Source organism: Trifolium pratense, linkage group LG3, assembly GCF_020283565.1.
Source record: "Trifolium pratense cultivar HEN17-A07 linkage group LG3, ARS_RC_1.1, whole genome shotgun sequence".
Lineage (NCBI taxonomy): Eukaryota > Viridiplantae > Streptophyta > Magnoliopsida > Fabales > Fabaceae > Trifolium > Trifolium pratense.
Window position 1 is genome coordinate 21,396,654 of NC_060061.1, and position 144,179 is coordinate 21,540,832.

The 144,179-nt window shown below is 30.9% G+C and overlaps 12 protein-coding genes, 2 long non-coding RNA genes and 1 pseudogene across 14 annotated transcripts; 7 read left to right on the forward strand and 8 right to left on the reverse strand.

Annotated features, from left to right (window-relative positions):
- Positions 1 to 1,928: 1,928 nt before the first annotated feature.
- Positions 1,929 to 2,756, reverse strand: LOC123914757. The gene is made up of 2 exons (XM_045965929.1): positions 2,570 to 2,756; positions 1,929 to 2,521 (listed from the first exon to the last, which is right to left on the reverse strand). The coding sequence occupies exons 1-2, from the start codon at positions 2,754 to 2,756 to the stop codon at positions 1,929 to 1,931; spliced, it is 780 nt and encodes a 259-aa protein (XP_045821885.1).
- Positions 2,757 to 10,405: 7,649 nt separating this feature from the next.
- LOC123913123 lies at positions 10,406 to 13,065 on the forward strand. Its single transcript, XR_006811571.1, has 5 exons — positions 10,406 to 10,711; positions 10,824 to 10,847; positions 10,976 to 10,999; positions 11,589 to 11,687; positions 11,795 to 13,065. It is a non-coding gene; the product is annotated as an uncharacterized LOC123913123 (long non-coding RNA).
- Positions 13,066 to 14,473: 1,408 nt separating this feature from the next.
- LOC123913125 (putative lipid-transfer protein DIR1) lies at positions 14,474 to 15,141 on the forward strand. Its single transcript, XM_045963731.1, has one exon. It carries the CDS (start codon positions 14,558 to 14,560, stop codon positions 14,864 to 14,866), a length of 309 nt encoding a protein of 102 aa, XP_045819687.1. The 5' UTR covers positions 14,474 to 14,557; the 3' UTR covers positions 14,867 to 15,141.
- Positions 15,142 to 15,915: 774 nt separating this feature from the next.
- On the forward strand, positions 15,916 to 19,316 carry LOC123913126 (annotated as a pseudogene).
- A 1,354-nt stretch (positions 19,317 to 20,670) lies between these two features.
- LOC123913124 (dolichyl-diphosphooligosaccharide--protein glycosyltransferase 48 kDa subunit) lies at positions 20,671 to 24,990 on the reverse strand. Its single transcript, XM_045963730.1, has 13 exons — positions 24,635 to 24,990; positions 24,306 to 24,442; positions 24,021 to 24,146; positions 23,290 to 23,343; positions 23,076 to 23,189; positions 22,633 to 22,688; positions 22,490 to 22,531; positions 22,144 to 22,219; positions 21,952 to 22,023; positions 21,732 to 21,857; positions 21,540 to 21,644; positions 21,202 to 21,285; positions 20,671 to 20,857 (listed from the first exon to the last, which is right to left on the reverse strand). The coding sequence occupies exons 1-13, from the start codon at positions 24,894 to 24,896 to the stop codon at positions 20,810 to 20,812; spliced, it is 1,302 nt and encodes a 433-aa protein (XP_045819686.1). The 5' UTR covers positions 24,897 to 24,990; the 3' UTR covers positions 20,671 to 20,809.
- Positions 24,991 to 26,750: 1,760 nt separating this feature from the next.
- Positions 26,751 to 29,188, reverse strand: LOC123913127 (probable NAD(P)H dehydrogenase (quinone) FQR1-like 2). Its single transcript, XM_045963732.1, has 2 exons — positions 28,321 to 29,188; positions 26,751 to 27,208 (listed from the first exon to the last, which is right to left on the reverse strand). Exons 1-2 carry the CDS (start codon positions 28,857 to 28,859, stop codon positions 26,977 to 26,979), a joined length of 771 nt encoding a protein of 256 aa, XP_045819688.1. The 5' UTR covers positions 28,860 to 29,188; the 3' UTR covers positions 26,751 to 26,976.
- Positions 29,189 to 40,861: 11,673 nt separating this feature from the next.
- Positions 40,862 to 43,854, reverse strand: LOC123913128 (arabinosyltransferase RRA3-like). Its single transcript, XM_045963733.1, has 2 exons — positions 43,402 to 43,854; positions 40,862 to 42,242 (listed from the first exon to the last, which is right to left on the reverse strand). Exons 1-2 carry the CDS (start codon positions 43,588 to 43,590, stop codon positions 41,127 to 41,129), a joined length of 1,305 nt encoding a protein of 434 aa, XP_045819689.1. The 5' UTR covers positions 43,591 to 43,854; the 3' UTR covers positions 40,862 to 41,126.
- Positions 43,855 to 50,473: 6,619 nt separating this feature from the next.
- Positions 50,474 to 51,805, forward strand: LOC123914758. Its single transcript, XM_045965931.1, has one exon. It carries the CDS (start codon positions 50,474 to 50,476, stop codon positions 51,803 to 51,805), a length of 1,332 nt encoding a protein of 443 aa, XP_045821887.1.
- Positions 51,806 to 64,646: 12,841 nt separating this feature from the next.
- Positions 64,647 to 67,435, forward strand: LOC123913129 (polyol transporter 5-like). Its single transcript, XM_045963734.1, has 3 exons — positions 64,647 to 64,999; positions 65,257 to 65,603; positions 66,273 to 67,435. Exons 1-3 carry the CDS (start codon positions 64,861 to 64,863, stop codon positions 67,353 to 67,355), a joined length of 1,569 nt encoding a protein of 522 aa, XP_045819690.1. The 5' UTR covers positions 64,647 to 64,860; the 3' UTR covers positions 67,356 to 67,435.
- A 7,292-nt stretch (positions 67,436 to 74,727) lies between these two features.
- LOC123913130 (BURP domain-containing protein 12-like) lies at positions 74,728 to 79,626 on the reverse strand. The gene is made up of 2 exons (XM_045963735.1): positions 79,416 to 79,626; positions 74,728 to 76,866 (listed from the first exon to the last, which is right to left on the reverse strand). The coding sequence occupies exons 1-2, from the start codon at positions 79,467 to 79,469 to the stop codon at positions 75,028 to 75,030; spliced, it is 1,893 nt and encodes a 630-aa protein (XP_045819691.1). The 5' UTR covers positions 79,470 to 79,626; the 3' UTR covers positions 74,728 to 75,027.
- An 8,910-nt stretch (positions 79,627 to 88,536) lies between these two features.
- Positions 88,537 to 92,670, reverse strand: LOC123913131 (ATP-dependent Clp protease proteolytic subunit 6, chloroplastic). Its single transcript, XM_045963736.1, has 9 exons — positions 92,472 to 92,670; positions 92,323 to 92,381; positions 91,990 to 92,062; positions 90,955 to 91,153; positions 90,800 to 90,865; positions 90,500 to 90,640; positions 89,998 to 90,051; positions 89,232 to 89,324; positions 88,537 to 88,768 (listed from the first exon to the last, which is right to left on the reverse strand). Exons 1-9 carry the CDS (start codon positions 92,561 to 92,563, stop codon positions 88,721 to 88,723), a joined length of 825 nt encoding a protein of 274 aa, XP_045819692.1. The 5' UTR covers positions 92,564 to 92,670; the 3' UTR covers positions 88,537 to 88,720.
- Positions 92,671 to 101,206: 8,536 nt separating this feature from the next.
- On the reverse strand, positions 101,207 to 101,820 carry LOC123913132. The gene is made up of 3 exons (XR_006811572.1): positions 101,632 to 101,820; positions 101,470 to 101,520; positions 101,207 to 101,322 (listed from the first exon to the last, which is right to left on the reverse strand). It is a non-coding gene; the product is annotated as an uncharacterized LOC123913132 (long non-coding RNA).
- A 5,129-nt stretch (positions 101,821 to 106,949) lies between these two features.
- On the forward strand, positions 106,950 to 107,655 carry LOC123913134 (organ-specific protein P4-like). Its single transcript, XM_045963737.1, has 2 exons — positions 106,950 to 107,064; positions 107,192 to 107,655. Exons 1-2 carry the CDS (start codon positions 106,996 to 106,998, stop codon positions 107,462 to 107,464), a joined length of 342 nt encoding a protein of 113 aa, XP_045819693.1. The 5' UTR covers positions 106,950 to 106,995; the 3' UTR covers positions 107,465 to 107,655.
- Positions 107,656 to 115,977: 8,322 nt separating this feature from the next.
- Positions 115,978 to 117,097, forward strand: LOC123913137 (organ-specific protein P4-like). The gene is made up of 2 exons (XM_045963741.1): positions 115,978 to 116,079; positions 116,397 to 117,097. Exons 1-2 carry the CDS (start codon positions 116,035 to 116,037, stop codon positions 116,922 to 116,924), a joined length of 573 nt encoding a protein of 190 aa, XP_045819697.1. The 5' UTR covers positions 115,978 to 116,034; the 3' UTR covers positions 116,925 to 117,097.
- Positions 117,098 to 123,708: 6,611 nt separating this feature from the next.
- On the reverse strand, positions 123,709 to 124,932 carry LOC123913136 (BURP domain-containing protein BNM2A-like). Its single transcript, XM_045963739.1, has 2 exons — positions 124,805 to 124,932; positions 123,709 to 124,692 (listed from the first exon to the last, which is right to left on the reverse strand). The coding sequence occupies exons 1-2, from the start codon at positions 124,871 to 124,873 to the stop codon at positions 123,886 to 123,888; spliced, it is 876 nt and encodes a 291-aa protein (XP_045819695.1). The 5' UTR covers positions 124,874 to 124,932; the 3' UTR covers positions 123,709 to 123,885.
- Between the last annotated feature and the right edge of the window lie 19,247 nt (positions 124,933 to 144,179).

The following is a 144,179-nucleotide window of genomic DNA, read 5'->3' on the forward strand; positions in this document are numbered from 1 at the left end:
TATAAAATACAAAACTTGTCCCACGGGAATCTAACGAGCTAGTAAATTTACTCTTGTTAATCTCATTTAAAGTTCAATTTCACTATCTAAATTACTCATCAATCTCATTTAATTGCATAAAAGTGGACATGAATTTAAAATATTTTTAATATATATACTAATTAAATTAAATAAGGTGAAAAGAGTCGAATTTTGTTTTTATTTTATTACAACTATTATGTATGTACCAATTTTTATTTTTATTACGGAAGGAGTATATATTTATGTACATGTTACCACTAAACTCATTTCATGATTGAAATTAATTAAGAGATTATATAGAGAGATGGAGGCACACAAGAAACTAATGATTGTGTCGATGTTAATGGCCATTGTTAATGCTATGTTTGTTAATGGCATGACGATTTGTAACATGACAAGAGAAGAGAGAAAGGCATGTCAACCGTATGTGTCATCTGACAACGTTACTTTTCATAATCATAAACCAAGTCGTGCTTGTTGTTCTGCTACTGCCAATGCTGATATTTCATGTATCTGTAGTTACAAGGATTCAAAGTTGCTTTATTTCTATGGTATTGATCCTAAACAAGCCTTGGAACTCCCACGTAAGTGTAAGCTTAAGGTTTCTGTCAAGTGCTAGTGATCATGTCTAGTAGTGGAACATATTCATATGCAATTTGGATACTAAATTAATAATGTAATACATGATTTTTGCTCTTGTTTTTCATGTTTTTGTTTCTATTTTTGGTATGGATATGTTAGTAATTAATAAGTATATTATGTTACTTAGATTTGATTTAAATTCTGATTTTTTTTTTCTCAAACTTCTTCGAATGTTTTGTCAACCATTTTGGTTGTTAAAAAAATTAAAAACACCGTGTTTATTTCTTTTAGTTGTTAATTAGATATTCTTTTCGTACCAAAATATGTGTCTACTTTGGCACTTTTATGCCGTACATATTAAGAAAAGTAATTAATGTTATATGGAAAAGAGAAATTACGAGTTAATTTACAAAATTGTTTTTTATTAATTGTATGGGAAATATAAATTGAAGAATTGACAAAAAAAGAGTAATAAATAGTAAAAGGTACGTATAATAAGAAAAATAACATTAAATATTTCATTGATATTATAAACGACATATAATTTGATACAATTTTGACATATAATTTAGTACGAAGAGAGTACTGTTTAATTTCTGAACCTTCTTAAACTTTTTCAATGTCTCTAATAATATTAGTACATATAATTTAGTACGGAGAGAGTAGTGTATAAATATCTCAACAAACTAAATATATTATTTTTCCCCCCTTTTTTGGTTTTTTGTTATATCATATCTTTAAAACGAAACTTTTAAAATTGCTTTAGGGTCCGTTTGGATAAATAACTTATACGAATGCTTATAGTATTAGAGCTTATATCATATGCTCTTATACTATTTTTTTTAAGCAAAAGAAGGGGTGCAGAGAAAACTGCAACACCCTCAACATATATAAATAGAAATAAGAAAGTACAAAAAGAGGGGGGACATAACCAAAACCCTCAAAGGAAAAAGAAAATACAAAAAGAGGGGAGACATAACCAAAACCCTCAAAGGAAAACGAAAAACGGAAAATAAAAGATAAAAGACTAACGGTTTGAAGTACCTACCTTGAACCATTTACTAGCCTCAGCTTGTTTCTCCTTGAACTTGTTCTTCCTTTTTTTTTTGGCCCACCAACTGGAATTATTGATCCGTGTTTCCAACCGAATCAACCATCTCTACAGTTTGAGTCATGTTACCCCAAGAATTATTCAAAAAAATCCATAGTTTGTTGGGTTGCATTGGGAGCACTTAGAAGCCCTAAAACTTGCATGTCATGAATAACATTTGGACTGAAGTTTGCCAAATTAGAATCTGACATCACTATGGGCTGGTCCTGATTTTTCAAAGCAATTGAGTCAACAACCACACTTCCTCTTCCTCGTGTAGCTCTTCACAAGAAACTTCTTTCGCAAGGTTCATGACATCTCCAACAATAGGGGAAGTCATGCCACTCGAAGATGAGGTATCTTGAACATAGACAGGAATTGCTTCAACAAAGATAAATGAAATCTCTTTCTCATGATTTAAGACGTCTCCCACAAACATATAAGTCCTATCCTTTTTAGACCTTAAAATACCATCAATAAGAGGGTCTATTTCTACAACAATTTTACTACCATCTACAGCTGAACCTTCAAGTGGCTTCTCAACATCTGAAGTATTAGGTCGCACTATGGGTTTGTTCACAATTGTAGAACTTGTTTTAGCTCTAGGAGTCTGATACTTGCAGTTATTTACGGAATGTCCAATAATTTGACATGAGTTGCAAAATGGAGGAATATTTTCATATTCAGCATCCACATAAAAATCAAAGTCATTCCTTTCAACAAGGATTCTTTCATGGAAGTTCGAACTTAAATAAACATCGATTATAATTCTTGCAAAGTGACCAAAAGTTCTCTTTTTAGTTGCCTCATCAAGAGCTAATGGACTGCCTAAAGCCCTTGCAATTTCAAACAGAATATTGGGATGTCAATACTCACGGGCAAGTCCATGAATGCGAATCCAAGCAGTAGATGGTTGCACGTTATGTGGATTAAAATCAGCAGACCAACCATGGGTCCTAAGCAAACCCGGTGTGAGATTCCAAAAATCAATGGATCTTACTGCACTTAAATCATCTAGAGATGAAAAAATGAATTCAAAATAGTCTTTACCTAAAGATACCATTGACCATGACGCATTCGTTTTCCAGAAATTAAAGTGTTTGGATATGTTATTAGATAAGCAATTATAAATTTAATATTGACTTTGCATGAAAATAAATAAATTTAAAATTGACTCAAAAATATAAATTTTAAATAAAGATCGGTGGGATACTTTTAAAAAGATAAGTTTAAAGAAGAAAAATATAATCCTATAAAAACAAGAAGATAAGTTTAATATTGACTCAAAAAAACAAAATGTTAATATTGTGTAGAATGGAACAGACGAGATTAAATGCGGGGTACTTTTTTATAAGCTCCATATTATGCCCAATGATAAGCATATTATGAGAGCTTATTAAAATATAGCATAAGTAGCTTATGAAATTGAGATAATCAATTTTTATTAATTTACTCAAAGACTAATACTATACAATGACCTATAGCGGCAAATAAGTCCACATAAGCTTAAAATAAGTCAATCCAAAGGGACCTAAATTAATTTTTACTTTTTTTTTAATTTTTTATCTTTTAACGTTATATCCCAAGAAAAAATAACAAAAGATTAACTCAAGTATATCGACAAAAAAAAATTTAAGTTAAATATCAAACTTTCTTTTTTTAACACAAGTTAGATCAAACTTTTTTTAACATGTACAAGTTAGTTATCAAACTAGAATATTCTTGATTGAGAATTTAATCTTGAACTTAATCTAAAATTGAAAATTTTACTTTTAGTTTAGAAATTTAAATGTTGAAAATTTTAATTAAAGAAATGAGGAAAACACGAATAATATACCATAACATTTTTTTAATATTTGATAAATAACACACAATTTTTTTTCCTCATTTTCATTTGTTAAATATGACTTTTGAAGTAATACAATCAATCACCAAGAACACCACAAACTAATTACTTGCATGACAGAACCAACCAATATGAAGTTTAAATTAAAAAAATTAAAATTTTAATATTAATGAATCACATACAATTCTTTCATTCTCATATGTTAAATATCACTCTTTGAGTCACACACATCAATCACAAAAAACACTTGCAACCAGTTATTGCATGCATAGCACCGTAAATATATTAAAATTCATTTTGTCCTCAATTTTTCATGTAACACTTCATGCATCTTAATTTTTTTTATCTTTTATTTCTTTTCATATTTTTCTCTTTTCTTTTCTTCCAACTTTTTTGCGTACATTCAGAAAAATAAAATATGATTGTGCAAACTTATGGAATTAATACATTGCTATTAGAAAAACAAAAATATATATTATCTTCTAACTATTTTTATTATTTTTTTTATAAATTAAGTGTCTAGATATCAAGTTATAAATGGACATTACAACTATGTTGGTATCCCCACCTATCCCCCTCATCTATCTATTAGCTCATATGTATTAATAGAAATAGAAAAAATTTATTTACAATAGTATTTAAAATAAATTTATGTTCGTCCAATTTTACATAAGTTGTTCATCTCCAACCCTGCTCAGGCCGCCATTGTTTACGAGTATCTACTAAATATGTTTATTTTATTTTCATGTATCCGTTAAACTATTTGTCTCATGCCTATGGTGGATTTTACCACAGTCATGGCTGATGCTTATGAATTTTTTGTTATCCTAAAATATTTATTTTAATTAATTATATATATAATAAAATACTTTCTAAGCCTTCAAATCCATGGAAATCGAATCTTTCCCATTAAATCTGACTGTCCCCTAATCTAACCTGATCAGAAGAGTGATGATAACACCGAAAAATGCACTATTTATTTAATAAAATTAGCTTAGTATTTTACTATTTCTATGCATTTTTCGTAGTATTATTACTATTATTTTTATGTATTTCAGGAATGTCCGGAAGCTACCAAATAGTTTATAAGTTGCAAAATAAATGCTAATAAAGAATTGGATCGGATCAAGAAGCAAAAAGAGGGGGTGAATGCCAAAAACAATCAAACTACAAATGGGCCACAAGCCACAAATGAAGCAGCCCAATTCACACATATATGGCGTACGGCACTTATTTGATGGCCACCAAATATTGTTCCTTTTTCTTAGGCACTTATTCACACAAACAACATGTGCTGGCCACCACTTGCTATTTAATAGCAAACACTTTAAGCATGTGACGTAAGCCACTCCCAGCATGCATATCTCTTCTTCTCCGAAACTTAAGCAAATCAGCAACCGAACAACTATTTTGCAGGGAGAAAAATATCTCCTCATAGCCTATAAATAGAGGATCTATCTCTCATTATTTTTTCACGCTTCATTATTAGAACCAAAGAGCAGATAAAAAATATTTTACTTTCCTGTTTTCCATTCAGTTTAGCAGTTTAGCATTCAAGTTTGTTCCGGTGACATTGTTTTCAATTCCAGTTTGTTAAGGTTCTAATCTCTTATGTTCTATTTATTTTGTTTTATTTCTTTTAATTCAGTCACTGTTTGTTCAAGTTTTACATCTTTCAGTACCTATCGTTGCTTTATTTATGTTATGTTTATTTATTTAATTACTATGTTGTTACCAGCAACTATGTCTAGCTAATTTATTGAAACTGGAATGTGAAATTGGAAGCTAATTTGGATTCGATGGTTAATTTGTTTACTTAATATTTTAAACTAGTTTTCTGTATCAGTTTTTAATAATTAAATTAAAGATTTTGCACGAGAGCGCGACAGTGTGAGATTTGTACCGGATAGTAAAAACTGAACATTAACTTTAAACACCGCGACATCTCTTTAAAGTGAATTAAATTATGTTAGTTTTCAAAAAGTATTTTATAAATAAATGTGAGAGCGAGAGTGAAGCATTCATTTATATAATATAGTATCAGTTCAATTGCGCGACGGCGTGAGACTATATTTTTAAACTAATGTTGTTTTGTGAAAACTAGATTCTTTTCCAATTAAATTGTATTGATTTTCAAACAGTGTTTTCATAAGTTATAAGTAAATGTAAGAGTGACAGTTAAACATTTATTTTATTTCTACATGATATAACTCAATAACGCGAGAGTGTGAGAGGTGTATCTTTAAATCAATATCATTTTGTTAAAAAAGAAACCTTTTTACTAAATACAAATTAATTATTGAATCCATTGAAGCGACTTAATTCACATTCCGGTTAGTACAATAATATTATATTTAATACAATTTAATTAATTATCTAAAACGCCTTCTTTAATTAATATCTAGCCTTAACCTTACGATATATTAAAAACATAAGCGAAATATTAACAAATAGTCCCTGTGTGATCGATAATCTTTTATAACTACACGATATACCTGTGCACTTGCAGGAATATCGAACAACAAGTGACCGAGTTCAGAGCGTTGCTCCGTTCAGACCCCGGTGAAGTGGAAAGGGGTTGTGTACCTGCAGGTGCTCCGACGCTCAAGTCAACAAAAGTGTGAAGCAAGAGTTTTCAGAGTGTGTGAATACGTACCTGACCCCACTGCAATAGTTGAATATATATAGCCCCAACGCTGGGTCAAGATCCTTGATGGTCATTAAGGCCATCAAGTGTTTGTCGAAAAATGGCTGAAGAGCCATGATGAGCAGTATTCAATCGTAGAAGGTCTTCGTGGACCGCTTTGCATTTGAGCTTGCTCCACGGTCCAAAGGATATCCTCAGTTATTGGGCTCTAAGCCCAATGCAGAACATCCCCGAGACAATCCTTCCCATTAAATAAACGATATAAAATGGGGATTTCGACTTAATTGCATCAACATGAATTTTGATAGTATTTCCAAACATGAATTTGTATGTTTTGTTTCATATCCATCGAAATATAATATCCATCAACTTCAGAAGTTTCAAGTGATTTAAGACTTGGGAAATCTAGTTCTGTAACAAAACTTGTAACAACCAATTCTGTTTTATATAAATAATTTACATATAAAAACTCTTTTTCTTTAAAATGTGTGACTATAATTTTTTTTAAAGAATAATAATTATTTAAGCTTATAAATAATACCTATAAAATGAGAAAAATGTTTTATTTAAATCACAAGTTGAGAAAACTCGTATTTGTTTATCCCTACGCACGTACAAGCAACATTTCAACTTCACACTTCATTTTTAATACCTACAACAATAACATATAAGAGTCAATTTCCTTATCCAAATTGATTCGTACTAAACACAGAGAAAAATGCCATAAAATAAATAGCATAAAAACTTCTCAATAAAAAAGAATAAAAAGTAGTTAAATTATATATAATATTTTTCCATTGGACCATCCCTTTTCTATAAAAGAGTTCATAAAATATTAAGGCACAAAAGTTGAACAATTAAATCATGCAAAAATGCATGCTCCTAAAAACTAAATGATCCGGATATAGTCACCGATACCAATGAAAAAAATCATATATCCCCTTATGCACATGGCTGGAGCACCACAAAAATAAGATAATTACGTACTTCCTTATGCACAAGGCTGAAACACCTCACATACAAAATGTTCATGCCACGATAATACCAATAGATCACTAAGTCACCACAAAGAGGTCAAATAATTACACCATCATGTAACATGACTAATCACAACTTTTTATAAAAATCGTCTTTCTTTTTCAAACTTATTGAAGTACAAATTTCATTTCTCAAACTTTCAAAACTTTTTAAAAATTCAACTTTACCATACAACAAACATTTTAAAAATTCAACTTTACCAAAACTATATTCTACCTTCTTATCTTTCTAAATGACAAGAGTTTATAGCACTATTTTATAACACTAATCTCATGAGTATGACTATAGGAGGAAAAAATTCTTACCTTAAGCGCTTTTCTTCCTAGCACAAGACTATACCATCCACAAAAATCTCACAAGGTAGGAGAAAGGTGTGTGTGTTAAATTTTAAGGTGGGGATTGCCTCTATTTTATAAACACTTATTCAAGTCATCTCGTAAACGATGTGAGACTTTTTTAACACACCCCTTCGCGCGCATTACTTTTGGGCTTGTTGCACGGATATAAATGATGGAGGGCCCGATCAGAAACCTGATTGCAGATGGCCCGACGAAGTGGCCCGGCGAGTCGTGGATAGACTCTGATACTAACTTAGAATTGAGTATTGGATTTAATTCATCCCTACAAAACCGGCTTGTAAGGTGATGAGTGAAGGCTGTGTGCTAGAAATAATATAAAATCATTAATGTGGCTCTATAAGCTTGAGTTGAGATCCTCTCCATTTTTTATGTTTTCCATTTCTTCCATTACCAAAGTTTTTAAATATTTTGGGGTGTATAAATAACATTTGGACCCACTTGATGTCACATTTTTGCATTTATATTCCCAAAACTATATAATAATGGAGGAAATGGAAAGAATTGGAAATGGAGAGGATCCTAACTCCTATAACTTTTAGGATAGAGCTACATTAATGATTTTATATTATTTCTAACAGACTATTTACACTGGTCGAGCTTGCGGTCTACATGTGGCATGTGGCACACATTAGTTGTGATTATTGGAAAGGCCACATTGCGTGTTTTGGTTGGCTATTGAAGCACCGTTCATAATACCAAATTTGCAAAGCAAAATTAGGCTCGCTAAGCAAAAATAATACTGATCAACTATAATATAAAATTACACATGCCCTTGCTCTGTGAGAGCCATGTCCTAAAATTCTTAGGCCATTTTCAATCTTATTTCATTATCGATCTTAATCTTAATAATTAGTACATCCAATTTTAGATTAGACCATACTAGTATCATATGCGAATGCAAGAACTCGGCATTGTTGTGTCCAGTGCGAAACATAAAAGTCTTAAAAGTTTCAATTTTCTACATCTTATAGAGGATGCAGAACCAATTTAAAAAATCATTTTAACCAATTTATAAAACTAAATTGCAGTAGAACAAGCCATTAGGTTTGATCTAGTAAGGAGAAATTTGAATAGTATGTTAGAGGTCTTAGGTTCGATCATCAGCTCCATTATAAACAACAACAAAAAAATTGCAGTAGAACCGTGTGATTGTGCCGACTCATATTCCACCAAAAGCTACAACTAGTTGCTTGACACTTACCTCACGTTCATCTGTTATCACCATCAAACAAACTGTCAAAATAATTATTTGATCGATGCACTTTGATATATATGTTGGGATTGATTGCAATGTAAGTCCCACATTGCTAATGAAGAAAAAGAAGGAGGTTAAAAAATAGCTATTGAAAGTCCCACATCGCTTAGAATTGTGAAGCAAGGAGGAAATCAAAGCTATATAATGGACCTAAGTTCTTTGTTTATAATTGCACCAAGCATTAACACTTGTAAACACTTTAAGTTTATATTTGTGTCTTTTTGCTTTTCTCTTATGCTCTTGTTTAAGAGTATTTGAGATGTAGTTCAAATATTTACTTCAAATATTTACTTTGGAGAGTGTGGGTGTAGTGGGGCATGGGGTGGTTGAGAGTGAAGTCTATGTGTTGTAATAATTTTCACATAGTGTTTATTCTCTGGTTGTCGGTTTTGACAACGGCCGTGGTTTTTTCTCCGGTTTTGGAGTTTCCACGTTATATTCTTGTGTTGTTGATTGCGTTCTTTTATTTTCTCTATGCCGGTTTTTCCCAACAATATAACACATACTTTTCATTCTTTTTTTTTTGGTAAAATATATATATATATATATATATATATATATATATATATATATATATATATATATATATATATATCAACTAGTTAAATATATATATCATGGCTAATGCTATGGTGGACCGCCTTCACAAGTGGTCAACCGTGGATAAATGATCTACCGAATATGAATTTTACGAAATTCACTGTTGGATTGAAATTTTATATCGTATAGATCATCCATAAAAATTTTAAAATTTTTTGAAAATCATTTGATATGTTATTGAGATCCATCAAGATTTACGTTATTTAATAAACCGTTAATGTTTGATGTGTCTCAATAACATATCAAATGTTTTTCAATTTTTCTAAATTTTTCTATGGATGATCTATATGATATAAACTTTCAATCCAACGGTGGATATTGTAAAATTCGTATTCGTTATAATGTTATTCATGACTGGTCCACCATAGACCACTTGATGAAGTGATCCATATTAGACTACATTCTAGACAACTTTTAAAACAACTCTTTGCACTATTCATTTATACACTAATTTTTATTTTTTTTATAGCTCTCCCACACATGTGACTTTCTTTTTTAAATAATAAAACTGTTCATTTATACACTTGTTTTTGTTTATGATTTTTTTTTTTTGTTTTTATTATTTAAAAGGACATGCTCACATGTCTGAGATGTTAAAAATAAATAAAAATAAATGTAAATACATGTATTCTGTAACAGTGCATAAAGTTGTTTTAAAAGTTGTATAGTATGTAGTCTGGATAACATTTTTTATCATATAATTAGTATCTTTATAACTACACACAACCAACACAGTTATAGGGTAAGTTTGTACACATGTCACTCCCATATTCAATTTGAGCAAATCCTACATGGAAAAAAACAAAAAAACTACTTCATTTGGCTGAAATTTGAAATGCTATTTCCCTCCTCTCATATTATGCGAAACTGGGCCAAATAGATTGAGTCCAACACAATCTGGCCCAGCAAAGCCCAATCCCGAAGAAAGAAAAGCTTTGACACCAAACAAAAAAACAATTCAATCAACGAGTGGTCACTTTCAGCGTGGTTTCCTTCTATTATTTTCCTTCCCACAAGTTGTTGCTTTCTTTCACCATCTTCACACCATTCCATTTTGGTGAAAAACCAATTGATGCTTTGCAATCTTATTCTAAAAACTCTGACCAATACTTTCAAAATTCAAATTTCATAAATCCCTCTAAAAGTTTCAAAAACAATACTTATCTTTGTTCCTCTCTTTCTTCCTCTTTGTTTTTTTGCTTCCTCCATCTCTCTCATAAGAAATGAAGAAGCAGCACACACCATGAAGGTGGCGGCAGCCTTAAGCTTCAAAGTAAGGGTTTCCAGATCAATTCTATTTTGTTTTATTTTATTTCCTTCAATTTGATGTTGATTGCTCATTTCTGATTTTGTTTTCTTTTTGGAATGTTTTATGGTTTGTTCAGGTTCACAAATTAGGGTTTGATTGAGTAAGTTTTCAAAACTTTAATTGATTGTGTCATATTCAGTTGAATCATTAACATTTACTTAATTCATATTCATGTTTTCTCAATCATTTTTCTCTCTTTGTTATCTTTTTTTTTTCTTCTCTTTACAGATTCACTTCCATTGCAATAGTCAGGTAACCATGATTTCCAATTTCCCAGATTTACTTCCATCTTAATCATTTTCTCTCATTTTTATTTTTGAATTTCAGATCTATTCGTATTTCAGGTATAGTGGTATAGTTATTATGTGATTGCATCACTACACCAAACAACGTTTTTTATACTTCTCCCAAAACATGCCTCAATAGTGCAAAGATATGATAACTATTAGTTTATGTGTATTTAGTGGTATAGTTATTACGTGGTTTTCAGTTATTTGAATAATAACCATTAAGCTCTAAGTTGTTCAACTAATTTGTTTTTGCAATCGTTACATAAAACTTATAAATTGTTTTTGCAAATATTAGCACATAAACACATTTAGTTTTATCGCTAAACTAGCTCAATTAAGGTTTAAAATATTATCACATTCACCTTCATGGAGAACTAAAATGGTAGGAAAATGAACCTGGTGACTGATTTGTAAATCTTTTGAAATTAAGTTTAGTAATGAAAACTTTTTTAGGAGTAATATGGAAATTTACACTAAGCTTTGAATTTTAAGTGTTTACATGCTTTAAGTGTTCTCTTTATCCACCAATAACTAATGTATACATGAAATAGTGAAAGAGGATTGTCTGCACTTGAGAAAAATAGATGAAACAGAGATCGATGAAGCAGAGCACACGATCCAGCCACGACAATGTTATTGTTTGATTTTGGGTATATTCTTTCTTTTTCAAAATACCATATTTTTAATTTTTTACTTAATTTGTTTTTCGATTTCAGTTTGTATTTCTAATTTTCGATTCCACAAATTTGGCTTGCAGGTTTGAACTAAAAGGCAACAATAATGTATTCGGCGAGTTTCACAATGGCTTTATGAACAATAGAGAAAGAACTGGCGAGGGATGGTTAATTTGTTTTCTATTTCATTCTGTTTTTCATTTACGTAGTTTTTCTTTCTTATTCATAGTAGCTTCATTTTGATTTCCATTTTATGTCTCTTTTTCCACAAAATTGGGAATGATGTATCAAGAATTAAGGGTGATATTGTTATACCTATAATTACATGACATTATTAAGTCTTTTATTTATTTTTTAATCGCAATCAGGTTAAAAGAAATTCTGATTTTTTTTTTGTGCAGTCACACAATAATGAAGAGGTTTGGTTTCTTTCCCTTTTTTCACATGTGCATAGACATCAACCATTAACTAGGAACAGTGACCGTTAGTTTGATTCAATCTATTAAGATATGCCTTATTAGTAGGAAATTTTAGTTAACCAAGGTTTGTTCTACTACTATCAAATTTCTACCATTTACACGGCTTGCAACAATATACTATGTTTGGTTTTATTTGTTTGCTAATGTTACAATCAGTTACATACATGGTCTTTTATCTGCGAATTTCGTGATATGTATTAATTTGTATGGTATTCTATTATAGTTTATTTAACTTCATGTCTTTTGTTTTCTTGGTTTGCAGACTTTTCCTTATCTCCGAATCAAATAATTACAATGGTTCTGGGTAAGTTTATATGAAGGTTGATTTCAATTACCTTTTACACAGGCTCTTAGCAATATGTCTTTGAAACATTAGTTTTGAACCAAAATTGAAAACTACAGTTATTTTTCTTCAAACCATCAAGTCAATATTTGATCTATTTCTTTTTTGGATTTTTAATTTAGCAGTTATCTTTTCATTATTCATTTATGTATAACTAAGTCTTCAAACTATCTCATTAGAATGACTCAAGTGTTCAAAATACATGATTTGGTTATCTTTTTTTATAGCATTCTCTAAATTTCAACTATCTTGCAACAATCTTGATGACTCAAGTATTCAAACTACATGAAAAAAACAAAACAGAATGTCATTGATACAAATGTTGTAACTACATTTCCAGCTACAATATTTTGTATATATATTTTTTTTGTTCAATTTGAAATGGTAGAACATTTTAGGCAGAAAACTAATATTTGACTTTTTAATGTGAAGCTTTAATTTTTGTTCCGTTATAAATGACCAAATTTTGTTTGCAACACAACAAAATGGAAAATACTACTACAAAGTATAATATCATTTGTTGCTTTCTCAATTATTCTTTATTTACTCATTTTCTATTAATTTGTTTGGTGGTTTACTATATTCATTTTTCTTAATCTAAGATAAACTTAGAAAATATTCTTTCAGTTGATTTTAGATTAAGAACTATAAACTTATAGTATATATATATATATATATATATATCATCTTCTCTTTAAATTCATATACTTTTTCATTAAATTTATGGAAAAAAATAAACATTAATTTGTTATTTGATCGAATATAATATTGTCAAATACATAATTTCAGTTAGTCTTAAGGGTAACTAAGAAATATGTCATCAAAATTGATGAGAGAAATATTATTTTGTCAGAATATAATTATTTGTACTTCACGATTCCAACAAGTCTTAAGGGTAACTAAGAAATATGTCATCTAAAATGAGGGAAAAAAACCAAGAAATATGTCATACTAAACATTGGTTTGTTATTTGATTGAATATAGTTATTTGTACTACATAAATTGATAAAACTAATAAATATATCCAATGAATTCCAACAGAATAATATAATTTAAGATTTAGCATCAATAAATTCCAAATTTTATATCTCTAAAAAATACGCGGGAGGTTCGGCAGGACTATGATTTTATGTAGCCTTTATTATACACACGAGAGGCTGTACAATTATGACTTTTGAATCTTATTTTGGGGTTTTTTTTATTAGGTGGTTTTTTTTTTCTAACTCCAAGTGATATCTCATCTAATTATATTAATTTTCGCTTAAAAATTCTAACTTCATAATACAACAGAGTAATATAATTTAAGTTTTAGTATCAATAAATTCCAAATTTTATAATTCTAAAAAATACGTGGGGGGCTCGGCAGAGCTATACGATTTTAAGTAGCCTTTATTATACACACGAGAGGCTGTACGATTTTGACTTTTGAATTTTATTTTGGGATTATTTAATCATATGGCCTTTATATATATATTTTTAACATTTGCTAATTGTTATATTTAAAAAATATTATGTTATTATTTAATCATATAAACTATTTGTGCCCGTGCGTTGCACGGGTCCGATTACTAGTATTGTACATTTGTTGTATTCTTCCTATCCATTAACATATTATGAAGCTTATCCCACGTGAATCTAACTAGTAAGGACATTCATGCACATAATTATAGAGCATGGAATTAATTTATAATTATATATCCTTAATTAATACTATATAATAAGCTAAACAACTAAATTTAACCTCTAATATTACTACTAAACCAAATTCATCGAAAGTACCAAATGCTTACCCGTGATACACTGGCCCATAGTATTGCCAATTGGCCAGCACACATTTGGTCACGGGAGCACTATATGTACAAAAGAAAATACTAGTAAATTAAAATTTATTAACTATAGCAACAATCTTCAATTTCACATCCTATATATATAGTTGTCATTCTCATGACAATAAGTGTAGTGGAAATTCAGAGTGAAACTTTGAATAGACATATCTATATTTATATCTATATCTGTATACAGAGATGGAGGCGTACAAGAAAGTTATGATTGTGGTTATGTTATTGGCCTTTGCCAATGTCACGATGTTGGTTAATGGTCAGACATTTTGTCGCACAACAAAAGCTGGCCGCGACGCATGCAAACCGTATGTAAATGGAGATAACTCTGTTGATAATCAAAATCCAAGTTCTGCTTGCTGCTCTGCTATTGCTAAGGCTGATCTTCCATGTCTCTGTCAATACAAGAATTATCTTCCCTTATATGGTATTGATCCAGAACAAGTCATGCAACTTCCGGTTAATTGTAAGCTTACTAACTCCTTCCACTGCTAGTGGAAGTTGGAAGCATATATGCAAGACTACAAAATTAATAATGTAATCCATGATTTTTCTCTTGTTTTTGTTTTTATTTTTGGTAAACAAGTGTTAGTTGTTGGTTTATGTTAGTATAATCGGGGTTTGAACTTGGAACCTTCTTTTCGGACTGCTTCGAATGTCTCAGCTCAACCACTTCGGTTATGTTTTAGGGGTGTGGTTGTGTTTTTTATTTTGATTCCATTGTATTATTGTTGTTAATTAATGCTAATGTCATGGACATGCTTGGTTAATAAGTTTTTGATATATATAAATCAACTTGCATAACTAAACGAGAGTTGATGGGAAAAGAAAGAAAATAACTCTTGAATCCCCTTCAAAATAATTTTAAATATATATTATATGAGTATGAGATGAATATTAAAATACACGTATTTGCACTTATGATACCACCTACCTTTGAGACCGTTATGATGAACACATATCAAATGATTTTAAATTTATCAAAAGATTAACACCTATCTCTGGTCTTAATAACATATCAAATAATTTTTAATTTCTCCTAAAAAAAATTATAAATGAACTATACGGTATAAACTTTCAATCCAACGATAAATTTTATAAAGTTTGTATTTATTATAATTTTATTCATCACTTGTGCACCATGCTCCACTTGAACCATTCTTTCATATTAGACGTGGTCTATGGTACCGTTTGGTCTAACTTTTTTTAGACGTAGAAGCTCTTTTAACTATAAAGCTAGAAATAATAGCTTTAAAATTAAAATTAAAGTTGTTTGGTAAATCTTATTTTTTTTGAAAAAAAAAAAGTTTAAAAGTTGTTTTTTTTATTATTATAATAAGGTTAACTGTACCTATATTTGAATAATAGTGCGCTAGCTGTAATTGTAACTAAGCCTCATTGACGATTAATTTGTCCATAGCTATGATAGCACACATAATGCTACTTACACAATGGTCTCATTCAGAAAATTCTCCCGGGTACGTAACTAGTACATCATATAGAAGGTAAATTTGTTTTATGCTTAAATTTAAAACTACAACAACGTTAATAATCAATTCATCATTAAATTGCCTTGGTATAAATACCACATAAATTCTTAAGTACAAGCACCACATATCTTTCTCACATTTAACAGCTAGCTGCTAATCAACCAGAAAGCAGTTGAGACTTCACTAGTTAGCTACCATGGCTGCCAATGATCAATTATATCATAGTATTTCATTGGCATTGATTTTATGTTTGGGATTGTGGGCTATTCAAGTCACTTCTCGCACTCTTCAAGATGGTTCCATGTATGAGAGGCACGAGCAATGGATGGGTCAGTATGGAAAAGTCTATAAGGACCCTCAAGAAAGGGAGAAGCGTCTTAGGATATTCAAAGAAAATGTGAATTATATCGAAGCTTCCAACAATGCTGCCAGTAACAAGTTATACAAATTGGGCATTAATCAATTTGCAGACCTCACCAACGAGGAATTCATAGCATCTAGAAACAAATTCAAGGGGCATATGTGCTCCTCGATCATAAGAACAACTACTTTTAAGTATGAAAATGTAAGTGCAATTCCATCGACAGTGGATTGGAGGAAGAAAGGAGCGGTGACACCCGTGAAAAATCAAGGCCAATGTGGTAAGTTGGGGTAGATGAGATATGGAATTGAGTAATAACGAGATCAGGGTTCGATTTTCATCCACAACAAAAACTAACGCTACTAAATACTAATATTGATTTTTTTTTTTAAATCCATATTATGTGATCGATCAAAAAATAATTTATCGTGAAATTGTAGTTAATTTTAGTTTACCTTTTGTAGGTAGTTGTTGGGCATTTTCTGCTGTTGCAGCAACCGAAGGAATCCATCAATTGAGTACCGGAAAATTGGTTTCTTTATCGGAACAAGAACTTATTGATTGTGACACAAAAGGTGTGGACCAAGGTTGTGAGGGTGGTCTCATGGATGAGATTGGTTATTATACATAAGCTATCCTTATGCACCATGCATAAGTTACTTAGTGCACCCCCCAAATTACTTGTGCACCCCCCAAATTACTAGCACACCCCCAAATTTCTCATGCACCCCCCAAATTTCTCATGCACCCCCAAATTTCTCATGCACCCCCAAAATTTCTCGCACACCCCCAATATGACTTTTGCCCCCCAATTTTATTTTTTTGGTCCCCTCCACATTTCTAGCCTAAACCATTTTGTTGTGGGAATGGTTTCAGAGATATGTACTCCAAAACCATTAAGTGTATAAGATGGTTTTAGAGTACAACCCTATAATTAGAATACAAACAATAATTGTGATTTGAAACCATTTAACCAACATAATGGTTTCCAGAATTTTTAAAACCATATAAACACACATAAAACCATTTTACAATACAAATGGTTTCAGTGTATAACTATCTGAAACCATTTAACCAACATAATGGTTTCCAGAATTTTTAAAACCATAAAAACACACATAAAACCATTTTACAATACAAATGGTTTCAGTGTATAACTATCTGAAACCATTTAACCAGCAAAATGGTTTCCAGAATTTTTGAAACCATAAAAACACACATAAAACCATTTTACAATACAAATGGTTTTAGTGTATAACTATCTGAAACCATTTAACCAGCATAATGGTTTCCAGAATTTTTGAAACCATAAAAACACACATAAAACCATTTTACAATACAAATGGTTTTAGTGTATAACTATCTGAAACCATTTAACTGGTTTTAAATAATGATTATAATTGTACAAAAAAAAAACAATTATGATTCTAATTATAGGTTGTACTTCAAAACCATCTTATGCACTTAATGGTTTTGGAGTGTATATTTTTGAAACCATTCCCACAGCAAAATGGTTTAGGCTTGAAATATGGGGGGTTAAAAAAAAATTGGGCGCACAAGTCATCTGGGGGTGCGTGAAAAATTTTGGGGGGTGCGCTAGAAATTTGGGGGTGCGCGAGAAATTGGGGTGCACGAGAAATTTGGGGGGTGCGCGAGTAATTTGGGGGGTACGTGAGAAATTTGGGGGGTGTGAGATTAGGTGTGAGTGTGTGAGTTGAGATTGGTTAAGATTATTACATGTGGATGCTCAATCTAATGGATGTTATTGACTTATGTACCATGCATAAGGATTACACTTATGTATAATAACTTCTCCCCTCATGGATGATGCTTTCAAATTCATCATTCAAAATCATGGACTCAGCACTGAAGTTCAATACCCTTATGAAGGTGTTGATGGAACATGCAACGCAAACAAAGCATCCATCCACTTGCGGAACTAGGGTGGGGCTGGGGTGGGCCGCGGCCACCCCCGGAAAAATAGAAAATTACTAATATACCCTTGATTTTATTATAAAATAAACAATTATACTAGATATATATTTAGTTACGCGTACAAATGCAAAGTGTAAGTGCTAGCCCAGTGGCTTGTAGCATGCTGTAACATACTCAGGTCATGAGTTCGAATCCTACAAAGCATGTTCTTTAACATTTTGTTCTTTTTTCTTCTCTTTTCTTCAGTTTGTTCGATTTTCTTTTCCTTTTTCTTTTAAAAAAACAATTTTAATATCCATATGCATATATCAATATAAAAGAAGAATATTTTATATTTAGATATATCAATATAAAAGAAGCACAATTTCTATCTTTTTTCAAAAAATGATTATTTAGAGTTACACAATTAAATTTTTTAATGACCAAATTTGTGCTTATTATGACTTAATTTTTTGTATGAAATATAAATTTGTTCTTAGAGTTTAATGAGGACTAATGGGATGATTTGGCAGAATAAACGGGTACTATTAATGTAAAATTATTTTACATTATCGGTGCAAATTTTATTTTTTCTTTAATTTATAATTAAAATTTTTTTCTCGGCCCACCCCAACTTTTTTTCCTAGTTCCGCCACTGCATCCATCCACGCAGTTACCATTACCGGGTATGAAGATGTCCCTGCCAACAATGAACTGGCACTACAAAAAGCTGTGGCAAATCAACCAATTTCTGTAGCCATTGATGCTAGTGGGTCTGATTTTCAATTTTACAACAGCGGTGTCTTTACTGGTTCATGTGGCACCGAGTTGGATCACGGTGTCACTGCAGTTGGTTATGGTGTCGGTAATGATGGAACCAAGTATTGGTTGGTTAAGAACTCATGGGGAGCTGATTGGGGTGAAGAAGGATATATTAGAATGCAAAGAGGAATTGATGCTGCTGAAGGACTCTGTGGCATTGCAATGCAAGCATCTTATCCTACTGCTTAAGTGTCATACTTAATTTATACTTATGTCACCTAAACTATGTAATTCATGCTAAACTGTGAGTGATTGTGCATTTATCTTATTAGCTACACTCATTATGGTCTGTTCAACTATTTGTGTATATTGTATACTTGTGCATTTATCAATACAATGAAGATATTAAAAGTAAATTTTTTGTTCGTTCTTTTATTTTATTTTGTTAGTAGATTCAGGAAAGTTCATCTAACAAATTACAACAATATTTTTGAGAATTATACAAGGTTCCAATAGATCCACGGAAGTTCATCTAACAACCTAACTAAGGAATTTAGCTAGACATAGCAATAATAATCACAACAAAAGTTTTGAGAATTATACATGCTGGAGGAGAAATTTGGATCTTGAAGGTGTTTCAAATTAAATGATGAAAATTGAGTTCCTTTGACCTTTGGGAAGTCCCTAGCCATTTTGCTCTCTCAATTTTTTTGTTATTCAAACTCATTTCCATGAGTTAAGTTCAGTAGTTAGAACGTTATATTATATATGTATGGGTTCAAATACCCTATTTTTTCACCATAAAGGTAAAAATTTTAGCCACAAATTTACTAAATAAAAAAAAAAAACTCATTCTAGTACCTTCAAGAACCTTGCACATTCTTTGGATATGAACTGCACCGGATAAAAGTCATCTGGCATATCCTTGATTTGGATCTTTCTTTTGTCTCGCCCAATTCTTCGAATATTACGGTAACTCACGTGCTTAACCAGAACACAAACTACCATACACGCCTGACGCCATGGTTTACACTTTACAGTTACACCAACCATCTAGTTCATCATGTGTGTACTTTATTAGAGGACATGGCTCTACTTCTTTTGCATCATCATCATCATCATCATCATCATGTCCTTTGTACCATCTGTTTCTTACACAATTCTTCATCATCATTCACTTCTTCCCAAACCATCTCTAAACAGGTATATTAGCAATATTATATACTACTCATTTTAATAACTCCACTTTTTCAAACTCTATTTTCTATAATCTATTTAGGTATTCAACTATTCAATATCTCAATAAATATAACTCATACCACTACCCTGCTACATTCTTATGTGAAAGAAAATGTTTCAATCAATATATATCAGCAAGTCTCTAATCTCGACGATGGGCAACAGATCGATTAAAACCAAACAGGAGAAACTTAATGGCGCATAGGTTTTACACAAGGATTACTTCTCTCTATGTGTTCAGGTTATGTTACCATATGTCATCCGGCAGACCACATATGTTGCATTTCTCGTATCAAAGGCAGACAATACTTTTCCTTCATTAGTTCAATTCTTCTCTCCCTATTTTCCAAGGAATGTGAATTAAACCATCAAAACTCTTTGCTTTAACAAACTCAGGTTTACAAGCTTCCAGTTTATTTTAAGGCTTGTGTTTCAGTATTTTGGTTTTATGGTATACGGCTTAGCATCCATGAACTAAAATAGTGATCCTTACCATAAACCAAAATACTATGATGTTAAACTGAAAAGCCAGATGACAAATAAAAAAAGTAACAACTATATTAAGTGAGAAACATGCATCTTATATATCGTCGCCTAATCAAAATTTTAGATCTCAAAATACATACAACTCCAATGTTACAGACTACATTAACTTCGTGCAATGGTTTACATCTACTTGTTGTAAAGATGAACAGCGCTGAAGACGAAGAAACCTGCCATCTGCATCACAATCGAAAGGTTATTTAATAAAGGTAATGGAGAATTTTCAAGATTCAGCTATAGAACAGAACGTACATAGATTTAGTTACTCAATGTATCTAAAAAGTAAACTTTATCTCATATTAAGGACCATATGTAGTACAATCAAAGCAAAATCATAATATGTCTTAAAAATATCTGGAAAAAAACTAGACAAATGTGCACACGGCACAAACACACATGGTGTTTGGCATCGCCTTTTGGGGTGCAGAAACAAGGTTATCCAGAATATCAAAGTTGAAATTCAATATCATATTTCATTTTATTGATCATCCCTTCCCAATGAGAGAGAGATATATTCTTACCATCGAAAATGCTGCTCCATAATAGGGATAAGCGGCAGGGATAAATCTCTCATATTCGTTGTGTCTGAAAGGACGAACAGGAATCTACAAGGAAAGTTAAACAATACTCATCATGAATTGTGCTTGCAGTGTTTTTCGTTTTATAATCTATAATCCCGATAAAGTAAAAGTTTCAAAACTACAGGTAGCCAAATATTGGAATATAAAGTGATCTTGTAACAAACTCTTATGATCGTACCCATCAATTAACATTGAATAAGGATAAGATTGTAAGGAAAAACAGTGTTTGGGTCGAATAGCTCTTAAAAACATTGAAATATTAAAGAATCAACAATTACCTGCTTTGATAAAGATAAGCTTGTATATCCAAGTCTGTCATACTCAACTTTAAACTGGAAAACCCCATAGACATCTGGAACCTTAAACGATGTGAAAAAACGACCCTGAAAGAGAACATGCAATCCCACAAGTTACAATCAAGAATTTATTAGAGAAAAATTAAGACCATGTTCAAGAGAAATTGAAAAAACCTTTTTGTCATTTGACAAAGTCTTCAAGACATAGGGACTCATCATGTAAAATTGAACTTGAACATCATCAGCGACATAAGGTTCCCATGATTTCCCAGACCACTCATAAATTTCAACGGAGTATTCCTTTAAAAAAAATTGAGAAGTGAGCATCAGCCAAAGTAATTTTTCAATTAAACAAACCATGCACACATTGACGATGAAATAATATTCAAATTACCAAATCATCGTTGATCCTATAGATGGATGGTTCATTAGTTTCCCCGACTTTGTGGTGTTGCACATTCACCGCCTTAAATCAAAACATGAAACAAAAGCATATTAATTAACAATAATGATGTTAAATGTTGATGACAAAAATTAAATAAATGAACAATGAGAACATAATTGACTTAATGTAGTTTTATCTTACCTTGAGGTGACCTCTTTCATGCAAAACCCATTTGCTAAGTTCAGTAAAGAACTGCTCATTACCTGACTTGTCGTGTCTGTTATTCCAAAAAAATAAAACAGAAATTACTTAACTATTTTTTTGGAATATACTTAACTTTTTGATACATAAGTATGTTTCACTCAAATTCATCCCAAAGAGTACGAGACACATCAGCCAGTGTAGGTAGCATGTAGTGAAAGTATTCTCACAAAAGCTATAACGAAAAATGTATTATAGCAGGGTTCAGAGATAAGGTTGTAACTCCAGCAGTGAAATTTTTTTTGACAGAAAGCGGCTTAAAGAAAAAGTGTAACACTATACTCACTTGGTTGGACTTCCGGCCTTCTGCACACCTGAATTGAAAAATCTGCAAAAAAATCAAAGTTCATAAGAGTAAAATGAGTTTCAAAGCTTACACATTTAGCATCATCAAACCCGGACTAACAAGATCAAGTGAGTCTTTCATACCGGTTGCTGAACACGCTCAATGAGCCAGAGATCAATATCCGAGCATTATTTCTTGCCTAACAATTAAAATGGAAAAAATAAACGAGGAATCACAACTTAGTTTCAGAATCAAACTCTTCAAAAATCATAACAGCATGCAATGAACAGTGAAATTTGTGTCCTATAAATGGAAACAGCAAAAAAAGATAAAGGTGAAAACATTCTAATATACTTCAACACCAGATACTCAAAAACAAATATATTTTTGCATGTATATTATTCCATGAGGGAAATGGATAACTTCAAATGAAACAAAAGAAACATTAAGAATCAAACCTTTCATGAATATTCCAAAAGCTATAGAAGTTATAGAACAAGGACATGACAGCCAAAATAGTACAAAAGAAGATAGCAAACAATAAAATGACACACATACACAATAGAAGGATGAGATATTGACAGACCTGTATAACTGAAACTAATGAGATAGAAGATCCAAGGAGTGAAGGAGGACTTGTCAACTTAGATTTTGGGTTGGCAGAAAAAGCTGTAGGAGATGCTGATAGAACTTTCAACACCTGAATTGAAATACATATAGAAAGTGTAACCAAATTAATATAAACTTATCAATGCAATAATGCTTATGATATGTGAACTAAGATTAAGAAATATTATTACCAGGCTATTGGAAGGATTTAATGAATGTCCAATTCCCTGGAAAAGTACTGGAGCCTGTGGCATGTAATGGGGAAATCGTTAAAAATATTGTGGTGTATAAAGAAACATTTGTCAGTGATATACAAGCCGCTTCCGAGTTCCGGCCACTTTAAAACAACAGCAACAACCAAGCCTTATCCCACTAACGCCCTGTTTGGATAAACAACTTATTTGCAACTAATAGCACAAGCACTTATGTATAAGCTTACATAAGCTATTTCTATAGTTCAAGGGAAAAAATTGTTTTTGTATATGCTATAAGCTGTTTTCATAAGCTATCTTGGAGAACCTATGAAAAATATCATAAGCTGTTTTCATAGGCTATCTTGCAGAACTTATGAAAAATGTCATAAGCTGTTATCATAAGCTATCTTGGAGATCTTATGAAAAATGTCATAAGTTGTTTTTAAAAGTTCTCCCTAACACTATCGCAAAACTTATGTCGGACACCAGTGGATAAGCTCAAATAAGTCAATCCAAACATACCCTAATTGCGGTCAGCTACTTTAAAACAAAGAACAAAGAATTAAAAAGGAAATAAGCAAAAACAACTTCACGGACTGAAACAGTAGTAATAAGACCACTGCTGAATTTTTTTTAATGTTAATACACTGACCGTTTATTGTGCATAATGCAGTTAACTAATAAATCAACAATTCTTCCAAAAACTAATAAATTAACAATGCACTTACCTCAATTTTTTTGCTTCCTAAGATCACATCAGACTTGATAAAATCATCACTAGCAATCAATGTATGATCCCCTTCAGTAGCAGAGACTGCATATCCAGAATGATCTACAACAACTGCAGAAGTATCCTACGAAAAATAACATAAACAAAAACGCATAAGTAAAGAAATTCACTTACATATAACATACAAATAATAGCAGCTAATCACATTACACCACCAAAACATAAACACACAATTGAATTAAAATTAAAATGTTAATCTACAAAAAAATTCAACTATAATCACCTCATCAAAGTCCACTCCACACTCAGTAGCAATTTCTCTGATTAAATCAGATGCATTGTTATCAGCAGCAACTATCAAATCATGACCAGAATCAACAAAATCTAAAATAGCAGCAGCGTCAATTGATCCTCCAAAACCTACAAATCAGTCATCACCACACAAAAAAAAACCCTTTACATTATAGAATTAAAAATCGAAAATTTAAACCAAACATAACCTAACCCTAACATTTCAACAAAACCCATTTCCAAAACAGCAACAAAAATCAAGATCTAATAAAAAAATTAAGAATGATAAAATGTTCAAAATGTTGAAAATGCAAAACTCACGCTCAATTGTTGGGGAAAACAAAACTAACGCATCATATAGATACTGTCCATATCTCTGAAGTGCAATTTTGGGGTCATCAGCGAGCTTAAAATCGAGATCGAAACCACGAGATTGGAGAGATTTGAAGAAGAGAGAGTGTGAAGATTTGACAGCGAAATCATCAAGTAAAACAAGGATGCGTCGATCTGAGGTTTTCTCGGGAGTGAAGGAATTGCATAGAATTGGAATGAGAGTGAGAAACACAAAGATGAGTTTCGCCATTTCTGAGTAATGCAACAACACTGTGTGTGACTCTGTTTCTGAGTCTTTGTTATTGTTAAAAGTCTTCTTCTTCTTCTTCGTTCTATGCTATTTTTGTTATTTGCGTTTTGGACCCTGGATAATTATTATTTTTAGTTTTGCCCTGTTTGTTATTGGATTTGGGTTGGATTTTGATTATATACCTATGGGCTATGGCCCAATTTAATCTATTAAGTATACCCTACAATTTTAATTATATACCCCCTTATAACATAATTTTTTGGCTACATGAAGAAGAAAAAAAGGAAAATAAAAGCAAAAACTAAAAATCTACTCCTATTTCTTAACAAAGAACATTCCTGCAACATACTCCTAAAATATAAGCAAAAGTAGGTCAACAAAATATTTTAGGAGTATGTTACAGGAGTGCAACAAAATATTTTAGGAGTATTCTCTCCGTCCCAAAATATAAGCAAAAGTAGGTCAACAAAAGTGAATGTATTTGGTCCAAATCTTTAACCAAATACATCAAGTTTCTTTGACCCATATTTGCTTATATTTTGAGACGGATGGAGTAACTGGTAAGCAGAGAAGGGACAAGGTATTCATGCATCAGCACAACAGACTTTAAATGATTAGTATCCAATTTAGCAAGTACATATACGCAAGAGCTTACTTTTCTGATGAATGTGGTAAAGCCGTTAAGGGAAATATTTTAACCTTTAACCAAAAGATTTGCATAAACACATAGTGGTAAAATATCGACCTTTGAAACCAAATGCGAGTTAGAAAAACAAATATGCTTTTTATAACCAGCTTCGTAAACCCCTTATAATTCTAAGTTACGCGCGGATGGTACCCTTCCTTTGTATACTACCGGAAACTACTATGAAACCTTCGATAGCTCTAGCTACAACCGGCTTAACAGCTTGGGAAAGTTGATATGACTTTACAAACGAATTGTAACCTTAAATTGTTTTATTTTATAAATACTTTCCTAAAGTTCAATGTACAAGTTTCAAGAAAATATTATATTTGTATTTTTAACATTAGCATATGTTAACATTTTCCTTTAAAAAATAACTACCATAAAAATCGTTTATATTGTACACAATTTTTTAAAAGTTCGTTTGGAATGTCTGTCTATCGATAAACATCTATTCTAGGCTATAAAAATTAAACTTAAGTATTCCTTTCAATTTCCTTACTTCTAATTAATATTTCTTCTGTCCTAAATATCTTGTCCTTTTAACTTTTTAATTTTGTCCTAAAATTTTGATTCTTTTAAAAAACTAAGTTATAATTAATGATATTTTACCATTTATACCTTACAAAAATTAAATCATTCATTAAAAGAATTTTTTCTTTATTAATAAAATAAAGGTGAAAATAATTTAACTTATCGGTCTATCCATGTGCAAAATTTTGGGACAGAGAAAATACTACCTCTAGAATTGTTGTATGATGAGGTATAAAAAAGATCAAAGGTACTATTTAATTCAATAGTAAATGATTTTCATGGAAATGACTTGTTGACTTTGTTTGTGAGAAAAGGAGTAGTTTTGAATAATGATTATTTATGTTGGAAAAACTTGCAAAGCACTCTCTCTGTCCCCAAAATATAAGGATAAGAGAAAATTGATGAAATAAAATTAATGTATTTAGTCCATTTTTTTAACCAAACAACATATGAATTTTTTTTTACCAATTTTTCTTTATATTTTAGGACCAAAGATTACTTACTATTAAATTATTAATTAACAAATGTTGTCCCAATTACAACAAACAGATTGTGAGTCCTCATAAAGTGATGAGCTAGTTTCATAGACAATTTTTTCTCTTAATTCATTGTGAAAAATACCAATTAATTCCCAATTTCCCATGAAACTCTCCTCAATCATAAATTTATTAAAAATAGCACAGGATCACAAAATTATGAAGTTTACAATGTGTACATTATTTTTTCCCCAAAAAAGAAGGACAAGGTTCATGATCCTATACCAATCTTAAACCACCAACAATAAACACAACAACGTTTCAATTTGAATAATATCATCATATAATATTGAATGAAACTTTTTTAACTTTTCAAGAGAATATTCTAGCTTTTTTGGCCTAACTTCTTGACTATATTAGCCATGTATCTACCTTGATACTCAGCAAGTGCCAACTCAGCATCAGTTGCTTGTCTTGATCCATCTCCAGCATAAACTCCAGCACCATATGGAGATCCACCTCTAATTGAATCCATTTCAAACATTCCAGCACCAAAAGTATATCCAATTGGAACATATAACATTCCATGATGAACTAATTGTGTTATTGCTGTCCACCTACAATACAATAATAGTCACATTAATTAACCATATTACTTCTTTTTTCATAAATCAGGTATCTTCTGCGCGTAACTGCAAAGACTAATCTTTCGAAAATTGTGGGACCTAAATGCGCAACAAACTCTTTCTAAGAATTTTAACGCTACTGCATGCCCAAAACAGAAATCAAACCCGGAAACTTAGTTAAACTAGAATAGACTCGCGTCATATCATCTAAACATATTACTATTACTAGTCTAAAGTTTATCTCATAATCATGATATTAACTATCACAATAATGCATTGCAATGAACAGAATAATATCTATTTATTTCTACCACACATTAATTCATTAGCATGTGGAGATTTTGATACAAATTAATTTAAGATTCTTTATAATCCAAAAAAGTCCTTCAATCATACCCCACCCCTACCCACCCTCAAATTAGTTCTTCCATTGCCACACATATATTGGTTGGCATGAGCATGACACAAATCACAAGCACATGTGGTATTGTACAAAATTTTGTCTACTAGTTTTGATGAACTATTATTGTTTCCAATAGAATAAGGACATTTTGCAACAAGTTTTAAGTTAATTCAAACTAGTGTAAAACAACTAACAACACTTTACTTTTCTGTTAAGTAATCATAATTACTAATTAGTATCTTTGATCTCAGTATCATCTCGATATTCATTAACTTTGACTTTTTAGGTCAACTATGACACTAATTCTAAACTCGAAGTTTGATTACACTTAAAAAAAATTTGCTCCTGTCAAGAGTGTGTTTTCTAGAGAACGAACTCAATTGTAGTCGAAGGAGTATAACTTGCGACCTCTTGTAACTCCAATCCATATATATGATCATGATATGCATAAAATATCAACTCCTATCTCAATATAACAAGTGTATGTATATGTCAGAACCACAATGATCTACCGTGATTTTGCGGAAGTTAAAGAGTGTAACTTTTGAAAAATCACAGTAATTCTTACATATCCCAAACATAGGCTAAGTTATGCAAAAGCTACTTTAGAACCAATTTTCAATCTTGTGAAGAATCAATCAAATTATAATCATATAAAAACTTTAGAAATTGCATCAAAGAAAATTAAAGACCCTCTTACGCTGTAGTTTCTTGGCCACCACCTTGAGTACCAGTACTAACAAAGAAACCAGCAGGAACACCAGCAAGCTTCTGTTCCTTCCACAACTGCCCTGTCGAATCAAAAAGCCCCTTCATCTGCGCCGCCATACTCCCAAACCTAGTCGGAAAACCGAACAACAGCCCATCAGCCTCAACCAAATTCTCAGCAGATATCAAAGGAATCCCATCATCAACCTTCTCAGGTGCTTTCATCAATTCCAACACTTCCTTAGACAAAGTCTCGACGACACGGTACAAAACTCCTTCAACACCATCAACAGAGTCAACCCCTTTTTTCAATGATCTTGCTAATGATTCAACATGACCATACATTGAGTAAAAAACAATGTAAACTTTTAATTTTTTCACTTCTGATGATGTTGTTGCTACATCTATGTCTCTACTTGTTGTTTCATTTTGTGGAATAATTTGGCTTTCAACACTAAGAGGTTCATTCTCTTCTGGATCATTGATTGGTACTTTTTTCTTGCTTGGTATGCAACCACTTCCTTTTCCCATTGAAAATATGAAAATCAATTGGTCAAATAAATTTTGGTTATAAGATAGTAGTTTCTAAATGATGTACTACAAATAAAGCAATGATTAGTTGTTGTGTTGCGTTTCTTGCTAAACAAGATATTAGGAGACAAATTGGTAGAAGAATGAAAGAGATAATGATTGATGTTATTATGAAACAAAAGTTGGTTTTATGAAGGTTAATTTGGATTATATGATTTAGTTTTATGTAATGGAAATAATAAAAGGAAAAGGAAAAAGAAAAAGACAGATAGGTGGGTGGGTGGAAAACAATGTAACGTGAAGGGGTTTGGATTAGACTTCACTTATGTGAGCTGTTTTAGATTTTAACTAATTAAGATATTAAGATAAGTGGAATTAGAATTAGAAAATGGATATTTGCTGGCATGCTATCTTATGAATTAAATTAAAAAAAAGACTATCTCCTACTACCTCCGTTCCTAATTATAAGATCCTGTTTGACAAAAAATGTATTATTCATTTATCTTGTTTTGACTGTATTTTTTTAATAATATATAAATGTAAATATTAGCATATAAGATCTTGTTCGATTTGTTTTGATGAGTATTTTTAAAATATTAAGTTTTTATAATTTTTACTAATAGACAATTAAAGATATTAGTGATCAAAATTGTACATTGGCGTACGTGCAGTGGTCAAACTGAGTCTTATAATTAGGGATGAAGGTAGTATTTATTTTATTTGATTCAAAGTGCAATTCAAAGTCTTAAATTCTTTAAGAAGTCAGGAATCAACTTTTGATTTTTGTGTATTTTATAAGTTATTTCCTAGAGATTAATTACTTTATGTTAGAACTTGAGCAATCAAGAGAGTCCAATTCAAAAAACTAATCCGGTAGGTGGAAGATCTTCATGGTTTAAGTACCACATTAAATACTTTAATATATTCGATGTGAGACTCTTAACATTATCACGCCCCTTAAGTGCCGACGTCTACGCCAGCTTTTATTATATAAGCACTGACCCGTTAATAGCTCTTTCCTTTTCGGCAGCTTCACTCACCTACCAGTATTTGGTGAAGCACATTAATTCAGTCTATAGGTAGTCTTTTTCATAACTCAACTCTCAACAATTGTTAGAACTTAAGCAATGAGGAGATACCAACCCAAAAGACTAGTCCGATAAGTGAGAGAGCCTTGTAGCTTAAGTTCAGCATGAAGCACTTTGATGTGGCGACTCCTAACACTTTAATAGAAACTTTGTACCGATATAATCACAATGTAAAGATAAAAAATGACAATGTAAAAAAAATGACAATTTCTTATAATTTATTTTGTTTAATTATTTGTGAATGGATGTCGAAAGTACAACGTGGGAGCAGCTTCTTAAGATTGTATTATTATTTTTACTAGTCCCACACCCGTGCGATGCACAGGTGTTATGTGGTATTTTATATTATAATGTTGAAAAATTATTCGTATAAATTGTAACAATAAGTATTATAAAATGAAAATAATAATAATAATAATAATATAAAAGTGATGTACTTATCACTTCCTCCAACCAATATATATACCTATTGTTGGAATATTTTACAATATTCCAATAATATTATGTGGGCAAATATCTTTATATAATTATATTAGCTATTTATCAATTAGGAGCCTTAATTGATTAAGTGATCAAATAAAGTTAAAAGGCTAATTAGATTTCTATTTAGAATTAATTAAGTCATTAATTAATTGGATATGGGCTCAATATGAGTGGATGTCAGGATGACCCATTTCGGAATAATGGGAACCCTAATTGGCCATCACACTATATATAGGCTATGATCCCCAATATACCGGACACACTGCATATTGACATTTCTCCCCATCTGAAGAGAAGAGTCCTAAAGGCATAAGGAGTCCTGGTTGAGGAAGAACCACAAGCCAACGGGTGTTCGTCATCCGATTCTGTTTCAGGTCAGTTCATTAAGTGGATTCATCTATCCAGGTATTCCTATAATCCTTGATAAATCAACATGTCGTAGATCCTGTTTTATATACATGCTCATATGTTTATTTGGCTTCCGCACTAAAGTAAGATTATGGATTTAATCTTTATTGTTGAGCATGTTTTATACGATGAATTAGTAAATTAATTCTAACAAGTGGTATCAGAGCGGGTCTTCATATTTGATTTTTTGGGATTATGTATAATTTATGCTTGCGGTAATTGCTTGGGTTAATAAATCTCCTCGTGAACTCTAACTTTCGGGTAATCGATATGGCTGTGTATGCATTCTTTCTATTTTGTAAAGTCCAGTCGTCAATCTTTAGCACAATTACTTGTTGCATACATGATATTGTTCATGTGTATTTTTTGTTCTGTACAAATACTCCAATTTTTTGGGGGTCTTGTGTTTCAATTAAATTTACTTATTTTCATTTAGTTAAAGAAATAAGTATCGACTGTAGGCAATTTAAAGGCAATTCGAATCATGGAAAATTAGGAGATAACAAGAAAGTATTTTTGGTTATGATCATGAACGTGAAGTAGTTCAGTTTTATGAGAATTAAGCTTTTCTACATCAAGCATAAAGTTTTGCTTTAATTTTGAAGATTAATTTATTTGTAATCACATCTTCTTTTGTGACTAGAACTTTGACCCATGCGGTGCATGGGTCTAATTAGGTGTAATATGTAACAATAAAAAATAAAATACAAAAATTCTAATAAGATTTTCAATAAGAGTAGTATAGGGAATTTCATAGACTAATTATTCTATATTTGTTTATGTGCTTATTTTATATTTTATATATTTTTTAAATAATTTTGGAACCCCATCGTTTTGTTTACTTATTAAAAAAAATTGTTGATAACTAAAGGTTAAAAAATTGATGATAATTAAAGGTTAAAAAAAAATTAAAGACATAATCAAGAACATAAACTTAAGTAGACATTCATAAATAAATAAAAATTGTGATTAATTCCGCCGTTCAAATTTATTGAAAACAGGGTTAACATATTAGGATTGCTAAATTTTTTCATAATTGAAGCACATGTTTTAGCGGTTGAAAGGTTTTATTGTAAGTAAGGGATGCAGGTTCGATGACAAATATGTATTTTTTTTAATATAAAGTTGCAATAAAAAGAAAGAGAAAATGAGAGGGGAAAAAATTTGGTTTAGGGTTAGCTTATGTTAGCAAGCTTATAATATAAGAGATTATCAGTTTTTAATTGTTTAAATTGTGCAATGAAAATTGATGGTGCTTAATTGTTGTATGAAATCTTTCCTATGAAAGATGATGGAGCTTAACACTTTGTGGACATAATTTAAATCACAATTGGTCTGCTAGTGCATATTGTATCAATTGATCATCGGTTAATATTAAATCTGTAATGTTAAAATCAAGATAAAGAATGTGATTAGTGACATGACTATGGTTGTGTTTGGTTGTATTGCAAAAAAAATAATTAATTTAGCAGAATTGAGTTTGATAATAACTTTCTAAATTACACGTGATAATAACTTTCTAAATCTCACATGATAATTATTCTTTAAATTTATGATCCGGTAGAAAAAAAAAATCATTGACCAGGAAAGACATAAAAATATTTCGTGATGAATAATATAGTCAACAATAATTTTGATATGATATACTTTTAAAATTGATGGTGCTTATCAATTATTGCACATAATTTTAATCACAATTGATATATTTGCCATAATGGTTGGAAATATTGCCTTGCAATAAAGGGTTGTGGGTTCGAATCATAGTCAAGACAAAATTGTATTATTTTTTAATAAAAATTGCAAGATAAAATGGAGGGAAAACAGGGAAAACAAATTAGGGTTTAAAATTTGCTTGTGTATACAAGCTTATAATATAAAAGATTACAGCTTTTTGGATTAATACATAATTTCATATGTATATAGCTATTTATTTTTTGAATTGACATCCAGGAAGTAACATAAGGTTTGATTGGTTTCACTCAATTGGTTAGACTTCCTGAAATTTGTTTTATAAAATATTAGTACCAATTAAGGACTTATTTTAATTTTGGATTAGGCGTTTATTTGTTACTGGCCGTGTATTAAACATTTGCATAGATGAGAGTATGACTTAAGTTTTCATTCATGCTCATAAGGATCACTATGTTAACGATCGCCAATACTGTATTTTTTGTTTATGTTCTATTTATTGGCTAAGCATAAGGATTTACATGTGATTTTGGTGAATTTTTAATCAAATCAAATACTTCAGTTATTATAGCAAATAAGGTTTTTTGTTTATTTGATTTGTTTGATTCAAAATTATAAATTGATTCCCATTAGTTTTGTTCTTAAAGTTTATTTTTGAGAAATAAGGCAGATTTGGTAAATATATATATTTCTTCGTAGAAGATCAATTGCCCTTAAATAGCAATTATAAGGATTCTCAAAATAATTTTGATCAAATTTGTTATGTACAGAAATTAAAGCTTTGATTCTTTAAAATTTTGGGAAAATATAGATTCTATAATTATTTGTTTATTTATAGAATATAAAGTTTTGGTTTCCTTCTGTTTTGGAAAACACAAGTATAGAATTTTCATTCATTTATTTAAAGAATCATTTAGTATATGTGAATCAATTGTATCACGAATATTTTTTGTATATATAAGGATTTAATTTTAATTGAAATTAAATATTTGGTTTATAGCATGATTATGATATTTAAGTTTATTATTATTAAGCTTCTACAATAATTTTTCTTTTATCATGCTATTCGGATATATTTCATGCTAATTTAATTTGCTTGTGAGTCTGTTCTCACATTAAGGGATGTCAATTAATCTTATGATTATCAGGTGGCATCATAAAGAAATATGGTCTACATTTTGTGGGTAGTACCTTGTAAATTTAAGACTCTTCCCATTTGATTTAATAAATTGTCAGGTGATTTTGACTGTCTTGGTTGAAACAACAAGTTGCAAAAGTAACCTCTGTTGCGTAGATTTGATTCAGTTAGAATCACATAAGGATGTATAAAATTATTCATGCAAACTATTTTGGTCTACCAAAAGGTAGACACAGTTCGGACGAATAATTACATACATATATATTCAATTTATTAAATTGTCTAGTAATTTTGATTGAGTTTGTCGAAGCAAAAAGTTGCCTAAAGCAACCTCCGGTGCGTAGACTAGATTCAATTGAAATTATAAAAGGTGTAGTATGAGATTATTCATGCGAGCTGTTACAGTCGGCCAAAAGGAAGACGTGCAGTTTGGCCGAATAATATACATACCTGTGATGGTAAATGTGTGGTAATTATTAAGTTTATCCATGTGGGTAATGGTTGGTGTCAAAGGCGCACATTATCTGACAGGACTTATTACCAACATTTGATCATTACGTTGAGAGTACCGCTTGCAGTTAATTCTTACAATCAAAGATTGGGGATTGATGGTGCGTTTGGTATCTTGTTTGTCTTATAATTTACAAATAAAGTTGAGCATGTCTCTATCATAATTTATTGATGTGCCTAATAAAGACGTGTTAGTGTAAATCCATATAAGTATTTAGTGGATTGCATTCACACTTATAACGGTAAACATGTGACGATTATAAGGATTTATTATTTTTTAATATTGATCGTCAATGTTTGATCATTGTCATGAAATACCACTAGCAATTGATGTTATTTTTAAGGGCTTGACATCAATGGTGCATTAGGTATTTTGGTGAGTAATTTTTTAGTTCTCTATAAACTAATATAGTTTATGTATCTGCAAAATTATTTTAGAATTTTAAATTCTTAAAATTCTAGCGCTTAGAAATAAAGGAAGAACATTGTGTTCTTGGATCTAAATTTATGTCAAGATGGAAAAACTCAAATTCTCTCACTATTCGGTAACTTTAAAGTGAGACTCAAGTATAAAAGGCAAGTATACTCCGAATGACATAGGTCATGATCATAAAGTTTTGAATTCCAGAAATATTTGAGGTGTTATTTGAGATGACATAATTTTTGTCATGTTTTTCTTTGCTTAAATTAAAGTGCTTCTAAAGCAATAAGGTGAAAGGTAATCTCTCATTGGAGAGATACTATTTCATTCAGATTATTAAGCAGACAAAATATTAGGAGCACATTATGTAAATTAATCTTGCTAAAGCGTTGTGGTTTCGACAATCAGGTAACTTGGTCGAAAATTTAGCATTTAGTGTTTTATTTGCACAATTAGTCTTATAACTATTAAAGTTAGAGATGATTCTTTAATAGAATTATTTCATAAAGTGTGCAATAAAGAAACAGTTGAAGCAAGAGAAAATAAAATAGTGCTCATTATGTAAATACCTCAAAGGATAAGGGCAAATGAAGAATAATAAGAAAATATGATCTAAACTGACAAATTTTCAATGATGTTGAAAGACACATCAATCTAGTGGGGAAATAAGTCGGTGAAGATTGATGGTTTTTCAACTATTTGTTAGATTGTTGTTACTTACTTATTTTTGTATTCAAAAGACAATTTGGTGAATCATCATATGAATTAAGTTTTGCTTTAATGTTATAAATTATTTATTATTATTTTAAACTAGAGATTCAATTTGTCTTTTAAATACAAATATTATTATAATCAATTCAGTTTTGACTTATGACAATCTAGAATTGTTGAAAATTTTGAGAAATATAAACTTTGGTCCCATGTTAATGAACATTATGAGACGGAAATTGCAAAGTCTCTTGAAGATATTGAGTTTGGGGGAGAGATATGGTAAAAGAACAAAATTGAGTGAGGAAGAATTGGTTCTAAATCAATTCATATAGTTACTATTTATATAGTAAATTTGGATTCTCATAAGGACATTAATGTTCTTTCTCTCAATTAAGTTAAGAGATTAATTCATGAAGATCAAACTCAATACCTTCAAGAATTAAAGTATGAAGTGTCATAAAGTATTGACTGAAAAGAGAATTCATGTTCGTTTTGTTTTGAAAACTCTATTAGGACAGTCACGACACTTGTTACTTATTATAGTTTTTGGAACTAAATAAGATGGATATCAAGATAGTGTTCCTTGATGGCAACATAAAGAAACACAATAAAGTGCAATCAGATGAAACTTTATGTCAATAGACACAAAGTAGATAATGTGCAAACAAAAGAAATCCATTTATTTGTTAAGAAAATTGTCTCTTATTGATACCACAAAAGTCTCATAAAGTGATTGTCTCATTTAGTTTTGAGATGTATATTTTGGAGAGATGTGGGTTATACAGGTTCAGTGGGAGTATGCTTATATTTCTTACAGTTTAATGAGTCGATTTTATTTTACTTAGTCAACAGTGATATACGATTATTGTGCGGAACCAAGAAATCACTAACAAAAGTTTAGTGACAAAAGATCTTGGGCACATCTCTTTTGTATTAGGCATTTCGATACTTAGAAATTATTCTCAATGTATCATTTGGGTATAACAAAAGAGTCGTATCAATAAAGTTGAAAGTAAATTCGAGATGAAAGTCAATAAACTAAGGAATTGCCTTAATCATAAAGGGAGACTGTCTAGTCTCAATCATTGTCCAAAAGAAAATCTGGAAATTTAGAAAATAAAGTATTTTCCCATATGCTTTAGCATTGAGAAACTTATGTATGATCTGACTTATACGCATCCGGAAATAGTGTATACGATAAGATCATTTGGCAGGTACTTGAGCAATTCAAAATTTGAATTGTTAAAATGAGGCAACCATAAAGATTCTTATAGAGAACAATAATTTGTGCTCACATATCGGAGATCTAACAATTTGGAGATCATCAGGATGTTTGACTCTGATCCTTTTGGATGTCTATATATAATGGACATTTTAACTCAAGAACTGACTGTAAGTATTTATGTCACTTGGTTGCATAAAGTAAAAGTTTTTGAAAGACAACTCAAGTTATATTGTGACATAAGCCAGTCGGATAATGTTTCAACAACTATTTTATAAAGTTTGTCGACTTATTAGTTGTTGTTGAATGATAGAACATATAGAGATAAAGTTTATGCTAGCTAACTCACTAATCAAAGACGTGACACCTAAGGTCTTTCATATTATTTTTGTCAATAAGGATGTCTTGGATTAGTGGGAGTCTCTAATTTGTTATGTTCTAACTTTGATTTTGATACTGATACAGATTTTGTTAAGGTTTTCTGCAGAAATAAAGTTTGAGGTTATTATTATTATAACCGGTTCTGTATCTTTTGTGCAAATATTGAATTTGCAAACTTCAGTTTGATCTCACTAAAGTTTTCAGTTGGACCAGTTGGAAATAGGCATGATTTAGAGATCACATTGCATGAAATTTCCATGCCACTCATCCATATCAGATCTATGTCGTCAAGTACATTGATGTGGTGGTCGTCGGGGTTCCGTCACGTTATACGTCTGTGACGACAGCCGCGGTGGTCCCATTATTGGTGTATGAGATGGACCAGATTGTAAAGTTGAAATCTAAAGATAAATAGCATTCGGATGCGCGCCTAAGGAACAATGATATAATTATAACGATATGTAGCCCAAGTGGGAGATTGTTGGAATATTTTACAATATTCCAATAATATTATGTGGGCAAATATCTTTATATAATTATATTAGCTATTTATCAATTAGGAGCCTTAATTGATTAAGTGATCAAATAAAGTTAAAAGGCTAATTAGATTTCTATTTAGAATTAATTAAGTCATTAATTAATTGGATATGGGCTCAATATGAGTGGATGTCAGGATGGCCCATTTCGGAATAATGGGAACCCTAATTGGCCATCACACTATATATAGGCTATGGTCCCCAATATACCGGACACACTGCATATTGACTTTTCTCCCCATCTGAAGAGTCCTAAAGGCATAAGGAGTCCTGGTTGAGGAAGAACCACAAGCCAACGGGTGTTCGTCATCCGATTCTGTTTCAGGTCAGTTCATTAAGTGGATTCATCTATCCAGGTATTCCTATAATCCTTGATAAATCAACATGTCGTAGATCCTGTTTTATATACATGCTCATATGTTTATTTGGCTTCCGCACTAAAGTAAGATTATGGATTTAATCTTTATTGTTGAGCATGTTTTATACGATGAATTAGTAAATTAATTCTAACACCTATATGTATAGAGAATGAGTACGGACCATCAAAATTGAATGAATTTTTTTTTTGTGGGGTGCGCCAGCCAATGCAATAGTGCAACGCATAGGCGACACAATAAAATTGAATGAAATATGATAATGATAATGGTTATTATATATTTCAATCCCATAACCTAACTTTTTGCATAACCTTCACTCTTCTCTAAAATTATAATGTAATTAAGTCAATAATGTATACACTCTTCGTATTTTTTTGTGTGACTTAATTATAAACTCTTTGTTGTTTCTATGAAAACGGTTGACATTTAAATGGGATAAATGTTGAAAGAGAATCCAACTATGTTCATCTTCATTGTCACTAAGAAATGTTATAATAATGTAGAAAAGTGTAACATCTTGTGACATCAATTTTTGGATAATTGGAGAGGTATAATTCAATAATAATGTAGAAAATTGTAACATCTTGTGACATCAATTTTTGGATAATTGGAGAAACATAATTCTTTATTATTTATTATGAGATTGATATAATATAAAAAAAAATAGAGATGAGAATGATATAATATAAGGAAGTGATGTGGAAACAAAAAAAAAAATAGAGATGAAAATGATATAATATAAGGAAGTGATGTGGCATTATTGTGTGATTTAATTGAATGTAAGTGGGTGATGTGGATTAGGGTTAAGATGGATAGTAGGAGAACTATCTAGGAATTATATATATAGATTTTGTCCACTTGATAAAATTAAATTTTTGTAGTTTAATTTTATTTTCTAATTTTATTAAATATTGATAAAATAATGTCTCATTTTATTATTAGTTTTTTTTTTGTTTGAAAATTTAATGAGAAATTGTAAAAGTAAACAAATAAATAAAAAAAAACATATTTTCTCAAATGAAATGCAGTGGATCTCAAAGCTGACAATTAAGGAAAAGAAATTTGAAAAGAATGAAAAAAATAATAACTAGAGGTTAGGTGATCCTTTGATCAATACTATTATTATGCAATTATTGGTAAGTTACACCTAACTAACTATTCCATCATCTATCTGGTCTCATAGTGGTAGGAACGATTCCTGGTACAGATACTAATGAACAACCTTCTTGCAAATTTGATTATTATTTTTTGTATGACTTGGCAAATTTATTAGTCAACTTAGACAATTTTTTCATACTTTTGTGTCACCAGTGACGTTTAACATTTTTTCATGTTTATCCGGCTAGACTCTTATTTCTATTATATTTTTGATAAATTAAATGTTTTGATGTTCATAAGAATTTTTTGAATTTTTTTGCAAAAGATTCACGACTTCTGATTTTAGGAAGTCAAAATTGTTAAATGCAAATGGTATAGAAACATATTTATTGTCATAAAATATTTTTTCATGTTTAAAATTCTATAAATTGACATCAATCAATCATACACACTCTAAAATTTTATAAATTGAAACCTAATTTTTTATTTTTTAATCACTCATAGATACAGTGTTTCATTCAAAATTTTTTTATGCGGGTGAAGGAAAGTTTTGCATTTTAACTTGTGAACGGTGTTTCATTCAAAATGTTTTCATGGGGATGAGAGAAAAGTGAAGGAGACAAAACAAAAAAATTATAAGGTTCACTAGTTAAACTGCGAATTGAGTTTACACTTTAAGTAACGAACTGTAATTTTTCAGATTTTATGTTTTTACACCTCACTACTTAACCTGCGAAAGGGGTAAAATTAAAACGGCAGAGGGACGCGAGAAGGATAGATTACGTAAAAAGAAATTCCCCAAAATTTGAGGTGCCTTAATTTGGAGCCCTATGTTAAAAAGACATGTTGTTGCTCATGGATATATACCCTATGTTAAATGAAAATGATCATTAAACAATGTATATAATCATAAAACGTATGTTATGCTCAAGAATAATGCTAGCAACACACTCTCTTAACAAACACACTCCAACACACTCTTTTATTTGTTGAAATTCCCATGGGTCTCATAAAAAAATGTGGACCCATATAACTTTTATGGGACCCATATAAATTTTGACTAATAGAAAAGAGTGTGTTAGAGTGTGTTTGTTAAAGAGTGTGTTGCTAGCACTCTATGCTCAAATGGTAGTTATCGGAGACTTTATTGGAGTGGTTGGGGTTCGAACTCCGGATTTCACATTTCTCCACATTTATATGTGTAAGAGTCTAGCCGTTATACTACTTGACAAAAAAAACATATATCATATTTAATAAATAAAAAAAACCATATATCATCGTTTATAATGGTAGCCGCATATATGACTAGGAGATGTTCTGTGAGGTATCTATATGACCTAACTTATCAATAGGCTTGCCAAGTTAAAGTACATTGAATATTCAACCAAGGGTTGGTTTAGAAACCCATTTATTACAACTAAGTTTTGTGAAGGAAAGCAATTATGCTTTCATACTAGACCAAACCTAGTGGCTTATAAGTTTTCATCCATTTGTTACGAGTTGAAAAAATCCATATTTTAGATATTTTTTAAGAAATAAGAATCTAAAAAAAGAAGAAAAATCTAAAAACTTCTTCAAATGAGATCAATGAATACCAAACTGTGGTACTTTTACTCAGTTTTTCTTGAAGACTTTGATAGAGAGTTCAACTCAGTTATAGTTTCCTATAAATTTTTATTCCAAGTTTCATTTCTTTTACAATTTACAAATGTATATGATTTCATGTAAGTTCCAATGTATATAATGTTGGGGCTGAACCTTTTGGCTTGTTTAGGGTTGTGCCTCGGTTAACATAGCGATAGCGATTACATGTTGCTTTTTGGCGCTTGTGTCTTTATTTTTAGTTATTAAACTTGTATTTATTTGTGGTTAGACACACATTGGTGTTAACTTGTTTTTAATATATTATTTGACTTCTTCAAAAAAAGTGTATATAATGATGAGATAAAAACACCAAAAATATTTAAATTAGCATACAACAAATGTTACAGAAGAAATCTTATCTAAGATTGAGACCAACCTAGACCAAGTGCAAAAAAAAACACAGAAAATAAAGAAAGAGGGAAAGGGGAAAAACTTAGTCTCAAAATGAGATAAGTCAATGTGCTCATAAAATGAAAAATACTTTTTTTTACCTACACATGCTTTATCACTAATGAAATGTACTGTGAAACTGTTTTGAACAACTAAGACACAGAAACAATGTTACCAATCTGAGCCATCAGGAAAAGGTTTGAGAGCATCCTGCTTCCCGTTAACATAATATTCAACAATCGCTTTCATTCTTGGAAGCTTATCAGGATGGTAATTCACGTGAATAATGACCGGTTTCAATTTGCTGAGGTTAGCATCATTCCTAACTGTCTTGAAAAGAATCTTGCTGTTCATAAAGAGATAGATATCCATAGTTCTTCTAGCGGCATGAAGCCCATCATAACCAGGATGCGACGGATAAAAGAGTTCCTCGTTGAAAACAGCTTGGTCCCATGCATTTTCCTTGGAAAGTCGTGTTGCGACACGATCTAAAAGCTCAATTGAAGGAATGGTTGGTCTGATATAGAAGAAACCGGAGTTGTAAACCCATATCCTCATGGTATGAGCGTATCGAGCCCAACCCATTGCAGGTTCGTCGAACACATCGTTATAGCCATAAGCTGTCATGTTATTATGACCATCGCTCATGGACTCGACATCTGAGTCACGGTATAGATGATCAAAAGGATTCTGCAAATATACAATGTCAACGTCTGATAGAAGAACACTGTATCCCAACTGCAAAAATTCTCTTAGAATACGAAATTTAAGCCCAGAGACAGCATGGTTCCCTCCTTGTTTTCCAATAGTATCAATACCATCATCCGGGTCTCTTTTGTAAAATGGGACTTGATTTGATTCACAGAACTTGGAAATCTCTTCGTCTAAAGCAACAACTAGATAATTGGATATACCAACTCTCTTGATATTGGTGAACCAGACCTCAAGCATTTCCTTCACATTGGAGTTTGCAAGTGCAACTATGATCTCTCTTTTAACTGCGACTTTCTCTAATATCTTAGCCAATCTAGGGTTCACGGAATCATCAGGAACAACAGTAGGATTGATTCTTAATCCCTTGACAGTACCAAAAGGTCCAGCTTTTTCTTGTTTACCCAATGCAAGAAACTGTTTTTGAGCCTGGTCTTTCCCTTGCTCTGCTAGCCGAAGCCTTTCGGTCAACTCCCTCACCTGTTTTTTCAGTTCAGCATTTTTATCTGATACTGCCACAAACTCCGATTTTAACATGTTGACCCTATCAGAGGATTCACATTCAGCTGATTTTTCCTGCCAAAAAATAATCATGATAAAAATTATGCCTGTTATGCAACTTTCAAAAAACCAGTAAAACAAAGACAAATGTTTGCCTATACAAATCAAGGCAAAAGAGAGCTGCATATGTATTATTCAGTGTTGTCAATCACGAATTGCAGAAAATTGAGGTTTGCTTAAATTTCGCTACGCTACAGTGCTATAGTGCTGCTATAGTCTCTACTCGACAATACTTTGTACTAAATCCCATATCATGAAACAATAGTGGTGTGTTAAAATTCCACTATGCTATTGCATTGCTATAGGCTATAGCTGATATATGACAACAATTTGAGAAGCTACCAATATCAGTCATCTAACAACCCAAATCATCTGTTGAACAGAATTTCAGGAGAGTGGTTTATCCTTAAGCAGAGAAATGTACGAAGTAACTATTTGGATCGACTTATTTAAGTTTTCCTAATAGTATAAGCACTTGTGAGACTGTTTGGTAGAACTTCTAAAATCAACTCATGACATATCATAAGCTCTCTCTGATAGTTTATGAAAACGAATTAGTTTTATTTTACTTTTTGTAGTTTATACATAAACACTCATATGATAAGCAATTAAAAGCACTTAATTAAGCTGTCTAAACATCTATGAAACACTGACACTCCTTGGATTAGGCATGTCCCAATGTCAGACATGCGTCAGTGTCTGACACCGACACTACAACACTTATGATTACATTTAATTATGTCATTTTCTCAAATTATTATCGGTGTCAACATGTCACTGTCTGTGTCGTGTCCGGTGTCTGTGTCCGTGCTTGATAGCTAAACATGGCTCAAATATGGAGAGTCCTTTCTTCAATATAAACAAATCTACGCAAAATGGCTACATTGAACAATAGATTGAACACTAGCATCATTTTTGCCCCAACATAGACAGTGAGTATTTAAGTAATCAAGTTTTGTAATTTCGAGTCAACTAAAATCACTAAGACCAAACAAACACAATTCCATAATAATCCACAATTAGTAAAAGCAGCAAGATCAAACACAATATCACAATAAAGTAGAAATATCTGGAGTCAACGAAAATCATGCAAAAGCTTAAAATTTAAGACAAGACCCAAAATTAAAAATTGAAAGAAAAACACAAAAGCTATAATCTTTAACGAAAATAAAACCTGGGTTTTGGATCGAGCAACAGGGAGATGACGATTTGCGGAAGGAACAAAGAAACCATTAGGAAAAAAGAAAGCTAAGATGCATCCAATAAGAACACCAATTACTACAGCGGTAACGATCCTTGATTTGCGTAGAGAATGAGAGTTGTTTCTCATCAAGGGTCCTTCTCTTTCTCTGCGCCCAATCATTGTATTTTCACCACCTCAAACCTTCAGATTGAGATGGTGTTGTTGTTCTGGTTATGGGGGTTTTTGAATTTTTTTGGGGTTAATTAAGAAGAAATGAAGAATTGAGCACAGACATTCACTATTTCGATTTTGATTGAACTACAAGGCTCTAATATTCTTCAAGTGAATATTAATGATTGAAGAAAAATGTATATATCAATTAAATTACAAGTTGAAATAAGAATGCTATGTTAGAACTTTAGAATTGTATTTTCCAATTAAAATATATATCAGTTGCCCTAATAATAAGTAATAATAATTGAGTCAAAAAATTCTTTCAAAAAAAGAAAATGATAAATAAAATGTACAGTTGAAAGAAATAAAGATTATACCAAAAGTTTTTTTTATATATAACTCGTACAGAAAAATAATTATTTCTTAATGACAAAAATTCCAGATCAATTAAATCTAGGACTCAAAAGTTTTTTTTTTAATGAAAAATCATACAAAAAAATAGTTATTTCTTAATGACAAAAATTTCAGACAGTTGAGTCTATTTTTTTCACCACAGTATTCGGTCTACTGAACCGTCGAATCTGGTTTGGGATCAGTTTTAGCATTAAGTGTTTTCGGTCTCCTTCCAATCACAGTTGCGAGTGATCAAAATGTGTTTCTCCCTACTAAATCCAACGTCAATTATCATTAGATCAATTAACGATTGGTTAAAGCAGTTGAACCTAAGATTCAACATGATTAGCAAAAGTAATTTTAGCCCTACACATTGACAAATTTATTCACATTTTATATATTAATGATCTTCTCAATGTGATTCAAATTCAAATTATTCAGAAATATGAGTTGTATTATTATTGGATTAATGTAGATTAGTATCATACGAATATTTGATTGCATAAAGAAGGTTTAAAGTAATAAATAAAATAGAAGTTGTCGGATTCTTCTCAAAGTTGACTTGTCGTCACTTTCGTTTTATTTTTCTTCTTCTTCGAAACTTCCACATGTATTATATATATATTATTGAATCTCTTTTTAAATCTTTCTTATGGGGTGGGGATGAAGAGTCTATGAAGGTTCATTGGATTCATTGGGATAAAGTGTGCCTGGATAGAAGTCGGGAGGTCTTGGTGTTAGAAAGGTTAAGGAATTCAATGTGGCGTTATTGAGTAAGCGGTGTTGCCGATTAAAAATAGAGAGGGATGGTTTGTGGAGACATGTGTTAGATCATAAATAAGGGGAGGTTAGAGGAGAGATTGAGCATGGTAGGAGGAAGGTTTCGGCTTGGTGGAAAGATATTGTAAGTATTAAAAAAGAGTCGTATAACAGGATGGATAATTGGTTCGAGAACTCTTTGTTTAGACATGTGGGCAATGGGAATGAGTCTTTGTTTTGGGATGATCCTTGGTTGGGAGAAGATATTGTTCTTGGGGAGCATTTTCCCCGTCTTGAGGAGATAACACTATGGGTTATGCATCATAGGGGGTGGGGTGTTGGAGGTGTGGGTTGGTATTGGAGACTTCAGTTGTTTGTGTGGGATGAAGAGTTGATTTGTGCTTTGTTACATAATATTATTTTGCAGAATAATATTTCTGACAGGTGGCTATGGAGGACAACTTATTTTGCTTAAATATCCTTGCCGCCGGTTCCACTTTTTTGTTACAAATGTTGGTATCATTACCTTTAAGGCTTCATGTGTCACAAGCTATCATGTGTGCCTCTAACTAGTCCTAACTCTGCCTCAGGTAGAAATTATTGTTCATTCTAATCATATACTAAGACCTCAGATACTGAATTTAATGGTCATAGCACACCGTCCTTCGTTCGGGATTACTAGCTTCGTTTCCTATGCGATATCCACTAGGTCCTTAGATTTTATTCTAATGTGATCAGTATTAAAATAAATATAAAATCAGACGATAAAAGAGTTTGAAAGTAGAAACAATTCAATTTATACCCAAATTATACAAAACCAAGCATTCGTAAGGGAGTTCATCGACTTTACCTAACCTAGGAAAAATAAATTACAAAGACAGAAAGAAAAGAACCTTATTGGCCTTGGAGTTCCTTGGCCTCCTTGCCTCCTCCTTAGAGTTCTCCTAACTCTAGAGTGAATATTCAATGTTCTGAATATTTCTGTGAATATTCGTGAATGAATAATAGTGGAGGAGGAAGACTCTATTTATAGTTTTTCAGCTGGGTTTTGGGCTTTTCTGCGCATCCATCATACCTATTGTGGCCACGATGATGTGTATTTTTGCCTCATTGTGGCCACGATGGATCATATCGTGGTACGATGGAAGATTTCCTCAAGATTTTCTGCGTGCTTTTGTCGTCATCATCGTGCCACGATGACAAGTCATCGTGGTACGATGAGAAAGATTTATTGCAGATTTTCTTCGATTTAAACCGCCTTTTGATCGCGCCACGCCGGATCTCATCGTGGGTACGATGGTGCACGCTATTTATTATGTTTTTGCCCTTTTTTGCTGCTTTTTCCATTTTTCTTGCTTCTGGGCCAAGTAATTTCACTTTTCTAGGTATTTGCTTGCTTTTGGGCTTCAATTGCTATTAAAACTACCCTAAATTACTACTAAAAATATCATATAATTGACTGTCATGAATGATATAAAAAAATTGAATTATTTTTTTACTCATAAAATATTTTATAAAACAATTGAATTATTTTATAAAAAAATTGAATTCTTATAAAATACTGATTTTTTATTTAATATCAAAATACTCATACAAAACACTTCCTATGAGCATTTCAGTTGCAAATTCATTAATAATTGTTTCTATATCATTATGTTCTATCATATCCTTCTCAGTGCATAAAATTGCAAGACCATTCAACCTTTCTTGGGATATTGACAATCTCAAGTAGTTTTTTAATAATTTGAACTTTGAAAAACTTCTTTATGCAAATGCAATAGTTACCGTCATAGTTAAGAGAATTCGATAAGCAATTGCAACATTTGAATAACAATCTACGACTTTGACAAACTCAAGAATTCCAATTATTGACATCAACACATTTGACAGACACATGCAACACTTTCAATTCAGATAATCTTTATGAGAAAAAAATTGTGCAAGATTTTTTTTAATTCATCGTTATCCAATGTTCAACGTTTTTTCATCAAATAAAAATCCAAAACTACTTTCAAATACTTCTAACCGCTCAAATCTATTTTTTAATGAAGTTATTTTCGTATCAACAACCACCAAAAAATAATTGACTCTAAAAGATTTCTCGGGTGGTTGTATTTTCTCATCATTATCACTCTCGTCACATTGCCTTTTTCTAAAGCTACGACACTTTGTAGGAAGTGCCGGCTCTATACCCATATATCAAATGCAAGACTTTTTCAATATTCATGTTAGATGCAAAGTTTTCATTTCTATATTTCTCAAAGTACACTATACATTCCACTTCTTTCATTGTAACTTTTTACGATATATTATTGTAACTATAAGAATTTTGTATTTACTATTTATTTTATTTATTGGCCTATATAATATACCCCTAAAAAAATTATTTTGTGCCCCTAATTTTTAGGGACCTAGAGTGGTCGCCCTCCCTCAAATACGACCATGAGTATCACGTGTTTTTTTTTTTTACAATACCTGAGTATCACTTTTGAAAGCACAAAAAACCGAAGAATGGAGATTTCACAGGTTCAAACATTTTTTGGACTAAAAATCAGTCCAAACTGAATTGATTACATCCCTAATCGCGTAGACCATTTATCAATGCAAGATGTGTCAATTTTTATTTTTTTATATATGTTATAGATACAAAACTTCCACCACCGTTTAGGACACACAAAGTGGGTTAACTCCTTCCAAATCAATTTTTTTCTTCTAAAGACAAAAGTCGTAAATGGAATCTCTAACCACCTTCTAAAGGCTTTTTCACCAATCTCTAAAGTCTATTTTTATCTAGTAGCCTTAGTGGCTAAACTTACACACTTTTGTATGACGAAGTGGGGTAATTCAGGATTCGAGCTCCACCCATCCAATAATATTCCCAATAGCTCCAATTGAGCTAACATAACGAGGAAAATATATGATTTTTTTATTTGGTAAAGTAATCTAGTGTCTAGAATTTTATTCTTTTAAAGTGAACAAATAAAATGTCCAAAGTTCAAAAGTCAATTTTTATATATATAATGCGACGTTTCTACAAATTGAACTAAACTCACATGAAGAATATATGAAAATTTTAATTGACTCTTTTATTACAAATTAATAATTAGAATCGCATTTTGAATCAAACCCAGTAAATAGTTTCATCATGGGCCTCACTCTAGGAATTAGATGAACGAGTCCTTAAGTCCAAATGTCCTATTTAAAGACCCAAATCTTTCTTAAAATCTTTTTATTTCACAGGAATTTAAAGATCTAAATCTCATTGTTAATAAATAACTCGCCAGTAATGCAAAACTTATGATGGTATAAAATAGCATATAGTCGACCATTAATCTATTAATGCACATTTTAAACAAAAAATAAAAACAACTTTGCGTTAAAAAATAAATAAAAACAACTATTTCTATGAAGAAAAAAAACTCTAATCTTGTCAAAAACAAAAAGGTCAAATCATTCGGTGAATTTGTTTTTGCCTTCTCCAACTTTTTCGTACACCCCTTGAATTTCCATAAATGTCTCATCCCATTCTAAAGTTCGAGCGTGTAAACAATAAAATTTATGAAAAAAAGAAGGTTCACACCGTAGAGTTCGAACCATATTCGCCATCAAGAAACTGGTGCATAAAACATGAACTTTTCAATAATAACAACATAATACGTTGAAATTAAGATCAACAACATAAACATAAATGAAAGATATATCAATTAAAGACAAACAATACAATGGTAGAGCTAAATCAAAGGTCCCTAAGCCAAGGGAAAAATTATTCTTCAATGTTGTAAATTATTCCAAAGTTTTAGCAATTTTATATTAACCTTCTAGTTTCCAGAGAAAGGGGCTCCAGGAATCGAACTCGGATTCGACCGAACGATTCGTCCTATGAGGAGCTCATTAACCACTTAAACCGAATGTCTTGGTTTAATTTCTTGTTTTTTAATTTTCTATGAAGGACCAGTAGTGAAAATTAGAATAGGAAAATTGAAAATTTAAAGTGGAATCATAGTTATAAATCTTAGCTGTTGGGAGGTGAGACTCGATATAGAAAATTAAAATTAGTAACTATGAAGCTATGATACGTATATCTTATCATCAAATTGAAGGATCAAGAGTTGAATGCGTCAATGTTCCAAATTATATGATCTGGCCAATTACCATATCCTTGAGGTATTTATGTTTATTTTCTATAGGTATTTATTTTATGTTATGCAAGATGACCTTGTTAATTACCCAAGAAGGGACATTTGCTATAGTTTTACATCACCTTGAGATTGTTTTTAAAATTAATTTTTCATAGCAAATAAAAAAAGATTGAATTTAAAATTATATTCTTGTGAAATTCATAGTTTTAGGGTGCTTTTATTTTATTATATCTTTTCAAAACCAAAATAAATAAAAAAATCATATTTCCTATAAAATTACTACTTTTAATTTCTAACAAAACTTATAAATATCGAAAAATATATTTATTTTCTTCACTAGTCACTGTGAGATCGATACTTTTTATTACGACGATAGAACCGTGCACTTGTAGCATATCAGTACTATACTGAGAAAAAATAGAGAATATGTTTTCCACATCATCGTTTCGAAGTTTCATGTTGGTGAGCCTAACATGTCCATCTGAGTCGACCGAAGGACGACAATACTCAACACCGACCACCCTTCTTGCATCACCGTTGTGTTGAGACAAGTTGATCCAATTCTTCAAATCACACATAACATCAACATTGATCCTAAATAAAGTGGATTTTCCCTTGTTATAGTAGACAACAACTAAATGAGAGTTCATTTCGACCGGATAAATGTCTATTTTTTCTGTGTTGTAAATGAAAATGAACCAAACTCCCCGGTTTATACAAGTTTTGGTGCATTATAGACCACACAAATTGTTGGTGCGTTTTAGGCCATACATCAAAAATATATGTATTCGCTTGGTTCGATGATAAAATGAAAATATGTATAGTTTTTAGTAGTATTTTAATCAAATAAATTAGTCTTTTATTAATTCATTGGTCTACTATTCATAAGCCTATTTAAATATTATTTTTATTTTTATTTAAGTTCGAATGAATATGTTTTTCCGTAGACTAACTGAACAATCAAATTTTTGAAACGATCAGACTCAAGATTAAAAATAAGCCTATGATAAATCACATACAATACCTAAGCTTTTATTTATTTGTTTATAGTCTGCTAACTAGCTAGTATCATTGAGGCACTGATTAAGAAACTAAAAAGAGAAATTAAAAAAATTAAGCATTTAAAAAACTAAAACTTTCATTGTGTTTACTACACAACACTAAAAAAAGCATTTTAAATTTAAAATTTTAACAAGTATCTCTAAAACACTATGTAACATTTGCTTTTCTTTAATATTTTTATCAGGTGATATTTGAGTCTTAGAAAGACTAACTCGATACAACTTATATAGACTTCAGAGAGGGAGTGTATATATGATGTTCACCTAATTAAATGCAGTTTTTATAAGGAACTAATCTTGATTTTGACCAAGATATTTTAACTCTAGTATAGGCACACTTAATTTATATATATATATATATTATCTTCATTTCTTTCTTTCTTTTTTAATCAATCTTCATTTCTAAAACACTTATTTAAGATTTATGCACAAGAATTTAAAATATAATAATAATTGTTTGACTAAAATAATTTGGCCACATCGTCCTTTTAATTACGAAATGAGTTACTCTAGCAGTCGTAAAATAATTTGCAGACAATGAATAATTCATTGCGACGTGGTGTTTTAAATCAGGAAGCCGTTTTAGAAATAACTCAGAGTATGTACGAATTATATGTTAATAACTTATTATTACCGAATGTGAAAAGGTGGGATATTCATAAAATTCGCTCTCTTTTTTCAGAAGCGGTGGCAGAAAATATAATTAAAACACCTTTATTTGAGGAAGTGAAAGAGGATCAGGTAGTGTGGCAATATGAGAACCATGGAGTCTACACAGTAAAATCCGGATACAGACACTACATCAAGAATAAGTCGGTGAATAATAATTACACTTTGGAAGGCGATTGGGGAGCTCTTTGGCGAAGCAGGGCACCCCCAAAGACAAAACACTTACTTTGGAGAGTGTGTCGTGATTGTCTGCCAACTCAACTCCGGTTACGGGAAAGGTATGTGCCATGTCCAAGTGAATGTGCATTGTGCGTAAATAATACGGAGGATGATTGGCACGTGTTTTTTGGATGTAGTGAGAGTAGACAAGTGTGGAATGAAGCTGGATTGGGTGGGGTTATCGATCCTAGAATACGTCAATATGATAATGTGAAAGCTGTCTTTTTTGATATTTGCAGAAACGAGACAGATGATATTGCAGGCATTGTTGCTACAATTGCTTGGAGCATATGGCATAACCGAAACAATTGGGTGTGGAACGGCGTCAAAGACACGGCGAAGGGTGTTGCGACAACTGCTGCTCATTTAATTGGAGAATGGCGTGCTGTTCATGTGATACAGCAGCAACATAGCGCGACTGCCGCTGTTTTAACACAGTCCCGCATATCTGACACAGGTGCAGCAAGCTCTCCTCCTATCATTGCTGCAGATCCTTTGCGTTGGCAGCGTCCTCGCGATGGGTGGTGGAAGTGTAGTGTCGATGCAAGTTTTTCACAAGCCTCCGGTCAAACGGGATGGGGTTGGTGTATCCGCAATTCACAAGGTGTGTTTGTTGCAGCAGGTACAAATATGAGTATGCATAAACTTGCTATAGTTGAAGGTGAAGCCATGGCTATCTTGGAGGCTATGCGTCAGGCCACTTCAAGAGGTTGGTCCAACATTGTGTTCGAAAGCGACTCCAAAGTTGTGGTTGATGCAATACAAGCCAATCATCATGGTATTGCAGAGTTGAGTTCTATTATTTTATCTATTAAGCTATTGTTACAATGTAATTCGAACTTTGAGATCAAGTTCACTAAGCGACAAGCGAACATGGCGGCTCACACTTTAGCTAGGGTGGCCATTTCATGGTCTAGTCGCATGTTCTTTCACTATGTTCCTCGTTGTATTGAACCTTTTATTATTAATGAAATGAGTTGATTGTATTTGCTTCAAAAAAAAAAATCAGGAAGCCGTTTTGTGTATAGCTAAGTAGAATTTAAAACCATTAATCACTTATTTTATAAAAGCGGTTTTTAGGTACTACAGTATTTGGTATGAGGTACTTCGTTTGTTTGGAATTTCTTATTTTGCTATATTTTTTTATCAAAACGGTTTCTCGTGTAACTCAATTTAGTGGCGCTCATTTATTTTAGAAGGATGTTAGTTTGACTTTTAATTTTATTGTTGCTCTATTTGAAATGCACGTAATGATCGTGTATTTTTTTTTTAAAATAAAATGATAACGTCCTGGAACTTTGATTGATAAAACTAAAGTCTTATCTTAATAGCAGTTGAAGACTCGAAGAAAAGAATGATCTTAATCATTGGTGGGTTAATCCTTCGGCGTGTTTAAATTTATATATGTAAGACTTTTGTAGTTGCTTTGCTAGATTTTCTTTATTGTGTTTACTTGTGTTTGACGGTTTTTTTTTTTTGAAGGATACTTGTGTTTGACGTTCTTTAGCACACCTTATGCATTTTAATATAATTTCTTTAGTTTCTTAAAAAAAATATATGTCATTTTTTTAAAAAAATTATGCAAATTTAAATATGTAATTAATTTATATGAGGGAAAAAAAATGACAAGTCATTTAAATATGTAGTCATTTAAGAAATCACAACGCTCACCATTTTTACACCTAAAACAATAACATTTTTTTTTGTTGATAAATCCTAAAACAATAACATAATTGACGTTAGTCTAGTACAATTACATCTTTATTTTCTGATGTTTTAATTTAACCAATATCAATTAAATCACAATTTTAATTATAAAAATAAAAATAGTAATTAACTTTATATTTTTAAGTAACAGCGTATATCATTTGTTAAATTTTAAATATTTTTCATGTGAGCTGTGGCCTGTGGCATTAGGTCATATATATAATTGAACTAAAATAATTACATACGCTACCCATTTAGATCTTGAACTAGCAGGCTGAAGTAGCTCTGTTATTTACCTAACTACCTAAAACTTTCTTATGAGAAGTAGGAATTGTTTCAATTTATAAGCCAAATAAGTATTTCTGAAGAACTTGTACTAATATATAGTGTTATAGACATATATACTTCTTTTGATCTTATATCTATACATATAAATATAAAGAGGTTATAAAATTTTTTATGTGAACTTTTCATAATTATAATAATATTCTTGATTTTATTTTTTTAGCAGCAAAAATCTTTTATTAACAAATTTATCATAATATAAGACATATTTTTTTTACATAAATTTACATAATAGACACAGACAAGCGCGAAACGCGCCTTATCTAGCCGCTAGTATAAATAAATAATCTATAAATATATGTTAATTATTAAATAAATTTAAAAATAAAATTCTACTTATATATAAGATCGAAACAAATACATACTACCGTGTATAAATGAGATATAGGGTTGGCTTAGCATATACAGGATTTTGCCACGGTTAAAATTGTGGCTAAATAGAACTCTCCATGCATTTGTCCTTCTTTTTTTTTTTGACACATGCATTTGTCCTTGTTATACTGTGGATAAATGAATCTTTTTACGGGACTTCCAAAATACTTAAAACCGGGATTATTTGTGATGTGAGGAGGGGGAAACTAGGGGAAAATGCAAAAAAAAAAAAAATCAATTATTTGGTACAAAATACAATCAAAGGGTAAATCCAGAATTCAATTATTTACACATGCAGTGAACAAAACTTCCGCACCAATTAGTTTTAACTTTTTTTAAGTTATAAGTTTTAACTTTTAACCATCAAAACTCGTAATTATCATATCATCGTATCTAATCTATATAAGAAAGTTAATTGTTCTGGTTAAGTCCAAAACACCCTTACTTAATTTGCTGTCATGTGTCCCAAATAAGGGTAATTGATGTTCAAAAATTTGATAACTGAACAAAAAGTACATACCATTTGTCAAGTAACCAAGCCATCTAAACCATATTTCATCTTGTGAGTGCAAATGTTACTTTATTGAAAGATGATGAACTTTTTGCAAGTATACAAAAGTCGACAAGTAGTATTTTAAGATATCGTTTCCACGAGGATTGTATTAAATTCGTATCGCAGTAATTGTATTAAGAACGTTATTTTTAAACATCTTGATTGGGGAATATTTCAGAAAGTTCTTTCGATTCTTTGTTTCAAAAAGGTTTTTAAACAATTGAGAGTTTGTCGGATCAAAGTATTTCGCATGCAACACGTGAACTTATACACAATTGATTCGGTTAACTCACTCAATGATGAATCGATAGCAATTGGATTCAATCTCTTGCAATCCAATACTCTCAATCAATCACAAATCCCTAATTTCTTAGGTGATTTGTGATTCATTGAGGCTTTTAACACATAATTCATATATCATAATCAATTAATGCCTAATCTCTTAAACACAATCAATTACTCAAACTTCTTAATTCCATAACTAAATCCTATATTCTCATAGAAATTCAATTACTAACAACAATTATGTGATTAGCTACAAAACATAAAAGCCTTACAAGCAAAGAAGTTTGAATTGAGTTAATTACACCGATTACAAATGTTCAAAGCTCACTTGAATGCGTGCTCCATACTCTTCACCTCGAACTCTCAACCTAGGAGCTTAATGTGCCATCTTCTTCTTGCGCATCATCAACATCCTGCTTAGTTCTTGCATCATCTTCTTGATCTTCAGCTAAGAAAATGGAAAGAGTCGCGAGCTTGAGCGAAAATATGAGTTTTAGATCCAAAAAGTCGAACCCCTGCACTGGAAACTCTGTTTCTATTTATAATTTCACGAACCTGCGCCATGCGCAGGCCCTTGCGCCCTGGCGCAAAAAGGCAGTTATAGCTGCGCAGTGGCGCAGGCCTCTTGCGCCGTGGCGCAGCTTCCAGCTCAGGATCCATTTCCCAGATGTTCATCTTGCGCCATGCGCAGCTCTTCTGCGCCATGTCGCATCTTACAACGATCAAATCTTCCAGCATAAGCCTTGATTGCGCCATGCGCAACTCTTTTGCGCCACGACGCAGAACCCAACGAGGCTCTCCAACAATTGCGTCCTTAAATGCGCCATGCGCATCCCTGTGGTGCCATGGCGCAGGTCTCAGAGAAAATCCTTCCAAAATAGCTCACATTTGCGCCATGCGCAGCCCTGTGGCGCCATGGCGCAGCCTACAGAGATCTTGAGCTTCCAATTGTTGCTCAATTGCGCCATGCGCAACACTCCAGCGCCATGGCGCAGCCTGAATTCAAATTTTCCCTGTTTTGCTTGCGCAACACTCAACCTTCGATTCGGCTCTTTTTTCACTCATTATGATCAACTTCCTTACATTATTACCTAAAAATTGTCTTAAATATGCTCGGATAACATGTAATGATGAGGATTCATCAAAAGACATAGTTGCATTTTAACCAAGTCACAAGCCACTTAGTTACTTTTGAAAACAAATGCATGTGACAGTATCATTTATTTTGCAAGTTGTCATGAGTTATCTTTTGGAGGCAAACTATGATATTCAAATTTCAAAAGTAAAAAATAAAATCTATATTTTACAAGGGATAAATTCTAACTGATATGAATTTTAACTATCATATACGAGACAAATTATCGCCGATAAAAAATTTAAAATAATTATCATATGTGATACAAGTTCTTACTAATAAAAATTTCAAAAAAAACTATTTTACACGGGGTAAATTCTAACTGATATATAATTTTTTTTGTACAAACTGATATATAAATTTTAACTATCATATACGAGATAAATTATCACGGTAAAAAATTCAAAATAATTATCATATGTGAGATAAGTTCTTACTAATAAAAAAATTTTAAAAACTATTTTACAAAGGATAAATTATAACTGATATCTAAATATGTTCTATGTAATTATTTCTTTCGATTTAAATATTTAGAATTGCAACCAATTTTAATTACCAAACTATAACTTAAAGAAAAATAATGTCGTAACATTACGATCCGTGCGATAGCACGAGTCTATTACTAGTACAAAGATAACATTATATCTCAAAAAATATTTGACAAAAACATCAAGATATACAAATGTAAGTGTAAGACTAGTTTCATTTTTATTTAGACCCACTCATATTTTCTTTTAAGATGTGTTTGGTTTGAGGGAAGAAAAGAGAGAGAAAAAAAATGAAACCTAATAAATAAACTTGAACTAAATTTAGTGCAAATTCATTCGTTAGTAATAGTATTTTTCAATCTCTCAAATCAAACAAAACATAATGTATAAAATATGACACTCGCAATTCATTCACAACAATTTCATGATAATCATCTTTGCTGTAAATTTAAATAGCACAACTCATAAATCAATCCAACTTGTTCAAAAAATAAATCAATCCAAATACACAACAAAATAAACAAAAAAAATAAAAATAGAAAGTAAATAAAAAAATGAAGAAAACCAACTACACACGTCAACCTAACATATACACATAAAACCTCCCCCCAAACAGAAATGAAAATGAAAACTGCTTATTTGTTTATATAAATATTTGGTGATCGATCACTAGATTATTATATTTATTTTTCTAGATATAGACGGTTAAGAAAAAATAAAATAAAACAAGAGCACGGTTATTCATCTTAATAATCTGGCCGATCTGAATTGAGTGTGGGCCGTTCTTCCAACTCATACTGTTGCTTTGACTTAGGTGACTTACCATGTGACCAATGACAAACAATGTCAGATTCGTCTTACTGGTCCCTTAAATTAGGTTATTTTATATAATTAAATATAACTTCAAGACTAACTAGTGTTGAATTTTCTTTTAACTCTATCATCATAGACAATAAATATCTATTAAAACTTAGATATTTAGTGATGATTAATCATTGATTAAAAATTTGTTGAGTATGTAATATAAATTAGAAAAAATCAATAAGAGATCAATAACCTAAAATAGTGGTTCTCTGTCAAATTTAGAGATAACCTTTTTTATTTTTGATACAGAGATAACCTAAGATATATCAAGATTTAAAGATGTTTTATGGCCTAGAATAAAGAATGATGTAGTAGAATTTTCGTACATTCATGTGTGACTTGTCAGAAATCGATAATAGAAAAAACTTATAGAAAATGTTACAACCATATTAATTAAAGATATACTTACCTATTAGAAATGAAATTGTTGTTATGAATTTTGTGTTAGGATTATCAGAGAGACAGTCAAGATGTGATGCTAGTATATTTGAGTTGTAATTGATCAATTGACTAAGTCAACAAATTTCATTCTAATGAATATGGAGTACTCGTTGAATAAGTAACTCATTTTTAGTACATCAAGGAAAGTGTGTTAGACTTTATGGAGTGTAGTCAAGTATCGTATCAGATATAGATCTAAAATTTACGTATGAATTTTGGAAAAGTCTTCAGGAGTTATAGGAAGGAGTTGAGTATGAGTTTGGCTTATCGACCTCGAATATATATGGTTGGTGTCAGAAATGACCATTCAATCTTTAAAAGATCTATTAAGAGCTTTTGCAATCCTACCTAGGATCTTCTAAATTAAGTCTTTATTTAATTTTTTATTATATTTTTACTCTGTATAATGCACGTATCAAATTTATTTAATCATTCTTTAATTTTTGAAGTTTAAGATAAAAGTAACTAAAATTTAGATTTTTTTTTAAAAAGTCTGAACTTAAAAGTTAATTTTGGTGGTCTTCGATCTCTCTTCTACAATAGGTCCCTATAATGAGCCAATTCCTAAGTTCTACAAGTATGCAACTTTAATTCAAGCCATGAAAAATTTAGCTATATTATCTCTAATATAAACTGTATCCTAGCTCTAAATTCTGATTTTGGGGTGAAATTTGTAAAACGACAAGCGAATATGATTACTCATATGTTTGCACGGGCGGATATTTCTTGGTTTAGTCTTTATCTTTTTAATGTAGTACATTAAAAGGACAACTTTTATATAATGAATGATATGAGTTTGATTTTGTCAAAGAAAAAAAATCCATGGATGAAGTAAACAACTGTGTTGTTTTTTTATGGCTAAATTAAGTACTTCTTCTAATGATGAAGTTCTAATACACATTAGCTCTCCTTTAGGAAAGATGTCAATGAGATTAGACATTATGCGGTTTCGAATTGCATAATCTTCAAAGCCCAACACTAAATCAAAGGGCACTAAAAATTGAATTGTTCCTAGTTTGCCAACAACAGAGAATAAAAGGAAATAGAAGTAAAAAGATGATGGCGATTTTCGCAAGTGTACGAAATCGTGCAAGTAATATATTTAAAACGGTAAGACCGAGTGTCGAACTCAAGGATCGCATTATACTGTTGAATTGTGATTTTTACTCGATTGAACAAAAGGTTTCAGTTTGTTTGGTTGCAATAGCAATAATAATAACAACGAAAGTTATTTTGAAATTTGATAATAATAAAAATGTCAGGGATGAGTATCCTTTGGGTTCTAACTCTATATTATTAATTTGATCATAATATTGAATTCATTCAAGATGTTGTTACCAATTTCCTAGATTGTTTAATCCTAATCTCTTAGTGATTAAACCTTTATTCTTAAGATAACCCCTAATCTCTTAGTGAATTTAAAATTTAGAATAAGCATATGAATATCAGAAATTATAATGATTTCAAGGGTTTGCATCCATCTCTAGACTACAAAGGCAAGAATATGTAATCTCAAGCATTCACAAATTCCACTCTCGTTTCAAATCGTGAATCGTAAATCAATTTAAAAGTGATCAAGTTATAAAAAGCATTAAGAACGGAGATTACATAAACAACATACTTAAATTCATTCAAATAGATAGTATCAAATCATAACATATTGAGTTTTCATCCAAATTCAACTCATCCCTAACAATGGAGAATTTAGTTACTCATGAAGAATTACAAAGAATCAAGAAAAGTGAAAGAATTACACATAAGATCGATGTTGAGAAGTTTCAAATCCAATGATTGTTGTTGAACGACGGCTCCTCTCAAACCCTAGCAAAGTGTTTCTCTCAATTCTATGTAAAAATCTCTGAACCCTAATAAAATATGACTTTTGGGCTTATATAGACTTCAAAAACGCAGGATCTGCGCCTGGGCGTAGCAAAGCTGCGCCTGGGCGTGGCTGACGTGGCAAGTGAAAATCAGAGCTACGCCTGGGCGTGGCAGAGTGGCGCCTGGGCGTGACAAGTCATTGTTGAACCATGTTGAAGTGAGCAGAACTGCGCCTAGGCATGGCAAAGTGGCGCCTGGGCGTGACAAGTCAGTGTTGAACCATGTTGAAGTGAGCAGAACTGCGCCTGGGCGTGGTTAAGTGGCGCCTGGGCGTGGCTGATTTGATTAATTTTTTCCAAACTTCTTGCTTGAATCACTAACTCTCATAGTTGACTTTCCGAAACTCCTTGGACACTATTTCACTTCAAATACTAAGAGTGCACCTGATAACACACAAAGATATAATAATACTCCAAGAATTGTTTGGTTAGGGAAAAATCAACACAAATCAAACTATTTTCTCTAGTTATTGGAGGAACTAAATTTCTATACAAAAGTGATTAAAATTGAAATAAACTAAGAAAATTAATTAAAATAAAGTCTAAAACTGATTGAAAAATTAAATAAAAATGATGAACAATCAAAAGACTCAGAGACAATAGGAAATCGAAAGATAGTGTATAAATTCTTTCAATCGTACACCAGAATGAGTGCGTCGTCGGAAGTTGGGGTTTAACGTTAACTCTTCTAACTTTCCAAATGGTGTTAATTTTTTAGTTAATGACGTGTAAGAAAAAGTGTATGTGTCAAGTTTCTATTGGAGAACAGTACCAACAGTATGTATGGTACTGTTTGTAAGTTTTCTCCTAATATTATAAACATGAATTAAAAAAATCATTAAAAAAATGTGAAGGTACACAAAAGTTGATAAAAAAGTAAGAATTAAATGTCGTGTCAGAAAATATTTAAGGACAAAAAATTTTTGAAATTTTTTGTAGAAACTAAAAATAAAAGGAACTAAAAACAAAACATGAAATATTTATATGGGTCTAAAACTTTTTTTTTTTGTTGGAATCTATAACTTATTTAAACTAGTGCGCAGATTTTTTTTACTAACTAACAAAGCAATACAAATAAAACAAATACTAAATTTAAAAGACCTAAAAATATATTTAAACTTCTATTAATTTATTAAAACTGATTAAAATTGAGTGCAAGTTGCAATATAGTAAAAAAGTTGCAATATAGTAAACAAAACCTTTTAAAAATTATAAAATAAAACTTTTTGACATGCTTTATTTATTTTTTGATTTTTTTATAAATAAAATTACATTATAAATTAAAGGAGTTGTATAAGATTTATTCAATCGTTACAATTCGAAACAATTATCATTAGATGTTATGAAAGTACGCTAAGAAATTATTACACCCTTTTATTTATTTTTTGTGACAACTCTTCTGTTATAAGAAAGAAAAAAAAAGAAGTCTAATATATAATCCTATAGAATAGACTATAGAGTTAAATAATATCTTCTTAAGAATTATTTCTTCTAAAAATTATTTCTTCTGAAAATTAAATTGGAGTACTTTTAAAATAATTCATATTTATAAAAAAAAAAACTTATTAATCAATTAAAAATAATCACTTTAGTTTGACTATGACACAATGCTTTTATTTGTGTCATTTCACCACGAATATGCCCGTCATTGTTGAATCTTGACATAAGAAAATAAGAAAATGAAAATATATTAAAATTCATTGATCCACTTTAGGACAAATAAAAAAGACACCAATCTCATATGTCATCTCGCTCCCATCCAACTTCAGTATTTCATTGACTTACTTTTACATATATAGTATATCTTTGAACTATGACTATTATTAATAGTTTTTAAAAATAATAAAGATTTGCTAAGCATCAATGAAGATGAATTGAGTTGGCACAAAAATATCCACCAATCATATGCTGAAAACCTCAAATTTATTAATAGAAAAAGGAAAATAAACAAGCAAGCATGGGGACCATCAAAACCCATGAAAAGAAAAATTTCTTAACTTATCCTTACAACATCGGCTTGTAAAGTGCGGATTGCCTCTTACTTATAAATTCTTATTCAGATCAATTCACATTCGATGAGAAACTTCTTAACAAAATTATTGGAAACTAAGAGAACAAAAACCATGTCTAAAAATGAGCAAGTCCACCAAGTGTAAATTCTAAAGAGAGACCAAAAAAATCTAAGCACAACTATATATCTTCTTTAAAAATATGAGAAATTAACAAGGAAAATGCTACTTCTAGCGAAAAAAGAAATAGCGAAACTTTCACGAATGAGGTGTCAAAATATTAATGGAGTATTTGGTTTCTCTCTCCAGCCTTCATGAAACAACCAAAACTTTCCCAAAGCAAATCACCATCGTTCACCACCTCCCTGCAATTTCATTTCATCCGCTTTGGATCGTGATTTACCTCCGGTATGTGTTTTTTCTCCTCCCATCTCCGACGAGTGGTATATTTGTCGCCTTTCTTCTACCTTCCTCGTCGCAGCAGTCGCCGTTCCTTTGTCGTTGTTCGTCGTCAGCGTTATCTATTGCAAATTCAATTGAGATTTTCTCTGTAAATTAATTGATTTGCAGTTGTTTGTTGACTATTTTATCAATTATCAACATATTTTTCATCTAGTTAAGCACTAAATACTCTGTTTAAGTTTCAGAAATTACCTGATTAAAAACAAAAAAAGTTCTACAAATTACCATAGACCACAAGATTAAGTGATTTAGCAATGTTTTGAATGTGTGTTTTATTGATAGCAACAAGGAAGTTTGTGTTTTTTTTAGTGTGTTTTATGTTTGGTCTTGAGTGTGTGGTTTTGACAAGATTTTTTGGTTTTTTCTGGAACTTCTTGTTGCTATTTCATTGTATCCTTTTCAATTCATGTTGTGCCGTGAAAATTTGGGGTTTCGTGAATTTTCACGAGAAAGTGGTTCGCTGTATATAGCACCACTCAATTAACAATCGTAAAATATTACCATCTATTTATGAGTTTTCAAGCACAAGCTAGCTACTTCTCAAAAAAAAAAAAAAAAAGCACAAGCTAGCTACAAATGTATGAAACATTTACAACTAAAGAGGAGTTTCACATGCTAGCCAAATTTTATGCAAACCTATAGTGTAAGCGGCTGTTATTAACTAAGCAACACAAGCTAAAGCAATACCAACGAAAGCAACAAAACAATTGATCGAACATTTGTGATCTCACAGCCAACAAAAAATAATGGATTATGAGATCACAAATGTTCAAAACAAAGCGAACTCAGGATCTTGATTAAATTAGAAGAGATCTATGTTATCTCACCTAAGCGCTAAGTAATATTGTATTAATCAAATATGTTTTAAGAAAGATGTTAGAATTCAAACTTTAAAACTAAACTAACCATTGGTGGCGATCCGGCGCGTTTGGCTTTATGGGAACCGGTGCTTGCTCGTATAAAGAATAGATTATCTGGGTGGAAGAGTCGCTTTCTTTCGGTGGACGTCTAATACTGCTTAAGTCTGTCTTAACCTCTCTACCTGTCTATGCTCTTTCCTTCTTCAAAGCTCTCTCAGGTACTATCTCTTCTATTGAATCTCTTTGATTATTATTATTATTATTATTTTAATTTTAATTTTTTTTTTTTTTGGGGGGGGGGGGGGGGGGGGAGGGGAGTAAGGATGTTAGGAAAACCTCTTGGATTAACTGGAAAACTATTTGTCTGCGTAAGGAGTATGGGGGTTTGGGGGTTCGGCAGTTGAGGGAGTTTAATTTAGTTTTGTTAGGGAAATTGTGTTGGAGGTTGTTGGTGGATAGAGAGGGTCTGTGGTTTAGAGTGCCAGAGGCTCGATATGGTTTGGAGGGAGGTAGGGTGAAAGCACATACGGTTCTCTTTGGGCTTTGGTTCGATCGTGGATTGACATTTATATGGTGGACTACACTTCTTTGGGTGATCATTTTGTCCAGTTTACTTCTTCAGCAGACGGTTCTTGTGCACGACAGTCTTTTATGCAGCTTATTTGGCTTGCTTGTGTTTGGATTATGGGGACGGAAAGAAATCATAGATTATTCGGCGGCTCAACAAGTACTTCTCATCAATTGTTGGATAAGATCAAGCTGTTTTCCTATAGGTGGTTGAAGACGATGAATGTGACTTTAGTCTCAAACTACCATAGCTGGTGGTCTGATCATTTACTTTGTTTGGGCCTTGTATGATTTGTTTTATGGTTCTTTTTGTGACTCTTTGTAAATATTTTTAGTCGCTCTCGGTACACCTTGTACTGGAGGCTGTTTATTAATAAACTAACCATTAATTATCAACAACTAGTATTTTCATTTAGAAAAACCAAGATGAGTTGTCCTAATAATGTTGCTGTTGGACCACACACTTAGGTTAAATACAAGTACAACACACTATTAAGTTGGAAATAAAATTCGACCCGTAATTTAACAATAATTCTCCAACGACAAGTAAAGCTTATATATATTTGTGGTAGCTAGCATCTCTCTCTCAAGGTTGGACTAATAATCAAATGAAATTTGTGGATATCAAGTATAAATCATAGTTTGCATATCTTCACTCATTGCATCGATTGGCTTATATACTATAGTATTAATATGAAGCAGTAGTCGACAGTGTACTTGTTTGTCATTTTGTCATTAGGATCCACCACGAGTACAGTTTGCATTCATTTGATTTCACGTAAAATAGTTAAATATGGTATAAAAATAATAAATAACGTGTCCAACTTGTTGACTCATGCATTGATTATTGTTAGCTCCGTCTTAAAATAAGCGAATTATTTGACTATTTTATACACATTGCAAAAATTTATAAATGTTTCAAAAGAATAGTTTAGTTGATAATTTTTCGAGATATTATTTAGCGATGGTAATTGGACCTATATTCAATGGGTACCCGAAAAAAATATCCAAAATGGATATGGTAAAAACCCGTATTTTGGATAAGAGAACGGGTATGGATAATTAGCCGCAAATATGAACGAGTATGGGTGCGAGTACGAGTACCTTAGTACCCACCACGCCCCATACTCATATAATATGTATTTATTTATTTTATTTATATTATTATATAGTAATATATCTATATCAATTTTTTAAAAATACAACACTATTAAACTATTACACATTTTTAATAAAAATGTTTATTTATAATATAGCGCAAACACAATATGAGTATGTCAATAACGATATGAACTTTAGCACGATATTGTCATGACTCAACATTAAAATCTTTGAATTTTTATTAATTCTATTAAAATTATATGATATTTTATAATTGATCGATTTATTTTTAGCAAAAATGCGGGTAACGGATACGGGTATAGGTACTTGAATACCCATAGGGTATGAGCATGGGTACAAAGATTGTTAGTCACGCGGGTATGAGGATGAGTACAAATATTTTTTCAAACCGCGGGTATGGGAAGGAGTACTATAGTACCCTACCCATACCCTACCAATTGCCATTCCTAATATTATTGATGAGACAAAAATTAGATTATTAAAATAGAGAAATGGTGTTCTTTTATTTTTCTTCATTTAATTAAAGATATTTTTGTAAAAATATAACTAATGCACCTTACATTTTAAAAAAGTCTTATAAATTAAATACAACAAAATATTGAAAAAATGTCATATTATTAGAACGGGTGTAATAACTTAAGAGTGATGGAGATAATACTACTAATTAGAAAATAAAATTATAAAACATATGATTAATATTGTCGTGAAAATCAAAAGAGTCCATTTTAAAGAAAATCAAAAGAATCATTCATTTGAAAGATAGAGAGTGTTGAAAATTCCACTCTACCCATAACATGTGGGAAGACTTATTGGTCTACGATGATGCAAGTATTTGGCCTATATAACCCACTTGCAAACTAGATCTCTTATATACTTAAACAGTCACAAACAAATATAGATAAGTTATTATTTGTGGGTGAGAGATAGTTTCTCATATTGTGTCAAGATGAGTGAGGGTAAGGTAGTTGAAGCAAAAGCTCAAAATTCACTTCATGATTTTGATCCTCAAAAGAAGCCCAAAAGAAACAAGTATGCTTTTGCTTGTGCTATTTTAGCTTCCATGACTTCCATTTTGCTTGGCTATGGTAATTACTACACTACACCATCTCATATTTTGTATTTATAATTTATTTATTATTATATACTCCCTCCTCCGATCATTATTATACGAAAAAATTTACTTTGTAGATTAATAGAATGTTTGATGTATCTAATACATATTATAGACCAAATACATTAAATATTCTATAAATCTAAAATGTAATTTTTTTTCTTCTCATATCTAATTTCTCCGAAGAAAGAAAAAAATGTTGATTTTTAACACATCATCATGTTATTATAGATATTGGAGTTATGAGTGGAGCAGCAATCTACATAAAAAGAGATCTTAGAGTGTCGGATGTACAAATTGAGGTTCTCTTAGGAATCATCAACATCTACTCTCTCATTGGTTCATGTCTAGCTGGAAGAACCTCTGATTGGATTGGTCGTCGTTACACCATTGTTCTTGCCGGTGCCATCTTTTTTGTTGGAGCCTTACTCATGGGTTTCTCACCAAACTACGCATTTCTCATGTTTGGCCGCTTCGTTGCTGGCGTTGGCATCGGCTATGCCCTCATGATTGCCCCTGTTTACACTGCTGAAGTCTCTCCCGCTTCCTCTCGTGGCTTCCTTACTTCTTTTCCCGAGGTTAGCATCCTCCCTTATTATTAGAACCGAAATAAAAAGTGAAAATTTATTTATATATGAGATTGGAGGAAGTATATTTAATGACAGCTTGCTATAGATTTTAAAAGAAGTATTTTTGATATTTAATAATTAAGAGTTTGTTTTTTAGAAATAAGAAAAGCTATTTTATTTTGTATTACAAAACTATTTATTTTTTTTTTTTTACCATATAATATTTGAATTTTAAATATTATTTTTTCCCTATTGCTATATTTTAATGCAAATTTCATTTAGATGAATACTACCTAGTATATATAATTACACATAAATAGAAGACAAACATGTAATAAACTACACCGTTAATCTTTTTTTAATTGCAAAATCAATTATTTTAAACACATTTTGTTGTTACTCTTTACTATTTATATCTATTTTATATTCGTAGTACGAAACTATAGGTTTAAAAAAATGATTATTTGAATTGATTTTTTTTTGCACAAATCAATACAATATAAGAAAGCTAATTGTTGACTAAAACTCACAATTGCCCTCACTTCATTTGTTGTCATGTGTTCCAATTAAAGGTATTTGATGTCCAAAAATTATGTAATGGAACTAAAAGTACACAATATTTGATAATGTAACCAAGCCAAATGAGCATCAAATTTAAAATTGATTGTATAATTGCAGGTTTTTATAAACGGTGGAATATTACTTGGATACATATCAAACTATGCATTTTCCAAACTATCACTTAAACTAGGTTGGAGAATGATGCTTGGAATCGGCGCAATTCCATCGGTAATCCTAGCCGTTGGAGTTTTAGCCATGCCAGAGTCACCACGTTGGCTTGTAATGAAAGGTCGTTTAGGAGATGCCACAAAAGTACTCAACAAAACATCAGATTCCAAAGAAGAAGCTCAACTAAGATTAGCCGAAATAAAACAAGCCGCTGGAATACCTGAAGAATGTACAGACGACGTCGTTGAGGTCAAAATTAAAAACACGGGTGAAGGTGTATGGAAAGAGCTTTTCCTTTATCCTACACCCACAGTTCGTCATATTGTAATCGCAGCATTAGGAATTCACTTTTTTCAACAAGCTTCTGGTATAGACGCCGTCGTTCTATATAGTCCTACAATCTTCAAAAAAGCTGGAATCAACGGTGATACACATCTTCTACTTGCAACTATAGCCGTTGGATTTGTTAAAACAATGTTTATTTTGGTTGCTACTTTTATGTTGGATCGTTATGGTCGTCGTCCGTTGTTACTCACTAGTGTTGGTGGTATGGTAGTCTCGCTTCTCACGCTCGCTACCAGCCTTACGATTATTGATCATTCGCCAACAAAGCTAAATTGGGCCGTTGGATTGAGTATAGCAACTGTTTTGTCTTATGTGGCAACTTTTTCAATTGGTGCTGGACCTATCACATGGGTTTATAGTAGTGAAATTTTTCCTTTGAGGTTAAGAGCACAAGGTTGTGCTATGGGAGTTGTGGTGAATAGGCTCACAAGTGGGGTTATTTCAATGACGTTTTTGTCCTTAGCTAAGGCAATTACAATTGGTGGAGGTTTTTACCTCTTTGGAGGTATTGCTTTAATTGCTTGGATATTTTTTTATATTATGCTTCCTGAAACACAAGGGAAAACACTTGAAGAAATGGAAGCATCTTTTGGTAAAATTTGGAGAAAATCAAAGAATGATAAGGAAGTTCAGAATGATAAGGACCAAGTTGCACAAGTCCAGTTAGGAACCAATGTCTCAACTTAGTATAGATAAATGTGTATTATTATTAGGGGTGATATATATCATATAATATATATAGTGGTTAATTTGTGTGTTTTAGAGTAGCTCTTTACCTGTTCACAAAAAAAAAAAAAAAAAAGAGCACCTCTATGCTCATAACAAAATAGTAGCTTTTCAAACGAAAAGAGTTGTATGGAAAAGAAATTTACAACAAAATTTCAATGATAAGAAGAAAAAAAAGTGTTTCATGAATAACTGTTTTATGATTCATTCTTAGAAATGAACACTTTCACTTTATAAAAAAAATAACACTTTTGCTAATAAAAAAGTAAAGAAACGAATTATTTACATGTTTTTTTTTGCTGTGCCATTTTGAGTGAACTAATCCCGATTTTTTTTTTTTAAAAAAAAAAAGAGGAGTAGAAAAGTGCTACCGCCTAAAAGATATATATATATATATATATGGGGTTTTCTAACTTAGACCCTAGTTAGGTCTAAGTTAGCAAGGTGCACCTTTTGAGTTGGACAAAAATACCCATTTTTTTTTTTTTTTTGAAACAATAGAGCAACTGGGGCATGTATGTAATTTGCATCATAAAAATACTTTTTTTTTTTTTTTGAAACAATAGAACAACTATTACATTTTTTAAATTTCTTCCAAATTTCGACCTCATTTTACGTGCGAATCGAACGCCGATTTCAAAAACTAATACCGGAAACCTTTGTAAAATTGAAAAACGATCAAAATCCATATAAGGAACGTCGAGTTTCGTTGAGTATTGAGGGAGATCGAACCGGGTCAAAAACCGGGTCGCACGACCCGTTTCTGCATAAAACGGGTGGGAGGGACGATGAACAGTGCGCGTCGCCCACGCCCACTCTCACCGGAGGCGCGTGGGGGCGCGTGCGGCCTCAGGGAGGCTCTATTGTTTTTTTAGTTTTTCATAATAAAATAGTAGATAATATTCTGGAAATTTTGGTATATTGTATGAAATTTTTGGAGACCCGAAACTATTTTTAGTTAATTAAATGAGTAAAAATGTAATTAAAAATATTATAATTCCATAAAAAATTTCCAAAATTTTATGTAAAGTACTATGAATTATTTAGAACCCTCTTGTGTACCTCACTCTCCCTAGTTCAAGTCATGAAATTATTTTCACAAATTCCGCTGATTATTTAAAACCATTTAACAAATAATAATAATAATTTCATAGATTTGTACTCTGAAACCAATTGTGTTTTTATTTGTTTCTAATAAAATATTAGATAATATTCTGGAATTTTTGGTATATTTTATGAAATTTTTTGAGACCTGAAACTATTTTTCGTTAATTAAATGAGATAAAACGGTAATTAAAAACTATTGTTTGCTTCTGAAACCATTTAGCTGGAAGAATGGTTTCAGAGAGTTATACTGTGAAACCATTCTAGCAGTAAAATGGTTTCAGAAGCAAACAATTAAAAATCAACTCCCCTGAAACCATTCTATCAGTGAAATGGTTTCAAAGTACAACGCTCTGAAACCATTGTACCAGCTAAATGGTTTCAGAATGGTTTCAGAAGCAAACAATTAAAAAATTACTCACTGAAACCATTCTATCAGTAAAATGGTTTCAGAGAGTTATACTGTGAAACCATTCTACCAGCTAAATGGTTTCACAGTATTATATAAAGATAATTAAAGGTAGTGAAAAATTGAGTTTTTTTTTTTGTGTCCAAATCAAACGAACCAAGTCTCTATTTGTAGACAAAAAAAAATTATGAATTTTGGTATAAAAATAAAAAAATAAAAAATTAATTTACAATGAAATAATTGAGTTTAAAGTATTAAATGAAAAAAAAAACACGCCAACCACCCAGCAGTTGACACGTGTCCTGCTTTTTTAAAATGAAATTTTCTCTCTCCAGGCGCAGATCTAGTGTGGTGCACGCGCTGGCTTATCATGGAGATGGATGATCTGGACTGTCTGATTAATCCGACAGCCATGATGAGATCATCTCTTGGTCGTCTGATGGAAATCAACGGTTTGTAACGGTGGTCCTGCGGTAGGCGCGCGACACTGGATCAGCGCCAATATGTTTTTTTTTTTTTTTTTATAAAAAAGAAAGGGTATTTTTGTCCAACTCAAAAGGTGCACCTTGCTAATTTAGACCCAACTGGGTCTAAATTAGCAGCCCCCTATATATATATATGGGGCTGCTAATTTAGACCCAGTTGGGTCTAAATTAGCAAGGTGCACCTTTTGAGTTGGACAAAAATACCCTTTCTTTTTATTAAAAAAAAAAAAAAAATATTGGCGCTGATCCAGTGTCACGCGCCTACCGCAGGACCACCGTTACAGACCGTTGATTTCCATCAGACGGCCAAGAGATGATCTCATCATGGCTGTCGGATCAATCAGACAGTCTAGATCATCCAGCTCCATGATAAGCCAGCGTGTGCACCACACTAGATCTGCGCCTGGAGAGAGAAAATTTTATTTTAAAAAAGCAGGACACGTGTCAACTGCTGGGTGGTTGGCGTGTTTTTTTTTCATTTAATACTTTAAACTCAATTATTTCGTTGTAAATTAATTTTTTATTTTTTTATTTTTATACCAAAATTCATAATTTTTTTTTGTCTACAAATAGAGACTTGGTTCGTTTGATTTGGACACAAAAAAAAAACTCAATTTTTCACTACCTTTAATTATCTTTATATAATACTGTGAAACCATTTAGCTGGTAGAATGGTTTCACAGTATAACTCTCTGAAACCATTTTACTGGTAGAATGGTTTCAGTGAGTAATTTCTTAATTGTTTGCTTCTGAAACCATTCTGAAACCATTTAGCTGGTACAATGGTTTCAGAGCGTTGTACTTTGAAACCATTTCACTGATAGAATGGTTTCAGGGGAGTTGATTCTTAATTGTTTGCTTCTGAAACCATTTTACTGCTAGAATGGTTTCACAGTATAACTCTCTGAAACCATTCTTCCAGCTAAATGGTTTCATAGTAATATATAAACATAATTTTTCACTTCCTTAATCTCGTTATTTATATGTTCTATTGCATTTTAAATTATGTGTATCGTACTAAGTACGTTACTTGTGTGTTGTAATTTAACACGCACCACTCAATCAACTCACTGAAACCATTATACCAGCAAAATGGTTTCAGAATATAACTCTCTGAAACCATTCTACCGGCTAAATGGTTTCATAAGCAAATAACTAAGAATCAACTCAATGAAACCATTCTACCAGTAAAATGGTTTCAAAGTACAACTCTCTGAAACCATAGTACCAGCTAAATGGTTTCAGAAGCAAACAATAGTTTTTAATTACCGTTTTATCTCATTTAATTAACGAAAAATAGTTTCAGGTCTCCAAAAATTTCATAAAATATACCAAAAGTTCCAGAATATTATCTAATATTTTATTAGAAACAAATAAAAAAACAATTGGTTTCAGAGTACAAATCTATGAAATTATTATTATTATTTGTTAAATGGTTTTAAATAATCAGCGGAATTTGTGAAAATAATTTCATGACTTGAACTAGGGAGAGTGAGGTACACAAGAGGGTTCTAAATAATTCATAGTACTTTACATAAAATTTTGGAAATTTTTTATGGAATTATAATATTTTTAATTACCTTTTTAATCATTTAATTAACTAAAAATAGTTTCAGGTCTCCAAAAATTTCATACAATATACCAAAATTTCCAGAATATTATCTACTATTTTATTATGAAAAAATAAAAAAAAATAGAGCCTCCCTGAGGCCGCACGCGCCCCCACGCGCCTCCGGTGAGAGTGGGCGTGGGCGTGGGCGACGCGCACTGTTCATCGTCCCCCCCACCCGTTTTATGCAGAAACGGGTCGCGCGACCCGGTTTTTGACCCGGTTCGATCTCCCTCTCAATACTCAACGAAACTCGACGTTCCTTATATGGATTTTGATCGTTTTTCAATTTTACAAAGGTTTCCGGTATTAGTTTTTGAAATCGGCGTTCGATTCGCACGTAAAATGAGGTCGAAATTTGGAAGAAATTTAAAAAATGTAATAGTTGTTGTTGTTGCATGGGGGGCGCGCTATTTTATTATGCAAATTACATACATGCCCCAGTTGCTCTATTGTTTTAAAAAAAAAAAATGGGTATTTTTGTCCAACTCAAAAGGTGCACCTTGCTAACTTAGACCTAACTAGGGTCTAAGTTAGAAAACCCCTATATATATATATAGATAAATGAGGATAGAGATGCAAAAAAAAAAAAAAAAAAAAAAAGGAGGGGGACCAGACCAAAACCTCCGTAACTAAGTACAACCCTATAGAAGGGTTTACCAAGCCTGTTAGATTCAAAGTTATCTTTAACGACAAAATCGAAAAAGAATTTGGATCACTTCTTTCTCAAGTTTCCTACAACAATTTCTTAACCACTATAGTATATACCATTATATATATCTAATGATTATTAGAGGAACATAATAAAAACGATGGTTCATCCAATTTCTAAAAATAATAAAAATAAAAGATACAACTAATTATTAATAATTTTTTATTTTATTTTTCTAATTTTTTATTGTGTTCAAACTTCAAATTAAATAAAAGTGCAGTGGTCCATCTTCCTGTCTATTTGATGTAAAATGCATGATTATAACAAGCAGAATCAATACCAACCTTACATCTCCTTTAGTTTTATCCTTACATTTTTCTTTGAGTTTAAGGCCATTTTCTTTTCCTCCTTTTAAAACCACGTACAGTAATATATACCACTCATTCGTCTCTTTTTATAAATTAGTATCAGTATGTACATGTTTTATGTATGACTATTACTTTTTTTTAAAAAAAAAATGTTAAAAGTTAGTAATTAATTATTAATTTTTAGTGCTTTTTACCTTTGACAAATCCAGAACATTAACATCTATCTTAATTATAGCCACAATAATAACATGTCGTTCCTTATATATTACGTCAAGCTCATGCCAAATAATCAAGCTTTATTTATTTTAATATGTCCATGTTATATGTTATTTTGCCTAATTCTATTAACAATTAGGTTATGAGGGAATTATCGAAATTTGACTCAGAATAACTATACAAGTGAGTTGAACATCACACTTTAATCCAAAATTTTAAAGTATTAGATTTATGGATTCTCTTGCTTATAAAATCTTTAACCTCCATTTTTCTAAATAAATGTGTGACTTAACTCATTTAATACTTGCTACAACAATTTTTGTTTATAAGGCAAAACAAAATCAATGACAACTTTTATAATTTATTAATTTCTCGAATGTATATACTATTCCATTGATCATGCATCACGGGTGACAATTGTGAGAGGTTGTTTATCATTAAAAATTTCCACTATTGGACAAACTATGTTTGTAGGGTGTGAATAATCCATGGGGAAACAAGCATGTGGTATTTGTCTTGTGACAATTAATTAAGAGGCATGATAGAGTCTCTACTCTATAAATCACTGAGCAGTGTGTCCTAATAAAAATGTTAACAAGTGTAATTAAGATACTTGTTACGGAACTAAACATAAGAAAGTTATGTTGATGAAATTTGTGTAGCTAACTTCTGAAAAGTGTAAATAATAATTTTTTTCAATACAAATTGCCGGGTACAAGAGACTATTTTTTTTAAGCAAAATGAATTCATTGCATTTCATTCAATATAATAAAAGAGATACTATTCGGTGGATAATAATGATGAACACTGGAGCTAGACTGAAATAAAGACACTCTAAGATTGCTTCCTAACATAAACTATGTTGTAATTAACGTTAGCATTGAGAAGGGAACTACAAGTTGAGAGCAAAGTGTCAATCTCATTCGCATACAAATAGTCATTACACAAAGCATTCACAATCTGTTGACAGTCACTTTCGAAGATAACTTTCTCAAAGCTATTAGACAAAGCGAGCCCGAGAGCATACTTCATTGCGGTAGCTTCACATTCAGCGGCAGTAATTACAAAAGGAAAAATCATAGTATGTGCTTGAACAAAAGAACCCAAAATATCACGAAAGCATATACTAATACCAAATTTCCCTTCTTTCATAAAAATAGCTCTATCAACATTACACTTCAACCAATTTGTAGAAGATTTCTTCCAAGCACATGAGACAAAAAATACTTTTTTATCCAATAACAAAAAAACCTTAAGTCACAAGGATCACATTAGGCATTGCAATTGTCCTCATTCAATTTGTTCACTTTCTCTTTTTCTTTTTTGATATATTAGTTAGCTTTAACTAAGCAAATTAAATTTAAGTGGTTAATTCATAGAAACAGATCGTGGCATGCAAATTTAAGTGGCAAACTAAATTTATTAGAAACTGGATGGGCACACTTTTTGGCTTTTGGAGGCTTCTTTAAGAACAGCATGCACAACAAAGTTAGGCGCCTTATTTGGTGTAGAGCAACTTGGAGCATATGGTTATTGAGAAACAACATTATTTTCTCTTGGCAATGGTTTATCAATAGGAGATGACACAATTCTTGTTATATTTTTTATTATTGGTGCATTAATCCTTTAGCTATGTTTTCGTGTATTTGTAAGGGTTGAAATATCCCTAGTTCTCCCATAATACAAATCTTTGTTTATCAAAATATAAATAAAATTTAAGTGGTTAATCAACTTTACTCGAAGATAAACATTTTTGGAAAACCCAAATTTAATTATACAATATACAATTTTTTATTAGACTTTAGCTACTTTCGACTGAACTTCAAAATAATAGGAGTTGCAGTAGGACCAAAATATTGTAGCGAAATCTCCTTTTCTTTTGCCATCTTCTCAATAAATGAAACAGACCCATACCGGGACAATCACCAATTTGATAGAAAATAAAAGACAAAATTTTTTGGGAGTTTTTAGGGTGTGTGAGAAAAGTCAGTGTGGAAAGCTTGGATATTGCTGTTGTTCATAACATAGGGGGGCAATTTGTTCCTTTTTTTTTTATATTAATTTTTTGGTTCTTAGGAAAAAACGACTTTAGTAATCTAGAGTTTGACTGTAAAATAAGTAAAATTTGATTAAGAATTATTCCCTCAAGAAATTAAATTCGGATTCTCCCAAACGTACGATTCATTTTAAGGGAAGCTCGTTAACCATTGTTAGGGAGTTTTGCTTGCATTTGCATCCATGTGCTTCTTTGTTTGCAATATACTTACTCAATATAACCAATACTTTTTGTTGATTAAGCAAAAATGGAAATGACATTATTTTGGATGGACAAATTCCTCAATTTTTTATGCGTGTAGAATAGTAGATCACATTACACTCAATTGAAATATTTAAACCAGTTTTAGTCTAAAGAATCTAATATTATCAGAATGGTGCGTTACTGAAATAATGATACTCAATAGTCCTAAATATAAGAGAAAAAAAATTAATTAACAAACTTTAACTTATATATATTAACAACAGAAGAGTACAAAATAAGTTAAACAGTAAGTAATTCTAATTAAGATTACTTATTAAAGGTTGCAACAAGTACAAGTTTTTCATTTCTACTGTGTTGTGCAACCTTTCCCATGTACACAAACATTAACAACTAACAAGACATACAAATAGGAAATAGGTCATCACTCATCACACAAAGGCATGCATGTTATTGCTACCTATTGCAGATTGGTAAGATTGATTGACCTTTATTATGCAAACATCATTCTAGATAGATTAGATCAACTAACTTCACATGGCAACTTTCGAAGGATGAATCGGAACCCACAAAAGATGGTTTACAGGAAAGAAGTGACAAACTGGAGTGTTCTTCCCAGCCTTAATACCAAGCTGCTTGAATATAATATGATCTGGATTCCAATCAGATGTGTCCAAATGACAAATACCAAGAGCTTCCATTTTATCTCCATTCTCATCACCAATCAGTGATACCTTGAACACTTTAGTGCCTGTAGATATGTAATGACAATAGTAAATGGCATATGGATAAGGAAGGGGATGGCAAGCCACCCATTTGGGAGCATAAATGTCTTGTGATACTTCTAAAATGGTGTACTTCTGTAGAGGGGTAGCTGTAGGTGAAGGGTTGCTGGTAGTTAGAATATTGTGTTTGGTGTCTGAACCAATGATTGTATCAACAAATTGGAGCATGGACTTTAGAGAACTGGCACAAATCTTTGTCTCCCCTGTAATGGTTTCGCCTTCGCACTCTTCAAGTGTTCTTTTCATGTATTTGGCTTGAGGAGAATCTTTAGAGATTGAGAAGAATTGAAGAACACTTTGAAGTTGTGACATTGAAAGAGGAGGGGAGTCCGCTTCTTTTCGAGAAAGGAAATGAGAAACCTCTTGGACTGGAAATTGGAGGGTCATTACATTTCCAACATGAAGATCATCCAAATTGAAAAATCCTGTCTTGAAAGCGTTTGTACGATCCAAGTTAGAAGATAAGGGCCCTTGTGGGTCTTCTGGGTTGGTAGATATATGGCCTTTTGGATTAAGGGAAGTAGATATGTCCCCAGCAATGTAAGGTTCATTGGAATCGTGGTCATGACTCTTATACCCTGTAATGTAATTGGGTTGTTTGGATTCATCATTACCGTAGGAGGTTATGTAAGGTTCATTGGAATCATGTGTATGAGTCTTATACCCTGCAATGTATGGTTGGGTCTTGTAACCAGTAATGTATGGTTTATTGGACTCGTGAGCATGAGTCTTGTATCCAGCAATGTATGGTTCATTGGACTCATGAGCTCGAGTCTTATACCCAGCAATGTATGGTTGGGTCTTGTAACCAGTGATGTATGGTTCAGTGGACTCATGAGCATGAGTCTTGTATCCAGCAATATATGGTTCATTGGACTCATGAGCTTGAGTCTTGTATCCTGTAATGTATGGTTCATTGGAACCATGAGCCTGGTTCTTATACCCAGAAATGTATGGTTCATTGGACTCGTGAGCATGAGCCTTGTATCCAGCAATATATGGTTCATTGGACTCATGAGCTTGAGTCTTGTATCCTGTAATGTATGGTTCATTGGAACCATGAGCCTGGTTCTTATACCCAGAAATGTATGGTTCATTGGACTCGTGAGCATGCGTCTTGTATCCAGCAATATATGGTTCATTGGACTCATGAGCTTGAGTCTTGTATCCTGTTATGTATGGTTCATTGGACCCATGAACCTGGTTCTTGTACCCAGAAATGTATGGTTCATTAGACTCGTGAGCATGAGTCTTGTATCCGGCAATGTATGGTTCATTGGACACATGAGCCAGATTCTTGTATCCAGCAATGTATGGTTCATTAGAATCACGAGTCTTGGTCTTGTACCCAGTAATGTATGGTTCATTGGACTCATGAGCTTGAGTCTTGTACCCAACAATGTAAGGTTCATCATTCGAATCCACCGGTTTCTGATGATCTCCATATTGTGTAATGTAAGATTCATCATTTGAATTCACTGATTTATGAATTCCATACTGTGTAATGTAAGGTTCATCATTCAAATCCACTGATTTCTGATCTCCTAGCTCTGCCTTCAAGTCTCTTGCAATAATACCTTGACCATTCTACAAATGATATCAATAAGAATATGAGTGATCCAATTATCTATCTAATTATATTAATATTTAAATTACTATTACTTGAGGATTTTTTGTTTGCTAGGTTCATTTTTGGTGCGTGTATTTCTCGAGATTTTTAGTTACAAAGTTAATCAAAACAAGAAGAAAAACAAAACAAAAATGGAAAAAAAAAAAAAAGAGAGAGAGAGAGAGAGAAAAAAAGTAAAGAACTAAGAATGCAATGACTTTAAAAGACTAAAAAAAATTAGTGCAAGTATTTTCTCTAAGTCACAAAATTAAGTTTCACCGATAGATAAACTTGAAACACAAAATTATAACCAACACAAATATTATTTTGTAAAAAAAACACTAATACAATTTTTTTTTATTAAATCAACCATGGTGATGACAGTCAATTATATGATGTTTTTAGTAGTAATTTAGGGTAGTTTTGATAGCAATTGAAGCCCAAAAACAAGCAAATACCTGGAAAAGTGAAGATATTTGACCTAGAAACAAGAAAAGTGGAAAATGAAGCAAAATATGGCAAAAACGTAATAAACAGCGCAAACCATCGTAACTACGATGAGGTCCAGCGTGGTGCGATGAGAAGACGGTTTAAATTGAAGGAAATCTGCAAGAAATCTTTTTCATCATATAGTTTAAATTGAAGAAAATCTGCAAGAAATCTTTTTCATCGTACCACGATGACTTGTCATCATGGCACGATGATGACTGCAAAAGAACGCAGAAAATCTTGATCAAATCTTTCATCGTACCATGATATGATCCATTGTGGCCACGATGAGGAAAAAATACACGCCATCGTGGCCACGATAGGTGCGATGGACGCGCAGAAAAGCTCAAAATCCAGCTGAAAAACTATAAATAGAGTCTTCATCCTCCACTATTATTCATTCACAAATATTCACAGAAATATTCAGAACATTGAATATTCACTCTAGAGTTAGGAGAACTCTAAGGAGGAGGCAAGGAGGCCAAGGAACTCCAAGGCTAATAAGGTTCTTTTCTTCCTGTCTATGTAATTTATTTTTCCTAGGTTAGGTGGAGTCGAGGAACTCCCTTATGAATGTTTGATTTTGTATAATTTGGGTATAAATTCAATTGTTTATACTTTCAAACTCTTTTATCGTCTGATTTTAAATTTATTTTAATACTGATCACATTATAATAAAATCTAAGGACCTAGTGGATATCGCATAGAAAACGAAGCTAGTAATCCCAAACGAAGGACGGTGTGTTATGGCCAAGATTAGACCATTAAATTCAGTATCTGAGGTCTTAGTATAAGATTGGAACGAACGATAATTTCTACCTGAGGCAGAGTTAGGACTAGTTAGAGGCACACATGACAGCTTGTGACACATGGAGCCACTAAGGTAATGATACCAACATTTGTAACAAAAAAGTGGAACTTGGGGCGAGGATATTTAAACAGAGTAAGGGTAACCACTAACTAGGCTCTGAAGAGTTTGTAATAGAAATAGGGAACGAGTGCTTTTGAACCTATTTTTAATAGTCTAATTCTTGATAGAGGGAAACAAGGGAATAACCACCAAGCAGGAGTAAGGGAGGGAGCCGACCACACTTAACCACCCTGTGTGGTCACACACACAACATTTATTTTTCTGTCATTTACTTTCTGTTCTTTAATTTCCTGTCATTTACTATTACCCGCAAAGATACCTTTCAAACAAACAAAACGAAGACAACTATCTATATTCCTAAGCGAAACTAGTAATTTTGGCACAATCCCTGTGGAGAACGATAAACTTATCACTTTATTACTTGGTAGCGATTTTGTGCACTTGCAGAGCCACCGTCACATGGATTAAAAGTTTATATCATGTGAATTATCTATGTAAAATTTTGTTAAAATAAAAAATCATTTGATATGTTATTGAAATTTATATTAAGATGAAAGTCTAATGCACTTTTATTGATCTTTGTTAATCTTGATGAGCCAAAATAACATATCAAATGACTTTAAATATTGGTAAGTTTTTCGAAAAGATCCTTTGTATGGTATAAACTTGTAATCCGACAATGATTTTGTACTAATGTAATTTGACCCATATATATATATATATATATATATATATCTGAGTGTGTGTGTGTGATGGATGATCTATATATAAGCTATGAATCGAGTGTTGAACTTTATAAATTTTGTATTTGTCAAAACACTATTAAGCGGGTGTAACATTACACAAATGTTGCACCTATGTAATTTAATCATGTATTATTTAAAATAAAAATTATTATTTTTGTAATTGAAATTAATACAAATAAAATCAAAACATAAAGTAGTAAGAGGTTTGTGTAGTATCCTAGAGTTCGTAGGTTCGATACTCAGTTTCATTGTAAATAAAAAAAATAAAATAATAGTATCCGTCAACTAAACAAGAATTTTAAATCAAATAGTAAATCTTAAAGTTTAATTTCATGTACTATACTTGGAGAATAACTAAGTAATTAAAGAGCAAATGCTTAAATGCAGTAGACATATGAAGATAACAATGTATAATTATTACCGTAATGCAGAAAATGAGTAAAGTAAGAAGCTGAAATGTTTGTAAAGTAGCCATCTCTCTTCACAATTAAGGATGAGTTCCACTTGATTATAGTTACCCTTTTATAGGCACTCTTACAGCTTGAAAATTAGGAACTAACTTGTAATTTCCTCCTTCTATTATTAGTTTAGTATAAATATAATAACTTGCTTTATAAGCAAGTTCAATAAAATAGTGAAGTTGACTTCATCAAGAAAATAAAATAGTCAAGTGACACTAGAAAATTGTTTACGATGGAGTTAATGTGAGATAGTCTATGATAAGGGAGCAATTAGTTAGAAGGTTTGTAAATAATAGATAGATACATAAATATCTTAAACATGTGTATGGGTAAGATACTTTAGATCTCAAATGGTGGCTATAATTAGGCATATGTTAACATTGTTAAGATATGAAGTTTTAATTAGTTCTTAAACATATGTGAACACTAAGAATACTAAGAATGACATGAAGATAAATTTATAAGTAAAAACAACATGTATTTTAGAAGTTGATTTTATACGATTGAATTATCCAATTTCTAAGATATAGATAATATTAAAGCCTCCTCCAAGATTCGTTAGACCATTCATCATTTATATCTATGCATCAAGCCAATAGAGATGAATGAGAGTGTGCATTAAGAGTTCCACATCTGATGAGATGAAAGATGAAATGAACATGAACTTTTATAAGTAAAGAGACAACATCATCTTATAAGTCAGTTTTGTTTGATTGAGTTATGATCTGTTTGACAAGACAAAAAACTGACTTATTGCTTATAAGCTAAAAGACCTATTAATTGGTACAATCTTTTCATCACGAACTTATAACTTATTTTACTGATTTATAACTTATTTTTTCGATTCTATTTCAAGTAGCTTATGAGCTTAAAACTATTTTTTTTTTGACTAAATGAGTTTAAAACTATTGTTTATCTACTTTTATGCTTTATAATTTTTTTTTAGTTTAAAATAATATAATAGGTTTTAGAATACAAAACATCTCATTTAGTATATAAAATTTAATTTAATAATATATAAAAGATATATTACATTAATAAATTTAAATTATTGTCCTAAGTATAAATTTGATACAATTTTTTTTTTGTTGAAGTGATACAAATTTTATTATTAGTTAAGAATATATTTTTTTTGTCATTTTACATTTATTTAAGTAGTTGAACCATTAATTTTACTAAACACTTCAATCAATTTATTAGCTATAAATTATAAACTATCAAGTAATTTTATTTTTTTTTTGACAAAACTATCAAGTTATTAGTCATCCAATATTTTATCAAACAGAGTCTTAGGCTCGTCACACAAATGCTAATACTTCTAGAGAGAAATTATACTATATTCCCTCATGTCACTATTATAAGCAAAAACATATTTTTTAGGTTCATTAAAAAAGTAATGTATTTGGTTTATATTATGAACCTAAAAAGTGGTCTTTAGGACAAGTGTCCAAGAGAATGTTCTAATTCCTTGAAAACTTGATTCTTCGTGTATATAAGCTTAACTCATGGTCTAAACTCTAAACTAGGTATGCAACATCTAAACCATAAATACCTCTCACATTCGGCAGTTACTGCTTACTGCATTTATTGTCGAAGTGTATGATTGTACCACACCTTTCTCAATTGGGTTTACAACTCAATGGTCCGAAATCAACGACCCAATACAACCTTACTATCCAGATCTTAGGTTCGAAGAGGAGTAATCCCCTTTTTATAGAAATGAAAAACAATATTTAACCCAACTTTTTATACCTTATTTTTTGTGACAAAAACTATTTCATATTATTATACCCTTGTGTATAATAATATGAAGAGAAAAAAAATTCATGAAATTTTAAGTTAAAGAAGTTCGAGTTAAATATGTTTTATGTCCCCCTACAAAATTTTAATTGTCATTACTATAAAATAAAATTGCACTACTGCTTACAAGACTATTTTGCGTGCAAGCAGGTTTAGTATATGCTATTAAGTAAATATATATCTTTTGCATTTATAAAATGAACTCTAGAGTTTTTCAAGTGGAATTCTTTGTGTCCTTGTCCTTAGTGTTATCCTCGACATGATTCACGGATGTAGTTTCGATTATATCATGTGATGTGCATCACATGATGACAATCGAAACTAGATCAATATTTACTAATTACTTTTTAATTAAACTCTAATTTAGCATAGTTTTTTATCCTTAAAAGTTGAAAAGTTAAGAACATTCTTTTATATTATAAGCTTGTATACACAAGCAAACTCTAAACCCTAATTTGTTTTCCATGTTTTCCCTCCATTTTATCTTGCAATTTTTATTAAAAAATAATACAATTTTGTCTTGACTAGGATTCGAACCCATAACCCTTCAATGCAAGGCAATATTTCCAACCATTATGGCAAGTATACCAATTATGATTAAAATTATGTGCAATAATTGATAAGCACCATCAATTTTAAAAGTATATCATATCAAAATTATTGTTGACTATATTATTCATCGCGAAATATTTTTATGTCTTTCCTGATCAATGTTTTTTTTCTACCGGATCATAAATTTAGAGAATAATTATCATGTAAGATTTGGAAAGTTATTATCACGTGTAATTTGAAAAGTTATTATCAAACTCAATTCTACTAAATCAATTTTTTTGCAATACAACCAAACACAACCATAGTCATGTCACTAATCACATTCATTATTTTGTTTTTAATATTGCAGATTTAATATTAACCGATGATCAATTGATATAATATGCACTAGCAGACCAATTGTGATTTAAATTATGTCCACAAAGTGTTAAGCTTCATCAACTTTCATAGGAAAGATTTCATACGACAATTAAGCACCATCAATTTTCATTGCACAATTTAAACAATTAAAAACCGATAATCTCTTATATTATAAGCTTGCTAACATAAGTTAACCCTAAACCAAAATTTTTTCCCCTCATTTTCTCTTTGTTTTTATTGCAGCTTTATATTAAAAATATACAGATTTGTCATCGAACCTGCATCTCTTACTTACAATAAAACATTTTAACCGCTAAAACATGTGCTTCAATTATGAAAGAATTTAGGAATCCTAATATGTTAACCCTGTTTTCAATAAATTTGAACGGCGGAATTAATCACAATTTTTATTTATTTATGGATGTCTACTTAAGTTTATGTTCTTGATTACGTCTTTAATTTTTTTTAACCTTTAATTATCATCAATTTTTGAACCTTTAGTTATCAGCAATTTTTTTTTAATAAGTAAACAAAACGATGGGGTTCAAAAATTATTTAAAAAATATATAAAATATAAAATAAGCACATAAATAAATATAGAATAATTAGTCCATGAAATTCCCTATACTACTCTTATTGAAAATGCTTTTAGAATTTTTGTATTTTATTTTTTATTATTACATATTACACCTAATTAGACCCATGCACCGCATGGGTCAAAGTTCTAGTATATATTTATTTTTAAACTAACTTTATCAAAGGTCTATCTCTCTTTAAATATGGAAGAATTCATTTTGCAAAGTTGTACCAAATTCAAATAAAAAACTACTCATGGAAACTTTTTTTATTATGGCAAACAGTTGACTAGGAAGTGCTTACACTATATTTTATGGGGTTAGGTAATCAATCCTTATCCTAATTGATTAGTTAATTAATAGAATAAAAAACCATACTTAGAAATTTTTTTATTTGACAACACCATACTTAGAAGTTATTCTCCCTTTACTATTACTAATAAAATCCTTAGGAGTGATTATAGATTAGCTAGGTTTTGTCGAACTTAAGTCTGATTTGTTAAAAAATTAAAAGTCTAAGTCCGATTTATAGTTTATTATAGGTTCATTTTGATATTCTTGAGGTTTCTTTAGACTATGTTTGGATTGATGGAAAGTGGTGGAATGAAGTGTAGTGGGATAAAGCCAGATTCCATTGTTTGGTTTTGTACAAAATGAATGGAATGGAATGAGTATGATGGAACTCATTGTTGGGGAAAACCGGCATAGAGAAAATAAATGAACGCAATCAACAACACAAGAATATAACGTGGAAACTCCAAATCGGAGAAAAAACCACGGTCGTTGTCAAAACCAACAACCAGAGAATAAACACTATGTGAAAAGTGTTACAACACGTAGACTTAACTCTCAATCACCCCATGCCCCAATACACCCACACTCTCCAAAATAAATATTTGAACTACATCTCAAATACTCTTAAACAAGAGCATAAAAGAAAACAAAAAGACACAAATATAAATTTAAAGTGTTTATAAATTTAAAGTGTTTACAAGTGTTACTGCTTGGTGCAATTATAAACAAAGAACTTAGGTCCATTATATAGTCTTGATTCCCTCATTGCTTCACCATTCTAAGCGATGTGGGACTTCTATATAATTTCTTTGACCTTTTTTTTTCTCTTCATTAGCAATGTGGGACTTACATTGCAATCAACCCCAACACTCATTCCATCCAATACCACTCATTCTTTCAATTTTTTATTCCACCCAATTTTAAGAGGCCAATTTTATGGGGTAACAGTATTAGTAAGAGTGAGGGTGTAAAACTTAATATATTGCTGCAAATATAAAGGCTCAACTACAAAGTCCAATAAAACACTTTTTTTGTAAAAAAAAAAAAAAAAAAACACTGCTAACAAAATTAATGATGATTTTTTTTAAAAATTATATTTATTTTTTATTATAAGAGGTCACTTTTAAAATTTGCATATAGTCTCTTAAAACTTGGAATCGGCCCTGTAGGTATGATGTTGGACACGGCCTTCTAATATTCATCTTTAGTTTATCTTAAATTAAATATCATCTTATTCGTTGCGGTCACGCAACCTTTACTCGAGGTGCATCGGATAGATACACGGGCGCAGGAAAAGCTTATTCGAATTTAAAATGGCAAATGTAGCAAATCTATGCATAGGATAGGCCAAAAAGAATCTTATTGGAATCTTAATAAGGATTGTTTATGTTTTAAGAATATTGTATAACTAATATCCCGGAATACTTGGTTAAAGAAATTAAATATAGTAAAATTATATTAAAACTTAGGCTTAATTAATAAAATGGTCCCTTAAAGACATTTTTTGTTTCATATTGGTCTCTTAAAGAAAAAAATGTCTAAATAGGTCCCTTAAAGAAAAAAAGGTCCGAATAGTTCCCTTAAAGACATATCCGTTAATCAGTTTGGTCCTATTTAGACCTCTTTTTAGGGACCAAACTGATTAACGGAGATGTCATTAAGGGACCTATTCGGACTTTTTTTTCTTTAAGGGACCTATTTGGACATTTTTTTCTTTAAGGGACCAATCTGAAACCAAAAATGTCTTTAAGGGACCATTTTATTAATTAAGCCTAAAACTTATGTAATCAATGTCTATAAAATATAAAATTATTGTTTTCCATGCAAAATTCATATTTTTTGTATCCTTACTTAGTATATGGGACATTAGTTAGTATCACTTTTTTTTAAAGTAAAAATGAAAAATATTAACATCAATACGGAGTCATAACCAACATAAGGTGTGTCAGAGAGAACCTCAATACTTTACATACATTGAAACAAAAAGCTAAATCGATACACAAACAAAAAGGCTCGACCACCACATGTGGGTGTTTAGGCCAAGACTAACATTGTGAACTTTCAACCACCAAAACGAGTATAATTCAACTTTATCTAACATTTGGTGTATAGTAGTTTCGGTTGCCTTGAAAACTCTGTTGTTCCACTTATGCCATATAACTTAAATGCAACATAACCAAATAAGCTGCAAGAATGAGTTGCGAGCTCGCAATCCTCCAGAACAATAGCTAAACTGAACAAAGTGATCATGTAGCATCACCTTTAAATAAATATAAAATACAATATTTATTGTTATTTTGTCAATAAATTTTTTTAAGTATTAAATGCAGGGAGAAAAATATTATTGTATCAATTAATTGAATGATACATCTAAAATTAATATATATTGGGCTTCTCGAGTGTCGCTTATGCGTTGCACTATTACATTGGTTGAGACACCCAATATTTTTTTTTATTATCATACAATCTGTACCCAAAAACAAAAGAATGTATCAAATGAAGTATTATCATACAAACAAACTATCTTTTCAAACAATAGCTTATAATACAAAAAATGAGTTATTCGCAAGTTTCTGTTGATACGATAACTAAAAAATAATTTGATACCATTATCGAGCTAGGAATACGATGGCATGGCAACACTTGGATTGGATCAGTGCGTGTGTGGCTTCTAGCAGCAGCAACAGTGTCTCCAACAATGACAACAGAAGAAATTTAAAATACTATGGCTAGCCTTGACGTAGGGCAACCCCAAAGACCTAGAGCCAGGATATGAAAACCTTGATAAAGTACCAACTTGAATAATTTAGGATGAATATGCATATTACAACGAGGTGTGTAAACTTTTTTTTTTTTTAACCAAACAAACTTAATTCATATCATTAACTAATAAATATTCAATATATAAGAGAATAATCTCAAATCTCTGGATATGAGCAAGAGGATGAATATGCATATTACAACGAGGTGTGTAAACTTATATACAAGAACTAGTTATTTGATATATAAGTGGTAGAAAATTTATTTAAAATAAAATGTTTAAAAAATTATTATATAATATTGTTAAAATATAAGTGGAATTATTGTGTTTTTTCTTGTAAATTTATTTATTCAATTTTTTTATGTTTTAGTGATAAATAATGATCCCGCGTATATTTTTAATAATAAAATTATAAATTTTATTAGTAATATTTATGGTAATTTAGTAAGTTTGATATTATCTAACTTTATTATTATTATTAGTGGTTAGTAGTAAACTTGATAGTAATATTGTTTATTTTCTTTTTCTTTTTTTATGAAAAATATTGTTTATGTTTCTATATTCTTATTTTTATGCGATTTTTTAATTTTTATATTCTTTCTATAATTTTTTTTATTGACTAAACTTTCTTCTATAATGTTTTTTTTTGTTTTTTTTCTTCTATTTTAAGCGTGTAGATTGTTCTGTTTTGTTTATATCTATAATTTGTTAATTATGTTCCTATTTTTATGCATATCATATTCGTTTTTTGTATTTATCTTATATTTTTCTTTTTTTTTTTAATATTTTTTTCTATATATTTTTTTATTTATCTTATATTCTTTCTATATTTTTTTTTTTAGTAAAATTAAAATGAAGGATATAAAACTTGCAATGTGATTAAAAGCTATAAGGATAATTTAGGAACTTTGGTGGTAATCGATTTTAATATATTAGTAATAGACAAGAAAGAATCTCTCAAGTGAAGAAATATATTCCCGTAAAAAAAATGAGGAAAAAAATATTAAAAAAAGAAATTAAATCAACCACATTTAAATCAATCACTTATGTCATAACTGACTTCCGAACCAAATTAAACTTGTGGTTAATCCCAAAAAAAAATCCCAACAAAAATATAGGTAAAAGTATTTTTTTTTTTTTTTCACCCTTTGATTCTTAGGGGAAGGGGCCCTAGTAGTCCAGAGTTCGGGGCGAGTTCTGGCATCAAGTGGTTTCAGTCCCCTCCCAAATGCAGTTGTGGGGGATCGAACCATGGTCCTCCCTACCAAGTTCAGCGTCAATTACCACTTAACCAACTAACATTTGGTGGGTAAGGGCCCGTTTGGTGCACAGGATAAGAGACGGGATATGATAACTGTATCATATCCTGTCGCAATCCAGTATTTGGTGACACAGCAAGATATGATAAGTTAATCCTGAAACTTATCATATCCTGTCTCTCTAGTTATAATTCTTATCCTGAATTTGAGTTGGGTTACCAGCAGGATAAGATAAGAAGAAAAAAAATTACTGATTTATTCTATAAAATATATTTTAAAATAAATCAAATAAAATCAAATAAAATATAAATAATTAATTTTTAAATATATGTGATTTTCTCACAGGGGTAATTTTGTAATCAATATATTCTAAAAAATCAAAATTTTACTAAAATTACAATATTTTATTAAAAAATTGAAAAATAGGGATATTAATTTAAATTTTATAAAAAATTAAATTTAATTCTTTTACAATAGTAGTTTTATTATTTACGTATGAGATATATCATATATTTATTTGGCTTATCTAACATGTATATATTATTGAGTTATTTATTTGATCACGATTCATATAAAAAATTAAACTTGATTATTTTCTCATGATTTTTATTTGAAATTATAAAGTTATTTGATTACTTATTTATATTTTTTATTTATAAAATTCAAAGTATTACAAAATAATTTAAAAAAAATAACAATTGTTTTACAACAGTAACTTTATCATTTAAATTGTTATATATCTTATCATATTATTATGAGCAAATATGTATTAAAAATAAGATATAATAGTTATTATGTTTGTTATCATGTGTGCATCAAACACAGGATATGATAACTGAGGATAACTGTTATCCTGTTGATATCCTATCATATCCTTATCCTGTTTTATATCCTATCATGTCATTATCCTATCCTACGCACCAAACGGACCCTAAAAATATATTTAGAAACACAGTTGTTAATCCGTGCAGTCATGAAGTTTCACCCATCAGAATAAAATAAGACAGTCTAAAAAAGCAAACTAAATTTTTATTTAATAATTTAAAAAAATAATGTCTTTAAATCAAGACCGTCCGATCGATCTTAATCAGACAGTTTTTAACGCCTGACTATGGACATCAGACATCTTGACCGCACCCACTTCAGGTTCACATTTTGAATTCATTTAATTCTGCAACAATTTAAGACCATTACACCTGGTGCACCGTGGCATTTTAGAAAAGATGCCCTATCAGATTATATATTTATAAATTTCAATAGAAACAAATGTATACGTATAAGTCAGTTTGGAATTACAAGTATTGTACATTAACATTGTGAAATAGTAGTTTGGGGTGCATGGCCATGAATCATGAGGCACTTGAGGTAAACCACGGTAACACTTGCAAGTTTATGGACCAGGATCGGCTACTGTAAAAACAGTACGCAGTTCCACACTGTTTTGAATCTCAATCGTTGATTTAAAATTAGACAGTTCAAGTTACACACTAATAAAATGAACTATAAAGTATAAACGATTGCAGACTTCAGTTACAAATCGAACATGCAGTTACTACGTGTAATCCAGATCTGCTTATAGAACTAATGAAATTCTACAATATCAGATGGACAAGAATTAATTTTTTCAACTTTTTAGAAATACAAATATACAACACATGATCTTGTCAATACCGTGTTTCCAAGACACCATCAATAAGACCAAAGTCCAAAGCCTGAAATGAAGAGACAGATATAAGAAATTTTTAGGAGTAAAACAACTATAGAAGCTGATAATACAATAACAGCGTTCACCGAGATGAATCACCTTCATAATACCCTAGCACAAGTTACAGCAAACGATGGAATTTTTCACATACATTTATTTATAGATTAACTGTGCCAATCAAATAAAATTACAGAAATCATCCAAAAATAACTGAATCTATTGAAGTTATAGGGCCAGTATTTAGGTATAGACGTGGGAAATGAATACGCAAATAGTAATAAATTATGACGATATTGATGTGATTAATATGTTGGATAATCTTACAAATGGCTGTACTAATCCTGTCTATCAACAGTCGTAAAAATTAATTTCTTTTTGAAAAGAGAACATTTTGGATTCTTTGAGAAATCATTCTCGGTCGCAATAACTTCCTATTTCACAGTTACAGAAGAAAAAATAGTTTATGTTACCTCAGAAACAGATAGAAAGTTGTCCCTATCTGTGAACTCTTGCACCTTCTCCAATGGCTGTCCGGTGAATGCACTAAACATCTTCTCCATTTTCTGTACTCGAAACAGAAGGGGAGTAAGGAAAATAGGCTTAGCTTTCCAAGAAATATCAGATAAACTATAACAAACAAAAGAACTATGTAACTGCTGTCATGGTAACTTAAGCATGAAGAAGTCATGTTGAATGAAGTTTCTGGTTACACATACTGAAAAATTTAAATTTAATATTCTTCTGCAATGAATCAAATTTCTAATAGTTAATTCTGTTGGCTGGCTCATGGATGATTTTATATCTAGCGCACCTCTCACAAAGTCATTTGAGCTTCTAGCATGATGGAGTGTACAAATCTATCCTGCTCGTGCTGGCACTCAACTTCTATCAAGAAGAATGGGGACCCGTAATGATCAAACTATTGAACAATTGATCATAGAATTTTTGACAATAAGTCATGTATCTATTCTCTCAAAAACCTAAGTTATTAGGTAAAGGCTCGTGAATAATGATTTTATATCCAACACATCTTCCTTCAGAAGGTTAAGTCTAAGATATAGTTTTCACTTTTCAGGTAACAAAAATTTAAAGAGGCAGTGAATGTAATGCATTAACAAATCCCAACACTATACATTCAAGGGTTGCCATAAATATAAATATCACAGTTTATAGGAGCCTTTTGCAGCTGTCTGTGAATCATTAAAATCGTGCAACATAAGAGGAAGAAAGACTAACATAGCGGGATTGAACAGCTTCATTCACTAGACGTTGCACATCCTCAACATGACCCTGCAATTAGATTAAGAACAGTCTCAATCATGATGCCTATGACATAATACACAATAAACCTGCTACTGTCAACCCAAAATACTTGATAGCGTTTTTTTATGTAAAAAAGAACAATAAACTCTTGTTATTTAGTGTATTTATACATCAAATGTCAAACTACATAGTGGATTCTGTGATTAACTTTAAAATGTGACTCTGAACAAAACATTTACATTTGAAGAAATCATTCTTCCAATAAAACTTCTAGATAATCCATTGCAACTTGTCCGATAAACTATATAGCGCAATTCATATTTAACTAATTAAAATTTTAAAATGGGAACCATATTGTTGTTATTATCTTCTTCCTACGCCAAATCAGTATCGACTTTTTCTTTATCATAATTTGTCAGCTCCTAAAATCTAAAGTACATCTTCTGTAACAAAATTTCAAAAGCTTGATTCTTACCCCAAATCCACACCGTGGTTGATTCATCACAATGCGTGCATTTGGCATTGCATAGCGCATTCCCTTCTCCCCACCTGCAAGGAGAAGTGTTCCTTGGCTTGCAGCTACTCCGAAAACTACTGTACCAACCTTTGGCTTTATCTGAAAAAAAATGGGATCACCGAATGCTTTCAAATTCAAGGTAAAAACACCGACAACTATTACGGAATTAAAGCAGCTAACAAAGGAATCAAAAAGTATATTAAAAATTTGTGTGTGTGAATGTAAGGTGGGATGGGGATGATAAAACCTTTATCTTACCCAAGACATGCAATCATAAATTGCAAGCACTGAATAAGTGCTTCCACCAGGGCAATTGATATACATCTGCCAATAGAAACAGCTCAATATGAATACCATTCTAAGATTAATCAAAGGTCAAGTAAACGGTGGCAAAAAATCAAAACATAACAAACCAGTATATCTGATTCTTCATCAATAGTAGCCAGAGTCAAAAGCTGCGAAATAACTCTCTGAGCCACTTGTCCATTAATTGGCTGTCCTACGAATATTATACGATTCCTGAACAAAACAGATGAGAGATCAAGAGCTCCTCCCGGAGTCATGATGGCTGGTGATACTGGCGGGTTCCCACTGGCTTCAATTGCACCATAACTACAAGTAAACTGGAATATAAATAAATTGTTCTTCATACATGAATACTTAAAAAAAGTGCACAGACATGGCCATTAAACTCACGTCCTAGAGGTTCTTTAAGAATCAAAGTTCAAGGATAAGATACACATTCCATTTAAGGTAAGTTACAATGATATTCCAAGAGACTACATAGATTTATTATGATGCTGATTGTCATCTTTTAATGCCACATTTTATAGCCGAATGTTTGGTAGTAATTCGCAATGCACTATTTTAAAACCTAATTACTTTGATACCCTCAGATTTACTTTTCAAGTAACGAAAGAAAGTCAAGCCTCTTTTTTATGAGTTACCATGATATTGGTACAAAGTTTCCACAGCTGCTTTACAGTGACTAATCTCCGTCAGGGAACCTATGCTGCACACAAGGTGGGTCCTCCCTTCCCAACCGAATTTTTTCCATACACAAGAGCCATGGATCGAACCCTTGACCACTTGCTTAAGGAGTCCAAGACTCTTACCACTTGAACCAATTCATTGTTGGTAAAAAGTCCGACTTCTAATAGGTATTCAAACCACAAGTATCCTACTACCAAACAAATATATTATTATACTTACCGAATGATTTCTATACGTTGTCACTCTAAAACTATTTACATTTCCAACCAATTACACCCCATCATTTCTATGACTATTAAGTTAGATACGATGAAAGACAAACTTTTTCATTTATCGAATGGTTATAATTGACCGAAAGTGGAAAAAAAATATCTACACAACTATTCCATATGAATTAAATTCTTATACTCATATACATGAAACACTTGAAAAAGTAATAAGGGTAAAAATTGTACCTTGTAGTACTAACATCATGTGTAGTTTTCTCATCGAGTTTTAAACGAAAATCACTGGTTTTACTTGATAACCCTGCATAAAACAAAAACCTACATATCATAACATGTTTTATTGTGTAAAAATAAATAAATAGTTCATATAGATAATTCATTTCTTTCTAGAAACAAGTGAAGAAAAACCCAATTATATTTGCTAAACGGGTCTTATACTCTTATTTTGATAATCAATAAATCAAAATAAGTTGGGAAAATTAAACTTATGATTTAATATCTAATCAATAAATCAAATTTGGAATTGCAACCAAATAAAAATTGATTAAATTAGAAAATTACCCATTTTAGATGAGTGGCCATAGGGGCTTGGCAAGGAAGAAGATATCGTGCAGGAGTTTCTGCAATTCAATTTTCAGGATTTAAAGAAAAATGAAAGAATGAAAATTAAGTGCAACAAAAAAAAAGAGAAATTTGCAATGAATATGAACCTGTGAGAAAACGCGAGTTGGGAAGGGATTCTGCGGTGAGAGGCGATAGTGAAAGTAGGAATTGCAGGAACTGATAGAGCTTGAGATACCATTGTTTGAAACTTGTTGTGTGAAGCTTCAAACCAAAAATGAGTTATTCCATCTCATCTCAAAGTTCTACTGAGTGAGCCCATTGGATGTACTTGTTCTTTTTGGGCTTATCCTGTTATGGTCCATTTAGTTGCCAATCTTTAAAGTAAATTAGCCCGCCCAGATTGACACTACAGAGAATCAAACTTCAGACCTTAAGAGGAGCACACTCTCAGGTCCCAAACCAATATCAATACACCAGTCCAAGTGGGTTTTTAAAGTAAAGGAAATTGCTCTTTACGCCCTCCAAATTGCTTTCAGGCCCTCCAAAAATACCCCTGAGTTTGGTATAAGTTTTCTTTGGATATCCTACATTCCGAAACAGGTATATTTTAGGTAATGATTGAACAACAACATTAGAAAACTTCAGATTTGCACATATCCGTCCAGTTTGGAACCTACGTTCTGAGATAGGTTTGGATCCTAGAATATGAACAAATTTTAGAATTTAAATTCCAAAATACAGGTAAACAAACATGCTTAAAAATTTTCAAAAAATAAACAGTATAAAACATATAGTTCTTGTTCTTTGAGGCCAAATAAGCAGAAAAAATCTATGAGTGACCAAATATTGCTTTCATGCCTCAAAAACATTTATAATAAAAAAAAAACTCCATTTTCGTAACAATGGAGGTTGAGTGTGTGGTAATGAAAGTATTGTTTTTCCATAGCTATCATATAAAAACAACATTTCGGAATTTACGTTCCGAAACTAGGCGCGTTCAAAACCTACATTCTGGAATTTTTAAAAAAAAAAAAATAAAAACTATCATTTCAGATCATACGTTTCGAAATTATGTGTGTTTCGAACGTAAGCTCTGAAATGATTTTTGGGGGTAATTTCATAAGTTTGAGGTGTCTGGAAGTATTATTGGCGGATATAAGAACAATTTTCATCTTAAAATTACCACAAAAAATTATATATTTTTTCAGTTTTCTATACCATTTGTCAGCTAGAGTAGAGTTGTCAAAACATACTACGTTACTCTAAACTGGCCGACCCTTACAAGTCATGGACTTTATCGAATCAGGCTAGAAAATCTGTTTAAAAATGGGCTTTAAATGTACTACTCGAGCCCGATCCTATGCGGATTATGGACTACCTGACCTTAAAAAGGTAAAAAAATTCTAAACATTTATAATGTAAAAATACTTAAAAAAAACTAGTATGAAAATATACAAAAGAAAATGGAAATAATTGGAAATGGAGACGATCCTAGGGAGGGATAACACTCACTATCATAATACACTTGAAGCATGATTCAACATATTGTATAAAAAGTCTTTTTTTTTCTTTTCATGACTATATACTTCTCATTGATCATATATTTCAGTATCTTTTTGTGGGTTATGTTTCAATACCGAAATAAAACGAAATGTTATTAAAAAATTAAAATAAATGTAGTCATATGTAGTCGGTTGCCCACCATAATAATTTTAAATTAGACTTGAGTTCAAATATTATAACATCGAAAATATGATAATATGCTCCGCAAAAAATAAGAATACAAACACGAAAATAAATGATTAGTGATGTCTTAAACTGAGATATCGAATCATCCTCCTATGTAGATAGAGCTGTGAAAACAGGTGGCTCGGCCCGTTTCGGGCCAGCCTGATCGGGTTTTGGGTCACATCAGGCCGAACTAAAAAGTCCTGATAAAAAATGGGCTACAAAAAATGGTGCCAAGCTTGGCCTGGTACTGATTGTCGGAGTTTTCGGACCAGTCCTTTTTTTTGTTTTAGACACTTATCCGAATTCCTACAAATCCACCAAAACAACATAAACTAAGTTTAAGTTTTTCAAAACAAAGTAAGTTCCAATTCTTTAAAACAAGTCATCTCAGTGACTCAGACAATGTTCACATATTCTAGTATTGAATGCTTGAACACTTCTATGAGTTTTATCATTTTTATCAATATTATTGACATCATCTAGTTCTACAAAATAAAAATAAAAAATGGTTTTTTTTTACAACATAAAAAAAAAAAAAAAAAAAAAAAAAAAAAAAAAAAAAAAAAAAAAAAAAAAAAAAAAAAAAAAAAAAAAAAAAAAAAAAAAAAAAAAAAAAAAAAAAAAAAAAAAAAAAAAAAAAAAAAAAAAAAAAAAAAAAAAAAAAAAAAAAAAAAAAAAAAAAAAAAAAAAAAAAAAAAAAAAAAAAAAAAAAAAAAACTGAACTTTAATAATTTCACATACTTACGCATATATTTTTTTAAATTTTTTATCTATTATAATTTATTCGGGCTTGTGGGCAGTCCACGGCTCATTCGGGCTAGCCCATATTTTAAACGGACTTTATCGAGGCCGGGATAAAAAGCCCGGAAAAAATTCGGGTCATTCGAGCTAGCTCATTTTGACACTCTATATATAGACCTAGGATTTTTTTTCTCTAAAAAATTCGGTTTCTATTTACCAAAGTTTTTTTTTTAGTGTAAATTTTACACTAAAAAAACTATGGGTTCTAGAAACCGAATTTTTTCACGTGTTTTAGGGGTTTAAAAGAAACGTGGAGGCTAAAGAGAAGCCAATCTGATCCATTTTTTATTGTTTTGTTGGGTCGGGCTAAAAAGACATAAGAAATGGAAAATTGCTCATTCCACCTCTTATGTTGCTTTAAGGCCCCAGGTTCTGAACAAATTACTCCTAGTTAATTTTGGGAACTTATGTTTTGAAATGATTTTTTTTTTTTTAAATAATTGATATTTCAATAGTCATAATCTGAAATTAACTAATTTTGAAACGTACATTTCGAAGTGGATGCGCATTAATTAGATTCATGGCACTACACAGCCCATAATTTGAGATTTACTTATCATAGTGGTTTGGTAAGTAACCACTAGTTAAAATTTGATGAATAAATTTTTCAAAGAGTAGTGTTATATGTACAATACAACAAGTTTTGTGACAACTTTTGGGACAACATTATTTTCCCTTCATATTTTGAGATAAAAATAATAAAGTAAGAGAGGAGGAGAGAGTATAGAGAATGTTGTTTTCAAAGTTGTCCAAAAGTGATTGTACAAATATCATTTCTCTTTTTCAAATTTGTTGGAGAAAAGTAAACTTAAGTATCTTTAATGTGAGATTATTTTTTTCACACATGTACAACTACTAAGAGCATCTCCAATAAGAGTATTTAAATGAGTTTCATAGACTAATGATACGGTGTTTTTTTTTTATCATTGTAGTTTCATGACGTGGCACATAGGGTATCAAAATTGATGATACCAGTACCTTAAATAAGGTACCGTATCATCAATTTTAATGTTATTATCAGCTTTCATATATGTCAAAATATTACCGTTGACATTCAATGATCAGATCTTCTTTTTATTTTTTTACTGTAGGAAGATTTTATTTCTTTGTTGCCTTTCATTTATAAGTTTTCACTCAATTTCGTTTCTTCAACAACAATGCAGAAAAAAAAAATTCTTCTTGTAGTTGGATGTTAATTTGATGATATTTCATATTATTCTATATATTACACAATTTTTATTTGTTTTGTTCCCAAGTCATTTATTTGTTTTCTTCACCATTTTTTATTTATTGTCATGTAAATCTCAATATATTTAATTATTAATTTATTTATCTACGTATTTATTAAATTAAATAATTTTTATTTTTATTTAGATGAAATAAAAAAAAAAATATAGAAGGGACCACCTATTATTATTGTATGATACTCAAAAAGTGGTATCACCATTAGAGCAAAATATGTATAAGTTGCATAAATATTACATAGCTTTATAGAAACCACTTGTTAGTAATGTATGATACCTAAAATGGTATCACTATTGAAAATGCTCTAAACAGACAATCAGAAAAATCAATTCAAGAGCTAAATACCAATGACACAAAAATAAATATCAAACATAGTCTTTTTTTTTTTTAGTAAATACACTAGCTAGAGAACAACAAAATTCCATCGACAATTTGATTGTGACAAACGTCATAATTATAAAACCATAATTTTGAGATCATAAAAAGGGAAAAGGAGAAAACAAAAGAATAAAATCTTGTACAACCTTTTGGCAAAATTTTGACTAAATGAATAGTGCTAACAAATCATATAACTTTAATAAGGATTGATACCTCCCTCACTATATATATATATATATATATATATATATATATATATATATATATATATATATATATATATATATATATATATATATATATATATATATATATTTGACTATCTCTCACACATATGGTGTCTATTTTATCAATTCCTTTGACTCTTTGTGAATCCCATGTGGTGGAAACTGAGTGTGTTAGCAAAACTGTTCAATCTGCAGCATGTGTCAAAGTGTCGTGGCCACAAATCCAAACCACTAAAACCTTGATTAAAGGCTATGCTTGAGTGATGATCCTAAATGGGATTGATAAGCTCTTAGAAACCAATGAAAGTGAAAAAAAAATATGGTTCTCTCCACTTAGTGATTCACACATCATTATATATAATAGGCTATTAGAGTTACAACGATATGCAGATCAAGTCAACTAAGGATAAAGCAAATTTAATTAGCAAAATGATAATATAATTGAAATAGTTGGGGGGTGAGGATGTGTCTTATTGTTGGTATATAAGTGTGAGTAAAAGTTTTATATTTAACGGAAAAATAAATGTTTTTTTTTTTTACTAAAATAAAAAGATGTAAGAAATTGGAAAAGTAAATTGTTTTTACAACATACTACTTTTATGTGTGTGAATTTGTGCAAAAGATGAAATTGGTTGGAGTTACGGTGATGAAGGGAAACACTCTCGTGGTTGGCCTCGAGGCGGTTCACAAAATAATGGTGCCAATTCAGACATCGACCTACCAAATATAGGGTTTATTCGAAATAGGTAAGAGGTATTGGGACACATAACATACATTAGCAGACAAATAAAACAAAACATCTTAATCATGGTGTAAGAAGTTGTACCAAAATAACGATGAGACGTAAAAATTGTCTTTTCGTAATCTTTTTTTGTTTTTTTTTTTGTTTTTTTTAAATTACCAAAAAGGGTATTTATACATTTTTAACTTTCTAATACTCGTCGAACATTTAATTTTCTCTTCTTTTTTTTTTTATCACAGCACTAACATATCACATTTATTCTATCATTACCTCTATTTCTTTCTCTCTCAATATGTCATAAAATAATTTTCTTCAAAAGTTTACATCCATCATTCCATTTATTTTTGCCATATATACAAGTGTGTGAGGTATCTTATAGCTGCGAAAATTTTATAATTTCCGTATGAAACTTACATGTTAACAACAACCCAATATTTTTTAGTCAAAAAAAAAAAAACCCAATATTTTGTCTACAACTAGACCATAACTAAATGTGCTCTAACAACTAACAAGTAATATAATACCTATCCAAAGAAGGTGTGCTTACTCACACACAAGATTGAGGAATAAATATCTAACTATAAATAGTTAATCGTTATCGTTAACATTATAAAATTAAATCATAAGTGTAATAAATAACACAAATGTGTAAAAAAAATATAATGTTTTTTAGGACACAAATTACAACATCAACTCTTTTTTTTTTTTTGTGTACAACAACATCAACTCTTTATATATATATATATAATAATTACTAACTTTTATATTATTATTATTATTATTATTATTATTATTATTATTATTATTATTTCATCTCCACAATTTCAATACTACAAACATCTGTTTTTTTTTTGTTTACAATTGAGCAGAGAATCGAACAAAAAAACTCTTACATACTATCGAAATTCTTTACTGTTAAGCTAAATTTAATGACTTAATACTACATATATCTCTGTGATATTCAATATTCTTTGTCTTATTATAAGTGTTCTATTTATATTGTATTTTAACTCATTTAATTATTGAAGTTACTATTATTAAAAAGATTATTTAAATAAATGAAATTTGTTTTATTATTAATATTAACACGACTACTTATTTTTTATAATAAGTATGCAAAATTCAAATAAGACAAATAAAATGAAAATGAAAAGAAAAAAAATAGATATTATATCTAACTTTAGTCGACACACCTAATAAATAAATACCCCACTCTATGCCCACGCACGTGTAAGTGTGAAATCCAACAAAAATAAATATAAGGAAAAAAAAACTTTCTTCAATTCATGCTACTTGAATGTTGAATGTGGGAAAACACTTGGTCAATGCCTTCTCCCTACCCGCACATAATGTTTTATTGACTTACACATTTTTAAATTGAAAAGGCTGCATAGTATTTTTAAAACAATGAGAATGTTAACTTGTGTCCTTAAGGCACATGTTAAGGAAATAAAAATAGAAATTATTAAATGCTAATTTGTGCATTTTGACTTTTGAAGCATTAAATTTCTTGTATCATTAAATATTGAATTTCTATTTTGGTATATCTTAACATGTGCCCTAAGGGCACATGTTAACAAGACCCTTAAAACAATTGTTAAAAACATCAAATATATATGGTCAATTGACACCACAATGTCAAATTGATACCTACATCTTTAAGTACTTTTGTTGCCATTAATTTGGAACATTTAGTTTAATCTTTTTATATAGGATATAAATTACTCAAAGTACGTTCCCGAGAACATATCTCAGTTGATAGGGAGATAGAATTTATGCATAATAATATATCAACAAATGAATTCAATATGAACCCAAGTCACATCTAAAATCCAGCAGAAGATATAATCATGATGATAATATTTAGGCTGAATTAGGTATTTACTTATTAACATTTGAATATATTCGCGTACATAAACACAAGATTAGTAAAATAGCCGAATTGTTATAGAGATTCCTAGACCAATTTAAATAATAGTAAATTTTAAATACATTGTTTACAATAGAATGAATCTAATCTTTTTTCCTCCTAAACACCTTCTTTTATAGTCCAACATTAATCCTTGACCTAATGGGCCTTTTCTTGGATTGAGGCGTCCAGGCCCAATAAGCTACGACATTGAGATCCATATGCAACTCGTCCGTATAAGATGTGTGGGGTTGAAACACGTGTAGCTCACGTCACTCGTTCGTGCAAACCACATGGAGATGGAGTGTGTGTAGCTTACATCACTATGTTCGTACAGTTTAACTAAAGCTGGAGTTCAACACGGCCTATATGACCGCTCAGAGCTTGTCGTGATGCATGTCGGGTTCAACATGACCTGGACACTCAATCTAAGGTAGACATGTTGTATGTTGAAGGAGAGCTCACCATGATGAAGTTGAGCTAGGCCTCCTAAAGTGGATCTCGTGATGAAGCTGAGTTAGGCCTGTTGAAAGTGTAGCTTATGATGAAGTTGAGTTAGGCCTACTGAAAGTGGAGTTAATGGTGACCTAGATGATCATAGTGAAATAGAACTTAATTATATGGTATGACCTTCATACCAGTTCATAGTATGTTTTAATGTGCCCTTTATGATTTTTCTTTTCCTCCTAAATTGTTCGTTTATGTTTTTTTTTTTGTTGAATAGCCTAGTAGTTAACATTTATGATACTTTCTATTTGCATTGTTAGCTTTCTTAACAAGTTCCATTAAAAAATAGAATATTTGAATGTTGAGATAACTCACATAGAAAAGTCATATTAATTAGTCCATTTTCTTTCTCCTTTCATTTTTCCCCACTTATATTTAAATTCTCAAATTCAAAAACCTTAAAACATGACTACCTAAGTTTTTTTTATAGAAATGTCTTCATTTAGGAGCAATAGTTCGAACTCACTAATCCGAATTAGCGAGTCGTTCATCTCTAGTGAAAGATGTGAGGTTGAAAGCTTAAGATGTTGAGTAGCAAGTGTAAGAGTCCAACATTGCATGGAAAAGCGAAGATTGAACAACACGTAGGTGAGGGGAACCATACACTCAATGCCTTAAGGTTTTGTATTAAGACGTGACATCCAACTCACCTGTGTGATTGCTTTTGGCTCAATTTAAATGATCCCCGAGCTTTTGTCATGACCCAACAATGGTGTCAAAGTCGATGGATTGACGAAGAGCTCGACCAGCTCCTTGTGCAAAAAGTATTCTGACAATTGTGGTTAGGTAGCATGTCTCGTTAATGCATCAATGACGACAGTGCAAGTGCATGTGGATGAAAAACTTCCGCATGAGGGGCAATAAATTGATGGACTCACAGTTGAGGGACATTATTTGAAAAAATGGAAGTTGAGCATCATAAAAGTGAAACGATATAACCCAATGCATTAAAATTTTGAGTTTAAAGATGTGGTATCCAAACTCACTTGTGTGGTTGCTTTTGGCACAATGTAGATAACCTTCTGGGATCTTCTTATGACTGAACAAGTGGGATCAGAGTTGATGGATCCTGAATGGACCAACTTCTTATGTCTAAAGTCTTACGAACAATGGTGGTCAGACAGTGTGCAGTGGCAACACTGGTGCAAATGAATGTGAATTAAAAAGTTTTTGCTTGAGGAGGAGCATAATGAATTGAATAGACTCACACTTATGGGGGAGATTGTTGTGTAACAAGTGTGGAGGAAGTCTCACATTACTTGAAAAATTGAAGGTTAAGTAACATATATATGAAATGACTCATAAAGTCAATGTCATATGATTTTGGCTTAAATTGTGGTGTATGCTGGAATCAAGCTTAGGGAGTGATTTCAACTATTTAGTGTGCTTATCATAAAGAGCAGTGAGATCGGCGGATTCGTCGAAATCAAAATAATCTATGGAGTTCATGACTGACTCTGCAATTTTTGTAAATACTAATCAAATTAAAAATTAACAATAACAATAAAATCGATGTTCTCACCTTGTACAGGTCTAGGGGCGAAATCAAATGTGTTCATGATTTAGGAAAAGTAGAAAAAACATAGAGAAATAAGGGTTGTTACTCTTAATTGCCCTTTCCATGTATATTGATTCTTGGCCTTTCTTGCTAGAACCTAAAACACATACAAAAAGACGTATAAAAAGGGAGTGAGGGTATTAGAGGTATTGGGCGCGAGAAATTAGGGTTCGACATTGAGGTTCTTCTGGGTTGAGAGAGAACTTACGAGATTTAGGGTTCGGCGCAGATTGAGGTTGAAATATGAGAGTGTTGGCCCAAAATGAAGGAAATGGAGGTTCAACGAGATTGAGATTTGAGAGTGGAGAGCGATGGAACGATATGGAGGATTCAGGTTTTTTTAAGGAATGAAGTTAGATCTGCGATTTTAAGAACGATGCGTAAAATATTTAGTTTATTTTTTGAAGCATAGAGTTTTTTTTTTCACTGGAAAGTGCTATTTAAGTGTAATAGCGCTTTTGGAAAGTGCTATCTAAGGTATATGTATTATAGCGCTTGCACCAAAAGTGCTATAAAAGTTTTTTGATAAATTTATTTTACAATCTATAATAGCACTTTTAGTAAAGTGCTATTATAACCATTTGAGTGAGATCTTTAATAGCACTTCTGTAAAAGTGCTATTAAATTAGTGCTATTGTAAGCCAAAATTGTGGTAGTGTGTGTTTAACTTGTTTAGTTACTTGCGTAAAAAAAAAACATGTGTTGTTACTTTTACCTTAATATAAATGATTCTCCAAACCCTCGTCATAACCAAACTTTGTGTTTGAATTAAACCATCTGAATACAACAACATTAAAACGCTTTAAAAAGAATTTTGTCACCACAATAATATTTTTCAACTCAAAAAATTAATCTTTATACAGAGAATACATTTCTCAAATAATTAAGAAAATAGCATCATCAAATTGATATTGACAACAAAAGTTAAAATAAAAATACCCGATAACAAATTTTCTTTACAAACTACCTGATAACACAATAATCAATTAATAATTTAAACTGATTGAAAAAATTATACTTTATGAAGCCAACTATGCACTGTGTGTAGAAGCTAAGTTGACATTGGCAGATGATCCAGATAGATCACAACGCATATCCATAGGTCACAAAAAAAGGAGAACAATCCCTTTTACTAAAAAAGGGATTACATGCTATGCATGAACCTATAGGAAACAAAATAAAGTGCAAATAAAGTTTTTATTCCATTTCTTTATGCACGTCATTATCAATTTTCTAATGACCCACATTTAAGTTGACTTTGAGGAAAAAGCCAAAGGAGCATTTTGTAGGTGAGCTTAAATCTAAACGGGTTTATCCTCTTTAAGAACTTTATATCTTATGGGTACCAGATATGCACCCACCCATTATCACATGGATTTGGTGCTCAACTGTAATTGATGTGAAATTAATGGTCGAGATTTATAATTAGTGTCTTTTTATTTATTTTTAAAAAATTAAAGATATAATCTGCATGTAACTATAGAGATTAATTCTTTCAAGGTAATTGAGATTCATTTAAGGGTTGACATCTCCCAACAAATATTTTTTCATATACATCGATCAGGAATCGAACTCATAATCAAATGGTTAAGAGACTCAAACATCTACTACTTGTATCACACTATATATATTGGTATAATTAACGTCTTTCATTGTGTTCAAATTTGACAACATATTGAGTTTCCATAATTATTATTCATGATTTTCTTACTCATCGTGAGTTTTTTTGCTTTTTTTGTGATTTGAATTATCAAATTTCACATAAAACAAAAAGCCACATAAACTAAAAAGCGAGAAAATCATGAATAATATTTATACTAATCTATTGTTACACGACCGTTTAAAATTTATTTATATTATTATTTAATATAACAGTTTGATCTCAAATTAACATTACCTCACATACTCTCCCACTGAATTTAATATTTCCTTGAGCTAATAGTAATGTTAAAGTTGGAATTCTCCAATGTGTACCAAATAGATCCACTTGAAATTATTTGATTAAATATTGATCTAACTCTTGAATTCAACATCTTTGAATATGACCCATTTTTATTATTTATAACATATTTATTTATAGTTGTGTCAAAAAAAAAAATATACTGTATTTATTTAGTTGCTAATATACATATAAAATCTCCTAATAAAACATATGAAAATGTGGCAAGGTTTGATTTGTACTATTTTTTTTGGTAAGAGGTTTGATTTGTACTTTAAAACGTACTACAAGTTTCTTTTAAGTTTCTTATTTATTTAATTTGTACGGCACATGAAATATTGAAATTAGTCGTCTATATACATTTTTTGTTGGAGAATATACATGCATTATTCTTGGCGTGACATATATATATATATAGTGTCATCCAATTAATATTCAAAAGTTGTGATGGAATATTTATGTTAGCATGATTATATTTAGGTTTTTTCTAATTAACCCTCACATAAATTGAGGGTAGGTGCCCTATGATGATGTGGCACCAATGAAATTCATCCACATTTATTTAAGTCAAACATAATTAATTTTTTACCATAAATTATTTTGACTACTTTTATTTTTAATTAATTATATTTTATGTATTATATTCTATGAATTTATATTTTGAACCTAATTACTTTTGATTTGTTTGCTTCTTCTTCAAATTGTATTACGTCTCAAACAACTTTCTGCTTCGCGTAAAAAAAAAAAAAATTTCTTCTTATCGTCAAAAAACTTTCTTCTTCTTCTTAATGCTTTCAATCTCTGCTGCAGCCTCCACCACCGTCATGTTAGCATTCTACGGCTCCTCCGCTTTTGTGTTATCTGATGTCAATCTTTACCGCAGCCTTCGCCACCGATCTACCGAATTTCTTCAAGATTCTAAAACTTGTTATTTTCAATTTCTTAGATGTTATGTTTTTTAGCGTATTTTTTCCTTTTTTTTTCCTTTTTTTTTCCTGTTATGTCATAGAATGTGATTCCTATTCATCGTCATTTTGTTTTTGTTTTCTTTGGTTGTCCATATCGGGAAAAAATTGAAAACTAAATAGTTTAGAGAAGACAAAACGAAATTAGGAGAAAATTAGGAAGACGAACTAATTCTTGAACTTGTTTAGAAGTAAAAATATAAATAGTTCATCTGAACTAAAAGAAAGGTCGGAACATTGTCGGAAAACATACACACGGGAGCTCGCCCGATCACAAGTGCGGTCTACCTGAAATTTATCCAATCAAAATGAAAAGGTTCGACTATTATAAGAAGACGAACTAACTCTTGAACTTGTTTAGGGTTTAGGGTTTAACTATTGATCACAAGTAAAAATATAAATAGTTCATCTGAACTAAAAGAAAGGTCGGACCATTGTCGCAAACCTAAACCTAATTACTTAACCTAATTTTTCCCCCCTCTTTTTTCTAAGATCGACATCATGTCAACCAACGTTAATCTATGCAATGATTTAAAGAGATTGAAAAAATAAATACTATATACCCCCTCTGTTTCAAATTACTTGTCGTTTTAGAAAAAAATAAAATTAAGAAAGTGTATTTTTGCACTTAATTTCCTATTATACCTTATTTTAATTCACCAATAAGCTTAATTTGTTTTTTTTCCATGCATTTTATCTTTCCAATAAATTTAATATGTTATGTACCAATTTTTTTAAAAAACAAACATTTTTTTTTGAAAACTTAAAAGAACAAACTTTAATTTTCCAAATATATAAATCTTTTACGGTTTCGACTACTCCTAAATATTTGGAATTTACATGAGTGACTTAGATAGTTAACAATTTTTTTTTTAAAACGACAAGTAATTTGAAACGGAGGGAGTATTTACACCGGAATAGCATAAATTATTTGATTTGATTTTTTTTTAAAGCATTATTTGATTTCATTTAATAAATGTACAAGTGGAATTGTATATTTAAATTAGAGATATTAGTTTTTTTTCTTTGTTGTTTTTGTTCTCTTATTATTTTTATGTAAACTAACATTGATATATATTTATTTTTTCGAGCCTATAACATTGATTTTTTTTACTAATAACATTGATATTTTAGAATCAATATATAATGTTTAGAAACAAGCATTCAATGATCAAATTAATTCTAATTATATTTACAGATAGTCTAAAATATAATTAAAGAAAACTAGTAACATAAAATATAATTAATTGAAAATAAAAGTAGTCAAAATAATTTATGGTAAAAAATTAATTATGTTTGACTTAAATACACGTGGATGAATTTCATTGGTGCCACATCAGCATAGGACAACTACCCTCAATTTATGTGAGGGTAGAGAAGTAGTCACCTTATATTTATGTGAGGCACTGAGGCTTGGTGTATATCATTTATATTTATATAATTAATTAATAAAATATAATTGATAAAAACTTTAGTCTTCAAGAGAAAGACAACTTAATTAAGCTTATATATTTTGTGTTTCTATACCTAACAAACAATGAAGAAAGCATGAGATACCTACAGCACTTGTACTTTCCTATATTGTAATCCTTTTGCAAGAATGGAGCAATTAGAACCTAATTTGACTACAAAATTTACTATTCATATATCATTCTCACCGTACTGAATTATATAAAACGTGTTAAATTACAAATTTTTCAATTGATCTCTAGCTAGTTTTTATAGGTCACAATCAATGACTATTTTGAAGTCAACCTAAATATTTGAAACACAAATTTAATTTGGCTTCATTTTTTAGGTACACTATGTATTATGTATAACAACTTGTATGACCAACATAATAATTTTTTGTTTTTTGTCATGAAGCTGCACATGCTAGAATTTTATGAATAATATGGTTGTTAGGTTGTTTGTTTTGCATGGTAAAGATGAGTAAATGACACTTCTTTTTTTTTGTATTATTGCAATTTTTTATGACCTTCACTTCAGAATTATGCTGCAGAAGGGAATTGCGACCAATGCTTAATCGACAACACTAAATCTCTCATATATTTAATTGGTATAAATATATAATATTTGCACCTTCACTTGACAACAAAAGGAATAGAAATGTTGATTGTTTAAAAAGAAAAAGCCTCTCTATATTAGCCTTTTATTTATCTTATATTTTATATAAATTCAATTAAAATCAAATGGTCCATATTTTAACTTTGTATTTTAGACTTGTTTTGTGAAAATTAAATTTGAGCTATCCAATTAAAATTGTATGGTCGGGATTACATGACTACGTGAAAATCTAAATCCATGTATTCATGGATGAATCTACATCTTTATAATCGAAGGTAGTTGTCACCTGCTGCCATTGTTTTTTAATTAGATATTTTTATTTTTGACTTAAATTAAAATAATTTTTGCCGCAACTAATTAAATAGAAACTCGGACCAAGAATTGAGTTTCTCTATTATAAATTTTTGTAAATAATTAAATTAATACGCAATTCTTTAAAGATAAATTTTTGAATAATTGTCCGATCATATGTATAGAAAAACATGTATATTAAAAAAATCACACGCGCGCCCACACACAAAGAATATATATATATATATGTCCACTTGTGGCCTATAAAAAGAGATAGTCAGAGGGTGAAGATCCTAAGCCAACAAATCTAATGAAAAGTCCAAATTTTACAAAGGAAATGAAATCCATCTTTGCTTTGTTCATACTGTTTTCACTTCTGGTAAGCTTTCATGATTCATCTCTATGAAATATCTTGATATCAATCACATGAAACATTTATCTTTTAAACCTATATATAAATCAATATTATTGATGACCTTTCTATAAATTTATTTCTACCCAAATAGGTTGCTGATGTCTCTTATGCAAGAAAAGACTTGGATGATTTTTGGAAGAATATGATGAATGATCAACCTATGCCTGAAGCAATCAAAGAACTTGTTCAAAATACAAAGGTAATAGATTCAAGGAAAGATAACTTTATTAGGGACTTTGATGTAAAGCCTAATCTCATATTATATCACACACATGTTGAGTCTAAGAAGCAGAAGAGGAAACAACATATCTTTGTCAAAAAATCTGAACAAGAAGAGTTTCATGGAACACAAAAACATGGTTGAACCAAATCATTATATTGCTTATGATTATAGATGATGTGTAGTGAGAAATAGGATAGGTATTTTAAAGTTTATTTTGTAGGGAGCTATTGATGTTAATTTCTAAAGTTGTATTTTTTATGATGGTTTTGACCTTTTAATATCTATAGATGTATGTATTTTCATGGTTATTCTGTTTTTTGCTGCATCTTCTATTTTGGGTCTTGAAGATTTTTTTTTTTCCTTTTGACTATTGGGTCTTGAAGAATTTTAATACTCAATATATCTGATTTGATTTAGGCCTGAGCATCTGTCGGTTTCGGGCCGAAAATCACTAAATCGATAAAAACCGCAACCATTTAATTTGGACCCAATTCCGACCGTCTATATCTTTGGTTTGTTCGGGTTCGGGTCTTACGGGTGGCGGGTTGAACGAGTCGGTTATTACGGGTTATATCGAAACTTTCTTTACATCTAAAACTCCTCCATTCTCCAAAAATTCCTAATTTGCGAATAGTTTAATACCTCGTACACAATGCAACAAAAGATAGACGAAGTAAATTAAAAAACAAATAGGGTTAGATGCAATTACTTTCTTTCAATATGTAGATCTAAAGACAATAAAATATCAAGTAGAAGAGACGTAGAAATTAAAATAAATCTAGAATATATATATTAGAATATTTTTCCCACCTTCTTCATCACCATATTTTTAATTATAAACTTTGTAAATTATAACATTTTTATCTTATATCAAAGATGGATAAAAATAACAAAGAGAAGAGTATATGAGATTGAGAGGGACAGAAGGAAAAAAAATAATTTGCATCTTAATGTTTGTTCGGTCGGTTTCGGTTATAGAGATATAAAATTTTAGAGACCCGCACCCGCCCGTATGCAACCGTTCATGCCCGATTTTTGCAATTTGTTGACCCGAGACCCGACCCGCACCCGACCGAATGCTTCAATGTGTTGTCGGTTATATCGGTTTCGAGTCGGGTCTCGAGTTCATGCTCACCCCTAATTTGATTTATGTGTATCTAGCGTAAATTGCTCATCTTAAATTCTTAGCACAATTTTTTGATCCCCATATTTTTTTAAGTCTTTAGTATTTTTAAAAAAGTCAAAAAGATATATATTTGATGAATCTTGGTTGGAATGTAATAAATTTTTGGTTAAACAGTTAAATGGCCAAAATTTTGTGAATAAGTGAGGTGTCCAGATTCAAACTCTCACCTTTACACACACTGTAATATTTCTACCATTTTTTTTTACGCACAATATCTCTACCGATTAAACTATATTTAAAGAGACAACGAAATCAATGTTTTTATTTTTATTTTTATATATTTAATTTTCTTTATTGAAGTTTCAAAGGAAATGATAAATGTTCATGTTTATACTACAATTTAACCTTCCTTTGTTGATGAAGGCAGATGATTTCTTTTACATAGTGCTAATTTCCCTCTGTTTTGTAGTGATAGAAGACTAATACTCTAAATCAAATATTTTTGTACTTGGTGTATTAGTAACACTTGTTTTACTTTCTTTTTTTTTTTTGAAAAAAATTATTTTATCTTTTGGAGCAATTGAATGGGTAAGATTTGTATAAACTTGTTGCGGAAACAAGAAGTAATTATTTAAGGATGAACAATTACAATATGATTTATATTACTTTTTCTTAATAATTGTTAAAAAAAACTTTTTCTTAATAACGAAGAAAGGGACAGTTTGGGCTTCGGTGCACAAGCCCAGGCCTGTTACTGAAATTCTCAAAACTGAGTGTACCGAATTTAAGGAGAGATTTTCTTTTCACGCCCCATAAGTACTTGCACGTCTTGCAAATTTCCTAAAATACTCCGCTTACTACTTTAGTTATGAACTTAGTTTACACCTTACGTAGCGAGCAATGTAAGAATGTGAGTGTTTTGTCACCCTCACTCTTCGCTTATTCCCATGAACATTTTTTTTTTTTAATGAAACACAATTCGCAAGCTAAAATGTGAACTCTCACATGTGTTCGCATGTTAAACGAAGAACACTTCTTCTTTATATCCCACTCCAAACCCTCCAAAACCACTCCACTTTTGACAAAATCTTGTTTCGAACCCACAATCCAAGCATCAAGGGACGCAAAGGTAATGTCACTCTAAAACCTTCCTCATTTGATTTCTCAAGCTTTCCATTTCCGTCTTGTAAAAAAATGGTACTGATACAACTCGCTAGTTATCTTGCGAACCATTATGGGACAGTTCATTGGTTATGTAGCGTGTAACAGCTCGGGCCTCTTCTCTTATATAGTAGGCGGCCCGACACTGCACCTCATGATCTTCTCTACCACCTGTCCCCCTTCCCCCCTCTATAGAGTTTTTGCTTTCTGTGGGAATCAAACCACGTATCTTAGGGTTCAAGTACATGTTCAATTCATTCTCACTACCAATTGAGCTACTAACCTACTTTCAATTGTGTTGCTTGTGTTGTTCTGATTTCAAAACAATGTTTGCTATTTCAACCAATTCCTACCACCACGAAGAAAACATGGAAATCAATTCTTCTGAAATTGAATTCTCTACTGTCCTTTCTGTTTTATCATTCTTGTTGCTCTATATTCAATGGCTCATAGTAAAAGTAACAATTTTAAAGAGAGAAAAAAATATATGAATGAGCGATTGAGATGATGGCATCATGGACAACGGGAGAGGATGTGCTGGAGAGAATCCATATCCAATTCTTCTTCATCTAAATCAATGGTACTATAAGCTTCTATTCTATTATTCAACAACTTTATAGGATTATCGAACACTCTTATATTACAAATTTAGATTTAGATTATAATATAACAATGTTAACATAAATACATCCAATGTTAACACTGATTTTTGTGTTCTGTTTGATCTATGATTTTGTTTTCTGTTTCAACCAATTCTTTTGCTCTGCTTCCATAAACACTCTGCAATTTGGACAAATTAAAGGACATGTGAAAAAAATTAATATTATAATATGCAAATTAGTATATAGAAAAAGGGGTTTTCTAACTTAGACCCTAGTTAGGTCTAAGTTATCAAGTGCACCTTTTCAATTGGACCAAAATACCCATTCTTTTTAATTAATTAACCAAAATACCCATCAATGGACGCGGATCCAGTGTCGCGCGTGTACCGAAGGACCATGGTTACAGACCGTTGATTTCCATCAGACAGCCAAAATCTGATCTCATCAAGACTGTCTAATCAATCCGACAGCCCAGATCATCCTGATCCATCAGATTCCAGCGCGTGCGCCACACTGGATTACACCCTGGAGAGAGAAAAATTTGCTTTTTAAAAGTAGGACACGTGTCACACAATGGTTGGCTGGACGTGATTTTTGTTCATTTAATACTTTGAACTCAATTATTTCGTTGTAAATTAATTTTTTAATTTTTTTTTTATACCAAAATTCATAATTTTTTTTTTCTACAAATAGAGACTTGGTTCGTTTGATTTGGACACCGGAAAAAAAATGCAATTTTTCACTACCTTAATCTCATTTTTTGTCTACTAAATACGTTACTTGTGTGTTGTAATTTAACACGCACCACTCAACCAACTCACTGAAACCATTATACCAAGAAAATAGTAGATAATATTCTGGAACTTTTGGTATATTTTATGAAATTTTTGGAGACCTGAAACTATTTTTAGTTAATTAAATGAGATAAAACGGTAATTAAAAACTAGTGTTTGCTTCTGAAACCATTTTACTAGTAGAATGGTTGCACATAGTTGTATTCTGAAACCATTTTACTGGTAGAATGGTTTCAATGAGTAATTTATTAATTGTGTTTGCTTCTGAAACCATTTATCTGGTACAATGGTTTCAGAGAGTTGTAATCTGAAACCATTTTGCTGGTAGAATGGTTTCAGTAAGTTGATTATTAGTTATTTGCTTCTGAAACCATTTAGCTTGTAGAATGGATGCACATAGTTGTATTCTGAAACCATTTTACTGGTAGAATGGTTTCAGTGAGTAATTTATTAATTGTGTTTGCTTCTAAAACCATTTATCTGGTACAATGGTTTCAGAGAGTTGTAATCTGAAACCATTTTGCTGGTAGAATGGTTTCAGTGAGTTGATGTAAGGTAGTGAAAAATGAGATTAAGGTAGTGAAAAATTGAGTTTTTTTTTCTGTGTCCAAATCAAACGAACCAAGTCTCTATTTGTAGAGAAAAAAAATTTATGAATTTTGGTATAAAAAAAAATAATTAATTTACAACGAAATAATTGAGTTCAAAGTATTAAATGGAAAAAAATCACGCCCAGCCGATCAGACAGCGACACGTGTCCTGCTTTTAAAAAGTAGATTCTTCTCTCTCCAGGGTGTAATCCAGTGTGGTGCACGCGCTGGAATCTGATGGATTCGGATGATCTGGGCTGTCTGATTGATCAGACAGTCTTGATGAGATCAGATCTTGGCTGTCTGATGGAAATCAACGGTTTGTAACCATGGTCCTGCGGTACGCGCGCGACACTGGATCCGTGTCCATTGATGGTAATTTGGTTAATTAATTAAAAAGAATGGGTATTTTTGTCCAACTGAAAAGGTGCACCTTGCTAACTTAGACCCAACTGGGTCTAAGTTAGCAGCCCCCATAGAAAAAATAGTATCAAGAAGAAAAAAAGAACTTGACTTATGTTAAGATACCGTGAGTACTAGTAGATGAAGAAAGAGGATCTAAATCCAGAGACCTAAATCCAACACCACAAAATAAATCATATTAATAGAAGTACTTTATTTAAATAAATCATATTATTTTATGAGTTTTTCTAGAAATGTCTACTACTTTTTCTTAATTTTGTATTTGTAGGACTTGATGTTTGAAATGTGAAAAAATGTATATTTGATGCATATTAATATTATGAAGATTTAGTGATCAAGACTTGCTTTATGATAGTGGAGTTGATCAAGAATTGTTTAATGATTGGTGGAAGGCATTTCTTAATGATCAGAAGGTGGAAAATCAATGTAATTGAAGTTGATTCGTAGCCAAAAGTCAAGAAACCGTCACTAGAAGATGAAAACATGGAAAAATCACATTTGGGGTCTTGTTGAGAGCCTGCCACGACCATGCCAATCTGACCACGACCTCGGCAGGAGAAACATAAGCTAGGGACTTTGTATTAAAACCTATCACGACTCGTGGCAATTCCAGCACGATCGTGGCCACCATAGAGACAAAATTTCGCAATTTAGTTTACTGCTTTTATTTCTTTTAGTGGATGCTCGCCATGACCAAGGGTGAGTAGTCCACTTTGCCTTGGAGTTGCAAAGAGTCATTTGGTGGAGGTTATGTGATTTCTATCCTTACTCTATGTTATATCCTTTTGTTTTGATTAAAAAAAAAACTAGTCTTATGTATTAATTACGCATCACATGTTTGCTTGTTTGAGATAGAGATCGCAGGACCGAGAGGTGAAGGTTAATATCAGACATATAAGACTAGACAAGGGGTTGAAGCATGAGAATAGCAAAGGCTTCTTGAGGCAATAGCGGAAAGGAGATTAATAAGAATTAGAGCTTAATGGATTCACCAACCTTCTAACCATGAGAATAGGGGATTAGGTTTGGGTAATTGGAATACGCTAAGAGGATCGTTCCATTAAATAGAGAGAGAGAGAGAGAGAGAGAGAAAGAAAGAGAACGTAGGTAAAAATCAGTACCTCGTATTTAATCATTCAAGACCGTTTTAGGATAAGGAGAGGATAGCATAACTGAAATCATTGTGAGAAATTGAGATTCTAAGGTGTTTAGGTTATATTGTTTATTTTTTTTCTTTGTAAAACCCAATCAAATATTTATCATCACATTACAACTTTCTTTGTTATTGATCTTATAATTATAGTGTCATATATCTCTTATCTCACAAGTCCATGTGGATTCGATACTCTTTTAATTACGACAATATACTCGTGCACTTGCGAGTGTATCATTGAGGATAGGATTGTTCGTCATAGGATTTTCTTGTAGCGGATCCTAAAAGATTTGCACCGATTGATCCAGATGAATTTGTAGTTGGTTATGCTCCTAAGTAATTGTGGCTTGTGGAATATACTAAGGTGGAGATAAAAGTTGTTGCTGGTGTAGCCCGAATGAATTTGTGCTTGGAGCAAAGCGAATGCGAAATGATGGGATTCGTGAAGAATAGTAGCGAAATCTAAGATATCTTCGTGAATTGGAGTAAGAATCGGATGAGAACGGTCTTCGAGGTATTGAATCGTCAAACGATGTTCTGTTGTGGTGCTCTTGATGCGAGTAGCCTTGGTGTCTGCCATCAGAGTTGCGAATAGACGGTAACGACATTGATTGAAAGGTTCGAAAAGACCGTGGAAGTATAATCTCCCTACATACGAAGTCATTGCTTTGTAAGACACAAAACTAGATAATTCCAGTGATGGTGTTAACCGCCGGAAGGTTATGGTGCAATGGAGTACAGTGGCGATAAGTATCATATGGTGGCATAGGTACCTGCAAAAAAGCTTAACACTCCGACGATCAAGACAACATAGGTGATAGAGTTTTGGCGCGAGGAGTGTGGTTAGCTGTTGAAATCTAATTGTCAAGGAATCTTGGAGGGGCGGATTCGTTGTGGCGGGTAACTTATATTACGAGTAACTTATGAGTGAGAGAATTTCCTATCCAAAAATAATTGACGAGACAAGTATTTTGATGCTTGTGAAAATTTGCCAATAATAGGAATTTTGATGCATGTGAAAACTTGGCAGAAAACTTGCAAATAATATGAGAGTTTTGATGGACGTGATCAAACTTGCAAATAATAGGAGAGCGAATGTTTTAAGACACTCATGAGTCATCCCATACATAATTTATTGAACGATAATTTATTGAAATGAGTCTATACAAATTATTTTTTATTTATATTTAAAATCAGTGTAGTATTCTATAAAAAAAAACGTTAGAGTAGTATTTTTTTTTCAATCTTAGGAGCACTAAATAAAGCATTAAAAATAAATAAGTTTACATTAAAAATATCATTTTTTATATTTTGAAAAAAGTAAAATATACAAATTTTAAGAGTATTTTATCATATTTACGCTACAATAGAGAGAATGGGAAAGTCTTGAATGGATACAAATATTTAGTCATAAAAAGTTTTAAAAACATTAGTAAAAAAAAGTTTTAAAAAAATTAGTTGCAAAAAAAATAGTATTAAATTAAATAATAAACATTTTAAAATAATTAAAAATAATATATATTTTTATGTGAATGACATCCGATCCGATGATAAGTTTAAATGCTTATAATCAGAAAAATATTTTTGAGATAATATAGAAACACTCATCAGTCTATTGACAAAAAAAAAAAAAACACTCATCACTCTATCTGATGGGGTAGAGGAGGATCTCTCATTATCAATGCAAACAAAATAATCTGACAGGTAGGGGAGGACCTCTCGTATCAATGCTGTATTACAAATAATGATTTTTTTGACTTTTCTTAAAATAATACTACTGTATTACAGAAAAAATGATGTATTACTGTAAAAATAAAAAACACGTAAAAAACACAGAATATTTTCTTTTAATAATGTAGATTTGTTTTTTGATTTTAGATTTTGCTAACATTATCCTTAATATATTTTTTTAACATAAATATGTCGATAATGTTACAAATACATGTGTGTATATTGATAAATTGATAAAGAGATAAGAAAACTAAAAAATCTGGCCACATTTATTAAATCATGAGTGATTTTATAGGCTTGCCTCATATCAAACCAAACTCAACACATGAGTTTTTAAAATGTGTGTTATACAAACTTAAACAATCTCTTACCACTATCGAGTTCAGACATTATCGAGTTTCATATATTAATTTTATCAAAAGTTCATTATTGATATATTTTACACATAAAAATTAAGCAATTTTTTTATCAAGTACTTTTAAAAAATACTGTTTGGCCCGATTTCTCATTTTTTGGAGTAAAATGTCTAAAATAAGCTACTTGTTTCTCGGTAAAGAACTAACACAAGGATAGTTCTTGAAGTGCAAGACTAACAATTTTGGTTGGCAAGACTAATGGGCCATAAGAATATTTATTGAAAAATTTCTTTTTGCGTCACATAACTCTCGCGCCCTAGCTACTAATTTCCCAAAATACGCGACTCATAAGTAGCGAACGATAATTTTTTTTATTCCAAGCCCGTGTTTGTACCTATCACACCCCGATGAAAATATTCTAGAAAATCACAGCTCCCTACTTGCTACTTAAATAGCAATCTGAGTTCGTACTTCAAATACCAAATCTTGTAAAAATCAAATTTTTTTTGTCCCTCTCTACCCTCACCTGGATATGATTTTTTTTTAATTAAACACCATTCGTAAGTTATAGTGCAAACTCTTTTTTTACCTCGATGAAAATATTTTGAATCTTAACCTATATTTTGGGACTTACTTCTTAACATTATTTTTATTTTAATAAACCAAATATTTTTATTGGTCTATATATACAACTAGGGAGTATTGAAAATTTAAAACATCATCTGATATATCCATACAGACAAAAAATAAGAGGAACGACGCTTTTACATTCAAAATGAGATCTGCTCTTGCTGTGCTTACTTTACTCTTCCTTTTCTTGGTGTGTTTTCCTTTTAATTAATAGTTTTTGCAATTTATAATTTTTTTTATTAGAAGTATTGGTTATTGATGATGAAATATAAATAAAATTATTAAAATTTACCTTTCTTAGTCAAATTCTTCATTGCTTAATAATAATGTCAAACGATAATTTCATCTATCAAATTCTGTTTAATTATATGTACTATATTATATATACTGTAAGATCTAATTATGTGCTAATATTATTAATGTTGCCTAAAAGAAATATAGAGTTTACTATAATGTGTGTATTAACCACGATTTTCTTTTTTTCTTGTCCATTGTAATCTTGATCAGTTTGGTGATACTATAGAATCAAGAAAAGATCTAAATGAATATTGGAAAACTGTTATGAAAGATGAAGAGATGCCAGAGGGAATTCAAGGACTTCTTCAACTGAAATCTGAGATCGAACCTTTGAAGAAATCCAAAGCCCAAGAACAACTTGCCAAAGGTAAATGTGATGAGCATTCCGTGAACAACGAGTTTGAACAAATACCAAGTGCTGCACAATATGACGGTGATGGTTATAAGAGTGTTAAATTACCGGTGAACAACGAGTTTGAACCCATACCAAGTGCTACAAGGTATGATGGTGATGGTTATAAGAGTATGAAACTACCGTTTAACAACGAGTTTGAACCCATACCAAGTGCTACAAGGTATGACGGTGATGGTTATAAGAGTGTTAAACTACCGGTGAACAACGAGTTTGAACCCATACCAAGTGCTACAAGGTATGACGGTGATGATTATAAGAGTGTTAAACTACCGGTGAACAACGAGTTTGAACCAATACCAAGTCTGTCAAAGTATAATGATTAAATAAAATAAATAAAAATGGGAATGTGGCAGCCTCAAAATAAAATGTGTGCTTAAGTGTATCCAATAATAATAACTTTGGTGTGATGTATTATGTGGTCTTTGAATAAATCAATATGTATAACTTGGATGATTTAGAATCATTTTAATAATAATGTAAGATCTTTCCTTTGTTATTGGTACTAGGAATAAACCCGTGCGTTGCACGGGTTCGATTAAAATATATAATTAAAATATTTTTATAAATAAAAAATAATCATTGTGATAACTATAATCACATATAGTTAAATAATATATATTATTTTAAAATATGATTATGTTTAATATTAGTATATGAGTAAAAAAAAAGTTGTTTAGAAATATTAGATTTTTTATTAATTTATATCGTAGTTTGTTTATATTTTAATGTAATAGATCTCTTATAATATTTCATAAGTTTGAAAGGATGTATCATTTTTTATTTTATTAGTGTAATCATATAAGATTTTAGTTTTCTTTATATGAGTTGCAATTTTATAGTCAAATGTCACTTTGTTTTTTATTTTTGATGTATTCCTTATTTTATTATTTTCAATAAGAGTTGGAAGCATACCTAATTATACTTGTAGACAATATTGCTCATGAGAAATGTTAAAATAAGTTTTGATTATAGAATATGATTCATATATGGTGGCTTTGCCTATTTGTTACACGTGATCTCATTTTTTGAAAATTATGTATCAAATAGTGTATTTGTTTACTACGTTCTATGCAATTTAAGGTTCCAAATAGCTTATCTACTTACTCATCTCTCGTTCTCTTGGAGTTTATTCTCACTTATTCACTTGGTGAAATTTTATTCCAACTTTATTAGTCCCAATTTTTTAGTCTATTGTTTGGTTCACATTTATTTTTGCTTGGTCCTTTTGTTTTTTGTTTGTTTTTCTTTTACTTGGCGAGGTTTGTGTCTCTTCAAAATTATTGTTAGTTTTTGTCCCTCTTATTTAATATTTTCTTGAACATTTATTTTATTTTTTCTTATTATATTATATAAACTCGAATATTTGTTGTTGTTAATATATAAGTTTGGACGAAGATTTTATATATTTGAATTTAGGTTTAGTTATTTAGTTAAGGTAAAGAAAGTCTTATAGATGAATTTAAGATTTAACATGTGTCATCTTCTTATTTGCTTAAAGAAATGTCATCTTATTCTTATAAATATTCCACTATTTTATTTTCAGCCGTAACGTAAATAATATTTTAGAATATGTACTTAATTTATCCAAAAAATTATATTATTATGTAAATTAAATTAATAATTTTTGAATTATTGATGAATTTTAGTTGTGTGTAAATATGTTTAAATATATGTGTGATTATATTTTCTAAATATATGTAAATATATTTTAACATCTACGGTTTTAATAATTTCTAAAATTTATTTGGACAAATGAGCATCAACAATTTTTATTTAATAATTTTTGTCTTTTTTTAATTTAATTTAGAAAGTTTTTAGTACAATTCTAAGTGGGAGGAAAAAGTATTTAGCACAATTCTTTTCATCGATTCATTTTATGGTTGTAAGAATAAGATGACATGCGTAGATTAAAATAGGACCGTCTATTAAAATTCATATATATTCATATTGAACCATCCAGAATTAGGCAAATGTTATACGATAAATGCATGAAGATTATATATTTGGACAACCTCTAAGTCAAGTTGAATCAATATACTTCTTGCATGTATTACAATTATAAGAACCGCATGACTTGAGTGTCAACTACAAAAAAAAAAACTTATTTTAATTTCTACTTTGTTTTTGTTTCTATATTTCTCTTGATCGAGATCAAGTAGATCACCTACACATTGTAGACAATATAATATTTAAAAATGAGACACATATTTATATTTCTAAATTATTTGGATTGTCCTCTTTTAATTGAATGCCTCCAACATCAATATACCCTCGATCTATATAAATTTTAAGGCACTTCAAAATCAATAAATAGAAGTCTCTTTTATCCTCTTCAACTTATTCACATGAAAAAAATTAATTATATTCCTATTAATCAACAATTTTTTATACAAATCTTCTACCTTATATAAAATAATAAATGAAAAAGAAAATAAGAAACAAATAAGCTAAAACATTAGACTAATAAAATAATAAATGAAAAAGAAAAGTTGTCTAATTACAAACATTATATCAATTAAAAAAAATGATGGTTTACAAACTCCCATTAGAGTTAAATACACATCCTTACATGATGTGTCATTTCATAGGCTTTATAAGGAGCAAGGATGCAACGTAAGCAAAAATAGAAGTATGTTTTATCCTGTTCTCCTCCTTCACATGAAAAAATAGTCATATTCATATTAATCGATTCAACTCAAAGTTTAATTAATCATCGAACAAAACACCGGTTGATATTTAAAAAAATATCCAACCTAAAAAAGAAATATAAAAAATGATTAGAGATGTTCTAAACTCAGAATAGTAGAAAAATTCCAATTTACAAACATATTAATAGGCAACTATCACATATATGTATATCAATTTCTTAATCAATCACATGTAGACATACTTGATATTCTAAGAGGTTAGACACTATCACCTACCAAGGACAAAAACCAATATACTTATGATGTAACTATATATATGCACACGATAGCTTTTAAATCAATTCAAGACACTATAATGTGTAACTTTAACATATGGAAGGTGAAGATGCATAACTTTTTCTCATGGAGATGTTAGACAAAGAAACCATAGAGTTTTTGCCATGAGATAGATAAATTAAAATTTTGTTAAAACATAGAAGCTAGACTTCAATGTAAATTTACATATTCAATATGGTGGTGATAATTAGCTTTTGGGTTAACTTTATATAGAGCTTGTGTTTGATAATTAGCTAAATTTACATATTCAATATTAGTGTCTCCAAGAATTCTTTGTTTTCAATTGCATTAATAGGGAATTGTAACATACAATATATATTTTAATAATATATTGCAATGCAATTAATAAAACAATAACATGATGCATCGTTCCACCTTTCATTACTTGCAATTCATTTTTGTCTCAATTAAACAACAATAAATTGTGTTAGTTTTTTTTTAATATATTATTATTGCTTATTATTTATTATTAGAGTAACTCTATTATATGAAATATGAAAAGGTTTTAATAGAGATCGAAACTTTTTTTATAGAGTGCCACATCCAATTTCTTTTGAAAATCCATCCAATTTTTGATAATTCTAATGGATATGTATAAATCGATATCGATAGTTGGTCCCTTTTAATTAAATTTTTCATTTGTCATTTAGGGACCAATTAACTATGAAATGAAGAGAATTCCAATAGTCTTAGACACTTTTTTTTTTCTTTCTTAGTATTGAAAGAATATATTTTGTGGTTATATTGGTCCTTTTAATTAAATTTTTCATTTAGGAACCAATTAACTATGCAATGAAGAGAGACACACGTTTTTTTATTACTATTGAAAGAATTTCAATAGTCATGAATATTTTGTGGTTATATAAATCTTATATATTAGTTGGTCCCCTTTAATTTAGTTTTTCATTTTAGTTAGTTGGTCCCTTGTGTAAGAAGTTATATAGTGATAATTTGATATATTGATAATTAAAATTAAAATGATTTAATTTAATTAAAGGAGATGATGAAAAGGTTTTTTAACAGAGATTGTAAACTTTTCTTATAGTATAAAGGTGATAAAAAAAATTTGGGGCCTAAATCCTTTACCAAAAAATATATTTTTGGGGGTCTAAATTTAGGGCTTGGGCCGCTTTACCCTTGGGCCGGCCCGTGTCTACAAATAAATAAAAAAGTTGTTTAGAAATGATATTTTTCATTGATTTATATCGTAGTTTTTTTTATATTTTAATGTAATAGATCTCTTATAATATTTTATAAGTTTGAAAAGATGCATTATATTTTATTTTAATAGTGTAATCGTAGCTTTCTTTATATGAGTTGCAATTGTATAGTAAAATGTGGTCTTGCTTTTTATTTTTGATGTAACCCTTATTTATTTCAATAGAGTTGGAGGCATGCATATATAAACACTTTTATTTACCGCGTGATCTCGTTTTTTGAAAATTACATATCGAATAGTGTAACTGTTTATTTCCTTCTATGCAATTCAAGGTATCAAATAGCTTTTCTACAAACTTTCCTCTCGTTCTTTTGAAGTTTCTTTTCACATATTGACTTGGTGGAATTTTATCCAGACTTTACTATTCCCAATTTTTTAAGTCTATTGTTTTTTTACATTTTTTTTGGTTGGCCATTTTTTTAGTATAACAGTTTTTTCAACACCCTCCACATGTTCGATAGTACAAAGATTAAGAAATACTATTCTTCTTTTTTTAGTTTGCATGATATTATAAGAATTTAACATTCAACATGTCATCTTATTCTTAAGACTATCTCACTATGTACTCACTCATAACTATAATATCTTATCTCCTAAATACTATTATGCTTAGAGAGTAATTTAAATAATAAAATTGATAAATATAATATAACATTTTATATTACTTATTAAGATTTCTTTGCCTTTTATTTGTCAGAATTATTTAGCTAGTGGTTTCGTTTATCATTTTCACCATATGCTTAATTCTTTTTCTTTTCTATTTTGGTTTAATTTTATTTTTCTTAGTGAGGTTTATGTCACTATCCTCTCTTTAATTTGTTTGCATCTTTAATTTTATGTGTCTTTTTAAGCAATGGAATATCAAAATTAGTAGTTAAAATGTTGGTGTAATAAAAAAGTATAAATTGTAAAGTAGTGACTAAATTGCTACGCCACTTTTCATTCATCAATCAAACAAAATTTAAGGTAGATAGTGAGATACTTTTAATATTTGTCTTAGAAACTAAATGGAATCTTACGATTTTTCTTAGTGACTTAAATGAGTTTATTCTAAAAGTAATAAAGAAATTAAAATACAACTTAGCTCAATTGCAAACTTGAAAACCTTCGTACCAGCCCAATCCACTAATTTGAATCCTAACCAAGATGATTAAGCATATGAAAACATCTCTAACCAAGTAGAGATTAAATTCTTCCAAATTTGCTTCATACGACCAACTTGTATTACATTTCCAAATCTTCTCTATTAAAACCAAGGTACCACTAAAAAAAAGTCAAGAAATTGCAGTTATATATATTTTTCATTGTCGCAATGTTATTCTTGAATATACATTTCATTGCTATATTTGAAAGAAAAAAAAGAACCTATCCCAAAAACAATGAGGAAAATACATTTGAAAATATAATTACATTTTTCCTTGAAACAATAAGATAGTGTAGTTGATTTACTCAAGAGTAGACATGACTTGATGAAATTACTACAAAGAAGGTTAGAAAACACAAAAAAGAAAAAAATAAGATTACAAAATATGAGACCATGGGCAAGTAGTGATGTGTGAGTATCAATATTTATAAAGATCATTGTGGTAAAACATACAGTTTTTTTTTATATATAATTATTGAAAGGAACTCCAACAATCATGAGGGTTAATTGTATAATATAATAATAATAATAATTTTGCAGTTATAGTTGCATCATATGAATACCTAAGGGTCAATCATAATTGTTTTTATTCCTTGTAATTAATCGTTTGATTGTTTTTTTTTTTGATAAGCTAATCGTTTGATTGTTGATTTAACCTCTTGCAATGTGTAATAATATATTAATATGATTTATCTTGGTTTTTTTAGAAAATTAGATTATATATATTTAATAACAATACTAAAAATTATATATACATATAATTTATATGTACATATTTTAGTGACATATGGATATATTTTTTTGGTTTTTACGTATGAATGTTTTATTGATCCATATATACGAATTAAGTTTTTTATTTGGGCAAGTATATGGATATTTACGTTTTCTATTAATCCATATTTATCATTTTATATATGCCAAAATATAGTCTTTTGGAATTATGGGGGTTTCTTTTTCTATTCATGTATTAATCATTAGACATGAAATATAATTTGTGGAGGATAAAGATGTGCATAAAAAAAAAAAACTACTTATAAGATTGTTCTTGAGTCCAATGTGGAGGAGGAGCTCTCAGACTCCCCTCGTGACCCAATAGTGATCAGAAGACATTAATAGTTGAGTGCGGCAAACGGCTGATACTTTAGATGTGGGAAGAACTATAAAACTAATGCCTTAAAATTTTGTTGAAGGTGTGATGTCCAACTTATTACTTGTGTGGTTGTTATTAAATCTAATGTAAATGATTACCTAAACTCTCCTCATGAACCATCACACATATACTATGAGAGCCACACGTTTTCATTTCTTTTGAATCAGCCTATAGGAGCATACGGTCTAACCTATTGAGGTCCTGGTTAAATTTTTTTTTCTAAATAAAGAAGGCCAATGTATTCTAAGAAGTTTATATAAATCGGACGGTTTAAAATGAAAACAGCGTGTTATTATGTGCTAATTTGATAGCACCAAATCTGATTAGACCCGGATTTGCTACAGTCCAAAAAGCACGCAATTTTAATCTCGTCCATTAAATTCAGATCGGGCGGCTTAGATTAAAAACTGGGTTTTTCTAATCAAATTGATCTCAGCCATTAAAATCAAATCGAACGGTTTAAAATGAAAACAACGTGTTACTGTGTGCTAATTTGACAGCACCAAATCTGATTCCGACAAAAAGGTCAAACATAATGAAAATAAAAAGTAAACACTCTTGCATCATTACAATTTACATTAGTTTATTTCATCAACAATCACAGAAAAACTCGAACATTAAAAATGATACATAAGTAATTAACACAATACTGAAATAAAAATCACATGACAGAGTTCTCGTAAACATAACTCGATTAGTAGGAACATTGCATGAACTCTGGTACTCCCACTTATTCAACTTAAAAAAGGTGAAATTCTAATCACTAATATACTTAACAAAAATAAAATCACATAACAGAAACACCATGACCTTCCAATTTTGAAATCCAAATGAAATTATCAGCTGGAAAAAAGTGACACACATTAGAACTTCCTGGCATAATACCAAGAACTTGAAATGAAACATGACCATTTCCCCAATGAGAAGTATCCATATGACAAACAACCATAGCTTCAACCTTATCTCCATTATCACCAACAAGTGAAACTCTAAATATTTTATTCTCACTTTCTTGACTATGACAGTAAAAAACAGCATAAGGGTAAGGCATAGTGTGACATGCTACCATCTTTGTAGCTGAAATCTTCACAATGTTTTCTTGTATAGTATAGTTTTGAAAAGTAACACTTGATTTTGTTAAATGTGAAGTTGCATAAACTTTGAGATCATTTGTGGAACCAAGAATGTTTTGAGTGAAATCAAGCATAGATTCTAAAGAAGTTGCACAGAATTTAACTTCTCCTTTGATAGGTTTGCTTTCACATTCTTTAAGGGTATCTACCATTGCTTTGGCTTGTGGTGAATCTTGAGAGAAAGAGAAGATTTTGAGAAGGGTTTGAAGTTTGTTCAATGAAAAGGGAAGTGAATCAGTTTTTTCTCTTGGCCAAAATTTAGGAGAAGTTGAAGGGTCTCTTTTGGGAAAATTAATTTGCATTCTTTTTCCAACTTTTAAATCTTTTAAGGTAAAGAACACCATAACAGAAGGGTCCATGTGATTGTGATTGTGATTATGTGCATGATTTTTGTGCTCTGTTTGATCTAAGATTTTGTTTTCTGTTTCAACCAATTCTCTTGCTCTGCTTTCATAAAAACTCTGCAAAATTTTATTGAGTTCTTCAATTTAGAGAAAGGATATATGAAATAACTTAATATTATATCATCAAATTAGAACATAATATATAGGGTTACAAGAAGAAGAAAAATACCGTGATTACTAGAAGATGAAGTAAGATTATCGCTGATATAAACTTTTGATCCATGTTTCTGCTTAGCATGTACCACTAGTATTGAATGATTTTGTTCACCTTTGTGTAGAAAAATAGAGACCTAAATCCAAAAGTATTGAATGATTTTTTTAAATATATATAATAAAAAGAAAAATACTTAAATAATCAATTCGTTCCTGTAAATTCGCGAGTTTTTGGTTTTCATCGCTGTAGTTTTTTTTTTAAAAAAAAACAGCCCCCAAAAGACTCAATACTTTTGGTTTTAGTTCCTGACGTCAAAGTCTGTTAAAAAACGCATATGTGGCAAACAGAAACTGACATGGCAGCGTGTGACGTGACAAGCTAGGATGATGTGTCAAAGATAATGCTCAATCATCCACTTAGAGGGACCAAATCCAAAAACAAAATTGCAAAGAGGGACCAAATCCAAAAATACGAAATTGAACCCAAATACATAATTTTCTTCTTGTTTCTCTAACGATCCCTAAAAAGTCATCTGGGTGAAAGGTTGACGAATGAACGGACCGCCAATACAGCAATGTCCACGTACCATCAACTCCATGGCAAGCAATAATGACTATTTTGAGTAAAGTATCTTTTACAAGTAAAAGGAATGTTGAGTTGCTCACAATCAAGTATTTTGATGATGTGGCACTCTATAAGAAAAGTTTACAATCTCTATTAAAAAACATTTTCATCATTTCCTTTAATTAAATCATTTTAATTTTAATTATCAATATATCAAATTATCACTATATAACCTTTTCATCATCTCCTTTAATTAAATCATTTTAATTTTAATTATCTTTAATTAAATCATTTTTATTTTAATTATCAATATATCAAATTATCACTATATAACTTCTTACAAGGGACCAACTAACTAAAATGAAAAATTATTAAATTAAAATGGACCAACTAATATATAAGATTTATATAACCACAAAATATTCATGACTATTGGAATTCTTTCAATACTAATAAAAAAAGGAATCATTATATTTCAAGCAAGTGACTCACTTTGATATTCCAAATCTCTTTGATCAATCCCTTAAAGAACTGAATTTAATAATAAAAAAAACGTGTGTCTCTCTTGCTTGAAATATATTCTTTCAATACTAAATGAATTAAAAAGGGATCATTCTTCATTACTTATATTGTTTAGAAGGGATTGCTTGAAACCAAAGGGATCATACTTCTACTTAGCCTAATGAATTAAAAGGGATCATACTTCTAATTTTATGACTCTACTTAAACATATAAGTTATTGTGATGATGTGACACTCTATAAGAAAAGTCTACAATCTTTATTAAAACCTTTTCATATTTCATATGATAGAGTTACTCTAATAATAAATAATAAACAATAATAATATATTAAAAAAAAACTAACACAATTTATTGTTGTTGAATTGAGACAAAAATGAATTGCAAGTAATGAAAGGTGGAATGATGCATCATGTTATTGTTTTAATTGCATTGCAATATCTTATTAAAATATATATTGTATGTTACAATTTCCTATTAATGCAATTGAAAACAAAGAATTCTTGGAGACACTAATATTGAATATGTAAATTTAGCTAATTATCAAACACAAGCTCTATATAAAGTTAACCCAAAAGCTAATTATCACCACCACCATACCAGGAAGTCTACCTTCTATGTTTTAACCAAATTTTAATTTATCTATCTCATGACAAAAACTCTATGGTTTCTTTGTCTAACATCTCCATGAGAAAAAGTTATGCATCTTCACCTTCCATATCTTAAAGTTACACATTATAGTGTCTTGAATTGATTTAAAAGCTATTGTGTGCATATATATAGTGACATCATAAGTATATTGGTTTTTGTCCTTGGTATGTGATGGTGTCTAACATCTTAGAATATCAGATATTTCTACATGTGATTGATTAAGAAATTGATATACCTATATGTGATAGTTGCCTATTAATATGTTTGTAAATTGAAATTTTTCTATTACTCTGAGTTTAGAACATCTCTAATCATTTTTTTATTTCTTTTTTAGGTTGGATATTTTTTTAAATATCAACTGGTGTTTTGTTCGATGATTAATTAAACTTTGAGTTGAATCGATTAATATGAATATGACTATTTTTTCATGTGAAGGAGGAGAACAGGATAAAACATACTTATATTTTTGCTTACGTTGCATCTTTGCTCCTTATAAAGCCTATGAAATGACACCTCATGTAAGGATGTGTATTTAACTCTAATGGCAGTTTGTAAACCATCATTTTTTTTTATTGATATAATGTTTGTAATTAGACAACTTTTCTTTTTCATTTATTATTTTATTAGTCTAATGTTTTAGCTTATTTGTTTCTTATTTTCTTTTTCATTTATTATTTTATATAAGGTAAAAGATTTGTATAAAAAATTGTTGATTAATGGAAATATAATTAATTATTTTCATGTGAATAAGTTGAAGAGGATAAAAGAGACTTCTATTTATTGATTTTGAAGTGCCTTAAAATTTATATAGATCGAGGGTATATTGATGTTGGAGAAATTCAATTAAAAGAGGACAATCCAAATAATTTAGAAATATAAATATGTGTCTCATTTTTTTTGACACATTTTGACACATATTTTGTCAATATGTGTCTCATTTTTAAATACTATATTGTCTACAATGTGTATGTGATCTACTTGATCTCGATCAAGAGAAATATAGAAACAAAAACAAAGTAGAAATTAAAATAAGTTTTTTTTTTTTTTTGTAGTTGACACTCAAGTCTTGCGGTTCTTATAATTGTAATACATGCAAGAAGTTATATTGATTCAAATTGACTTAGAGGTTGTCCAAATATATAATCTTAATGCATTTATCGTATAACACTTGCCTAAATCTGGATGGTTCAATATGAGTATATATGAATTTTAATGGACGGTCATATTTTAATCTACGCATGCCATCTTATTCTTACAACCATAAAATGAATCGATGAAAAGAATTGTGCTAAAAACATGTTAGTTTAGAAATTGTGCTAAATACTTTTTCCTCCCACTTAGAATTGTACTAAAAACTTTCTAAATTAAATTAAAAAAAGACAAAAATTATTAAATAAAAATTGTTGATGCTCATTTGTCAAAATAAATTTTAGAAATTATTAAAACCGTAGATGTTAAAATATATTTACATATATTTAGAAAATATAATCACACATATATTTAAACATATTTACACACAACTAAAATTCACCAATAATTCAAAAATTATTAATTTAATTTACATAATAATATAACTTTTTGGATAAATTAAGTACATATTCTAAAAGAATGTTTACGTTACGGCTGAAAATAAAATAGTGGAATATTTATAAGAATAAGATGACATTTTTTTAAGCAAATAAGAAGATGACACATGTTAAATCTTAAATTCATCTCTAAGACTTTCTTTACCTTAACCAAAATTCAAATATATAAAATCTTCGTCCAAACTTATATATTGACAATAATAAATATTCAAGTTTATATAATATAATAAGAAAATAAATGTTCAAGAAAATATTAAATAAGAGGGACAAAAACTAACAATAATTTTGAAGAGACACAAACCTCACCAAGAAAAAGAAAAACAAACCAAAAACAAAAGGACCAAGCAAAAAAAAAAAGTGAACCAAACAATAGACTAAAAAATTGGGACTAATAAAGTTGGAATAAAATTTCACCAAGTGAATAAGTGAGAATAAACTCCAAGAAAACGAGAGATGAGTAAGTAGATAAGCTATTTGGAACCTTAAATTGCATAGAACGTAGTAAGCAAAATATGCTATTTGATACATAATTTTCAAAAAATGAGAACACGTGGAACAAATAGTCAAAGCCACTATATATGAATATCATATTCTATAATCAAAACTTTTTTTAACATTTCTCATGAGCAATATTGTCTACAAGTATAATTAGGTATGCCTCCAACTCTTATTGAAAATAATAAAATAAGGGATACATCAAAAATAAAAAACAAAGTGACATTTGACTATAAAATTGCAACTCATATAAAGAAAACTAAAATCTTATATTATTACACTAATAAAATAAAAAATGATACATCCTTTCAAACTTATGAAATATTATAAGAGATCTATTACATTAAAATGTAAACAAACTACGATATAAATTAATAAAAAATCTAATATTTCTAAACAACTTTTTTTTTTACTTATATATTAAATATAATCATATTTTAAAATAATATCTATTATTTAACTATATGTGATTATAGTTATCACAATTATTATTTTTTATTTATAAAAATATTTTAATTTTATATTTTAATCAAACCCGTGCAACGCACGGGTTTATCCCTAGTTATGAAATAAATCAAGAGATTGATAAGAATAATAATCACACCGGAGGAGAAACTTAAATCTTGAAACTTGCAGATTTCAACAGATCTGAAAACAATTAGAAAAACAAAGATAAAAAATGTCAACCATTAATCAAATACAAGTAATGACACAAATATTCATCATCGCTTGATATATGTGCGACTGACTAATTTTCAAGGAAACAAATTTAAAGCCCTTTTTTCACACCGCTGCATCATTGATTTGCAGAAAAATAAGGGACTAAATATGACAACTCATATTATATTGTGTTTGATTCTAAATTTGTGTTTGAGACTAAACAAATTGGAAGCCAAAAACATGTACTGTAATTATGATTTAATTCATCACAATTAACATAAAAACTATTAAGTACATCTAATGGTTTAATTCATCTAATTCCATCGCATAATTTGTGTTTATCATGTGTTGTTATATCATGTACTATACAATAATTATTTTTTACGAATCAAACGGAACTCTTAGAAAAACTATACAGGTTACAAAAGCAAGTTAAAAAAATAAATAAATTAAAAATTAAGAAATTGTTCTAATATTCTGTAAAATCATTTGACAATAATTCTGAATCAACGGATCAGCCCATTAAAAATTTGTCCTACATCAACGGGTTAAATTATTGTGGTGACGCTAGTTTCCAACGATGGTGATATTAGACCGAAATATTTGTTGGACCGTAAAAAAATACGTAAATTATATTGTATATAAAAAATTTAAAAATCAATCGTCGGTTGGTTCAGTGGTGATTGACACTGAACTTAGTAGGGAGGACCGCGGTTCGATCCCCGCAACTGCGATCAGGAGGAGTTTGGAACCACTTGATGTCAGAACTAACCCCCGAACCAGATTCAACTGGTGGTGAAAAACCAAAATAAAAAATTTAAATGATACATTATGCTTTGAGTGCAACATGAAATCACCAATAGATAAAAAATAGAATATAAAACAAAACATCACCTGAAGCAACGTAAATTTAAAAGAAAGAAGAAGAAAATAGTGAGGCAACATAAAAGAAAAAAGAGAAAAAGAAATGAGACAACATATAGAAATAAGACGACAAACAACAACAAAGATTAAGGTTCAAATCTCATTTGCAACACTCTTTTTTTGAAGCATCATTTACAACACTTTTTCTATAAAATTGGGTACTTTTTATATGTTTAGAAAGAAGAAGTTTATGGTGCACAAGTCCCCAAGTTGTGCATCATGCCTGAATTACCGAAAACACTATAATGAATACGAATTTTACAAAATTTACCGTTGGATTGAAGGTTTATACGAATTTTTTTATTGAATACCGTTAATTTTGATGGGTCTCACTAACATATCAAATTATTTTAAAAAAAAAATTAAAAAATTTATGGATGATCTAAACGATATAAATGTTCCATCCAACAATGAATTTTGTAAAATTCATATTCGTTATAAAAATATCGAAGATTTGTGCATCATGCACCACTCAATCAAGTGGTGCATGTTAGACAAAGCCGTTTAGAAAATGAAATAAAACACTATCGAGCCACAACCTATAGAAACAAAACACAAATATACCCTTTGAGTCACACACTATTATATGTCATTTAGCGCAATGTTTTCTGTATATACAAATAGAGTTTACTAAGAAATATTTACATAAGAAAGATAATAAAACATTTAGTCAAAAAATAATAATAATAATTATAATAATAATAAATAAATAAAAAACATAAAATTAGAGAATTTGACCAATCAAAATTTGGTAACCATACATGAAAAGTGATCATGATTTGTAAGTGTTAAATATTTTCTACATAAGATTCTTCTCTTTCTTGCATCAAAAATTCTTACTAAATAGCATTTTAATTTCAAACAAATATATCAATGTCAACATATATACATATAGGGATGTCAATTTGCATCCGTCAGAGCGGATCCCGCCAGGGATTGTCCCTTTCGGAGCTCCGAAAACAGAGTTTTTTTCCGTGGAGACGGGGATGAGGGTAAAAACTCCCCCGCGGACACTTCGGGACAGGGATCGGAGAAGACACATCCGTTATGTGTTGTTTTTATTTTTAAAAAAAGAAATATGCAAAATATTTGTTTTTTTTAAAATAAAGTAGGAAAAAATAACATCATAATTTTGTCTGGAAAATATAAAAAACTTGTTAATATTCGATATCCGTGAATCTCGGAGGCTACCGTGGGAATCTGTGGGGATGAGAATAAATATTCTTCCGTGGGAACGGGGATGGAGGCAAAAACTCCCCCGAAGGCACTTCGGGGAGAGAAACGGAAAAGCTTCTTCCGCACATTCTCCGCCCCATATACCTATATTTAGGAAGAAAAGAAATTTGGGGTAGCCCATGTCATGTCCCTGTCCAGCCCATAGACGGATCCCTCTGGTTATGAAATTGGATTCCCTACAATTATTATTTGCGCATGTATTCACATAATTAATAAATACCTAATGTTTGATCTTGATCAGATGATTTAAATTTAATTTTTTTAAAAATTACTCAATTTGATATCTAATTCGTCGATCACTGATGTGAATGCGTAGAAAATCTCGATCCCACCAACATAGTATGACAAAAGTGGTAAATATTTAGACTCTTTAACCATGTGCGTATAGGAAAACATTTGTTAAAAGAGGTCAGCCTTTCAAATGAATTTCGGTTAGCTCGAAGAAAATGCACATAGAAAATACTTTTATTTTATATGAAGAAAAAAAATCTCGGTCCCGCAACTTACTTAATTATATCAATTATTATGGGATCCACTTGAATATCTCGTGATTAATTCATTAAAAGACACGCAAGATTTTCTTTCATAGACAAAGATTTGATTTTTGTCTTTTGTTGTCAACATGAAAACGAAAAAAGCTTAAGCAGCCAAGGGGAATACTACAACATAAGATTATGCCCCAACTAACGACTACAAAAAGAAATCCTATGTATTCAACTGCTACCGCGGCTTTTTCTTACGCATGTTACGTATGCGAGTAATCATATGTTTAACTCTTTTTCGTTACATATGAGAAAAAGAATAATTATATACTACTTGGACTATATACATTAAATTCTCAATGAATTTAAAAAGTAAAATCTATCTTATATTAAGGATCGGAGGGAGTATATCCATAAAAACGACACTCCTAAAATATCTATCAATTAATAAAATCGATGATAAACTAGTTAAATAATTTGAACAATTAACTTGTATAAAAAAAATTGAACAATTAGCTATCATATATTTACTAGAATATTTGTGCAAGCATTTCCTTCAAGTACGATAGAGGGACATAACTCAATCTCTGGTAACCATTAACCTCTTATAACATATAGGGTGCGTTGATTCGTAAAACAGCAAGGACTTGATAGAACAGTACATGACATAACAAGATAATACATGACAGGACAAAACTGTACCGAAGAGATATAGGACGATAATATTTTTATATTCGAAAATAAAATGGGTATTTGTCCAATCTTACCTTTATCCTATCTCTTGCTACCTAATTTGTCCAATCTCATAACCAATTTCAAATCAAATTATTTTCAATTTTTCTAAATTTTTTATGGATGATCTATACGATATAAACTTTTAATCTAACGGTAAATTTTGTCAAATTCATATTCGGTATATCACTTGCCCACAGTGAAGGTGGTTCACCGTAGCATTAGCCTACCTTGCAATAGCATATTATATCCTCTTAAATTTAGAGTTTAAATTTCTACATGCAGAATATTTGATCACCCTACACTCGTGAAATTGCAATAATATTTTACTACCAAAACTACAATAATATAATATTAAATCTGCATTTCTTATAAGACGAAATTACAACCTATAAAACTCCCACACAATTGTAAATTTTTACACAAGGACTAAAATTGCAAACTCTCTCAATTATAATTTTTGCACGGAAAAATTGCAAACTCTTCTCATGACTCACAACTAGAGGTGGGAACAGGCCAAGCCGACCTATCGGGCCTTAAGGCCTAGCCTACATAGGCTCAGGCTAGGCTAGCCTATTTCTTTAAATAGAGCGGGCCAAGACTTTTTATAAGCCTGATTAGTTAAATAGGTCAGGCTACAGGCCATTAAAAAAGTCTTTTAGCATATTAGGCCGACCTATTTAAATCAATATGAATAATATTTTTACTACTATTATTATTTATATATTAAAATTTGTACTTTGATTAAATTATAAATTTATTAACTTTTTCAGTAGTTTAAGTTTATTAATTGACATTGGTTTTTCACATATATAAATATATTATTATAAACTAGAATTGAAATATGATGACATATATAGTCAAAGTCTCTAACATATCATGTTATATATGACAAGGACATTGATTTATTAGTTCATAAGTATATTTAAAAATAAATATAATTATTTATTCAAATATATTCACGTGAAATAGACTTTTAAACAGGCTAACATGCCACATTAGGCTTTCAAAAGGTCAGGCTCAGGCCTAAAAGATAAGCCTATGATAGGCCACAAGCTAGGCTCATGCCTTCAAATTTTTGACAAACCAAGCTCAGACTTGGCAAAGTCCAAGTCTAGCTCAGCCTAGCCTATTCTCACCTCTACTCACAACTACACTAGCCCTAAACCTAAAAGAATAGAGTTGTTGTGGTGAACAAAACTTAAAATAAATCTCCATATTTATAATAATATTCTACCTCTTTTTTCTTTCAACTATTTGATATGGGACTTCTTGAATGAATATCAGTTTGACACATGATGTTGAGTCCGATAAATTTTAATAATGTTAATCATTTATCGACCAAAACAAACACGATAACATTACTATATTTTGCAAAGATAAAAATCATTAACCACTACCGATCGATTTGATTGTGCCATATATGAATTATTATTTTCTATGAGCTGAGGCAAAGATAATCCTTAACAACTACCGATTTGCTTGTGGCATACATGAATTATTATTCTCTATGGCAAGCATTCTTGTACCACGTGAATAATGTTGCTTAATTATATATATGAATGCATGACTCATACTTGGATTCATTCGATTACTTTTGTTTGCTTGTTGTTAATATTTGTTGGGTTACTAAGGGTAGCCGGAGATCATTCACATTAGTTCATAACAATTATATAAGTGATACTATACTTTAATCCAAAATCTTAATGTGTTAGGCAGAGACGGATCCAGGAATCTATAAAACGGGAGGTCGGAATAACTAAATAATAAATATTAAATAAATAATAATTATAATAGTATTTAAATATACTCAATAAAAAATACATCACATTATTTATCTAAATTGTACACGACATTGCTCTATATCATAAAATTCATCAACAACTGAATTTGTATTAAAATTTTTAGCAATTCTTCTCTCGGTGTAAGTAATCACATAATTAGTTTGAAATTCATTTTCTATCTTGTTTCTCAACCTATTTTTCACAATCTTCATAGCATAAAATAATCTCTCACTTGTAGCAAACAATCAGAACTTAACTTAATTGAATTTGGACTTTAGTAGTGTATAATATATATTATCAAAATATTTTAAAGTAAATTGTTACAATTACTATGTTGTGGGTACATGTTTTGCACCAAACGGTAGTTACTAATCTTTAAACACATCTCTTAAATATCAATTTATGTGTACATATGTATCAAGAACAAGTATATGAAAAAAAAATACGACAAGAGGGTGGGCCTCAGCCCCTACTTGCCCCCCCTTATGTGCGTCCCTGGTGTTAGGCTTATGAGTCACCCCACTTATGGAGCGTTAAACCTTCACTTTTCTAGTAATGTGTGACTTAACTCGCCTCACACTTGTCACAACAATCTCCCCTCAAGTGGAAGCATTTTTCATCCATACACTTACACTGTTGTTGCTGCAGTACAACGAGATACACTGTCAGATCACCTTTGTTAGAAGACTTTCGAAACAAGGAGTTAGTTAAACCATTTGTTGAACCATCAACTCTGATACCATAGTTGGGTCACGAGAGGGCAGTCGGGAGATCATCCATATTGAACTAAGAACAACTATACAAGTGAGTTTAACATCATACTTTAACACAAAACTTTAAGGCGTTAGGTTTATTGGTCCTCTCACTTATAAAGTGTTCAATTTTTACTTTTTTAAGTAATGTGAGACTTAACTCACCTGTCATCCAATTGCAAGTTGCAACAACAATATTATTTATTTTTATTATTATTTTATATCAATCATTCTGTTATGCTTGTCTTCTTCTAATGATAGTATATTTTTTATGATGAATTGTTCAGTTTTGATTTGATTCTCTATAAAAATGATTAAAGTTATTTATTATTTTAATAAAAAGAACTTATAATGCATTTGTAACACTAGCTATTATATCCTTCATTTGTTTCTTTAGTTGACGTTACATGGGTGATTAGGGAGGAGTGTAGTAGTCTTGACTCCTTGGACTTCAATCATGTTGTTTATTTTAATGAGGAATATTTGCATGGTTATTAAAATTATATTTAGACACAATTACTTGATATTTTTCGAACTAAATTAAAAGGTTCAGCAGGTTGGATATTGGTGGTGAAAATAAAAATATTGGACACAATTTGATCATACACGCATAATTGAAAAAAGTTAGAAAAAATAATTAAATAATATATTTTTTAAAATAATTAAATGATATGTGTTGTTATGTGTATGATTAAATTGAATGACTAATGTTATGTGAGCTTATCTCAATTGATAGGGATATTGCATTATATATGCAGGGGCGGAGTTTGAACCATAGTCATCCCACTTATCCACCTTTAGAGTGAAATTTCTACCCATTAAATTACTTAAAAAATAATTAAGTGACTAAATATATAACACCATACAAGTATTTTTCCCTTTTAGTTATCTACGAAATTCTTTTAAGATGCACCTATTTTGTTTTGGAGTTTCATTGTGTTGACACAAATTGACACAATTAGGCGTTTTTAGTTCTCTAAATATTTTAATTTGTGTCAAATTTTATTTTTTTTAATCTCTTTAAAAACAATTCATTAAATAATGATCCTCTAAAAAATTTCATCTCCAATTTTGGTCTTCAAATCAAATGTTTAATTCCCTCTTTTGGAATGGAATCTGACATGGATATGACTCAATTTGACTGAACTTGTACACATGGCATGGGCAATTTTAGTGACTAAGATGTGATTGGGCTTGTGCAGGTAGACAATATGGGATATTATTATTAGTTCAGTAGTAAAAACACACACACATATATGGGCTATAAATAATTATTAATTATTAATTATTAAAATTTAATAATTCTTTTGACAACCTGTAAAAAGTTCAAGCCCATCTTTCATCAACTCTATGTGTTTATTTTCGTAAAGAGAAATATTAGTAATATACTCTTGCACACACATAACACACCTTTATTTTATGGAATATATGAATTTCAATTAATAAAAAAGAGTGTATTAAAATATGTCTTAGAGAGTATGTTGCTAAGCCTTATTCTTCCCGCAAAACACATTTCAAACACCACCATAGTCTTCAAAGACCACAATAGTCAAAGTTCAAGTTCCATATAGCCATAGTTCAAGCTCAATGTTTTTTGGGTTCTCGTTCTCAATCAATCCTCTCTCACCCATTCCCTTTCAAATTCATGCATGTAAAAATTTGTTCATGTGTAAAACACTATATCCAAATTCGTCTCTCACACCTTCCCTTAAGAGGGTTCACAGATCGAAATTATAAAGAGTTTTCACAAGACACGTGTTCTTGTTTTGGGATTTTTGATTGAATCTAAAAAAATCGTTTTCAATTTTTTGGGTGTTCATAATATAAGAATGAATCCAAAAATTTAATATTTAGCCATCACAACTTTCTATTCTATAATTGATTTCTTTCCCCTCTTCTAAGATAGCCATCACAACTTTTCTACTTCTTTTTTTATCTATTGGAGAGGGATGATCACTTAGGCTATGTTTGGATTTGTGGTATATGGTGGAATGGAATGGAATGGAAAGGTAAATAATTGAATTTCATTGTTTGGATTTGCAAAAAGCTGATGGAATGGAATGGAACCCAATGGAACCAATTCCATTGTATACCACTCAATCCTCCAATTTTCCGTTCCCCCCAATTTGGGGTGTATCCAATGAAATGGAATTTCATATTTTTTATATTACCTTTTTACCCTTAATCTATTTGTCTCTTCCTCTTCTCAAATACTCATATTTCACGCAAGAAAAGTTTATTTTTTCACAACACTCTCTACTTCACCTCTTCCTCTGTGTTCTTCTAGACCCCTCTGTGAGTTAGTTTCTTCACCACTCACAACTTTATTAGCCTATGATGTTTTTAGTTTTATTGAAACGACATTTACGGTCATGTTTACTTTTTACCTATTCTTAGATGAGCCAAAAGAATGTGTTATTCTTAACTATTTCTTGGCAAATTAGTTGCTCTTATCCTTATCCATTTCAAAATTCAATTCAAAACTACTGGTTATTTTTCCTTAACATTTTCTCTTTGTCTCTTTTTTTTGGCCTCATCGTGCTACCTTCATGTTCCTTTTTACCACTAAATCAATGAAAATCTTCAGAAAGTGCTCATATAATTGCTTTAAGTGAACAAAATAGCTTTCATTAGTTTACAACAAACAACTTGTTTGTTTGCTTATAAAATTCCAAATTATTTTTCAAGTTATCAGTTTTATGATATTGCAGATGGTGAAATTCTGAAGGTGTGAAAACACAAGAAGGGGGGGGGGGGGTTGAATTGTGTTAGTCAAGTTTAAAACTTTTTCAAGTTCTTAACTTAACTACAACAGCAGCGGATAAATAACACAATAAAACAAGTTAAGAGAGAGAGAGAGAGATCACACAAGCAATTTATACTGGTTCCTCTCACAAAACGAGAGTAGTCCAGTCCCCTTGCACTTCCAAGGGATTTCACTATAATCACACAAGATTACACCTGCTCAAGCACACAAGCAAGAGACTTCTCAACAATGCTCAAGCACACAAGCTTAAGACTTCACACTTAAGCACACAAGCTTAAGTTTCCTCAAGAAATAGTAAAGTATATGAAGATATACAAATGCTCTTAGAAGAACCTAAAGAGAGCAAATACAAAGAGTACAGAGTATTTGACTAAAGTGCAAAAACACTTGATAAGAGGTTCAGAGCTTGTATACACAGAATTCAGAGTTTGTTCAGCACACGTTCAATCCTTAATAAATGTATATATGATGCAGCTGATCCTTCTAGTATATATACCACCAGAAAAGAGTCGTTGCAAAAAGAACCGTTGGAGTTGATAATCTTTTGTCTTCAAGCAGTCTGTCTTGATGCAGTTTGTTTGTATCTAAACTGAGTAAGAGTTTCAGATACTTTGACTACTGCAGAGTGGACTTTCCTTATTCAGCTAACAAGTCTGAAGACCCACGTTCTCAAGTTAGGACAGACAAAACGAGAGTAGCTGAACTGATCAGGCTTGAAAGGTCCTTTTCTTCATTGGTAGAAGAGTTGACTTGCAAAGGGAATCTTCACAGATATCAAAAAGATCTTCAGAGGTTGATGAGGCTTTAGTCACTCAAGAAGTTCTGAAGACTTCATCATCTGAAGGTTGTAACTTCTGAAGTCCAACATCTTCTGAACGCTTGTGAACTTCTGAATTCACATCATCTGAGCTTCACTCAGAGCTTATCTGATGCTTATATCTGCGCACTTAAAATAAATTTTTAGTCCTTCCAATTGTTTATTAATACTTTGTTATCATCAAAACCTTTATAGATTTAGGGGCTAACATTTTTAAATCGATTTTGTTCCAACAATCTCCCCCTTTTTGATGATGACAAACATAAGTATTAATTGACAATTGTTGTTAAATTAACTTATCATGTTTCTCTTAGGTTTATGAGGTTTGCAAGCTCCCCCTAAGATTGATACTCCTTAAAGCCAAGGCTTTAAGTTTTATCCATGATATTTTAATTTAGTATAAGATTAAGATAATTTGAAATAAAACAAATTTCATATCTTTCTTCAGAGTGAGAGGTTTGCAAGCTCTCCCCCTAAGTCTCATAAGGCTAAGTTAAAATTGCACTCTTAACTTATCCTTACTTATGAAATTTATTTCAGTTTCAACTAACTTAGTCTCCGCATTGAAATACGTAAAACAACTTAAAAGTAACAACTTATAACTTAACGGATAAAAACGAGATAAAAGTGTGGTTTCAGTTTTTGAAACTTATCACTTATCAATTAATGCGTAACTACTCCCCCTTTTGTCATTATCAAAAAGTAAAAAAATTTATATAACCAAGACAGTGAAGGAAGACGAGTGGTTGTTACAAAGGTGAATTTATGTCAAAGACAAAAAACAACGCGCTTAAAAGTTTATAAAAAGGTGAACGAGTTAACATGCCTTCTTCACGTAAAAACAAGAATAAACGAGTAAATCAAGAGAGATTAGGAAGAATGAGAAGGTTTAGTTCACGCATTGCAGAGTTTCGGAGAAAGAAAGAAGAAGAAAAACGCGAAAAAGATGAGAAAGATAAAGAAGACAACAAGAAACCACAAGATGCTGAGATAATAATCATCTCATCAGATTCTGAAGCTGAAGAGAATGAAGATGATGCTGACTATGTTGAGTTCTTGGCTGGCTATGTTCCAGAAGAAGAACAAGAAGAAGAAGAAGAAGAGCAAAACCCAGATCCCATAGAAATTTCATCAGAGGATGCTGAGGAGAAATCTGAGATTTCTTCTGAGTATTATCCATCTGATTAGGATTAGGTTGTCTTTTTCTTTTTCATTTTACCAATGTACTCAACATTGTTAGATCATTAATAAAAATTTTCGTTTAAAAGCATCTTGTGTTCTTATGTTCTTATTTATCAAGGAAAAGTAGCACAAACAAAAAAAATATAACAAACCACATAACAAGAAAACAAAACAGCTTAAAATAAAATTGTTCAGAAGATAATAAGAAAACAAAAACAGCTTAAAACAAGTGCATAGAATCCTAGGGTTTTTTAAGGAAAGCTAAGAGTTTGTCAAATTTGTCATTCAGCGATCCCACATTGGAAACTAAACCATCCACCTTGGTTTCCAATGTTTGGTGAGCAGCTCTTTGCCTTTCCAAACCTTCCTGCTGTTCCCTCAGGGCTTCTTGAAAGATCTGCAACTGATCAACAACTACAGGAGCTTGATCTTCAACCATAGGTGCCTTGCCTTTATCAGAGGAGGGTTCACCTTCCTCTTGATACTCAATCATCAGGACATCATCCTGATTCAGTACATCCAGTACATCCTCTTCTGGGGCATCCTCTTGATGTAGCTCATTTGCCAACTGGGCAACTCTAGCAGCAGCTTCTTCTAGACGTTCCTTCTCAACTCTGTGAGCTTCAAGACTCTGAAATAGCTTGGAATCAACCCAGCAAACCTTGAAAGCAGATAAACGCTGTTCAGCAGCAGCAATGGCCTCAAGTTTGGCACGCTCAAATTCCTCATGACTATAAGAAGTCAATCTTTTCAAATCAGCCCTTGCCAAACTGTCCTTCATAAAGCTTATCACATCCAGATCTCTCTTACCAATAACAGCCTTAATGTCTTCACCTACAGCATCCAAAGCCTTGCAGATCTTGGCCTTAATTCTTGACACCTCTAAATCCACATCAGAGGGACAAACTAAGAACCTGTCATTTATCTTAGATAATCTAAGTAAGTCATCATGAAGCTGAGTGGATAGATTATCAAAAGGGTTAGATGAAGAGGGTGAGAGATTAGGAATGGCAGAGAAATTTGGTGATTCATTAGCAGGGTTGTTAATAATAACAACTTCTGCCTCTGAAGGCTTGGGGGCACAAGTGTGAATCCGCTCAGGAGAAGCATGTTCAGCACTTGGGTTAGGATTGGGTTCAGGAGATGATGAGATGTCAGAAGTTGATTCAGGATAAATGTGTTCAGGGGATGGTTCAGGAGATTTGTGTTCAGGGGTTGGTTCATGAGATTTATGTGGAGAGGGTTGTTTTGTGGGAGAGGTTGGTTCAGTGATTGGAATATGTGATTTTGGTTCAGATGATGGAATGGTAGGTGTTTCTTTTTGTGATTGGGGTTGAGGTGAATGTGGTTTAGGGGGTGATGAAGATTTCTGGGTAAAGGTTTGATTATTGAGAGGGTCTGGACTAAGATGTTTTTCTAGTTCAGACAGAGGGTTATCAGAGGTTGGAATGATAGTGGGTTCAGGAAGTATAGTCCTAAGAGGTTTTGTATAACCTATCCCAATTTCAGCTTCATTAAAGACAAACTTAGAAGACTTACCTTTAGGAACAGGAACTTGTCTTCTACGAAGTTTGGCAGCAATAGTCTCTTCATCTGATTCAGTTTCATCTTTAGACTCAGATTCTTCAGATGAACTGTCATCCTCAACAACAATAGGCTCTTTGGAAGGTTCTTCAGCAGCCTTGTTTGCAACTTCCTCATGTTTCTTCTTGGTTCTCTTTTCAGCATCAGCTTGCTCCACCTTAATCCTCTTCTGAGCCAAGAGATCTGGCTTAGGTTGATCAGCTTGAGAAACAACCTTTCTCTTAGGTCTCCTTGTAGGATTATACATATTTGCAGGAGCAGGAGGAATCATACTCCTATAAACAATGAATCCTTCTTTTCTGAGCACTTCCAAATAGTCCTGAATGATGTGCTCAGCATCAGCTTCTGAAATAACTGGATATCCATCCACATACAACCGATCTTCAAGACGAGCAGATAATTCTTGTGGAGGTGGAACTAGCTTTGTAGAAATAAGACGCATCTTGGTAAGGAAACTGGCATGTAGGATTTCAGGCGAGAACTTCTTCTGCACAATTTCTGGATGGAACTTCTTAAGATTCTCAACAACATGACCTTGATGCAGAAGGTCTGATAGCAGCCTAGGATAAACAATAGTTGTTTTCCTCTGAGATTTGCTAGCGAAGATTGCTTCACATATCCTTTCAAAAAAGTAGTCTCCAAGATTCACCTTCTTTCCTGTCAGAAGAAAATACAGCAGATGACGATGAGTCCAGGAGATTGTATCAGTCCCACCAACCCTTGGACTGATAGTTGCTAAGATGATCTTGAAAAGAACTCTGCATTCATCAGTCAGTCCTTTGACTTTGCCTTTCAATGAAAAATCAGTGCAGATGAGATGCAGAAGATCATTTCTGTATATGGTATCCTTCTCAAATACATCTAACTCTATCCCAGAGTTAGGTAAACCAAGTAAAGCATTGAAGTGAATAGGCGAGAATGCCATATTCATCCCACAGATATTTGACCTAATCTGTACTCCTGTGAATTCCAACAGACCCATTTCCTTCCTAGTTTTTCCTCTCAGACTAGGATCCCTTTCAATTGCAGCAATTTCTTCCTTCTTAGCTTCATGCTTGTCAAAAACCTTAGCTTTCATCCAGAATTTCTTCAGCAAATCTGGATATATAGGACCATTAAGCATGTCGAAGTACTTATCCCAACCCTGAGTGATAAAGTACTTTTTAATGTCAAACCCATTAGCTTGTAGACCGTCGAAATCAACCATCTTCTCTGAAAGAAAAGTGAGTTCAGATTCTGGAAACTCCATCTCGTTCCCAACGATCTGAAGATTTTTGAACATAAACGGTGGAATCTTTGTTGACGAAGAAGATGAAGCACCAGCCATTGTTGGAGATTAGGGTAAGGTTTGGAACTAACGAGAGAGAAAGAAAGTTTGTTGAAGGTTTAGAGAGAAGGTGAAAGTGTAGGTTGTGAGAGTGAGAAGTGTGCAAGTGTATTGTGTAAGTTTTATTTAAATGCACACAGTTAACACGAAAATAGCAAATTTGGGAAGTTACGCTAATTGACAGAAAGTTGAATACCAAAAATCATCATTAACCACCCACTACCTGACACACGTAGACCACGTGCAGAAAATTACTCGGTAACTGCTATTTTAATGGACAACTGTTCAGTATCAAATACCAAACGTTTTCCCACTTAAATAGTTCAGAGCCTCTGAGTTATTTAAAATTCTCTATCAGAGTTAAGTACTTCAGAGCTTGTGTTTCAGATGTTCTGAATCATAAGTTCTGATATACATAACCTCTTATACTTTAATTGCAAAAAAAAAAATTTCATTCAGAGATTGAAAACATGTTCAGATGTTTCTTTATAAAATCAAATCTTTCAACAGGTAAGGCTTTAGTAAATATGTCAGTCCATTGATTTTCAGTATCAACAAACTTAATATCTATAATGCCTCTCTGAACATAATCTCTGATAAAATGGTGTTTAATTTCAATATGTTTGGCTCTAGAGTGAAGGATAGGATTTTTAGATAAATGAATGGCTGCAGTATTATCACAATATAAAGGAATATTGTTACTGCTTACCTGATAATCTTCTAACTGATATTTTAACCAGAGTAGTTGTGTACAACACTTAGCTGCTGAAATGTATTCTGCTTCTGCTGTAGACAAAGCTATAGTAGTTTGTCTCTTACTAGCCCAGGAGATAAGGTTTTCACCAACAAATTGACAATTGCCACTTGTGGATTTTCTTTCAATTTCATCTCCAGCATAGTCAGCATCACAGAATCCATTTAGCACATAATCATTGGATTTCTTATAGAGAAGTCCAAGATTAGTTGTTCCTTTCAGATACCTAAAGATTCTCTTTACAGCAGTAAGATGAGATTCTCTAGGATCTGACTGGAATCTTGCACATAAGCATACACTGAATAAGATATCTGGTCTAGAGGCTGTCAGATAGAGTAAGGAACCAATCATACCTCGGTAGACCTTTTGATCTACTTTTCCTTCATCATCTGACTTGCTCATGTTGGTAGTTGAATGCATAGGAGTGTTCATTATCTTGCAGTCATCTAGATTGAACTTCTTCAGAAGTTCCTTGGTATATTTTGATTGATGAACATAAGTTCCTTCCTTCTTCTGATTGATTTGAATTCCAAGAAAGAATTTCAATTCTCTCATCATGCTCATTTCAAATTCA

Bases quoted from the DNA above. Each gene is read 5' to 3' on its own strand.
- LOC123914757 (XM_045965929.1), bottom strand. From the start codon at position 2,756: ATGGTATCTTTAGGTAAAGACTATTTTGAATTCATTTTTTCATCTCTA. The intron at 2,522-2,569 runs GTGAGTATTGAC...CAAGGGCTTTAG, and splicing joins TCGCATTCATGGACTTGCCC to GCAGTCCATTAGCTCTTGAT.
- LOC123913125 (XM_045963731.1), top strand. From the start codon at position 14,558: ATGGAGGCGTACAAGAAAGTTATGATTGTGGTTATGTTATTGGCCTTT.
- LOC123913124 (XM_045963730.1), bottom strand. From the start codon at position 24,896: ATGGCGAAACTCATCTTTGTGTTTCTCACTCTCATTCCAATTCTATGC. The intron at 22,024-22,143 runs GTAAGATAAAAC...TTTTGATTTAAG, and splicing joins ATGAAAGAGGTCACCTCAAG to GCGGTGAATGTGCAACACCA. The intron at 21,858-21,951 runs GTAATTTGAATA...TTTTTTTTAAAG, and splicing joins ATAGGATCAACGATGATTTG to GAATACTCCGTTGAAATTTA.
- LOC123913127 (XM_045963732.1), bottom strand. From the start codon at position 28,859: ATGGGAAAAGGAAGTGGTTGCATACCAAGCAAGAAAAAAGTACCAATC. The intron at 27,209-28,320 runs GTAAGAGGGTCT...ATTGTATTGTAG, and splicing joins GGTGGCCAAGAAACTACAGC to GTGGACAGCAATAACACAAT.
- LOC123913128 (XM_045963733.1), bottom strand. From the start codon at position 43,590: ATGATTGGGCGCAGAGAAAGAGAAGGACCCTTGATGAGAAACAACTCT. The intron at 42,243-43,401 runs GTTTTATTTTCG...ATTTTTTGGCAG, and splicing joins TTGCTCGATCCAAAACCCAG to GAAAAATCAGCTGAATGTGA.
- LOC123914758 (XM_045965931.1), top strand. From the start codon at position 50,474: ATGAATAATTCATTGCGACGTGGTGTTTTAAATCAGGAAGCCGTTTTA.
- LOC123913129 (XM_045963734.1), top strand. From the start codon at position 64,861: ATGAGTGAGGGTAAGGTAGTTGAAGCAAAAGCTCAAAATTCACTTCAT. The intron at 65,000-65,256 runs GTAATTACTACA...ATGTTATTATAG, and splicing joins TTCCATTTTGCTTGGCTATG to ATATTGGAGTTATGAGTGGA. The intron at 65,604-66,272 runs GTTAGCATCCTC...GTATAATTGCAG, and splicing joins TCCTTACTTCTTTTCCCGAG to GTTTTTATAAACGGTGGAAT.
- LOC123913130 (XM_045963735.1), bottom strand. From the start codon at position 79,469: ATGGCTACTTTACAAACATTTCAGCTTCTTACTTTACTCATTTTCTGC. The intron at 76,867-79,415 runs GTAATAATTATA...TATCATTTGTAG, and splicing joins TACTCATTTTCTGCATTACG to AATGGTCAAGGTATTATTGC.
- LOC123913131 (XM_045963736.1), bottom strand. From the start codon at position 92,563: ATGGTATCTCAAGCTCTATCAGTTCCTGCAATTCCTACTTTCACTATC. The intron at 90,052-90,499 runs GTAAGAATCAAG...ATCTAATTGCAG, and splicing joins AACCACGGTGTGGATTTGGG to GGTCATGTTGAGGATGTGCA. The intron at 89,325-89,997 runs GTTAGTCTTTCT...TTTCGAGTACAG, and splicing joins AAGCTGTTCAATCCCGCTAT to AAAATGGAGAAGATGTTTAG.
- LOC123913134 (XM_045963737.1), top strand. From the start codon at position 106,996: ATGAAAAGTCCAAATTTTACAAAGGAAATGAAATCCATCTTTGCTTTG. The intron at 107,065-107,191 runs GTAAGCTTTCAT...CTACCCAAATAG, and splicing joins TCATACTGTTTTCACTTCTG to GTTGCTGATGTCTCTTATGC.
- LOC123913137 (XM_045963741.1), top strand. From the start codon at position 116,035: ATGAGATCTGCTCTTGCTGTGCTTACTTTACTCTTCCTTTTCTTG. The intron at 116,080-116,396 runs GTGTGTTTTCCT...AATCTTGATCAG, and splicing joins CTTTACTCTTCCTTTTCTTG to TTTGGTGATACTATAGAATC.
- LOC123913136 (XM_045963739.1), bottom strand. From the start codon at position 124,873: ATGCTAAGCAGAAACATGGATCAAAAGTTTATATCAGCGATAATCTTA. The intron at 124,693-124,804 runs GTATTTTTCTTC...AAAATTTTGCAG, and splicing joins TTCATCTTCTAGTAATCACG to AGTTTTTATGAAAGCAGAGC.